Raw genomic sequence first — 124,121 nt, 5'->3', positions numbered from 1 at the left:
CCCGTCCCGCCCCGCCCCCGCCCCAGGCGCGCCCCCGCGCCCCGGCCTCGCGCGCCGTCTGGGCGGCTGGCGCGCGGCGCTGTCTGCGGTGCACCCGGCGCAGACAGGATGTGCCCTCCCCGCCCCACCCCCGCCCGCGCCCGCCGCCCGCCGCCCGCCGCCCGCCCTCCTTCCTTCCTCGAGTCGCCCAGCCGGCTGTCTGGGGCCGCCGCCGCCCCGCCCGCCGCTCCGCGCTGACGGCCAGACCCGGGGGCGCCCCGGCCGCTCGGCTGCCGCGCGCCGGGGGGAGGGGGGCGGGGGCGGGGGCGGGGGGCGCGCAGGGGAGGGGAGGGGCGGGGCGGGGCGGCCGCGCCGTGCACTGTGCGCGACCCCAGCAGCCGGCGGGGCGGAGGCGCCGCCGCCCGAGGTCAGGCACGGGCGACCCTCCCCCCGCGAGGCCGCAGCTGGGCCGCCCCGCCCCGGAGGCAGCCGGGTGGCGGCCGCCCTGCAGCGCCCCGCCGGGGGCCCCGCGCCCCGCCCCGCCCCCCCCACCCCCCCGCGGGGCCTCCCGCCAGCTGCCCGCCCCGCCCCGCCTCGGCGGCCCCCGCCCGGACGCCTTCCCCGGCCTGACCTCCCTCCGCCCTGCGCCCTCCGGCCGGGCGGGAGCGCCGCCCGGGGTTCCGGCGGGACCCGGAGCGAGCGCGTCTGCCCCCCACGCCCCCGGGCCCCCCCTTCGGCCCCCCCCGGGACCCCCCGGGACCCCCAAGGCTCCCCCGGGCCCCCCCTCGGCCCCCCGGGATCCCCCCCCGGCTCCCCCGGGCCCCCCTCGGCCCCCCGGGATCCCCCTCGGCTCCCCGGGCCACCCGCCCCCCCCCCCGGCTCCCCGCCGCCCACGGAGGGTTTTCGAGGGGGACACGGAACGCGGTGCAGGCGCGGCCTGGGCGAGTGCGCGGGGCCCCCCGGGCGAGCCGAGGGCCGGGTGGGTGCGCCCCGGTGGCCGAGCAGCCTGCTGAACTCTGCCGACGTGCTCCGTCCCATTTCGAAACACCGAGAAATCCCCTTTCCTCCACCCCCACCGCACGATCAGGAACCGAAATAGGCCCCCGAGTTGCCCTGCACAGAATTCAGAGGACTGGGGCTTCGTCCCGGGGGGTTGTTTTTTTTTTCTCCCCCCCCCCCCTTTTCGCCCATTTTTGTCCAATTTCTCCTGGTTTGACCGCTTCGAGGTCGCTTCTGCGGGGTCCGCGGGTGGAGCCGGCCGGCTGCGAAGGGCCCTGGGCTCCGAGGCCTTTTTCCTCCCTGGAGGCCTCCCGGAGGCTCGCAAACCTCCCACGTCCCCTGCCTCCCGCCCCCAGCGCCGTGCTCCCGGGTCGTGCCCCCTCGCCCACCCCCCACCTTCCCCTCCCTCCCGACTGCCTCCTTTGCTGAACATGAATAATTCCGCAGCACTTCCCATCTGTTATTGCCATAGAGACAGAAGCTCGGCAAAGATAATGATGTTCTGTGCAGAACCAGTGGGGGGAGAACAGCATCTGTGAGTCTGGGGGATAGATTTTTCTAACCGCGAGAATATATCTAGAAGGCCCGGCTGCACATCCCAAGTGGAAGACTGGACAGTCCCGAGGCCTGGCGTCCGGTCAACTCTTGGCACCTGGCTCGAGTCCCTCGAGAAGAAACAATTTGGGGGGAACCAAAATGACATCTCTCTTTTATTTTAAAGTGATTCCAAACCGCAATTAATGATAAATGTTTAGCGCTCATTCTATCAGCCACAAAAATAATTACTTGCCAGCATGTCCAAAGGCCTAAGGACCAAAATAAATTGGACAGTAAGTAGACTTCTGAGAAATCAAACGCGTTATCCTCTCTACTGTTCTTTTGATTTGCTTTCCCCAGGAATCTGTTTTTTTGAGGGAAGGATCTTTTGTGCCTGTTATTTTATGTACAATGGTTTGAGAAATAGTGACAGGCAAATGTAGCTAGAACCAATCAAGCTTGGAGGGCATTCCCCCCCCCCATTATTCATCAAAGTACAAAACGTACCGAATTAAAATTCACTTTGCCCTTGAATTCCCAAGGTCTCAGCCTCAAAGGTACAGGTTTGAACACAAGTGAAACTAAGCAGGGTACATTTACATAGGTCTGAGGCAGATGGGGAGGCTCATTCTAAGCCGGATTTTTTGCAGGCCTACGTAAAGATTGTCAGCGATTATCAGCAAAATTGGTCGTATACTATGAAATAAAGAACACTGAAGCAGATGATAATGGTTCTTTATCTCAGAATTAAATGGACACGGAATACAATCCTTCGAAAAAAGTAAGCACTGTAAGGTAATGAATATTTTAATTCCCATACACTGACAGCCTTCGTCAGTGTTGGAAAGTCAACTCAATACTGGTTAGTAAATAGCTATTAGGTAGGCTTCGGAGGGCCTCCTACCTCATCTTGTTGGCTGCCAGCAGGAGCTGAGCAAGACCCCTCTAAGTGTGTGCCTGTGTGCAAATAAGAAATCCAAATGATTGGAGGGGAGGAGGAGCCTCCCCATTGTCTCGTCTTCCACTAAGCAGTACAGCTCCGAGGTCCAAACTAACTGGTACTAGAGGGCCTAGAATTTCTTCTTCGTTAGTTATGCCGCTCCGGTAGTAAGAGAAACCAAGAATTTAGAGGTTATAAATTCAAAGACTCCTGACCTGTGACCTGATAAATGGTTTGGGGCACATGCTCTCCTCTTGTCTCCATTTCCCTATGTATTGGTAATGACCTACCACTATTAATTATGAAGAATATGAAAATGAGAAGGGTGGGGGGTAAAGTGCAAACACTCAAGGTAAATTAATTTTATTTTCATGAAGGAGGGGGAAGAAGAAAGGTCAAATAAATGTTAACAGAGGACACAAACACAGGCTTGTGTTTTTGTTTACACCCCCTTGTGCTCTTTTCCAAGGAAGAAAAACCAGTTGTAGCTTGATGATTCTAGTGCCTCTTCTCCCCTCTTCCTTGATCTTCAACAACAAAAAAGCTTGTTTAACATATTTTCTATCAGCAAATCAGATGCTACAAGGTCCTTCAATTTCACAAAAGAATCTCAACTATTTCCTTTTCCACTTCATTTTTTTCTGTAGCATTTCATTTATTTCAACTTGTCTGAATTATGACGCAGCTGATGCTCTTTAACTTCCTCCCAGCACTTTAATCTTTGTCCTACCTACCCTCCTCCCCACCCCTCCCGCCCTTACCCCCACCTCCCAGTGCACATTAAGCCTCATATTAGTTTAATGCTACTGTCCCTGCTGGTGCAAAGTGTCTTCCCCTCATTGACTAGGCTTCCACCTCTTATCTGCCAAATCGATACTATATCTACAAGATCCTAATCCCCATTTTCATGCCTTAAATAAGATGAAAACCAGATGCTTAAAAACTATTAACCTCCTCTTCCTGAATAGTGTCACGCAGCACTTTTTTTTTTTTTTTTCAGGTTTTAACTTAGGCTCTGTGAAATCGGAAAGGAAGTATGAGGAAGAAAAGCAAAAAGGAATAATAACCAGCAAGGGTAAAACAGAGAAAATCATATTCGAAGTGTGAATTTTCAGTTCTTAAATTGGAACAAACTCTAAAATCAATGTAACAGACACACGAAGTGGATTTCATGGTCAATTCTAGGAATTCCATGAGTGGTTAAAAAGTGTGGCAAAGTTTGACTTACTGGGAATCAGGCCTTTTCTCTTTTTCAGGGAAAAAAAAGTCATGATTAGCCCCATATTGCCAAGCTATTATTCAAAACCTGCGAGGCAAGAGGTGTTGTCTAATTGTAGTGCTTGACTATAAGTAGTTCAAAATGCTTCACACTTTCCTATGAGAAATATACAAGAAATTCCCTTTTTAATAAAAGAGAAGTTGAGACACAGTCTAGGTTACGGGCCAAACCCACTATGCTGATCAGCGGCGGAACAGGGGTCAGTATGACATGCATTTGACCCATATCACTGGAGTTTCCATTCTTCATTTTCTCACTCTTCTTGGTGCAGAGTCCCATAAGCTATAAGGACTGATTCAAATTAGCCAAAAAAGAGCAAATATTAAAACTTATAGGTAGGTAGCATTGTACCAATGCCTGGGGACTATTTATCAGAACCCACAGTAATACTTGCCGGTACTGTGAAGCATTGCTCTCTGATAGTCTACTCTCTATTCTGTTTCTTTATATTTCATGTCACCACTAATGCATGCAACCCACAATTTAAGAAACAATGCATTAAAGAATAATAACCGATGTTAACATTTATGTAATGTTTACTATTGCTAGGCTCTGTTCTAAGCATTTTATGTATAACTCATTGAACCCTCGAAACCACCCGATAAGGGCAGCCCGGGTGGCTCAGCGGTTTAGTGCCTGCCTTCTGCCCAGGGCATGATCCTGGAGTCCTGGGATCAAGTCCCACCTCTCTCTCTCTCTCTCTCTCTCTCTCTCTCTCTCTCCCTGTCCCTCATGAATAAATAAATAAAATCTTTAAAAAAGAAAAACACCCGATAAAATAGTAGCTATTACAGATGAAGAAACTGGCACAGAGTTGTGCTCAAGATCATATAGCCAGGTAGATCCTTCCCCTCAAATTGTGAAAAATATTATACACATGATTTTCAAATCTGAATTGTATGTAAGATCAATCTGTATGTAAAAAAATAGGATTAAGGTTTATGTTCTCTGATTCGAGGGTCACAAAGTATTGTATCACCCCCACTGCCTCTCTGATACAGTGTTTGAGATTGCCATGATATTTTTTTTTACTAATATCCAGGTTTAACTGAAAATGTATTGCATATTATTATGATTAATCTCTATTACTATATAATTATTAATCTCACAACAATGTCTCAAGTTAGGTAATATTACCCCCACTTATCAGATGAGAAAACTGGTATTTTGGCTTTATCTGAAATCTTTACTATGGTTTGCTGTCTATATCGGATTCATCGGTCACCTAGCGGAATCCTATTATAATGGTGCACATGGATAAGGAAACTTTGATCAGAGGAGGATGTAGAAATAGAATGCATTCGGGTATATAGCTCAGGGAGGTTTGAAAGCTCTGGTAAAGGACCAAAGCAGGGAGTTCTGGGCCACCAAATGGTAGAGTGAGAATTATAGTGGCTTCCCATAGAGTTGGCTGCCCAGCATTGTGTCTTTTCCTGGCTCCCGTCCCGCTCTCTGAACCACATGGCCACAACAGCAGGGCTTCTGAAGCTACGGTTGACCTTCCATGCAATCGTAGCCAGCTGGACCAGCAATAGGCACCTGAGCCAAGCTGGGCCAACGAGCACTTCCCAGAGGTGTTTGGAATGGGCACGGAAAGAGTCTGGCCTTAGCCTGGCTGGTGTATTGAATGGAGAAAATAATAACCTTCAGAACTCTTGGGGGTCATGCTTGCTGTATCATGGAAAAGCGGTAGAAACCAAAATGAGGCAGGTGTAAAGAGAAGAGCTGATAGAGTGCTGGTAAGACTCAAGTCGTAGGCTCCAGTGTGTTCCCATGTGGAGCTGTACTCCTGCCCTTGGATGCTCCTGCAACCTTGAACGGAATCCCCTTTTTTGCTTGAGCTAGTCAGAGCAGGTTTCTGTTCCTTGCAACCAAAAGAGTCAGAAAGAAGTGGAAGGATGGGATAGTGGCAGGAACACCAGCCCACTTTAGTTCTACATATCACTGGGCTTAGTTTTAACTACCAAATCTCACTAAATTTAGATTCCTCAAGCAAAAACAAAAATAAAAAAAAAAAAACCAACAACAACAAAAGAAAAAAAACAACTATTAAAGCATCCCATCTTTCTTGCCTTTGGCATATAAAATATTTAAAAGAACTTCTTGCTTCTTTTACATATAGGGGTCTCCAGGCCAGTGTTGTCCGAGAGAAATTTCTGCAGTGATGGATATACCCTTTATCTACATTGTCCAGTCAGAACCCCATAGCTACATGTGGCTGTTGCATACTGAAAACGGGGCTAATCGAGGAAGATAAAGAATTTTTAGTTTCACTTTAATACGTGTAAGTTTAAATAGCCACCGTATGTGGCCAGTGACTCTCACAGTAATTAAAAATAGATTTTCTTCTGTGACAAAATACAAATAGTACAGTTGATTTGCAGGGTCAGATGAGAATCAAAAGAAAACTGGAAGTAGTGCAGAAATAGTGCAGAAACACCCAGGAACAACTGTGAAATGCCTGACTCAGCCACTGTAAACCACATCCCCACCTCCCAACCCATAAGAAGATGGAAAAGGCTAATAGGAATTAACCTGTGAAACAGACAAAAAGAAAGAAAGGAACCAAAAAAGGGAAGAAAGAAAGGAGGAAAGCGAGAGAAGCAAAAATGCTTTGAAGACACAGAATGGTTCTCTGGGGGCTCCTGGGTGCCTCCTTTGGTTAAGCATCCGACTCTTGGTTTTGGCTCAGGTGGTGATCTTGCTGTCCTGGGATCGAGCCTCCACTGGGCTCAGTGCAGAGTCTGCTTTAGGTTCTTTCTCCTTCTTCCTCTCCTTTCCCCTCTGCCCCTCTCCACTCTCTCTCTCTAATAAATAAATAAAATCTTTAAAGAAATAAAAAATAAACACAAAATAACAAATAAAATAAAATAGTTCTCTGATCAGAATAAAATTTACCCGATGGCGGGGGCACTGGGCTGGCTCAGTCGGTAGAGCATGTGATTCTTGATATGGGGTTGTGACTTTGAGCCCCACCTTAAGAGCAGAGGTTCCTTAAAATTAAAATCTTCAAAAATATTTTTTTACCTGATTTCATTAACAAACCTACAAAATAAATCTCTCCCTCAGAGGGCATAACTGGGCAGCAAGATTAGCAAGGCTATCTCAATTATGGAGTATGAATGCATCAGCCTTGAGGGATCCAGAAAGCAAATGGAGTATTTCGCCTTCCTTATTCTGAAGCAAATTCCTGATTGTAATTGAGCTTCCCAAACCCCTGGCATGCGGAGAGGTCTGTGTCAATGCAAATGTCCAGTTCCTTTCTAGCTGTAAACAAATGCATGCCAGGCTGATTGTGTGCAACAGATGCTGTGAGTTGGGTTAAAGGGAACTTGCATAAATAAATAAATAAATAAATAAATAAATAAATAAATAAATAAATAAATAAATAAACAAACTTGCTCACAAACCAGATCCAATCTTGTCTGTTGACAAAATCAAGTGCCTGAACCATCAAGGCAAAGAACTAGGTCCTAATTAACCCAGATAATGTCACCCGGGTCTATCCCTACCGGCAGACACCCAAATGGCCTCCTTGCACAATCCCTCACCTGTCCCAGGGACTTGTCCTCAAAATATTAATTTCTCATGCAGAATCAGGAGAAACTCTGGAGCCCTTCAGTGGATTCTGGCCTGGGCCAATAAGAACAGGAGAACTAGAGAGGTTAGGAGTAGAAGACGGTGAGACACATGAGTTAATTTAAAAGGATGGATAGCAAGAGAAACCAAGGGCCAGCAGCATTCTTATTAGGGAAGTGCTGGGGAAAAAGAGTTCAATTTCTTCAAGATGCATCCAGATTTGGGGTGCCTGGCTAGCACAGTCAGTAGAGCATGCAACTCTTGATCTTGGGGTTGTGGGCTTGAGCCCCACGTTGGGTGTAGACATTAGTGAAGAATAAAATCTTAAAAAAAAAAAAAGATGCATCCAGATCCGACTTACCGAAACAAAGAGTAGTATAACCATTTTTATAGGAAAATTGTGCTAAATAGAAAATTTTGACTTTTTATTTCTGCCCACCCAAAAAGTACCCATTAAGTCCCCAAGCAATTTTTCTCAAAGTGGGGTTTACCAAGCACCTGCACCAGAGTCATCTGAGGAACTTGCTAAAAATCTACACTCTTGGGCCCCCGGAATTGCCAAATTCGAATCGCAGGGGTTGGAGTGCAGGAATCAGCACTTTGAAAGAAATGTCCAGATGCGTCTCTGCCTTCTCAAGTCGGAGAAGCTTCTACACCAAGGGAAGTCTATAGAAAAGGTAGAGGGGGGATCCCTGGGTGGCTCAGCGATTGAGCGCCTGCCTTTGGCCCAGGGCCTGATCCTGGATTCCTGGGATTGAGTCCCTCATCGCGCTCCCTGCATGGGACCTGCTTCTCCCTCTGCCTGGGTCTCTGCCTCTCTCTGTGTCTCTCATGGAGAAATACATAAAATCTTTAAAAAAGAAAGAGAAGAAAGAAAAAGAAAGAAAGAAAAAAAGAAAAGAAAAGAGAAAAAGTAGAGGGAAGAATTCTTCTACCTGAAAGGGGTGAGGGACAGCTATGGCTGCAGAAGCCCTCAGACCAGCCACTTGGGCAGACAGGACCCAGCTCAAACGTCGCCTTCCCAGGGAGAAAGGAGCCAGGCCCACTTTCCAGCCTCTGTCAGTTGTCCTACCACACTGAGGCAGTTGGGCTTGTGGTTTTTGTTTCTGTTGTTTTACTCTTTTACAAAATTTGCAAAATTAAGTGAAAAAGAGCACCTGGAATTTTATCTTTTTCTTTCCCTCTCTTGGATTCTAGCCTCCCTAGCAGCAGTCAAGCAGCCCTAACCTTTTTCTTGAAGTAAAAAAAAGTTCTAGAGACACGACTGCTTCCCAAAACATAACATTAAAAATCTTTCGCGACATTAAAAATTGATTAAAAATCAATCTTTTGTTTCCAAAAAACAAGGAAGAAAGCAAGGCGGTAAGGCTCAACCATTTTTGTGAGCTGATTGCAGAAGTAAAACTTTTATTTCCTGCATGTTTACACAAAGCGGAAAGGAAGAATATTATGTTCTTGGTGTTCAGTAAGTGAAATAGTAAGAGATGAACATATGGTAAAAATGTGGCGTGGTTCAATAGCAAAATTAAACATTTTTCAGATCCTTTGACTTAATAGTTACTCTTCTAGAGACAGATGTATCCTAACAGAGTCACTGGACAAGTACAAAAAGATATGAAACAAGGCTGTACACAAGTGGTGTTTACAATAAAGAAACATTAGAAACTTCTGATATGAACCACATCAACCATGATGCCAGCAACTTCTCCATCCTCTTCTAACAGAACCCATCCTGCTCACAGTCTTTTGCTGTGACCTAGACTATTCCTTGAGCAAAGGGTGGACACTGAATGGATGAGGAATGGGGACCTGAATCATAGGCTGGGCAATAACTTAGACTTAGCCCGACCCCCAAAGTCCTGGTCCAGAGGGTTGATACTAATTAGGCCAGTTATACGTTCTCCTTTTACAAATTAACAGAAAAATACAGAACTAGCCATTGGAGTCGACATATATATTTTTCTTTAGAAATAAATTAATAGAGTTATATATTAAGATGTCAGGCAATAAAATGGTTGCTTACAAATATGCACAGAAGTTATGTTCATAAGAAAATATTAACGACACTGTTGTTTTATCCATTAATGTCTCAACCATTTACCAGTTAAATTAGTTACAGTAGGTGGTCAACATCTTCTTTCATTGACAGCATGGGAAATGAGTGTTGATAATAAAGTCTTATAGTCACAAAGTTAAATATCTTGGATTTTAAAGCTCACTAGAATTGGCCTCTGTGGGATATGAATATTGGCTCTGTTACCAAAATCAGAGACTGGATTTCTAATGAATAGGTTTTCTTTACACAGGTAATATAGATTTTAAAGAAACCACATGGGCTCATTAAAGGTTAATATAAATGTGAAATTACTACCCTGAAGTTCCATTAGCCACTTTGTTGATTTTTAAATAAATCAGCTTGTCAAATAAAGCTCTATATAATATTTTCCTCATGCGCTTCAGTCACCTTCTCCTGAATGGACAAACGCCAGGGAGTCAGTATGTTTTACACATTTAAAAATAGGTAAGATAAACACCACATTACCATAATTTTAGGCAAATGGAGAACAACCTGCCAATAAACGTTACAAAATTATTTCACCCATATCCATACTGGAACTTCCAAGGCCTTCCATGAAGTACTGGGACCCTCCCAACCCTGCGCCTACTCGGATATTCTATAGAGAGACCTTTCCCTGAACTAGAAGACCTTCCGGCGTCACCTCTCCACGGTTGTCTCTTATGATGCCAACCATAACACCTGCTCCATTTATTGTTCACATATCAAAATGTCAGAAATGTGCATCCACTGTTAATCAGCTGCATCCAATTTCTGCCCTTCAGGATATAACCTCTCTATTCTTTAATTCTTATCAAAAGCACAATTGTGAGGAATGCTATTCATCAAACATTTCCTGGAGGACTGGAAGGCTGTTCAGTCCTCTAGGCATGTTATATTTATTTTTCCCCCTTAGACTTTCTCCTTGGATGAAATGAAACCATCAATGTCCATATTTAAAACAAGGAGAGTCCCTTTCCTCACCAGAATTTGGTATTATGCTCTTCATCTGTGTAGCGGATAATCTAAGAAAGAGCCACGTATCCTTCATTGGTTGAGGATGACGTGGTGTTTCCTTCTTGAGGACCCATGAGAGGTATTTCCGTTGGGCCACGACTGCTTTACTTCTGTCTTACAAATACTCAAAAGGTTGTTATTAGCCACGTTTCCCCCACCCCACCCCCACCACTCCTTACAAACTCAGAATCAGATTTGTAGACCACACCCAGTTATAGTCATGTGTTGGCTCTACACCTGGTTTGATTTTTATTTCTCACCTTAAATTTCTCATTGCTCTCATTTCATCCAGGAGACAAGGAAGGAAGGAGGGAGAAAGAGAAGTTGAGAACCCGGAGGCTCCTGGGTGGCTCAGGCCATGATCTCCGGGTCCTGGGATGGAGCCCCGCACCAGGCTTCCTGCTCGGTGAGGAGTCTGCTTCTCTCTCTCCTCCCTGCTCCTGCTCTTTCTCTCGCTATCTCTGTCTCTCTTTCTCTCAAATCTAAATAAAAAATTAAAACAGAGAGAGAAAGAGAAACTGGAAGTTCGGATTAACTCATGCTATTTCTCAGTTCCTGTCACATGCAAATGTAAGGGTGATGTCTACCTTCTAAATACGAAGATCACTTTCAAGGTATTTGTACCAAGAGAGCCTCAGTGCCAAGAGAGAGGGCAAAAAGTTACTATTTCCTTTTATCTTGTCCATGTAATTTCATCAGACGATTTCAACAGATATCCATTCAATTTACTTCAAGGCCCTGAGAGGTGGAGGATGATATGGGCACCATGAACTGGAAACCAGAAAGTCCTCAGGCTCCTACGTAGCCTGGTACCACCTTCATTTCTTCAGAACTTTGACTTACACGTGGCATCCTTTCATTTGAGATCTGTTCATATCTCTACCTTTAAATAAATCATCAGAAACGAGACTCTCCTGAGCTCTGAATGTCGTTCTAAACTGGGCTACGCTGGTCAGGCCACACCTGGGAGTGACATTCCTGGATCCTGTAACCAGCTTTTACCTAACTTGCTGGAACAAAGGTCATGGGCATTAAAACATGACTGCCTAGAAGAGCCTTTGGGCAAGACAGCTCCTTTAGAGGGAATGCAAACATCTAGAATATCATGAAAAAGTTAGATAAGAAGGCTCTCTCCTCCCTTTAACACCTACTAAAATTTGGGCCACCCTTCAAAGCGAGTATCATTTCCCAGATCTTTTGTGAAGATTTGCCTGTGTATCTATCTCAGCCTTTCCTGGCCTCACAACCATTGATACTTACCACATTATGTATTATAATGTAATTTTATGATCTTAGATCATCCCCTGTATGGAAAGATCTGACAGGGCAGGAACTGCATCTTATCCATGTCCATACCCGCCCCCTCTTCCCCCAACCCCCCCACATAGGGTTTGGTATGGTTCCTCTACACGGTACGGTATTTGTTCTTGGCAACACAGAAGTGGATACGGTCAGCCTTCCTATTAACCCCCCCACAGAAGTTAATAGTCCTACCAGCAAGATCCTGAAACACACCAAAAATCCTGGGTTTTTTTGGTCATACTTTCCTACCACAGTTATTTCTCTGATATTTAGGGGGAATCTCAGAATTGTTTTTAAATTGAATTAAAATCAACCAATCACAAGGAAGAAAGAAGTGGGTTTACTGCCTCTTTCCTAGGCTCTTAATCCTCCTCCCACTGCCCTTTACTCCCTTAGAGTGTCCAGGAAAATCTCTGGTGACTGCAAAGTCTAGACATGCCCTTTGCCTGTGTGTATAAAGGATGCCCTTTGGAGCCAATCGATGTGGCCACAGCCTGTCAGTCCTGACTGGGGCACTTTTGACTTTCCACCAGGATGGATTTCCTGTCTGGCTGACACCCTTGGTGTACAGATTCTTATCATTAGGTCAACACAGACAGGCTCCCTATGGGACGGCCTTTTTCCTGGTAGTGTATTTCCTACCCATTCTTGCTTTGTCGGTTTGATGTGTGAAATATTTTTTAATCCACTGAGACTTGGTCCTAGTCAGAGTTCTCTATTGGCTGTCAAAGAGACAGATATGGCCAAAAGTTGTACTTCCAAGAAAAGTCTAAATTCAACTCAAATATAGGATAAGGTTTACTGCAGGGATCATGAATTGACTAAAGGATAGAGTTTAGACCCGTGTCCTTTGGTCTCCAGTGTTCTCTCTCCTGTGTGTCATTGAATTTGAATGCTTTCAGATAGAGCATGTGCTCTTCAATTTACCATGGCCCCAATACTCCCTATCACTGGCCCTGGCACACATTTTCACACTCAACAATTACTACCATTCCCAGTGGCCAGCTACGCTGGATCTTCCTTGGCTCTGAACACCCAGCCTGACTCCAAGGGCCCACACAGAGCCTTGAACCCACTCTGTGTGGGCCCTTGGAGTCAGGCTGGGTCTTCAGAGCCAAGGACTGAAAGACTGAAGGACTTGAAGCCAAGACTTCAAGGCTTCAGATGCTCAACCACTGAGCCACCCAAGTGTCCCCCCAACAGTTTTCAACAAATGATTTCAGAGGCCATTGATGAGCATTGCCTGGATTTATTATTTCATTAGAGGTTGCAATATCATTTACTCCTTCCTCATTTATTAGCTAGCATGTGTTTTTAAAAGAGGAACCTTCCCTCATCATCTGGTGGTTACCCTGAAGTACAAGGGTTTTGTTTTGTTTTGTTTTGTTTTCCAGTGGAGGCAGGATGTTTGCCTTTTATAAACTAGTTTTCAGGATAATGAGCATCCTCCAAAGATGGCCAAGGAATATTTTAGATTTTAATCTCTGTGCCCTTATTAATACTTTAGCATATTTTCTGTATCTCAAGCCATTACAGTGTGTTTTTGTGCAAAATGTTCCACTTTTGGGGCACCTGGGTGACTTAGTGGTTGAGCATCTGCCTTTGGCTCAGGTCGTGACCCCGGGGTCCTGGGATCGAGTCCCACATCAGGCTCCCCGCAGGGTGCTTGCTTCTCCCTCTGCCTGTGTCTCTGCCTCAGATAAAATAAATAAAATCCTAAAAAAAAAAAAGTAAGTTCCACTTTTGTCCATAGGAGCTGCCTTGGTTCTTAGAGATGAATGACCCACAATCACATAAGCATTTACTTTCCATATGTCTAAGAGCTACTTTCCAGAACTTACAAAATGACTTGTTATGAATTGCTTAATCCAGTATTTGTAGACCAAAATCTGTGTGCTCCTAGAGTGTGAGAGGGCTCTGCTTTCCTCTTGAATGACGATGGTTGGAGTCAGCTCCAGCTGGGAGGAGGAACTTCTCTTCCGTGTGTCACTGGTATTGTACGGCTCACAGTTTTCAGGTGTTGCTATTCCTGTGTGGCCACTATGACTTTTATTCTACAAGACTGAGGTTGGGCAATATCACATACCTACTACTCGACAAGTAGTCCTCCTGGAAACATGATCTGTGCATCTTGCTGAGCCCTCATTAAAGGGGAAGTAAATGAATAAACAAGAACAGCAGCAACCACGACGACAAAATGCCAGAGATAAAGACACAGGAGAGAAAGACGAGATGGATGTGGAAGGGAAGCCCCAGGTGACAAGCATGTTCCAGCTGAGATTAGTGCAGGAGAACGAGAAATGACAGAAAATGACACATTTCTTAATGTTTGAACATATTTTTAAAAGATTTTTATTTATAAATTTGACAGAGAGAGAGAGAGAGCATAAGTGGGGGAACAGCAGACAGAGGGAGAGGGAGAAGCAGGCTCCCCGCTGAGCAGGGAGACTGATGTGGGGCTCGATCCCAGGACCCCGGGATCATGACCTGAGCCACCCAGGTGGCCCTGTTTGAACACACTGGGAGAGCCCTAGTGTGTAGTGAGGAAGTTTGAAGATGAATGAGTGATAAATAGGTATATGGAAAACTAAGCAAAGTTGTTTGGTTCTGTGTTTTTAGGTACTAAATAACTCTAGAAAAAAAGTAATTAAAGGATGGAAATTGGGGTGCCTGGGGGCTCAGTGGTTGAGCGTCTGCCTTTGGCTCAGGGCGTGATCCCGGGGTCCTGAGATCGAGTCCTGCATCGGGTTCCTGGCAGGGAGCCCGCTTCTCCCTCTGCCTGTGTCTCTGTCTCTCTGTGTGTCTCATGAATGAATAAATAAAATATTTTTTAAATGGGAATCATAACATATTACCTGGCTCTGCTGTGAATAAAATTGGCAGTCATAGTCATGTAAATCCTCTATAAATAACCGAAATTATGAATGCACCTATATTGAGAGGAATGAGAGGAGGTAGTGTGTGTGTACATATGGGAGTTGAGCTTTCATCTTCCGTAGTAAGAAGTCCTGAGATAATATATAAAACTCAAAAACTTCAGAAGTAGTATGAATTACCTTATTTAGAAGGTAATTGGAGGTAAATGTGGGAAGAAACGGCTAAAAAAGTTGAAGGTGGTTGTTCCTGAGAAGTGGGAACCTAAAGTGTGAGGTGGGGTGAGGGACTTTTATTTTCATTTCTCTTTGACATTTCAAATTATGTAACTATGTACATTTTAAATTAAGATATTTTTCCTTAAAAACTTGTCACATTCCGGGGAACCTGGGTGGGTCAGTTGGTTGAGGGTCTGACTTCGGTTCAGGTCATGATCGAGCCCCCACATTGGCCTCCCCACTTAGGGGGAAGCCTGCTTGTCCCTCTTCCTCTGCCCCTCTCCCCCATGCTCGCTCTCTCTCTCTCTCAAATACATAAATCGAATCTTAAAATACACACACATACACACACACACACACACAAACACACACTTGGGGCACCTGGGTGGCTCAGTCGATTAAGCATCTGCCTTCAGCTCAGGTCATGATTCCAAGGTCCTGGGATGGAGCCCTGGTGCCGGCTCCCTGCTCCAGGGGCAACCTGCTTCTCCCTCTCTCTGCCCCTCCCTGTGCTCATGGTCTCTCTTTCTCAAACACTCTCTCTCTCTCAAATAAATAATGAGAAAAAGAAAGAAAGAAAGAAAGAAAGAAAGAAAGAAAGAAAGAAAGAAAGAAAGAAAGAAGGAAGGAAGGAAGGAAGGAAGGAAGGAAGGAAGGAAGGAAGGAAGGAAGGAAAAAAAGAAAAGAATGAAAAAAAAAGGAAAGGAAAGCAGGCCCCCCACAAGGAGCCCCATGTGGGACTCAGGCCCTGAGCCAAAGGGAGCTGCTCAAGGGCTGAGCCACCCAGGCGTCCCAGAACCTGTTTTCTCTCACCTGTAAGGGGGAGGGTGAGCGGGTGGGGAGAGGAGCTACCAAGCAGCATCTAGGGTCTCTCCCTCTACTTTCTTCCCCCGTAATCTTTGATTCCAACAAATGACAATTTTGCAATCTTATGCCAAGTTCTGTGCACAGATAGCTTTGGGGGCTAGGTCTCCCTGCATCTCACTTGGCCCCTCTTCCACTTGCTCACCTCCCAAAAAAATTCTGCAGCTACAACTTCCAGCCTTTTTTTTTTTTTTTTACTCAAGGTGTAACATTTGTAATATTTTACATTGGTTGTTATTTATGTAATCTGTGTATTGTTTCCATTTTTATTGTAATTCTGTTTCTCTCGGGTTAGAAGCACCCAGTTCTCCTTCTCTCCAAAGGAGTGTGATAAATATAGGTCCTCTGCCTCATCAGAGCCAGTTCTTTTTTTCTTCTTCTTCTTCTTTTTTTTAAGATTTTATGTATTTATTAGAGAGAGAGAGAGTGTGTGCACACGAGAGAGAACAGGAGGCCAGGGAGGGACAAAGGGAAAGGAAGAAGCAGACTCCCCAGTGAGCAGGGAGCCCAATACTGGGCTGGATCCCAAGAACATGAGCTCATGTCCTGAGCCAAAGGCAGGTGCTTAACCAACTGAGCCACTCAGGCGCCCTCAAGAGCCAGGTCTAAGGTAGCAATTTACAAAGAGGCATGTGCACATCCCAGGGGTACACATGGTGATCTTCGGGGTGTGGGAAGAAGATACTGGGGCTTCTATTCATACACTTGCTTGTGATTTTTGTATGTTTTCTAATGTAGGTAAAGTAAACTTCAAACAAAAAAAATTACATTTTGGGGGGGAAGTGCATCCTCAAACTATTTAACGTTGATGAACTGCGTGATCTAAGATATTTGAGAATTATGTTCTAGGGCAACACTGTCCAGTAGGAATGTGAACCACACATGTGAGCTCCGTGTGTAACTTTAGGCATTCCATAGCCATTATTTTACTTTATTTTATTTTATTTTATTTATTTTTAAAGATTTTATTTATTTATTCATGAGAGACACAGAGAGAGAGGCAGAGACACAGGCAGAGGGAGAAGCAGGCACCCTGCAGGGAGCCCGACGTGGGACTCAATCCTGGGACTCGATCCTGGGACTCCAGGACTACACCCTGGGCCAAAGGCAGATGCTTAACCACTGAGCCACCCAGGGATCCCCAATAGCCACAATTTTAAAAAGCAAAAAGTGTTTTACTATTTAAATAAAAATATATTTATATAAAATGTATGCATGTAAAACATGTATAAATATATTTTATTTAACATATTATGTCCAAAATATTCTCATTTCAACAGATGACAGATATAAACATTCTTAATACAAATTGTTACTTTTTTTTCTTACGGTGTCTTGGAAATCTGGCATGTAGTCTATACTGACAGCTCATCTGAATTGGAACTGGCCTAATGCTCAGTAGTACATGTGGCTCCGGGCCAGCGCATTAGACGGCGCAACTCAAGGGCATCTGACGGGACTCTGAGAACTGCTTCTAAGTGGGGACCTCCTGCGGGTGGGGCAGGAGTGCACCTGCTTCAGCTCTGCAGCACCTCCAAGGCTGGAAGGAAAAGAACTACAGTTTATGGAGGAACTACTCCACACGTCAGCCTGGTTCCATCCATCCCATTCCATATTCCATATTTGAGACAGAGATGGTTACACCATATGAGGTGAAGAAACAGGGACTTGGATCATGGAACTCGTGAGGATCCCAGTCTTCCTTCATCCAAAGCCCTGGACTGCACATTCTTCTGAATGGCACCCCATTCCTTCCCCTGAAAGCTACCGGACTGATTGCACCCACCGTCGGGTAAGGCGCTTGACTCCTGAGAGCGCCTCCATAGAGCCAGTGAGCAGAATCGACAGCAGGACCCCAGGGCAGTCAGGATGCCCCCCGCCACCCCTTAAGGGTCAAAACATGAACATTATACCACAGGCCATTCTCCTGCCCTCTTAGACTCTCCAACTGTTCCCTGTCAGATTTCCTAGCTCAGTACTTCCCGGGTTGGGCCTCCTTTATGCGAAGTCAATCTGCAGTAGATTAATTAAACCCTGTATTGATTTTCTATTCTCTGGGGTATTTCTAAAAGGGTTATATCCTTGAAACCCCTTCTCCCAGTTAGTAGAACATTTCCCTTTCGGAAATGAGATCCTTGGAACTGTATCACCGTCCGGCCACCCACCCCTGCCCGGACATCACCCCCGCCTCCCCATCTCTTGGCATAAAAGCTAACTTCTTGCCTTTCCCAAAAGACGGTTTGTGGCAAGAAAAGGGGGAGGGAGACCTGCTGGTTTTCAGGTCATGTTGATTTAACACTTCATGATTTATGCATCCTGTCTGTCTTGCTTGTAGATTTTCATTTTTGCATCTTGCTAAATACCTTGCAGGGGTGTTGTTCCTCTTAATTAGTTAATGTTTGTAAGGCACGTTACAGATGAAAGTGCTGTGTCGGTGCTAAATATGAACACTCGGTATCCTCAAGCTGGCCTTTGTCTGCACAGGGGTTTTGGGAATCAGACAAATCGTGAGAGATTTGCATTGGAAGAAGGCTCGGGTGTTCTGTCCTGAACTGTAGATTCTTCAACCATACATACTGGGGAACCAAGAGTGGCAATAAACACAGGCCTACTCGCGTTCACACTGTTGTCTGACCCCAATATAACAGTGCTTTCCCCACTTAGTCAAAGTGCTATGATGGTGGGGAGTGAGTGAGAAAAGAGCCTGCCTCGTGAATTGTGCTGCCTTAGAGGCAGACCCTCCACCTTCTTGGTACGTACCAAGCAATAAGTCATTTTTTGGTTCAGTGAGTGGGTGACTGAAACAATTTAGCTGCATCTCCAATGTGTCTGAGATGGAAAGAAGATTCACTTAAAATTACAGCATATTAAATTAAGTGTTGAGTAACGTTTCACCAAGAAAGAAATTTTTAAATACCAGTTTCACTGGCGTTTGCGAACACAGTCACTAAAACTGACGTTATCACATTTCTAAACGTGTAAAGAATCCTGTTCGGCGTCCTCATTAAGGTATTGGTTTCAGTGGCCCATCTTTGAACACAAATTTAAAAGTGTGTTCTTTTAGAAGACCCAGCGGCCTTCCATTCTTTATTGCTTTCTAATCCTCACCCTTTAAGCCAGATTTGTATTTTAGAATAAGAGAACTGCTGGAGATGGAACGGAGAAAGTTGCAAGCTTGTATTTTAACAGCAAGGGTCTATGAAAAATGTGCTTGGGGGGGGGGTAATCAATCATTTTCTATAAACAAAAAATAAAATGTAAACTCACAGCCTAAAACACACTTTAGATTCCCCCTCGCATCCACAAAATGGCTGTTACCTGCAAATAATTTACAGTCATGTTAATAAATATTATTTTTGCTGATCCAGATTTCATGCCAGGGCTGTAGAGCAAATTATCCTTCGGTTCAATTGCTTTTCAATGTAAGAAAATCTTAGATTTATTTTTAATAACCCAAATTCCTAAATGCTCCAACAGGATCCTCCGTCAATGTAAATTTACATAATTCATCTTCTTCCACTCAACTTGTTTTTCTATAATTAGTGCAGCTGTCACCAGGGAGCCACATTCTTGTGGGCAGGTAGCTATGGGTACAGCAGGCAGGCTTCAGTCAAAGATTTCCTTTTAAACCATCCATCAGTTTTTCCTTCATTTCAAATAAATCTGGTTCTTTAAAAAAGAATTCATCTCTTACCTAGCAGGTTTCCCTGTTCAAATTTTGACTATTATTGCGTAACTTACAATTCCTTCTCCGGGTTCACTTAGCCCAGAAGATATAAACAAATGTCTGAAGAATTTCTTGATCAGGTCAACTGCTAGCCTGCATAGATGATTTTTCTCTTTATAGCTGCCATATTTTTATCAAGACAGATCCTCACTTCAAAATGTAGTTATGATGCTGTGAAAAGCACAGCCACGCCACATTAAAAGTACAATGGTAAAAAAATAAACAAGTAAATAAAATTTTAAAAAGTACGATGGTAAAGCAAGCTTCAGAATAGTACAATAAATATCTACCTTTCTATCTTTCTCGTATGTATAGTCTTTAAACTGCTTTTCTCTTTAGTTTTAGGGCTATATATTTAGCCTTTTCTATTGTCTGTTCTTTCATTGCTTCATTTGTAATACTTTTTTTAAAGATTTTATTTATTTATTTATGAGAGAGATTTTATTTATTTTATTTATGAGAGGCAGAGACACAGGCAGAGGGAGAAGCAGGCTCCATGCAGGGAGCCCGACGTGGGACTCGATCCCGGGTCCCCAGGATCACACCCTGGGCTGCAGGTGGCACCAAACTGCTGAGCCACCCGGGCTGCCCTGTAATACTTATTTTAAGGACTGAGTAGCCAATGCTTAAGTTATCTAAATCTTCACTATAAAAAGAATTTTCCCGGGGCCCCTGGGTGGCTCAGTCGGTTAAGCATCCAACCCTTGATTTTGGCTCAGGTCCTGATCTCAGGTTTTATTTATTTATTTATTTTATTTTTTTTATTTTTTCTGATCTCAGGGTTGTGAGATGGAGCCAGTGTCCAGCCCCGTGCTGAGCATGGAGTCTGCTTAGGATTCTCTCTCTCTCCTCCCTACCCTCACTCTCGCTCCCTCTCTCTCTTAAAAAAAAAAAAAAAGTTACTGTGATGTTATAAGAAAAAAATAAAAAGAATTTCCCTTAAAATAAAAAGTGGATGAGTAAAAAGCTAGTATGGATAATATTTAGTGAGTGCTTAGTGTATACTAGGTGCTGCGGAGTAAATGAAGAAGTATATATGTGCCACAGTGCTTAGGTTGTAATAAGATACTCATTAAAATTTTTTTTAATTTTTTTTATTTATGATAGTCACAGAGAGAGAGAGAGAGGCAGAGACACAGGCAGAGGGAGAAGCAGGCTCCATGCATCGGGAGCCCGACGTGGGATTCGATCCCGGGTCGCCAGGATTGTGCCCTGGGCCAAAGGCAGGCGCTAAACCGCTGCGCCACCCAGGGATTCCCAAGATACTCATTAAATATAGATCATGGGTTTCCAACTTAGATGGGGAGGGGGAAGCAGATCACCTACGTTAAAAAAAAAATCCTGGGGGGGCAGCCTGGGTGGCTCAGCAGTTTAGTGCTGCCTTCAGCCCAGGGTATGATCCTGGAGACCCAGGATCGAGTCCCACGTCGGGCTCCCTGCATGGAGCCTGCTTCTCCCTCTGCCTGTGTTTTTGCCTCTCTCTCTCTCTCCTCTCTGTGTTTGTCATGAATGAGTAAATAAAATCTTTTTTTAAAAAATCCTGGGGGATCCCTGGGTGGCGCAGCGATTTAGCGCCTGCCTTTGGCCCAGGGCGCAATCCTGGAGACCCGGGATCGAATCCCACGTCGGGCTCCCGGTGCATGGAGCCTGCTTCTCCCTCAGCCTGTGTCTCTGCCTCTCTCTCTCTCTCTCTCTCTCTCTCTATGACTATCATAAATAAATAAAAATTTAAAAAAGTCCTGGGGTACTGGGGGGCTCAGTGGGTTAAGCATCTGCCTTCAGCCCAGGTCATGACCCCAGGGTCCTGGGGTCGAGCCCCACATTGGGCTCCCTGCTCAGTGGGGAGCCTGCTTCCCCCTCTCCTGCCTCTCCCACTGATTGTGCTCTCTCCCTCTCTGTCAAATAAATAAATAAAATCTTAAAAGACAAATCCCACCATTACAAGACTGTTGATGTGGGTCAAAGTGATGAGTAACGATTCCCACGGAGGGATCCCTGGGCGGCTCAGCGATTGAGCGCCTGCCTTCGGCCCAGGGCATGATCCTGGAGTCCTGGGATCGAGTCCCGCGTCGGGCTCCATGCGTGGAGCCTGCTTCTCCCTCTGCCTGTGTCTCTGCCTCTCTCTTTCTCTCTCTGTGTGTGTCTCTCATGAATAAACAAATAAAATCTTTAGGAAAAAAGATTCCGCCGGAGAGTACTTCATGTCTCTGTGTCCTCTGGACCGCTTAGGCCGCAGACTTCCAGTTAGGGAGCTCCTCGCGGGAAGGAGGCGCTAGGCCCTCGGCGCAGGGTGCAGCCCCGGGGAGCGAAAGGCCGAGTGGGTCTGAGTGTGGAAGGGACAACGTGAACAAGGCCAAGGCAGCGGTCGGCCGGAGGGAGACGCACGAGCGGGAGAGCAAAGTGCCAGAGCCAAGGGGAGGCCGCGACGGGGCAGCGGCCGGCCCGACTCTGCGCTAGGAGGACACCGGCCGGGCCCCAAGCCCGGGAGCCCCTGGAGCCGGGGCCGGGCCAGGATGCTCAGGCGGCAGATCCGGGGAAGCGCGGAGAGGCGGGAGCCTGAGGCCTCAAGAGGGCGCGGAGGAGAGCGAAAGAAGGAGCTGGAAGTCCAGCTGCGGGACAGAGCAGCTGCAGCCGCCGACCCTCTGCTCCCTCTGCCCGTCAGGTCAGGTCACGGCGTCCCACCTGGGCTGTCGCAGTCTGCAACATATGCTGATGTCCCTCCCAGGGCCAGTGCAGGGCCTCCCGCCTGATGTGACTCAATCTCAAGCACAAGCACTCCTGGAGGCAGCTGGCGGGCCACCAGCTGATCTATTCCCGCCTCCTGCAGGCGCCCAGCGGCCTGACCTTGAGCCTCCCCTGCTTCAGGCCAGAGGACGGAGTTCTAGCCCAAGTGAGGGGAGCCCAAGCGAGGCAAGCGACCGCAGGGCCTGGGCCATCACGCCTCCCACGAATACACCTCCCAGCCTTCCCCCTTCCTGGGGCCGGCCCATGGCAGAGCCACCACCAGCCGGGGGCCCTGAGCGTCCGTGGGACACACAGAACCCCATCCTTCCAGCTCCAGACCCGGAGCACCTGCCCTGGCCTAGTCAGAGAGGGAGGAAGACCCTTCCCTTACCTCACGAGTCTAACTGTTAGAGCTGCGTAGCCCGCCTTTAAGTGATGATACTCAGGGAGGCCACGGATTCGCCAAGGCCCCCCAAGGACTGTCACAGAGAGAATGGCCCAGAGCGTCGCCTTCATGTGTGCTGTGTGTATGACCACCCATGCAGACACACAGAGGCTGTTTCCACGGTAACACGAGGTCTACTAGTCTGCTTGTCTGTCCTTATTTGGAACATAGAAGATCTTTCCCCACGTAGATGGTGTCAGAAATGGCAGTTGGGTCCTCACACCTACACTTGTTTGACCTACGATACCAAAAGCAATAATTCAATACGGTCCACCATCATTTATAATATCTCTGTCTGCTGTCAGAGGGTGAAGAAAACAGGAAATTGAGAAGGGGAAATCAGACGTGGTTTCTGTTAAACTCACATGAATAGAAAAGGACTTGGTAATGTTACTCCAGGTTTTAAAAGGAGACAGATGCTCCTTAAGTCCCAAAGGTCCAAGAAGCACACTAGCAGGGAGAGTAGGACTCTTTTAATTGTAGACCTGGACACGTAGCCACGGGATATTTAATCCTCACGGATGCAGGATGTCTGATTTTTTTTTAGAAAAAAGAATTTAGAAGTGACCTAAAACAACACAAAGCAAAACCAAAGACACAGCAAACAAAGGCAAGGCCATTGAAATTCTTTTCTGCCCTCCTCCAGCCCCGAAAATGCCTGTTTCCCCCACCCGTCTCAGCAGCCGAGGTGGGATGTGGGGTACGAATGACGTTACGCATGTGGTAAGGATGGAGGGTGGGGAGAGAAAAGGGGGTTCCTGCTATCATAGAGAGCAACCATGTGAGAACACCCCCGGGGCTGTGGCTGAGACCCCACAATGTGAAGCTTCTAGGGGCCAGGATTCCAAACTGGAGGTGCAAGGCCTCTCTTCTCATGCCTACATCCCAACTCTCTGAAATCCTGTTTTGAGCAGCCAGGAGTACAGCACTAATTAAATATTCTTCTGGGTTCTGCAAATATAGGCTTAGAAGAGCTTTGGAAGTGCACCCTCTCCACCCTCTGGCTCACAGCGAGCACCTAAGGTACTTCCAGTGGGCTCAGGGCGAAGACAAAGGACATAGCTTTGGGGAATCATTGTGCTGGACAGAAAAAAAAAATGTGTTCTCTAGGTCATCATTTCTTCTTCCCTGAGAAGAACTCAAGTCTTCCTCCGTGGGCCAACGAGAAGAAACAGCCTGTCCTATTTACCTCGAAGTCCTTCCAGCTGAGATCTTCCATCAGGGGGGAGGAAGGAGGGGAAATTTGGGTCCAGATTTCCAGAAAAATATTTCCCAGATTTGCCACCCACGTGAGACTTGACTCCCAATAGCTTTTGAGTATTTCTGAGAATCAAGCCCAACTGCAAAGCATGAAAGGTGCTGCCGCTGAGGATTTTCACTAGGATCCACCTGGTTAGGGCAATCGAGGCAATCCATAAACTAAAATCGTCCTCCCCTACATTCTTCCTATGAAGACAGAAAACCAGTAATCAACCAAATCAGTCTATGCTTTGCAGTCTCCTCAGTATTTCAGGAGGCCCCTTTGCCCAGATTTCCACTTCTTACCTGAGAAATTTAGGGCCTTCTCTAAAAGCTTCCGTTTACATCAGTGCTGGGGAATCCCACAAAACCCCAGAATGATTCACCTTCCCAACTGCAGCAACTCGTTTCTTTAGCCTAGGTCAGCACTCGGCGTGTGGGTGAAGGCCTTTTCCCAGCTCGGCTGCCCCGTCTTTATGAAAGCATAAAAACCATCTGCGTGGTCCCTTCGAAAGTCCCGGTTCCTTAGCCCCGACGCTGCAGGAGTGACGAGAGCCACCCTGCCACTGTCGTAGGGAAACCACGAGCCACCGGGAGCTTCCTCTTTCCCAAGTACAGAGCTAATGTTTGCTCACTCGCCCCCTTATTCATTCCCTTAAGGAAGATTTCTGGAGGGTCCGAGGGCCCAGCGTTGTTCCAGGTGCTAGGACTCCCGCGGTCCCTGGGGTAGGCAGGGCCCCTGTCCTCGTGGAGCCCCCAGATTGGTGGAAGTGACAGGCGACAATACAGTAAGCCAGCAAGTGCCTACTTGCAGGTCATGAGCGATGCTGTGAAGGGAACAAACCAGGGCAAGGACAGAGAATAGTGGACGGGTGGCCAGACGGGGTGGCCCGAGCTTGTCCTCTCCGTAGAAGTGACACATGTGCCTCAAGGACCTAAGGTGCCCATCCTGAGGGGTGGGTATCTTGGGGACAGCGTGCGTTAAGGTCCTTAGGTGGCAGCAGGCCTGGGAGGAAGAAGACTGGTAAGAAAGAAGGAATGAGGGTGCCCAGGGGGGCTCAGCGGTTGAGCATCTGCCTTCGGCTCAGGGCGTGACCCCGGGGTCCCCGGATCGAGTCCCCCATCGGGCTCCCTGCAGGGGGCCTGCTTCTCCCTCTGCCTGTGTCTCTGCCTCTCTGTGTGTGTCTCATGAATAAATACATAAAATCTAGGAAGGAAGGAAGGAAGGAAGGAAGGAAGGAAGGAAGGAAGGAAGGAAGGGAGGGAGGGAGGGAGGGAGGGAGGGAGGGAGGGAGGGAGGGAGGGAGGGAGGATGGATGAGAGTTGGCGTTTAGCTGGATGTCGGATCCCGAACCTACTGAGACACTGAAGGCCCCGTGGCCGCAGGCCTTAGGGTAGAGAGGGCGGCGCGCCAGGTACCAAGTTGCCCCTGGATGGAATGGAATAGGCAGGAGCACCTTATGGGACAGAGGCCGGGCCACCTGGCATGAGCCCCGAAGAAGTGGGACTTTCCTACTGGGCTGGGGGAGTAATAGGACGCAGTGGCCTGAAGGAGCCAGAAGGCCGCCCCCCACCCCCCGGCCTGGACCATCAGGAGAACAGCAGGAGACAGTGGCGGAGGGACAAGGTCCTCAGGGAGTCAGAAGGGGAAGGGACGTGTGAGGAATCGGCTGGGACCGTGGATGCTGGGGACCCAGGAGGGAAGGTCCCTGAGACACAGGACACAGGGCAGGAGGGAAGGGAGGCCTAGGCGGAGTCTGGCAGGGCTGAGAGCAGAGAAGACGGGGAGTGGGCATGGCGCAGGTCGCCTTCCTGGAGCCACACGGTGGTGCTCAGCACCGATCACCGGCATGGGGGGGACAAGAAGCCCCCAGATACGGGAAAGAACCAGCCCCCGCGGCCACCTGGTGCATTAGAGGCCGGTGTGTCCCCGGGAATCAGCAGCACCCTGCACGGCCTGATCTGAGGGTGTCCCGGCTGGGTGACGGAGGCTTGGGAGGAAGGGGTCCTGGGCGCTCTGTGAAGGGGGGACCTAAGCTGTGGAAGGACGGAGCATCCCCCCAGGGGCTGGTGGCCTGGAGCTGACCCGGATGCAGAGAGCGGATTAAGGCATTCAACAGACCCCCAAGACGGCCCTCAACTTGGATTAAGGCATTCAACAGACCCCCAAGACGGCCCTCAACTTGGCAGGACAGAATTTGGAGACCAGTGGATTCGTCGTGTGGAATTTCTCAGAAGGACACTGACACTTTACAGCAAACTTTACATAAACTCTTTCTGAGAAGCAAGAGGTCCCAAAGCCATAAGGACCTTGAGCAGGTTATTTCCTAAATCTCTCAATCTCTCCTTTTTTTTTTCTTCCATCTGTGGAATGGGTGATAATAGTGTATATTAATACAGGTAGTGGTTCTCAAACTTTAAACTGCGACCAGTCTGAGATGCTGGTCTCAAGTCCCACCTCCAGGATCTCAGGTTAGTAGCTCTAGGGGGGAAGCACGGCCAGAGGAGCCTTCGGATCCAGGGCAAAATGGTTAGCATATGCCTGGCCCAGGCCACCCGTTAAAATCCATAATTTCCTTTCCGGGGTGGACCCAACATCAAGGAAATTTAACTTCCTCTGGCATCACTGAAAATCAAACAGAAGGCCTCATAAGGTACGAGCTTTCCCCTCTATTTGACAAAACAAAAAGGAATCTTTTAAGAATACTTTGCAGGAATATAAGGGAAGGGAGAAGAAATGTGTGGGAAATATCAGAAAAGGAGACAGAACATAAAGACTCCTGACTCTGGGAAATGAACTAGGGGTGGTGGAGGGGGAGGAGGGCGGGGGGTGGGGGTGAATGGGTGACGGGCACTGAGGGGGACACTTGACGGGATGAGCACTGGGTGTTATTCTGTATGTTGGCAAATTGAACACCAATAAAAAATTTATTAAAAAAAAAGAATACTTTGCAAGTGGGTGGATATGGTACTTCCTAGTTACTCTTACTACCACGTTACACTGTGCAGATCATAAAGCGGTGTCAACAACACTAGTCTAAAAAAGTTGATGAAAAACCTGTGAAGGAGAAGGTGTGAGGTTGTTTGATGCAACTGACGGCGCATCGTACAGTTATTTTGGGCAATGAAGTAAATACCTGCCTGGAATCGAGGCATGGTGGAAATTAATTTTCAACAGGATTAACAAGAAAATGCCTTTTCTTGGCAGATCGGTGCTCTCAACTGTTTACCTCCAGTACAAAGGTGTTTAGTGTTCTCAAAGTATAGCAAGAGTCAAAAATTCTCCTGAAGTCATGTTTTTAGTGGACAATCTGAGCGTCCACAAACATTCACGGGTCAGAGGCACGATGCCAGGCGGTATTGATACAGAAAGGTCCACAACTAAAGAATGTGGACAATGTCTTGGATTTGGTTTTCACTGAATTTCTCAGTATTTAAATGACCAAAACCAGCCCTCGTTTTACTTTCAGCTAAAGATACCCTCCAGAGGGCGCCTGGGTGGCTCATTAGTTAAGTGCCTGCCTTCGGGTCAGGTGGTGATCCCAGAGTCCTGGGATCGAACCCCACGTTGGGCTCCCCGCTCATGGGGGGTCCTGCTCCTCCTTCTCCCTGGTCCCTGCTCGTGCTCTCTCTCACTACCTCTCTCAAATAAATAAATAAGGTCTTTAAAAAAAAAAAAAAAAGACACCCTCCGGGGGCGGGGGGTGGGGGGGATACCCGGATAGCACGAAATATGCTATGACTAAGTTCTTGCCTGCTAGATCCCCGTGCCTGGCCCATAGTGGGTGCCCACTTGTGTTGGATAAATATCCAAGTTCTAACCCCCAGAGGCAAAGCATTTTTATGAAGATTTGCCAGACTCCCAGATAACGTATTTGTGGTTTCCTCCAGAAGAGCAATTCAAATGTTGATTTCCCCATAGTTCTATAAAATCAAAATGCACAGGTGTAGCACCAGCGAAATTCTGGAACCTCTTGTTAACTGGCCTGTAGTGAATACACTTGCCTCTCCCAGAGGGCTGAGGTGTTGCGGACTGTGACCTCGATTACAGCAGCAGACTGGCCCCTGGTGGTGGTAAAGTGGATAGAGTCATCATCCGGAGACGTGGCTACACCGCGGTCTCCCAATGCCACACGTTTCAGACCTCACGACCTGGGGGACACCGTTCATTTTTAATCGTCGGATCTCTCCCTTACCTAAAGGGACAACACGCACACGGACTCTTCTTTTGAACCTAGGCCAACTTTTCCGAATGAAATTTATTCTTCGTATCACAAAAAATTCCTCGTAATAAAAAACAATTTAAAAATTAAAAAATAAAAAATAATTCCTCATAATGAGATGTTTCTAAATCCTGCAGGAGTGGCATAGTGCTAGACACGTCGTAACACTTCCAATAAGTATCATTTAAAAATTTAAACAACGAATAATTCAGCAAAATATCAGGCCTTCGCCACAGTGATTTAGATTTCCTCATTAAATCATGGTTTCAAATTGGGTAAACTTCCAAACTGTTCACAAATGCACATCCTTTTGTGATCCTTTAATGTAAAAGCCTGACCTTTCAGTAAAAACCTAGAGTGCCTAGAAGAAAATCTTGCTTAGGAAGAAAATGTTCTGTAAAAGGCCATGAAATGTGAGTTTGAATAGGTTCCTGTACTGAACTGCCTTTACCTGATTTTCCCCTAAATATGTTATGAATAATGTAAAAAGTCACCCAGTATAACCACCCACATTGCAGACAGTTTATATCATGTAAGTTTTAAATCTCGTTACATGGCACTACCTCTAGACACCCAGTACTTACCTTTTATGGGAAGTTTAAAAACCAGCATCCAGTTTTTCAAGGATTTCATGAGAGCTTTTCAACTGGCTCTTTCTTTTTCCTTTTCTAACAGGTTTTCCTACATAATTAGAATTTGCTTCTGATCAGCTAAACTGTCAATGAAAAGCTAAAGCTTCCTCAAATCTCAAATCCATCTGGGATGGGTTTTAACTTTCAGACATCCTGTAAAAGATCACACCAAGCAATCACTTAACCCTTAGAAAATTTTTCATCTCATTTTCTTCAATAAAAACATTAAGAATAGTACAGTAAAAATAGTGTTAATGCCAGTAAGGCACACATTGTTACATGAAGGTGAACTGGCTGCTGGAAATCACTCTCAAATTCTGAGCTGGATTCATTTTAATCATAAATTTCAGAGATGGGGGTGCCTGGGTGGCTCAGTCAGTTAAGTGAGTTCGGTCATGAACCTCAGGAGTCATGGGATCAGCCCTACCTTGGGCTCCCTGCTCAGTGGGGAGTCTGCTTCTCCCTCTTTCTCTACCTGCTGCTTGCTCCCCTCCTCCCTGGCTTGTGCTCTGTCAAATAAATAAAATCTTAAAAAAAAAAAAATTTTCAGGGGCCCCTGGGTGGCTCAGTCCATTAAAGCGTCTGCCTCCGGCTCAGGTCATGATCCCAGGGTCCTGGAATTGAGCCCTGCATCAGGCTCCCTGCTCAGTGGAGAGCCTGCTTCTCCCTCCCACTCTGCTGCCCCCACTCCTTGTGCTAACATAAAATATGTTAAATATTTTTCTGTCAAATAAAATCTTCAAAAAATAAATTTCAGAGATGAATTGTACAAAAAAACTAATCTAAGCAGAAGCATCTAACAAGTTCCTCTCTCATTCATATTTCTGGGCACAAAAGCCAAAACAATCAAATATAAATATACCAAAATACATATGTATATATGAATTCTTATTGTATATAAATGAATTCTTAGTGTGTATATATGAATTCTGAAAGCTTCGTGGAGTCTACCATAAATCTGAAAAATGTCTAGCATAAATTACATGCAAATGTCAAGTAAAACTCATACACATCTCATTGGTGAGGCTGATAAACTAGCATGACTATGTACTATTTTACTGCATTTATTTGGCTCCTGCCATTGGACTACCTGTTGTAGCCATGAACAGTTATGGCCATTCCTCAGCTTGAATGTCAAGGCCAGAGATGGTTTTTTAGCACCATTTATAGTAAATTACAGTATATTCTGGAACAATAAACTATGGATACAAACTCCTCAGCCTATCTGGGCCTTAACCGGTTCCTTAAATGCTAGGGCATTTCCCTAGGAAGGGAAATACACCATCAATATACCAAACGACTCACCTTTGGGTGTTGTCTAGAAACTAAGATGAATTTTATTTTATTTTTTTTTAAGATTTATCCATTCATGAGACAGAGCACAAGGCAGAGACATAGGCAGAGAGAGAAGCAGGCTCCATGCAGGGAGCCTGATGTGGGACTCGATCCCAGGACCCCGGGATCATGACCTGAGCCAAAGTCAGATGCTCAACTGCTGAGCCACCCAGGCGCCCCTAAGCTGCTGTATTTTAAAGATTGGAGGTTGGCTTCACCTTTCAGGGAGAAACTGGTTGCCCTACTGACAACTATACAATTTCCTTAAAGCTTCAAACACCTCTTTGGATTGTTTTGGGATTTTACTGTCTCAAGGAAAACAATCAGATTTGTGATTTGATACAGGGGCTAGCCTTTGGCAATACTGCCTATAACTCCATTTTAAGCAAGAATTGAAATTAGAATAAAATAATAAGACATAGGTGGTGCAGGGTGGCTTAGTTGGTAGGGCATGTGACTCTTGACCTCGGGGTTGTAAGTCTGAGCTCCATGTTGGGTGTAGAGATTACCTTTAAAATAAAATCTTAAAATAAGATACAGGAGATTAGTCTTTGGTGGTTTTAATATACAAGCCCTAGCACTCTAGCAAGTCCAATGAGAAAAGAAAAGGCACTTCAGCTCTCATTCTCCTTGAGAAAGGAAGGAGGTTTGTAAGTGTGGGGCGCCAGGCTCACAGCTGTTATATAGAGACACCAGCTACATCTGAGAAAGGAGAAGTTCTGGAACTTTAGATCACTGTACAATCTAATTTGGGAATAACCTGTTGTGAATGTTTAAATTTGCTTGTTTTAAAACTAGTTAAAATGCTCTATGTTCAGCTTTTTACTCATTTGTTTTCCAACAGAAGGAAGGAATGCATTGAAGGGCAAGTTTAAAAATACACTGAACAATATTTTCTAAGATTTTATTTATTTGGTGGAGAGAGAGAAAGAGAGAGCAAGGATGAAGAGCGGCAGAGGGAGAGGGAGAAGCAGACTCCCCACTGAGCAGGGAGCCCGATGTGGGGCTCGATCCCAGGACCCGGGGACCATGATCTGAGCGAAGGCAGATGGTTAATGGACTGAGCCACCCGATGCTCCTGACTGTGATACAGCATTTGTACTACCAGAATGCTGCTTTAAGTATAGCAAAATTCCATACTCAAAAATGTTTACTTTCCTTCTTGAACAAATTTTGATGCACTCTGTTCTTACACAAATTTCTGAAATGCTACAGATTGATAAACATGTTCCAGGGGTGCCTGTTTTTCCCTCTGTGTGTGCGCATGCTCTCTCTCTTAAATCAATCTTAATAAAAAAAAAATAAACTAAATCTTAAAAAAAAAAAAAAGCTCCAAAGTTCCAGTCTTGATGAGTATTAAACATTTTATTTAAAGATTTTAAAGTAAAAAAAAAAAAAGGGTACACAAATACAGATTACATAATGATGACCAAGGCAGTATTCTACAAGACAAAAATCAAAACAAAATTTTAAAAGTAAATGTACAGGTACTAAACAAGCATCATACCTGATATGCAATTCAGGCTGCATACACATAAAATGATCTGACCACGTACATGCTTACACAAAATAAATTTTTTCTTAGAACACCAAAATTCCGTTCTGTCAACTGCCTTATTCCCGTTGAGTAGTTTGAGGGAACTTCTTTATAATATAAAAGGAATTGGCATGGCACTTAAAAACTACAAAAAACAGAATGTAATTAAAAACATATTTGTAATGCAATTTTGTATAAAATATACATGGTAATCTTATTAGTTAAAAAAAAATATTTAAAAAACAAGACAACCCTGAATAATGGTTAAAACCTCATCACAGAAAAATGCTCATTATTTGTAACATTATTGATAGAAAACAGATGGGATGGGGGGGAGAGATCTTTAATTTGGAAGTCATTCAAAATTTATTTAAAATTGTAGGAAAGATGTAGTAACTCATCGCCTACCCCCTTCTCAAAACTTATCATAATATTCTAATATATCACTATAGGACAAAATCAAAGAATAGCTCAAAGAAAGTGTTTCTTAAAATAAGGTTCAAAGACCCAACAGAATTCTAAGGTGGGCCCAGCAATGTGCATTTTAAATAAAATGTCCCAGGTGATTGTTCCCCGTTTCTGAAATTTGAGAACTAATGCCCTAGGAAAACAGTACCACTTAAAGCAAGATCATAAATATATTTCTGATATGTCAGAATTTTCTATGAGTTTATGGTTTGAAGTGAATATTGCTTCTTGAAACAAGTTTCAGGTATTAAGAAAAACATATATACTTGTTACATAAGCATAGGAAGGTATATAAACTTTTGAGGTTTTCATTGCTTTCAGGTTTCGTTATTTCAAGAAAAAAAATGAGTATTTGGCCAGAAACTTTAGAAAAATTACATTTCTAATAAAATGTAGCATCCAAAAAAAATTTATTAAATACCTATAAAATTTAAATCATTCTAAATTTAAGACTAGATAGCTTTCCTCCAAATTCAATTTTACTAAGATTGGACAAGTGTTAAGTAAACTTAGATGATTATGGTTACTTTTTACATCCCTTTTCATTAAAAAAATTATTCAAAATAAACAGATGCTATCACTGGCATCCCTTTAAATAATTGCTAAACACTAATATTAATAAAAAATAATCTGAAGAACTCTGCCCCTGAAATGTATTCCCCTCTGATTACATGTGTTATCTACTTAACAAAATCTTACTTAAGGAGCTAGAACATATACGTATGTGTGTGTTCTTAATATTTATTCATGTTCACTTTATTTTTTTTTAAAATTTCACTTAAGACTCCATAAACAAGAGTCCAAAAGTATGCATAATGTGGTTTTGGTGAAGAAAGGTTAAGACACTATTTGGAAGATAAATACTTTTTCTATATACTAAATTATAAGGGAAAAAAATAGCATACATTCTGTCTCCACTGGATAATGGAATGTTTTTGCAAGTCTGATAACGAGCACTTCCTTATTATCTAAATCAAACCACAAAAATAACTGTGGGATTTCCTAATAAGAAATAAATCTCGCCATTGCACTTTTCTGTATCTATTTTATATTGGTTTTTTTTTCCTTTCTATATACTGAGAAATGCCCCCATTCGACTGCATCCTGGGCTCTCTGATTACATTTATTAACATTCCAGTTAAAGTTCTGGCTAAAGGGTTATTAGCTCAGAAGCCAGAGCCCCTATAACAAGAAATCAATCTCATTGGTTTTTCAAAAACAGCTAATGATTTGGAATCTAATGCTTAATAAAATGTGCCTGGTTTCTTCCCTCAAGGAGAATTTGTATTCTCTGATTCTAAGCAAGCAACATCTTTTATTACCAATTTAATGACTGTTGCCTTAAAAAATCAATAATTTAATTATCCAAGGCAATACAATTTACAGCTGAATCTTTACACACAACTCAGAAAGTCATAGGGTAATATAATAAATTGCTGTATTCGGAATTATTCTTTTATACCAAAATTATTAAACACTTCAAGGTGAAGTGAATGAAGAATGACAAAACTCACGGGAGGCTTATGACGTAATCCCACCAGGTGCCTTAATGCAACGGATACTCTGTTTAAAGCAGTGGTATTTCCTCTAAACAAAAAGGACAACTTCATTACTCATCAGCAGGCTGCTGGGTTACCAGTATAGCTAAGTGTTGACACCACTGTCTGGAAACTAGTTTCATTTTCTTTTTCATAGTTAGATGTAATGATTGACTCTAATAGCCAACAACAGAAGATATTGAGTGCTTTTTTGTAGGTGAAAAATATAAAATGGTTCATTGTATCCAGGCTGGTACAAGTTTATTCATGCATTAAATGGCAACACAAGCAAAATGCATAGTTGGAAAATGAAGATCAAACACATTCTTCTGCAGACATCAAAAGAGGATTGATGTACTCAAAACCTTCAAATTCAGACTGATCAATCTTCCTCACAATGTCGCTGTTGAGAGAAAAATAAATTACTTTTCATAATCTAGATTTCAACTTTTTAAAATAAGATTTTACCACTTAATTTACATAAATCATGGAGAAAAAAATCTCTACGTGTTTAGATTAATTCTAAAACATTTTCTAGAAAAATCAAGAGTACTGAAAATAAGACTAACGATCCCTCAAGCAAGTTTAGAACTTTAGTTCTAAGTGCTCCAAAATTGAAGGCTAGGAATAAAAAAGTCATAAATTGTCACAATTCTAGTTAATCTTAACTTTTGACCTGAACAACATTCATACTTATAGGTGAATATATCCAAGTCCGAAGTAGCATTCAATACTAATTAGGAGTCACCTCCCCAGGAAGATGGTGATGACAAGGCCCAGAAGGAGTTAACCAAAAGGAAAAGGCAATAGGGACAAGTACAGAGAAAGACCTGAAATAAGGAGAGGACCCCACAGGGAGGCAATGGGTCACAGGGTGTAGAGATGTTAGCATTCCATTAGAATGGGCTCCTAATTTAATAGGCAGGAAATCTTAATACTTAAATGCACACACCAGACTGCAGAGCAGTTACACAAGATCCCAGTCCCCCCCTTCAAGGAGGAAGGTACCTCAGACAAAGAAAAGCTCTCAGAGAAAGCACTACCTGCATACAGGGCAGCTAAGTCCTTATCTAACAACAATTCTTAAAAAAAAAAAAAAAAAAAAAAATGGGGGACTTTTAGTTGGGAGAAATCCAGAATGCTAGCACTCATTGCATAAACATATACCGAACGAAATATGAAGGATGATGTTCGGTCTGAGAAAATGCGAGTAATTTATTCGAGTCCAAAGCATGGGAACAGAAGCATGTCAAATGGCAGATGATCTGGAAGCGAATGGCTAGCTCAAAGAAGCCAGTGCTGTTTACACTAAGGAGCTTCACCTTGATTCATCAAAGGTCTGGCTGCATCTGAGGCAGCTCAGAAAGATGGAGAAGATTCCAACATGTAAAAATGATGCACACAGAGGAACGGCAGGACCAAAGGTAAGAGCAGCACACCACCGGGACACGGAGAGTCATGGAGACGGGTCAGAACACAGCATCTGTGTTAGAGCACGCTGAGAGAGGGCCAGGGAGTCAGGCAGGAGGAGGGGGTGGGAGGCCGCAATTGCTGGCCAAAGGGACAGATTTTATCTGCCAGGCGAGCAGGAGGTTCCCAGAAGCTTCCGACAAGGGGGGGGGGGGGTTGCAGAACTGGGAGTGCTCCTTCATGAGATGTGCAGAATGGGTTGCCAAGCAAAGATGCCCAGTGAGGAGGATGGTGTACTATTCTGGGTATGATCTGCAAGAGAGGTGAACTGGGCTCATGGCAATGGGAACAGAATTGAAGGATCTGCTGCACGTAATGAAGTAAAGGAAGAACAGACAAGGACTTGGCAGCTGCACATATGTTATAGTTTGTTAAGGAACAGGAAGAGCCAATAGTCACGGACATTCTGAATCTGAACGGATACGTGATGGCATAATGAGCAGAAAAGGGTAAACAGAAATAAGGAACTGATTGAGAACGACAGAAAAAGAGACCATAAAAAGTAACGACTTTTCTTTTTTGGGGGGCTCGAAATCATGACCCTGAGGTCAAGGGTCACATGCTCCACTGACTGGCCCAGCCAGGACCCGAAGAAGTCATTACTAAAAGTATTTTAGAATTTCGTATGTTTGAAGTACTTATCTGATGAGCTAGGGGAGATGTTTAAGCAAGCAGATAGAAATGCAGCTCGAGAGATACTGGGTGGAGGCTAGGGGCTTGAGAACCATGGTTCATTTATTCTCCGCAGCAGCCGTGTGACGTAGGCAGTAAGAGAACAAAGAGGCTCAGAGAAGTTATGAAATTCAAACCCAGGTTATCCAGTTGGTAAGAGGTGGTATCAGGATTCAAATTCCTGTTTTCTGATTGAATCCAGTGTTCTTTCTAATACATGATGCTGTCAAAAGTAATGATTTTGGTACATATCTCTCTCCTTTGGTAGACAGGAAACTTTTCGTGAGATTGACCCACATCTTAATCTTCTTTGAATGTCTAATACTTAGCACAGTGCCTTTTGCTCAACAACTGTTTGCCAATTTAGCTGGGAGTCATTTAAAAAGCTGGTATCAATATTGTGGGCCTGGCTGAAAGCTCCCAGGCCCCAACTGCAGGTAGTGAAGAGAAGGCTGTCATGGACTGTGGAACATCCCAGTCTCAAGGGGACAGGGAAAGAAGGATGACAAGTAGTCACAGAGATGAAGCGGAACCAGGATGGCTAGAGCCAACCAAAGCAAGGCCGCGAGCGCCAAGTGCTGTACAGACATCAGGGGACATGAAGTCTGATCAAAGTGCGCTTTAAGGGATCCCTGGGTGGCGCAGCGGTTTGGCGCCTGCCTTTGGCCCAGGGCCCGATCCTGGAGACCCGGGATCGAATCCCACATCAGGCTCCTGGTGCATGGAGCCTGCTTCTCCCTCTGCCTGTGTCTCTGCCTCTCTCTCTCTCTCTCTGTGTGACTATCATAAATAAATAAAAAATTAAAAAAAAATTAAAAAAAAGTGCGCTTTAAAAATCAGAAATTAACAAGTCAGTTCAACCTTCAGACACTGAAGGAACAGGTTAAATTAAATTGTAAGGAGTTCAAGTGCTGGTAGTGAGAAAGTCCATGGCAATTAGTGTTGACCAATCTGAAGGGGTTTGACAGAGATGCTGTGTATTTATTCTTCTTTTACCATGAGCATCTATTAATTATTTTGAAAAGAAGATGAAGGGAAGAAAATGTGATGGTTCAAAGATGTGCTAAGATTTAGGAGAAAAAAAATCAGGATTTCTGAGCATGTTGATAAGTAGAAGAAAAGCAGCAGGGAAGGAGAAATTAAAGGAGGTAGAGGAATGGGCAGAAAGCCTGGCAGAAACGAAGGAGGCAGATGTAGGCAAATGGGGCACACCCTGCAAACGAGATATCCGAGACTAGGGAAGAAGGAAAAGGCGGTAAGAGAGCAACTGAGATGCAAGGTGGTCTGATGAGAGCGGAAAAGGGAGCCAGCGCAGGCCGGGGAGGCTCCCACCCTTGCAGTCGAGGTACGGCAAGGCTGATCCTCTAACGGTGGTGGATGCGGGCTCAGGGCTGAAGGCTTGACACGTTTGCAACAGCTGCATGAGCAATGTGACAGAAACTGACAACACAGAAGCAAAACCACTATGGAGGAGGTAGGGCCTCCTTGAGATCAGAGAGCGAATCTGTAATGACAGGTAAACGACCAAATATCCCCAAATTATTCTAAATCATATTTTTAAACGCAGCATCAACATAAAAAAAAAATAGGTCAGAGCACTGCTGGCTGGACCTGGTAGGGTAATATCATCTTTTTAAAAAAGCAATCTGGCAATAAATATCAAGAGCTTTAAGCATTTCATCTCCTGGGACCTGATTTCCTTTCTAGGAATCTATCTTAATGTAACGCGCAGGGACTCAGACAAAGACGGCCATCGCACGACGGGGCAGGGCAGTGCCGTGGCAAGAGCGCGGGCCTCGGGCACGCTTGGCTTTGCACCCTGACTCTGCCGCCTGGCAGCTGTGAAACTTTGCTTGACCTCTCTGAGCCTCCGTTTCCTCGTCTGTAAGACGAAGAGGACGGTAAGCAGATTTACAAGGTTGTCGGGAGGATTCAAGATAAGGCATGGAAAGCAAAGGAGAAGAGGACAGTTGTTATAATTTAAGTAAAAGTGTCATAGATTCGAACATCCCATAACTGAATGGCTAAATAAGTTAAATTACCATTAGCAGCGAAGCACTGTGCAGCCACTAACATCAAAACTTTCAAAGAACTTTAGGAATATTTCAGTCTAGGGGCGCCTGGGCGGTTCAGCTGGTTAAGCGCTGCCTCCAACTCAGGTCATGATCTCGGGGTCCTAGGATCAAGCTTAGCATCGGGCTCCCTGCTCAGTGTGGAACCTGCCTCTGCCCCCCTGCTTGTGCTCCATCGCTCGCTCACTCTCTCTCTCAAATAAATAAATAAAATCTTAAAAAAAAAAAAAGAAATATTTCAGTCTATGGAATTACTTACTCGTCATCTGGAGTGAGCTGGACAGGTTCATTAGTAAACTGAGAATCAAAGTTGTCCAAACCAAATTCCCCAGAAATATTTGGTTTAAAGGGAGGTACCACCTGCTTTTGCTCCATCTAGAAAAGACGTATTAGATGACAGCTCAAGCCTACGTTCTTAGAAAAAAATTCCACCTCTACATTTCTCCTCTGCCCTCAGATGCCTCCTCGTCCCATCCCAGTGGGTTCTTAGCAATGGTTCTACAGTATTCAGTGATGGAAATCATTTACAGAACTGAACACAGACGCAGGCCTTACTGATGTTATAACCTGCTCCATTAAATTAATATCCTACGCTTTTATCTTAAAGGCTTTTTAAAAAGCACTTTAGAGAGTGCTTTTAAGTTACTGAAGCCATGATATATTTTTCAACATTCTTTTAAGATAATTAAATTTGGCCCAAGATAATAATGAAACCTAATAGAGAAAACAATGAAATTTTACAGACCATATCCCAATCGACATTTCGAAAGAATGGGTGTCCCTGAATATCAGCAAATCCTGTTTGAGGATGACAACCCAGTCGTTCCTTTGGGTCCTGTAGTGGGAAGAAAGGTTTCAAGAAGTGGGTGGATGTCAACCTTTAAGGATAAATCATCTTTGTGACCTGGGTTTTGTGTCTATTATGTCTGAAATCAGAATGGTCTGCCTTTCATTTCTACACAGTACAACACTAGACTCAGATGAGTATCTGAAGCTTGTGACAAGTAAGATTTCTTCACGGCTCTCTCTGCAGCTATCATGTGATTATAGCTGATACAGGTCACTACTCCTTACTAAAGAAAAATGGGAGGAAAAAGCAGCAGAATCGTTTGAGCAGCACCCTGATGTTTCTCTGGCCTAGGTTAGAGTGCTGGTCAAACTACACAAACCCCAAACTTCACAAGTTTGTTCTTAGCTCATTTTAAAATCCCTATGCTCAATTACAGCAACAAACCATAATCTGTGTATAATACTACCACTACCATTATGTGAACCACTAGACAGAAAGGGGCTGCAACTTATAAAAGTCATGGCTTATTCATTATTGTGAATGAGAACATGTTACCATTTTCCTTTCCAACGAAAGGCATTTTATTTTGAATATTAAAAACCTCTCATCTTCAATTTTCAGTGTTAATACTTAGGTTTCCACTTTAAGTCTTTCCTCATATAAAGTACTCAAAAGCTTCAATTTCTTATTTTATTAAAATTCATCTTATTTATATATTTCCCTTAGAAGGTAAATGCACATCAACCTACTTTCTAACCTACAACATAAGATTTATGATTGCCAAGATCACTGTGATATGCTAAGAAGCAGATCTGGTGTCTGTCCCAGGTTCTCAACAAAGAGCTTCTGAAACCCTTACAATTTCAAGAGTCGTAGAAGGGCCTTTCATTATTCATAACAAGTCCCTTTCAATTATACCTTAGTTTATACTAATGAGGGGACTCTTGGTGGGCCTGTAATAGCTTCAGGATGGGATCTGGTTGCCGGAGGAACCAACCATGTGTTTTAGAGTTTAACTTTCCGCCTCATTTTCAGAGGGGCTGGAAATTGAGTTCAATCACCGATGGCCAGGGATTTAATCAACCATGCCAATGTAATGGAACCTCCATAAAAGCCTCTGAACCCTGGGGTTCGGAGCACTTCTGGGTTAGTGAACACATCCACGTGATGTGAGGGTGGTGCACCCCAACTCCATAGGAACAGAAGCTCCTATGCTCAGGAACCTTCTGGATCTCACCCTGTGTACCTTTTCATCTGGTTGTCCATTTGTATCCTTTAAAACAAACCAGTGATAGTAGATAAACCATTTTCCTGAATTCTGTGAGCCATTCCAGCAAATTATTGAACCTGAAATGGGAGGGCTGTGGGAACCCCCAACTTTGTAGCCAAGTCAGACGAAGTGTGGATATTCAGTACCTGTCACTGGCATCTGAAGTGATCACAGTCTTGTGGGACAGAGAGCCCTTAAACCCCTGGAATCTGATGCTAACTCTGGGTAGTTAGTGTCAGAAATATATTGAATTGTAGGACACCCAGTATGTCTGGAGAGTCGGAGAACTGGTTGTTGGTGTGGAAAAATCCTCCATGTTTGGTGTTAGAAGTAAAAACTGTTCAGAATCAATCTTGGATCTTAAAACTCTTCTACCAACCACAACAAATAATTGAATGATTTGTTAAGACCAAGGACAGCATTTCATTTCTTCCAAATTTTATCTAGGGTTTTTGACATGATAATCTGTAGGGAACACTACTGCCAAGTGCTCAATAAGTAATGAGTTTCTATGAATAATGATCCAAAGAAAACTGAATATCAGTGTGGTTGAGGCTATCCCCAAAGAAGTCATTTTTCCCTAACTGTGTACATGGTATGTATCATTTACATTAAAAACATCACATGTAATATATAGCTGGGGGTGAATTACATTCCCAAAATGGAAAGGACAGCTCATCTCAGGATCTAAGGCTGTCAAATTACTCTTTGGTTAAGAGACAAATTCCAGAACTAACTAAAAAAATTATATACTCTGATGTTTTGGAACTCTATACTGCCTGAACCTCTATTTACAGTTTCATTTATAAACAGATAAACTGCTAAAGATTTTTATATGCAACTTATACCTTGTTGAGAAAACTCTTCAGAACACTTGCAGCTTTTACAGACAGAGAACGTGGTATGCGTATTTGCTTTTCCAAAATAACTAGAAAGATAAAATTATGGCATTATTTGACTTTTACATGGTTTCAATCTTTGCATTTTTATTATACAAAGGCATTCTAGCAGAAAAAATAGACATTATGTATATTACTTTAGCTTATGCTTGTTTTTGTTCAGTTTGATTCCTTGTATTTCCAATCATGGGCCCGTTTTTTCCATCTTTTGATTCTCTTACACTCTTGGTACCTACTTTTTTTCCGTATTGTTCTTGGACTTATGCACTCACCCTTGGGGTCCATGTAAAGAGACTGTCCTCTCTAGACATAGGATTCCTTCCTCCAACCTCTGTGATACACAATCTGAAGGAACCTCTTTGTTATATTTTTGAGTTTGAGAAGGTAGTTGGCAAATGGACTGAAGGTACGGAGGTAGGAAGATATATTTTTTAAAAAACTGAAGACTCACATATTAAGAAGTATACTGTCCAGATTATTTTCCCCTTTCTTACTCAAATTAAAAATGTGAGGCATCCTCATTCATGCTCTAGAGTAGGTTATTCACAGAGAATCTCTGTAAAATATTGTAAATTACCTTGGAAGAGATAATCCTCTGTGTTTTGATCCGGGTTATCAGAGCTTCCAACAATATCAAATGGAGATCTCCCTGCCATCATCTCAAACATTAGTACTCCAAGGGCCCACCAGTCAACACTGAAACCTTCAGTAAAAAAAAAATTTTTAAGCAACAAATAATCTGTTCTGCACTCTTGAAAGTCAGTAACTTGAAAGTCATTATATTATATAATTAAAAAATAAACATTATAAAAAAAACTAAACTCTAAGCGTATTAGAGCTATCGTGGTAGGCACTGAAGATTACAGGAACAATTTACTTAACAATGGGGAGGTGCCCAAAAGATAACTTTAAAAATAAAATATTGGAGGGGTGCCTGGGTGGTTTACTCAGTTAAGCACTCAGCTCTTAGCTTCAGCTCAGGTCGTGATCTCAGGGGTCATGAGTTTGAGCCCTGCATCGGTTCACAGTCAGTGCAGTCTGCTTGGGATTCTTTCCCTCTTCTTCTCCCTCCCCTTCTGTACCTCCCTCTATCTGCACAGGCTCCCGCTTTCTCTCTCCCTAAAATAAATAAAATCTTTAAAAATAAATGAAAATTTATTGGAAATTTAATTTAATGGAAATTAAACATGTTTCTTTTCCCAAATATGCCTGCAATTTCAGACTCCTGACCTATATCTAAAATGTTGTTTTTGAGGATATAATTAAATTGTATTTGAGGACAAATTTCCTCGGTCTGAAATCTGATCTTCTGCTAGCCGATTAAAGATCTTTGAAGGACCTTGGATTCAGATTATGAACAGCTGTTGGAAGTACCCATCCTCCTATACATCTGCTGAAATCAGAGGGCCAGACCCAAAAAGTCAAATGTATTCTTAAGATAAATATATCCTCTGGTTCCTGACAAGCAATCTTTCCCTCATTTTTCAGATTCCTGAAGGAAACATCCCAGGAAATGTGGACAATCAGTCAGGACTCTGGAGTTACATGGCTAAAATGTAAATCCCTACTCTGCCACTTTCTAGCTGTATGACCTCAGGCAAGTTATTTAAACTTCCTGTAAAATGGGAATTAACAGTGCTTACTTCCTAGGATTATTGAGAGGCCTAATTAATATATGTAAATTGCTTATAATAGCGCCTCGTACTTTTAGTGTTGCCATTAATAAAAAATATTATCCATATCTGCACTCCTAAATACTGCTAAGGCCCCTATTGTCTCCGATTTCATAGTTTACATAAGCTTTCATGCAGATTTTAAGGGGATAAAGTTTATTAACATTTAAATACTATAGTGTACTATAATGCAATCAATACCACATTTTTAACCACCCATCTAGCATGCACATAGCTAAAAATATTTATTTATTACCATAATCTTCTCCTCTTAAAATTTCAGGAGCAATGTAATTGGGAGTACCACAGAAAGTGCTGGTTGTATCTCCTGGCCGTAACCCTTCCTTTTATAAAAAAGAAAAGAAAAAAAGATGTAGTAAGATAGAAAATTATCTTCTAAATTCATCTCTTTTATTTCACCTATTAATATAAGCTCAGCATTTATAGGTAATATATTCAGCTTAAATAAAATACCACTAGCATGGTTGTCCACATTAAAATCACAAGTAACCACTAAATAGCTTATAGAAAATCTGTCCTAAATAGATGTTAGTAGAGTTCAATTAAGACAAAAATTACTCTTGATATAATTTATATTCAAGTAAAAATTTAATACAAAAATTTAAATTGTATGAGTAAAAGGAATCATCATATTTTATGAAGAAAAGCACTGTGTATCCCATCTCCTAACACAAGCACTCCAGCATTATGTTTCCTTCTGGTTGTTTTTCCTAAAACACAAATTTTTTTTATTTTGTATTTCAGTAGATATCGGGTGGAAAAAATTAAGACAAAACATCCTGATGTGTATAAACAGAGAAACTACACAATGACAATGGAACAATCCCCAAAAAGTTATAACAAACTTGTATGTGCCTAACAACACAGTCTCAAAATACAAAGAGTAAAAATAGACAAATTAGAAAATTGGAATGAACATTTTTATGCCCCCAAAGTTCATATGCTGAAGACCTAATATGATAGCACTGGGAGATGGGGGCCTTTGGGAGGTAATCCTTTTTATTTTATTTTTTTAAAAAGATTTTATTTATTTATTCATGATAGACACACAGAGAGAGAGGCAGAGACACAGGCAGAGGGAGAAGCAGGCTCCATGCAGGGAGCTCAATGTGGGACTCGATCCCAGGTCTCTAGGATCACGCCCTGGGCCAAAGGCAGCGCTAAACCGCTGAGCTACTGGGGCTGCCCCTTTGGGAGGTAATCCTGATGGGATCAGTGTCTTTATAAGAAGAAGAGAGTTCCTTCTTTCTCCTTCTGCCATGTGAGGATACAACAAAAAGACACATCTGCAAACCATGAAGAGTGCCTTCACCAGACACTGGTTCTTCTAGTACCTTGATCTTGGACTTCCCAGCTTCCAGAACCATGAGAAATAAATGTTTGTTATTTAAACCACCTAGTCTACACTGTATTAATATAGCACCCTGAACTGGTAATACAATCCCCAATCATGACAGGTGATTTTAACACATCTATATCAGAAAATGATATACAGATCAAAAAAAATAGTAAGTGGAAAAAGCTAGAGCTAAATATATATATATAATATATATACTTACAGAATATGTATAATCTATGTGCATGTGAGAATGGGGAGGAAGGAAAGAAGAGTGTGAAGGAGAGAGACTCCATGCGTGAAAACAAGAGATTACATATTCTTTTTTAAGTACATTTAGGATACTGATCAAACACTAAGTCACAAAGCAACTCTGAATATATTTTCAAAGAACCTGTATCATTCAAACCATTTTCTGGCCACAAGGCAATTAAATAAGAAATTAACATTTAAAAATAAGCTAAGTAATATTAAATATACAATCAAGCAACCAAGAGAAAGACAATTCAGTTTTGTGAGTTTCACTGTTTAAGTAATGCATGCCCATTATGTGATGCTATAAAATAGAGCAACACATATATAATTGAACAATGCTATATTTTAGAACTTTATTTAATGTTATATTATAAACATTGTACGTTGTTATGAACTTTTGGTAAACATCTTCTTAATGACTTCATAATCCTATGTTCTGTGGTCATACCGTAATTTCCCTAATCATTCTAACAATGGCCATTTAGATTATTTATAATATTTATCACTAACTACAAAAAAAAATTTTGGTCATAAAGCCTTCCTCACAGACCAAAATATTTACTCAAAACATCCCAGAGGCAGAAGTATTAGATAAGAGTGTGGCTGTACATCTTGAAGAATCCTGATACAACCCACTGCTTTCCAAAAGATTGTAACGCTGCATACATTCATCAATGATACAAAAGAATACTCATTTCTTTAAACCTGATAATCAGACTATTATAATTTTAAAAACTAGTATTTGGCATTCAAAAATGAAGTGTCTTATTATTAAAATGTGTACACGGTGTAACAAGGTTAGTATTCTTCATGGGTTTTTTTTTTTGCTATTGTTATTCAGCTTTTCTTTTGACAAATTATAGACTTTTATGTTATTGTCATTTTTCTTTTGAAATAAGAAAAAAATCCACTGGGAAAAAAGTGACAGAGAGGGGTGCCTGGGTGACTCAGTCAGTAAAGTGTCTGCCTTCAGCTCTTGTCATGATCCCAGGGTCCTGGGGTCAGGCTGTGTTGGGCTACCTACTCAGCAGGAAGTCTGCTTCTTCTGTCTGCCCCTCTCCCCTTCTCTCCTCTGGTGCTTGCTCGCTCTCTCAATCAACAAAATCTTTAAAAAAAATTACGGCTAAAAAACATATTACAAATTTCAGTGATGGGTACGTAGGGATTTGCCTATTGAATCTCTGTTTATGAATAAAGATTTGCATATTAGAAAACTGTAAGGAAACAGAAATTTAATATAAAAAAAGATGAGGGCAGCCCAGGTGGCTCAGCAGTTTAACACTGCCTTCAGCCCAGGGCCTGATCCTAGAGACCCAGGATCGAGTCCCACGTCAGGCTCTCTGCATGGGGCCTGTTTCTCCCTCTGCCTGTGTCTCTGCCTCTCTCTCTGACTCTCTGTGTCTCTCATGAATAAATAAATAAAATCTTTAAAAAAAATAAAATAATAAAATAAAATAAAAAAAAGATGAATGTCTGAGTTATGTACCTAAAAATTATGTACCTAAAAGCAAAAATACTTTAGGTAAAGATTTTCTTTTCTAATGTTGCTGAACAGATAATAAGGTTAAATCTTCAATACTTAGAGTGTCTTACTTAATGTTAGCATTTAAAAATCTCCAAGCTCTGGAGGCACTTCCCTCAGGTGAATGGGGGAGTGTAACTCACACATTTACATGCTTGTTGCCATATAATTGTATGAGGATAATTCTATCGCACTTTTTTTTAAAAGATCTTCTTTATTTATTTGAGAGAGAGAAAGAGGGCACACAAGCAGGGGGGTGGGGTGGGAGAGGAAGAAGCCAACTCCCAGCTGAGCAGAGAGGCCAACGCAGGGCTCAATCCCAGGACCCTGGGATGATGACCTGTGCTGAAGACAGATGCTTAACCAGCTGAGCCACCCAGGTGCCCCTGTCCCAGCTATTTGTAACAAGGAGAGCAGCTCCCTACACATTTCGTGGAAAAACACTGGACCCTTAAATGAAACACTGTTACAAAAAGAATAAAGTACTAAGAAATAAAAGACATGTCCTGAGAGTTACCAGAAATTCTCATTTTGTTCTACTGTACTTTATGTCAAACGTTTAAACTTTACATATAAAAAAATGATAGATTTCCTAGGAAAATCTTGAATGCATTATCAAGAATTACAATTAAATGGCAAAAACTGGTAGGTGACATGCAAGTAGTTACGCTGAAGTCATGGGATTGCAAACGATTTTCATTTCCAAATTTTCTTCAATAGTATCACAACATTCAAGATAAAAAGTTACAGACATAAAAAGAAATAAACTCTTATTATAGTACATATAACAGTCACAGAAAATATGGAATTTTATAAATGGTTAGAAAATACATACATCTGTCTTTGTGCTAAAATTCCAAAAAGTATCCCAAACAAAGCAGCAATCACTTCACCTTTAATAATACTGTTATTTTACCAAAACAATTTTATGAGCTGCTGAGAGCTTCTGATTAACTAGAAATTTCCCTCACCTTACACATGCCGTAGTCAGTGAGCTTAATGTGTCCTTCTGAGTCCAACAATACATTGTCCAATTTCAAATCTCTATAAATTATCCCTCGTTCATGAAGATAATTTAATGCTAGGCTGATTTCTGCAGAGTAAAATCTAAAAATGAAAAATAATTCATTTGATTCAAATCTTTAAATTGTGATAAATTTCTAGAAGTTCAACCCCCATCTGCAAATGATAACACCAAAATCATGTCAAAAGATTTTTTATCTCCCAGTGTTTTTAGAAACAACACCAAAACACAAATTGAAGTACCACTTTAAAGTATCTGAGCCCAAAACACAATTATAAAAGTTCTAGTTTACATTAAACTCATACCTTTCATAAAATTATTTATTTGCAAGTCTCTACAGAAGTTCTTAATCTAAGTCCTTGGATAGACTTCGGGCAATCCATACTGCTACAACCAGAGGCACAGTTGTGCATACATGTGTACATGTATATCTTCTATAAGGGTTTCCATAGCTTTCAGCACTTCTCTAAGAGACAAATGATCTCCCCAAATGCTAAGAATCACTAGAATAGAGAAAATACTAAAAGTTCTACTCAAACTATAAAATCCATACCAAAATTTTAGGGAGGGAATTAAAATTATTATACAATCATACTATTTGATATTAAAAAGCTTTTTAGAACTGCCACTAACTCATTGGTGATAACCAGAACTTTTGACCTGAATGATGAAAATGAAACACCCAAATTGGTTCATTGCTACTTTGATGAATGTTATCAAGATCATGTATGGAGATGCATATAGCACATACCTTCTCAGCTACTTAATTCTATGAATAAAGAACTTGAGTCTTTATTTTGTACTTTGGTTCCCAGAAAAGTAAAGATGAAATAAAACCAGAACTGACACTTGAATACCATAAAAACTACTTTCCACCAGGTCCAACTGAACAAACGAGAACAAATACAGGCTATGGTCACAATTAGAAATATCATTTGGGGCTCTGCCATGAAGGGTGATCATTTACTAAAGACTAAATACAGGAAATGAACATACAGGAAACTAAAAAAACAAGAAACAAAATCACAATGTGGCCTGAGATTGGATTAGTACTATTTCTACCTTCTGATAAAATTGAAGGATACTATCTCTTTTGACAAGAAATAATCAATGTACCAGCAAGATCTCCATTAAATAAGTATCTATAAAAATAAAAATTTTAACCTTTATTACATGCATATACAAACTCATATGCTTCATTTTGGCATTACTTTTGTGGAACACAAAAGGGTAAGAATTATTGCTAATTATGAGTATGAATTGAACTTATCCAAGATGATCCTTCCCCACCTAATTCCTCCAACATATAAGCAATTTACAATCTTACATAATAACATAAAATTAAAGACATAAAAGTAATAAATAATATTTAATGATCTTTTTCTCTTATATATCAACAGGTATGAGATCAGAGTTAAAAAAAAAAAAGCCAAAGGTAGAACAATTCAAAAGTATCATCACAAGAATAGTCAGAATTACATAATAGTTTAAGAATTGCTTTATTACTCTCAAGCTTTTACAAATAGTATTGAAAAACTGTTAGAGATCACTGTAAGCCTTAGATAAATGTTTGTAAAGTCATCAATTATTTCAATTGTGGATGCTGAATAGACAAAATATTTGTAAATAATTGGGTTCTCTTTAACACTGTTTATACTTTTCAACTGCCTATATTAATATATATGTTACATATGTTATACATTATAATGTAAACTAGCTTTTGGCTTAGTTCCTACATGACTTAAAAAAAATAGGATCGAAATAAGTGATTTATCTACTCTTTTCAACCACTGACACATAAAAAGTCCCACAGCATTCTCAATTTCCCTCGGCTTCCTCTCTGCACCCCCACACCAGCCTCACCTCCAGCAAAAACCCAACACAAACAGTACACATTTACCTGGCATGTTCTTCAGGAAGTTTTCTTTGTCGCTGCATATGAAACATTAGATCTCCTCCATTTACATACTCTATGACAAAGAACAATCTAAAACACAGGAGAGATAAGAAACAAAACAAATGAACATGGGGGGTGGCAAACCAAGAAACACTCTTAACAAACTGATGGTTACTAGAAGGGAAGTGGGTGGCGGGGATGTGAAATAGGTGATGGGGATTAAGGAGAGCGCTTGTGAGGAGCAGCAGGTGTTGTGTGGAAGGGTTGATACACCATATTGTACACCTGAAACTAATATTACACTTTATGTTAACTAACTGGAATTTGAATAAAAACTTTAAAGGAAAAAAAAGTATTTTTTAACTAAAAAAAAAAAAAAATCAGGAGGACTTAAATCCAGGAACTTGACATGTCAGCAGGCTTAAAAAAATAAACACAGGAGAGAGCACATGAAACCAAGATCCAAAATTAGGCAGTGTAACTTGGCATTTTAAACATGACAGAGTGCTCGCTTCGGCAGCACATACTGAACACTACAGAGACCAGTTGTAGAAGACATTCTATAGATTTAACCTTAACAAATATTCCAGGAATTTGGTGGAGACAAAGGGTAGCTGAAGGAGAAAGCTGTTAATCACAGAAGATACAAGAAAATAAATCAGTATAATTGTGTAAACTGTTTCTTCTATTTGAAAGTAGTACCACTAGAATTCAGAGCCTCATTCTTACCCCAATGTTAGCATTTACGGGATAAGTCATTTGCAACTCTAACTTAAGGTAAAGAGGTTAGGATTTCCCCCTCTAGTTAAACTCTAGGAAACTAAGTACTAAAACTAGACTCTTGGAGATATGTATGACCTAGTTTTGTTTTGTTTTGTTTTTGCCTAATAAAGCCAGTAATTTCCTAATGATGATCCAATGTTAAAATATCACTGACTGGGGCAGGAGTAGTAGGAAATTTTAAGCATAGTACTGTTGTGTCCATCTCCATGTCTTCCACTTCCGGCTAATAGTAGAAAGCAGTTCTCATTGTGTGATATACCAAAATGTGTAAAGCCCAGTAATCATCCCATTATCTTTCAATCTTACCTGCTTTCTGTCTGAAAGCAAGAATGCAGCCCAACAAGAAAAGGATGATTGGATGCCTGCTCGAAAACATGTTTCTCTGTCTGTACCCAATCAATATCCTATTTCAAAATATGAAAGAAATCGATGTCAAACTGAATTATCAAACTGTGGTTAATTTGTTCTTAGTACTTCAATTACCATAAACACAATTAGTAATAGGCTAGATATCAAAAGCATTGATAATCATGAAACAAGAGCTTTATGTACAAAGAGAAAAATACCACCAATAAATCTTTCAGTATTATGAAACGGCCTAGAAAACTTTTACGAAGCTCACGTACTTTCCCTTAATATGTTTTTATTTTTTAAAAATCTAGTAATCATCATATTACATGAAATATATCTTATGTAATCTGTTTGAAGCATATATTTAGAAAAGTAGACTGAAATTATAAGACACAAACATTGAGGTTTCCTCTGAAATAGTATACTCAAGCCAATTTAATGGTTCAGAAATAATAAAACATTATTGGGCTTACCTCATCATCATTGACCAGCTCTTTTTTCACAACTTTCATTGCATAAATACGATCTGTTTTTTTTAATCGCACCAACAGAACTTTGGCATAACTTCCTCTGCCTATTACCCGAAGCAAATCAAAATCCTGAAGACCTAAACTGGATGAAGCTTTGCCACTTTCCCTGGTATTCATTGCCTGTCGAGAACAATTATATCAAAGTTATACCTGGAGAAATTTTGCATAATTCATTATATTTCTAACACCTGGTTATACCTAATGTGATTTTAAAATATCTTCTAAGTTCTTCATTATTCTTTTCTTAACTCATTCCAAACAATAAAATCAAATTACTCAAGAGGTAGGATAGACTCATGAGTTGAGGTCAGAGGGATAGTGATAGGAAGTTGAAATCTGAGAAGTGTTAAAGGGTATCGTAAGATCTGATAAATTTGGGGTATGGAGGCAAATGAAGATACATGAATTTAAAAAATGACACTAACTCTGATGACTGGGAGACTGAAGGTACTACTGACAAAAGAACAAAGTATGCACACCAGATAAGATTGACAGATCTGGTGAGATAGTAGACTTGGTTTTTCATACTGAAGACATAAGCTACAATGGGATATCAGGAATAAAGAGTCTACTGGAAGTTTGATACATGAAATCTGAACTAATGGGAGGACATGCTCAGAAACATTTTTAGAAGCTATAGACAGAAAATAAGCATGAAGCACCTTAACTAATAGAAAACATTCTTTTCTACACAACGTCAAGGCTCCTTTGGAATGACAAAATCACCCTTATAATTCACTTACAACTAGAAACTTAGGCTTCTGGTAATTTATAGAGAAGACTGAAGATAGTTTTGTTTTGTTTTTTTTTTTAAGATTATATTTATTCATGAGAGGTACCCAGGTACCCCGAAGATAATCTTTTTTAACATACCTGCAATATCCTCTGCATACAATCAACAGATGTACTCCTAAGAATTAAATATGAATTTTTTCAAGTGAAGAGTATCAAGACACCAAAGAACAGATTTTGAGAAAAACTGTAAGCACAAATCAGGAAAAAAAGTATTAAGGAAACTGAAGGAGAATGATGTTTCAAGAAAAGGGTCACTTACAAAAATCTAGAAATAATAATCTGATGTGGTAACAAGGATACATAAAGAGGAGTAAAAGATATCAGATTAGAGCAGATTATGAAAGCACAGAATGGTAAGAAGATAAGGCAATATACAGACTTCAAATGTGGTTAACTGGAAACTATAAAAGAGAATTACATGGAACAAAAGCACAATACCTTCACAAAATCAGTAACAAGGCAGCAGTGAGAAATCAGTGGAATGTCACCCTCAAAGGATCTAAAAAATAATCCTGCTGATCTATAAAAATAGCCTTCAAAATGAAAGTGTAATAAAAACATTTTTCAGACAACCACAAACTAAAGAAATCTAACAGTAGTAACCTCTCACTAAAAGAAATAGAGTTCTTTAAGAAGAAAGATAATTTTAGGGACGCTTGGGTGGCTCAGTGGTTGAGCACCTGCCTTCAGCCCAGGGCATGATCCCAAGGTCCTGAGATCGAGTCCTGCATCAGGTTCTTTGTGGGGAGCCTGCTTTTCCCTCTGTGTCTCTGTCTCTCATGACTAAATAAATAAAATCATTATTAAAAAAAAGATAATTTATATGAAGGACAGACATACAAGAAGGAATGCAGAACAAAAATATAGTGTGGATAAACCTAAATAATGACTGTTTAAAAACACTAGTATGGGGCACCTGAGTGGCTCAGTCAGTTACACATCTGCCTTCAGCTCAGGTCATGATCCTGGGGGTATGGGATTGGGCTCTGAGTTGGTATCCCTGTTCAGCCAAGAGTCTGCTTCCCCTTTTTTCTCTGCTCCCTTACCCACTCATGCTCTCTCTCTAATAAAATTTTTTTAAAAAGCACTACTACATATAAACAAAGCATACATAGAATTTTAAAATATGTAAGAAAAAATTTGAATACGAAAGAAATAACACCAAAGACAAGGAGGGAGAGTGAGTAAATTTAAAGCATTCCTATGGTCCTTGCATATCCAGGGAAGTGGTAAAAGTATCGTTAATAATTTGCATTGAGGGCAGCCCTGGTGGCGCAGCAGTTTGGTGTCACCTGAAGCCCAGGGTGTGATCCTGGAGACCCAGGATCGAGTCCCGTGTCAGGCTCCCTGCATGGAGCCTGCTTCTCCCTCTGCCTGTGTCTCTGCCTCTCTCTCTGTATCTCTCATGAATAAATGAATAAAATCTTTAAATAATAATAATAATAATAATTTGCATTGAATTTAAGTAAGCTAAAGATGTAAGATACAATCTCTAGAACATCCAGTAATTGAGTAGGAAAGAATGTCAAACAAGCTAAAAGAGATGAAAAAGTAATAATAAATAACCCAAAAGAAGCCAAAATTAAGTAGCAAAGACTGGGGACATAGAAAACATAATAAAATGGAGAATTTTTTTAAAAGATTTATTTATTTGAGAGAGAGAGAGCAGGAGTGGGAGGGGGAAAGGAGAGGAAGAGAGAATCTGAAACTGGCTCCATGCTGAGCTGAAGAGCCCAATGCAGGGCTCCATCTCACAATCGTGAGATCACGACCTGAGCCAAAACCAACAGTTGGACGCTCAACCAACTGCACCACTCAGGTGCCCCATAAAATGGAGGATTTAAACACAAATCAGTAATTCATTTAAATATAAATACATTAAATGTAAAATATACACAAATAGTAAAATACATTAAATACTATACCTAAGGACTGTCAAACTAAAGGGGCGGGGGAAGCTCAACAATATGATGTTAACAAGGCATACCTAGAGTATATGGGTACAGAAAGATTAAAACAATTAAATATATATATATATATATATATGGCATGTAATCACTAACCAAGGCTGCTGTAGCTAAACCAATAAGACAAAGTAGTTGTAGCCTACTGGGGTAGGCTGACTCTAAGATGTCTCCCAGTACTCCCCACCATCTAGTATTCATGCCTTTGTGTTATCCCTTCCCCTTGAGTATGGGCTAAATGTAGCAACTTGCTTCTAATTAAAGAAATATGGCAAAAGTGATAGAATGTCACTTCTGAAATTAGGTTACAAAAGACTGTGAGTTCTATTTTGCTAGCATTCATGCTCTCTGGATCTTACTGCTTAGCTCTGATGAAATAAATCAAGTTACTTTGTTATGAGTTGCCATACAGTGAGGTCCATGTGGTAAGAAATAGAATCCCGCCAACGATTAGGGAAATATATAAGCAGCTTCTTTCCCAGTCAAGCTTTGAGGGAACAGCGGTCCTTGCCAGCACCTTGACTGTAGCCTGTATGGGATTCTGAGGCAAAGGACACAGATAAGTCATGCTTGGATTCCTGACCCATGGAAACTATGACATTATAAATCTTGTTTAAAGTCACTACATTTTGAGGTTATTTGTGACATAGCAATTACCTAATATAAGGACTTTAAGGCAAAAAGCATTACTATAAACAGAAAGGGGTATTTCATGATGAAAAGGGGTTAATCCAATTATAGATATTATGATTCTAAATTTGTATGTACTTAATAACATGGCCTCAAAATATATAAGGCAAAAGCTAACAAAACAAAAAAGGAACAGATATATCCACAATGTAACCTTGTGGTAGGCAAAGAACAAACAGCCAGTGAGGTAACAGAGATGGAATAACATCATTAATAATCTTGACCTAACTGACCTGTACAGAATGCCACACCCAACAACCATAAAACATACTGTATTTGAAAATACATATGGAACACACACTAATGCCTATGTGCTTGGCCTTCAGGCAAGTTTCAAAAAAAAAATTCAAAGGGCAGAGATCACACACAACGCGTTTTCTAATTTGTAGTGGAATTAAGTTAGAAGTTAAAAATTTTCCCAAATATGTAAAAATAAGTATACTTTAAAATAATGCTCTGATCAAAGAAGAAATCACAATAGAGATTAAGATTTATTTTACAGTGGATGACAAAAAAGCCTAAGGAGATAGTCAGAGGAGAAATCAATGCATTAAAAGAGCAAATAAGGATTCAACAGAGAAGAGCTAATTCTCCAAAAAGATTAATAAATTAATAACCCCTCAGGAAGACTGATGAAGAAAACGAGAATACATAGTAAATTTTATCAGGAATAGAAAAGGATGTCATTTCAGACTCTCAGAAATGGACAACTTGATGCCAAAAATCTGAAAGTATAGGCTAAACAAATTCCTAAGAAAAACACAAACACAAGACAAAATAGAGAAATCTAAATTGTCCCAGATTTATTCAGACATAAAATCCAGAATTAAAATCTTCCTCACAAATAAAACTCCAAGCCCAGAGTGCCTTACTGATGAACTTTTTTAAAAATGTAAGAAAAATAAAAAAGTAAGAAATAATGCCAATCTTATAGGAATTCTTCTTAGGAAAACAAAACATTTCAAAATCATTTTATGACACTGAAACTTGGCAATCCAATTTAAAACAAGGAAATTACAGGTCAGTGACTCTCGTTAATATTTAAAAGAAAGTAAAAAACAAAACCTAAATATTGGCAAATCAGATCCACAACTATGTAAAAAAATCATATATCATGACACATGGAGTTTATTCCAGAAATGAAAAATAGGCTTAACATTTGAAAATTAATAAAGTTTACATATGACCAACTCCAACTCCACAAATGTCACAAAATGTTTCTGATAAAATTCAATATCTTGTCATGATAAAGACAAAAATCTTAGCAAACTAGAAATAAACTCCCTCTATAAAATGAAAAGCTGTAGCAAACATCAATATTAGATTTCCCACTGAGATGTAAAACAAGACAATGATATCTGATCACTACTTTTTTTTTTTGATCACTACTTTTTTTCAATGTCATTTTGGTCATCTGTAGAGGTCTTTTCTAATTCAATAAGAAAACTATAAATCTTTAAGATTTGAAAATGAAGGAATGACACTTATTCATAGATAAGATGATCATACATACAGAAAATCTAAAAGGATTTGTGGATAAGCTATCAGAATTAATAGGCAAATTTAGCAAAATGTCAGGATACAAAGTAATTTAGGAAAAACCTTATTCTATATAAGATTATTAAATAGACGATCATATTTTAAAATAATACCATCTACATCAAATACCTATAGTTCAAGGACTCCGAAAAATACACTGACATAATTTAAAGAAATCCTAAATAAATGAAGGATTATATCATGCTCGTGGTTTGAAGATTTCATATTGTAAAGATGTCTTTTTCTGAAATGTACCAGTAGGTTTGGTTTATTTCTTGATTTTGTGGAAACCAGCAAGCTGATTCTAAAATTTACATGAAATTCAAAAAGCCAGAAAGAGTAGCCAAGATAATCCCCAGAAGAGCAAAGAATTAATTTTACTACAAAGACTTATTATAAAACTATAATAATCATGAAGCATGATATCCGATAATAATAAAATAACAAAAGAGAATCCAGAGTGAGATCATGTAATGAGCATATTAATTGATGAAGAGATAACTTTTCAGAGTAATGAGGGAAGGTACAGCCTTTTCAATATCTTCAATAGGCTTGGGAAAGACAGAGGTTTCTTAAGGCCCAAAAGCACTACCCAAAAAGGAAAAGATAAATGTATTTCACTACATTAAAAATCAGAACATTTATTCATCAAAAGAAACCATTAACAGTGAAAATACATAGAATGGGAGTTATATTTTTGCAATATGTAACTGATAAGAGGCTAATAATGTTGAGAAATACAAAGAACTTCCATAAATCAACATAACAAAGCCAGACCCCCTTGTTTAAAAAAAACAGGCACCTAACTAAAGATGATACTCAAATGGCCAATAAACATGAAAAGTTGAGTAGCAAGGAAATGAGCATTAAAAAATTATGAGATACCACTACACATTCAAAAGATTCACTAAAATTAAAAGACAGACTATACAAAGTGCTGACAAAGATTTGTGGAGCCAAACTTACACATTATTGGTGAAAGTATAAACTAATACAAGTACTTTGGAAAACTGTTTGGTAATTATCTACTAAAGTTCAGTTACACATGACTCAGGAATTCCCACTAATTATATACCTAACAGAAATGTTTATAAATGTTCATAACAACCTATCATAAAAATCCCAATCAGGGGGGAAAAAATCAACAGACTAGATAAATTGAAACAAGAGTGAAAATAAATGAAATACTACTTCATGAGACATGACTGAATCTCACAAACACAATATTGAGCAAAAGAAGCCAGAAACAAAAAAAATACATACTAAATGAATCCACTCATATGAAGTTTGGGGGAAAAAACCAAAACTAACCTCTGGTGTTAGACAATGATTACTTACAGGGAGAAGAGGGTGTTAGTAACTGGGAGTTGCACAAGATGGGCTTCTGAGATATTAGTAGATCCTATTTCCTGATCTGGGTGGTCATTAGTTCACCTAGCTATATGCTCATGATTTGTGTACTTCACTGTATGTTATTCTTCAATTTTAAAATATATTAAAAATCTTGATGATACAAGCAATGAGTCTTTGGTAAACAACCAAACCAATAAATAATAATAATAAAGGCAATGAGAAACTCCAAAAAAGGAACAAAAAGCCATAAAGGAGTGTCAAGAATTGAAAAGAAAGAAGTATTAGCAATTCATGATGTTAGAAGAATAGAGAATTCATTTCTCATTATTAGGAATTTCTTCTTTTGAATGATTCACTCAACTTATGAACAAAATATGGAAGATGTAGTTACAGATGCAAGAAAAATTATAAATGTTAACAACCTTGGCAATGTAAAAATAAATATGTACGTAAAAGAGGAAAGTTAGAAGAGAAGGATGGGTAAAGGAAAGTCAAGGTACTGATTAAATAGAACAAAAAAACTAAGATATGAGATTAAGTTGTAATCAACAGATGTGCTTCAAGATAATACAGTGGGTAGACAAAACACTAGCCTATACTGATAGCTGTTTTATCTGGGTAATAGAAACAGGGGCTTTGTTATACTACTGCTTACTTTTAATTATTTTTGAAATTTTCCATAATAAAAAGTTGGGGTTTTCCTAAAGGTATCCAAGAGTAAAACATAATGCATCTTTCAAACTTGGAAAGAGAAGCGAAAGGGGGAGGTACTGTGAATTAAATCTTTATGGCCTGAAATATATAAAGCTGGAAAATTGAAAAACAGAGTTATTAACATTATAGGCACAAACAGAAATTATTAAAAAGAGTTGTCTCTCAGAAGTCAAAGTGGGTGTGGAAGGTGTGAGGCATGATAAATCTTTTATACTATGAGCTTATTTCAAAAATTATCATTTTAATTAAAAGCCTATTGTTGTAAAAGCTAAAAAATCTAAGCAACTGCCATTTTTAAACTCTCAAGTCTTATTAAAAAGCTGATGAGGAAAAAATAAAAAAGCTGATGACGTAATATACAATAAAGCTAATTATCTTACCTCCTTTTCTTCACCAACTTGGTCCAAACTCTCATGACTTGAAGGATTATATGGAATTACTGAAAATCCAATCCCAAACATGAAAAAAAAAAAAAAAAGAGAGAGAGAGAGAAACATAATACCCGTTAACGGAGCTTGACTTAAAATGTTCTCCTGATTTGATTAAGTTATCATTTTGGAATAAGTTTTATTTAAAATTGAGTATCTGTCCTACTAGTAATAAACTGCATGTATTTATGAGTTAAAACCTAATCTTTAATGAGAATGAGGAGCAAGAACCAATTAGCAGCCTAGTACTGATTTTAACAGATATTTTTGGTATTTTACATATATTTCACCTCTTCACCAATTAATCAATTCCTTCTATAAGGGTAACTCTATAAATCTTATTCAATTATTTTAATATGACTAAGGCATAGAGAGAGGGAACTTTTGGGTTTTACTCCTCACTTCCTTCATACTCAAAACGTTCCTAACTACCATACCACATAGGTCAAGTATAGAATTGAAAAGATTGAACTCTAGGTTTCTATTCCTTAAAGCTACTTGGGGCACACACAAAAAAGCCCATGTTTCATATAACCGGCTTCTTGCATGAACAAGAGACTACATTCTGTCCTTCTAGGAAAACTCTCTCACTTTCCCTTTCTTGATTCATCCAAGATCACAATGCTCCACTCAGTTAATCACTTTCCAAATTGAGCAGATACATATTTAAGGTTTTGTATTTATTTGATGTTTGAACTCACATGATCTTTTTTAAATTTTCTATATTGCATCTCTGTATCTCTTACATAATTTCTATTTCTGATAATAAAACTTTTAATCAAAACAGATCACCCAAACAGCTAACATGGCCCACAAAATCTGTATGTGTTTTCATTATTGAAAAAAATGAGGTTTGCTGAATTTTAAAAAAAGTCTCAGAAGAAATTTATCTGAATTAGAGGAAAGAATCATTTGTTATAGTTTACGTAGCTGTCTTCTTAAAATGCCAAAGGTATATATTAAGTATTGTAACTGATAGTACCACTGCAAAATAGGGTTAACTAACTTTTATTTGGGAAGAACATAAATGGTTTTAAACTTAAGTTAAAGAGTCACCTAAAGAAGTATTTAAAGATACTTGTTGATGAACAATGGTCCTGCCAGTGTCATTCTTACCTGTCTGTACATGATCTGAAGGCATGGGTGACTGGTCCATAGGCATCATTGGTTCCTACAAACATTTCCAAAGACACAGTAAATCAGTGGGTTCTTTTTAAATCCCAATACCACTATAAATGCAGAAACAACTTTGTTTCAATGAGACATAGCATATTAAAATTTAAACTTGAAAGAAACTTAGTAAGTGAAAACTGTATTACTTTAATTATATAAAACCATGCAATATTCTTGTGAATGAGCTAAACGTTAGTCATGTTTCACGGATAACAAAAATCACGTTTTACGGATAACAAAAGAAACAGAAAACTAATTTCAGACTACCCATTAGAAATCAAATGAAAAAAAAAATCAAATGAAACTTCTATATACTTTGATTCATTTCTCTTCTTACACTATGTATTCTTCCTTTCAGCTCCATACACTCACTTCAATCTTTGGCAAAAGGAGTCTCTAGTACATAAGTTCCTTAGCTGAGTTTAGAAATGAACTTCAAAAATGGTCTAGAAACCTAAAATTTTGTGGGTTTCCCACCTTTCTAAAGATTCTCAAAGGTGCCAGTGACTCAAACAAGGAGGAGAAATACCTTCTAGAAACTGACTTACCCAACTAACTGCCAATAACCTCAGGAAAAATGTTAATTCAAACCAAAATGTTACTAATTCATTAATCTTGGACCCAGGTTTAATGAATACCAGCAAGAAACGGTAAAGTTGAGAAACAGCAGTAGTTAACACAGTTATAACTTCTTTGTTTAAAAGACTTTATATTTAAGTAATCTCAACATCCAGTGTGGGGCTCAAACTCAAAACTCCAAGATCAAGAGTCACACAAACTCTACCAACTGCACCAGCCAGGTGTCCCTACACAGTTATAATTTTAAGGGTGCCTTACAGATAGGCCCCTGGATTTTACAATACATTTAGTGATTATTAACATAATCACTGTATATGGTCTGAAGTCATTCTATCACCTAAGAATATTCAGGAATATCAACAGTAACCTAAATAAATTATGTTCAGAATTTTTGGCCTTGATCATTTCCTTAAGATGGGATTTTCACCTCCCTAACAACAAACCCATTCCTGAGCTTATATGAACTAGTTAAATAATTCTAATACCAACAAGTCACCAATAACCTATAACCTATATTCACAATATACAAAGAAGATACTATGAATAAACATGGTATACTCATTCTAGAAGACAATTTAGAAAGATGCATTTAGCCTATTTATTTATTTATTTATTTATGGGAATGGGGCAGAGGGAAAGGAAGATAAAGAGTCCTACACAGGCTCCACACCCAGAGCAGAGCCCAGCACAGGGCTCGATCTCACGACCCTGAGATCATGACCTGAGGACCCTGAGATCATGACCTGAGCTGAAATCAAGAGTCGGATCCTTAATCAGCTGAGCCCACTCAAGGGCCTTTGCATCCAGATCTTTTTAAAAATGCATATCCTTTAAGCCAGTAATTCTAGTTTCTTAAGGAAATAATATTTACTTATCAGAAAGTTCATGATTTTCTTTATAGGAAAATGTAGAAAACAACTCAAATGTATAATCATGGGGAACAGTTAAGTAAATCATGAACTAGGTATATAACAAAATACCATGCTAACATTGATGAGGATATAGACAGATATAGAAAGGTGACTAAAATATATAGTTAAGTGAAAAAATAGGTTAGAACACAGTATATATACATCTATGATCTCATTTTTGTTAAAAAGTATTTAAAAGAATAAGACCCAAACACTATATGCATTCTGATGGATAAACGCTCCACCTTCTATGAAGCAGTCTCAAAAACAACCTACAAGAACCAAAAACCAGAATCTAAATTAAACTTCTACATCCAGCTATAATATAACACAGAAGATAATGAGGACAGGGAACATTTTAAACAAAACCATGAAAGCAAAGAGAAGAGTACTGCAACGCCTTAAATGACAACATAATTTCTTCTACATTGAAATTTTAAGGGGGAAAAAAGCCAGTGAGTGACAGAGATAGAAGAATCAGTAAATTAAAAAATATCTAGGCCACATCAGTCAACTGCAAATATGGACTTCATTTGGATCCTGATTCACAATGAACACTAAAAACAAAATTGTCTCATTTATGAGGCAACTGAAATTTGAACACTGCCTAGATGAATATTTGATATAAAGAACTGCTTTTTAGTTTTTGACGAGTCCTTATCTTTTAGATTTGTTTCAAAATACAGGATGAGAGCAGGTTACATGGGTGGGGGTGTAGCTGAAATAAGACTGGTCATGAGTTGTTACCTACTGAAGCTGGGTGATTGGCTTAAGGCAGTTCATTATACTGTTATATCTACTCTTAAATAGATTTAACATTTTTCCAAATAGAAAATGAAATTTTTATTGTTTTAATATTTATATAAAATTATTTAAAATTGAATTATATAACTTATATTTTAATTATATAATTAATTTTAATTTATATGAATAATTATATAAAATTTAATAAATTTTATATATTTATACATATAAATTTGCAAAAGAAAAAGTTCTAGAAGGATATACACCAGAAGACAATTACCTTTAGGCTGTAGATTTCATGGGGTATTTTTATTTAATTTTTCTTTATTTATCTGTATGCTCTATAATGAACATGTTATAATTGTATATTTGAAAGAGAAAGTAAAATAAAATTTTAAGTTAAAAGACTCCCCAGTGGGCAGCCCCGGTGGCGCAGCGGTTTAGTGCCGCCTACAGCCTGGGGTGTGATCCTGGAGATCTGGGATCAAGTCCCACATCAGGCTCCTTGATGGACCCTGCTTCTGTCTCTCCCTGTGTCTCTCTCTCTGTGTGTCTTTCATGAATAAATAAATAAAATCTTTTAAAAATAAAAATAAAAAATAAATAAAAAGTTTAAAAAAAAAAAAGACTCCCCAGTAATTTCACACTTTAAATAGCAACTATGAAACCTCTGACTCTTCTTACCTGATCTGTTTAGTGTAGTTGCTAATACAATAGGAGCTACAAATTAGTTTATCTAAAGAGAAAAAAGTCTCTTAAATAGTTCTCACTACCTCTTCCTAATTTAGACCAGATGATTTTTGTAGCAGATTAAATCAAGAAGTTAACTACATAATATAAACAAATTTATAATAACAATTCAAAACTCACAATATGTCAACTGGACTGTAAAGTTACATTCTATGACACTGTTGACCTATGATTCCTTACTACCTGTATTTTAGCCCTCTGCTCTAGTAGTGTTACTGAAAATGTTCTATTAAAAAAAGACAATTGTGTCTTACCGGTGGCATAGAATGCCGCCCACATTCGATTGTGACAAGTTTGTGGCACTTCTTATGAACCAGGAGTTTGCAGTTGATGCATTTATATCCCTGACGTCCAAGTCCCCATATTCGGTCGGTACAGATGGCACAGTGGGCACGCTGGAAAGAGTAATTCAACAGTATTTTCTTAGCAGAAAAAAAAGATCATAATCTTTTGCCAACAGTTTAATGATAAAATAGTGAAAATAAGGGGTGCCTCTGCCTAACTGGATTTCAGCTCAGGTCACGATCTCAGGGTTGTGGGATCAAGACCTGATTCCGGCTACATATTGAGTATGGATTCTGTTTGGGATTCCCTCCCTCCTCTCCTTCTGCCCTCCCACCCCAACTCGCTTACATGCTCTCTCTCTCTCAAAAAAAAAAATTTTTTTAAGTGAAAATATGTAGCTTTCTTCTCTAACTCAATTCCTTTTTTTACATAAAACTTTTCCAAAACTATCATATTACGGAAAAAATAAAAAGAAAAAGTATTTTGTTTGCAAGAGTGAAATTTGCAACCATATTGTTTTGTTACATATTCAAGAATTTCTATTCTTCACATAAATTCAGAGTACTGAAGAGTAAAAGTGAATTAAACTTAAAAAACATACAGCAGAAAAAGCTATGCAAGGACTCCCAAGCAAACATAAACCTTCCAGACTGTTCAGAGGTTAAACCAAAGCCCTGTTCTCTAAAAGAGCAATATCAAAGTGACCATTCATTTCAAAGCTTTTTAAATATCAGTACTACTGAATAAAAGGATTTTGGAAACCTCAGGTAGTAGCTTCTATTTACTTTAATGAATTCAGAACATGCTACTAGCTTTACAATTGAAAATGAGTCCATATATTTGTAGTTATCAAGAGTAGTTAAAAACATGGATCCCTGGGTGGCAGGAGCCTGCTTCTCCCTCTGCCTCTCTCTCTCTTTCTCTGCGTCTCTCATGAATAAATAAATAAATAAATCTTAAAAACAAAAACAAAAAAACACGGACTTCTGGAAATAGACTTCTTTCAAGCCTTATTAGTTCTGCCACTTACTAGCTATGTCATCTTGGGCAAGTTACCTAAGTGCCCCACACCTCAGCCCTTTCATCTGTGAAACAGAAATACATAGTACCCATCTCACAAGGTTGTTGTAAAGATTAAATGGGTCAATATGTGTCAAACATTTGGAAAAGCACCTGGTACGTAGTAAAAGCTAGGTAAGTGTTTTGCAATTATTATTTTTGAAATAGTCAAAGGTAAAATTACATCAGATGGTTTGCAAAATAAACTTTGCTTATTTTCTGGTTGTTTGGAAAACCAACATTTAGGACGCTTGGGTGGCTCAACAGTTGAGCATCTGCCTTAGGCTCAGGGCGTAGTCCTAGAGTTCCAGGATCAAACCCTGCATTGGGCTCCTTGCAGGGAGCCTGCATCTCCTGCCTCTCTGTCTCTCGTGAATAAATAAAATCTTAAAAAAAAAAAAAAGCCAACTTTCTTTCAGCTAAGGTAACCATACAATTCAATAGGGGATATTTTTAAGAGTGAAAGGAGATGCTATTAAAAATTACCTCAAGATAACAGGGATACCGTCCCAGGCAAACTGGAAAAGGTGTCACCTTACTTATTTCTTTAAAAGGGAAAATAAGACTACCTTTCTTTTACAGTAGTAAAGAAAAAAACAGATATCTCAAATTATTAGTATTTAATAAATTAAGGCTTACCCTGTTGAAACGCTTGGCTTGAAAAGTGTGGCCATTTGCACAATAAAGCTTTCTCCATCGGCGTGCACCTCTGCGGTAGATGGATTCTGAGATAAAAAAAAAAAAAAAAGAGTAAGTCGAAATAAAAGTCTTTTTATAATTAAATCTGTGGTTTTTTTCATGATATTCACTTCAAGAAAAAACGATTCTGATAAAAACCTGAAAGTGAAAAAATAAAATGAATTCCTCAAGAGACTAAATGAAAACATAGCCCATGGAGCAAAATGTATTAAAAATGACTATTCGGGCTTTTCGGTTTTTTTTTTTCCCTCAACTTTTAATTTTGAAAAATGTTAAGCCCATAGAAAAGTTGACAGAATAGAATAAACAGCTGCATCCTTCCCGGAGACTTACCAATTACCAACATTATGCCACATTTGCTTTCCTCTCTATACACTTGCCTTTTTTCCCCCTGAATCATTTAAGAGTAAGTTGCAGACGTAACACTTCACCCTTAAATACCTAAGGAGCCACTCACCGCCTTAGAATAAGGGTGTTTCCCCTAATTCTACTTAACGGTAATACCATTACCGTGTCTTAGAAAATCAACATTAATTCAGTCTCACCTAACAGAAGCTCATATGCAAATTCCCCTATTTACCGTCAAAGTATCTTTCATAGCTTTCTTTTTCTCTCCAAGATCTAATCAAGATTCAAGCATTGAATCTTTGGTTCCTAGACCTTTTTTCTCTCTAATGTATGCTGAAACATTCCCACTGCCGTATTTGTTTATTCCTTGTGATGTTGATTTTTTTTTTTTTTTTTTTTTGGTGAAACAGTCCAGGCAGTTGTCTTATATTATATCCTACATTCTAGATTTGTCTGCTTCCTTACCAGAATCAATACCAAATACTCTTGGCAAAAATAATATATAGGTGATATGTATTGCTTACTGCATCATATCAAGAGATACACAAATGTCAGATTGCTGACTCCCACTACTAGCATTCAAGAACTCTGTTAAAGGCAGTGATTGCTTGTTCTCTTCGTTGTAAAGGTACATTTTACTTTTTATAGATGCCCTGAAAGGGACATTCTGTAGCCATGAGAATATTATCTTCTCCATTAATCTTTTCTTTTTTAGAGGGGGAAGAGGAACAGAGGGAGAGAATCTTAAGCAGGCTCCACACCCAGCCCTGAACCCAAGGTGGGGCTGATCTCACAACCCTGAGATCATGACCTAATCAAGAGTCAGACAGTAACCAACTGAGACTCCCAGATGCTCCTCCCCATTAATCTTTAATCAAATGGTTTTTATATTAATACTTTTTCTAAACAAACTAAGAGGTTCCATGAGACCAAATCTAGTTGACCTGAGTAATTTTAGTTAACTCAATCACTATTATACATATGGTCTATTAGTCATTAATATTCCATAGTGATAGTTAATACTGTAGAAGGATTCCATTAGGTTTCTAAACTCCTATTCTAAAGCAGATGTAGCACTGGGTTTACTATTTAAAATTACCATAGAAAAGACTAGTTGAAATGCTCTGAATCAGAAATCTTAACATAATAGCACAATACAGAACCTTAAATACAGATTTTTTTTTAATTTATTTATTCTGTTAGGAATAACCAAAGCAGAAAATTTCTGTTAATAATATTTTAACCTAGGGTGCCTAGGTGGCTCAGTCGATTGAGCACTCAACTCTTGATTTTGGCCCAGGTCATGAGTTCAGGGTTGTGGGATCAAGTCCCACATTCAGCACTCAGTGGAGAGTCAGCCTGAGATTCTCTCTCTCTCTCTCCCTTTCCTCTGCCTCATCTTATTTAAAAGATAGATAGATAGATTGATTGATTGATTTAACAGAGAATGAGAGAGAGTACAAGCAGGGAGAGCAGCAGACACAGAGCCACTGACTAAGCCACCCAGGTGCCCCTCAAATAAGTAAATAAATCTTTAAAAAATAGTAATAATATCTTAACCTAAAAAAATTCCCTATTTTAGAAGCTTTCATGAACTACAACTTGATATACCTTAAATTCAAACATATTAATGCTGCCTAGGAATTAAAAGAGCCAAGAGACTATATTAGTGGTTATCAATTTTCCTCCATGCTCTATTTTAATAATACTTATTATACTGGGGGAGCAGTGGTATCAAATTTCTACCAGCAAATTTTACACAGGGAAAGTGAGCATGAAATATAGTGAAAAGTTAGGAAATGATTATTTTATCTGGAAAGTGTACTATAGATCCATAATTCATTTGTAGATGGGACTCTGAAACCAGGACCTGCTATAATGGCAAGTCTTTCAAAACTCTGGCCTGGACAAAGAATTTACATAGTTGCTTCTCCAACAGCCCTATAAAGGCAGCCTATGCTGGCTTGGATCCATCCATCATCAGAACTCTGGTAAAACATTCTTAGCTAAATCCAGACCTAAATTTTTCATTATTGTTTCAGGGTTCTACCTACTTCCTTAAATTTCCCCATCTTCCTATATAGTACATGGCACCCATTCAACTCTATACATAAAGACTCAGAGCTCTTTAATTTTTTCTTTTCATCAAGTTGCATAAAGAGTCAAGGAACTGGGCCGCCTGGGTGGCTCAGTCAAACATCTGCCTTCAGCTCAGGTCATGATCCCAGGGTCCTGGGATGGAGCCCCACATCCGGGTCCCTGCTCAGCGAGAAGTTGGTTTCTCCCTCTCCCTGCCTGTGCTCTCTCTCTGTCAAATAAATAAAATTTTCATCAATCAATCAATAAAGCATGTTTCTTATGTATATGCATGTCTATGTGTGAACACATACAGACGCAGAGATAAAGCAAACACAGAGAATGTTAATAACTGGTGAATAAAGGCACATGGTATCTTCAAAATAAGTGACAAGACACGTCAGTAACTTGTAACTATGAACTACCTGATTTTTTTTTTTTTTTACGATTTTATTTATTTATTCATGAGAGACACAGAGAGGGGCAGAGACATAGGCAGAGGGAGAAGCAGACTCCCTAACGGGAGCATGATGTGGGACTTGATCCTAGGACTCTGGGATCACACCTGAGCTGAAGGCAGATGCTCAACCACTGAGCCACCCAGGCATCCCAAACCATCTGATTTTCATCTGGCAAAGGAAAAGAGTTTACGCAGATGCTAATATAGTCTAAATTAGACTGAAGAATAGAAAAGAAATCAGATGGACTAAAAATTATATTTCTTTTTTTTTTTTAAGATTTTATTTATTTATCTGAGGGGGGTAGAGAAAGAGCGAGAACATGAGTGGAGGGGAGGGGCAGAGGGAGAGGGAGAAGCAGACTTCTCGCTGAGGAGGGAGTCTGACGTGGGGCTCCATCCCAGGACTCCGGGATCATGACCTGAGCCGAAGGCAGATGCTTAACCAACTGAGCCACTGAAGTAGCCCTAAAAGCTCTGATTTCCTTTCACTTGTGCAATTGTGCCATAAATAACCCTATACTCAAAGATATGAAGTATATACACACTCACTGTCTTCTCCTGGACAGGGCATTCCAGGACGTTCTGGTACACAAGGAAAGACTGAAAGAAAATAAACTAAAATCAATACAGTAAATTTAAAACACATAAATTATAGAGAATTTCAAATTCTAAAATAAAAAAACTGACCCAAATTTTAACCCTCTCTTGACACAAGATACTTAGCGTATACTCAGTAATATTTTTTCAAGGGATTCATTTACCAAGACTATATGAAAGAGGTTTTCATGAAAGTGAACAACCAAAATCAAATGCATTAGAAGCTCAAATTATTCATTCTAGTCCCTGTTATATTACTAATTGTTTTTTTTTTATCCTAAGAGAAGTCATTAACTACTATTTCCTTAAATTTTTGTTGTAGTGTCAAGTCGGCTACTATGAAGAATTAAAACTGAACTACAAAAATGTATACAAGTATGAATGTAAACCATTATAGTTTTTATTTTTTACTTATTTTTTAAATTAGTTTATTCTTTTTTTTTAAGATTTCATTTATCTATTCATGAGAGACACAAAGAGAAGCATCTGTTAAGTGTTGATGGTATTTGATCTAAGCATTGCATTTCATAGTAATTCTCTGATACAGGGCAGCCCGGGTGGCTCGGCGGTTTAGCACCGCCTTCAGCCCAGGGCGTGATCCTGGAGTCCCAGGATCGAGTCCCATGTCAGGCTCCCTGCATGGAGCCTGCTTTTCCCTCTGCCTGTGTCCCTGCCTCTTTCTTTCTCTCTCTCTCTCTCTCTCTCTCATGAATAAATAAATAAAATCTTTAAAAATAATAATTCTCTGATACTATATCACTCATCTTAAAAGCTAGAATGTGGTATATATGATCAAATATGCTAAGTATTACTGTTAACTGAAACTATTATAAGACTGTTTTGCAATGGGAGCTAATAAATGTCCTATTTGAATAAACATTCTCAGCTATTTAAAAAAAGGGTGGGGGGCAGCCCGGGAGGCTCAGCAGTTTAGCACCTAGCCTTCAGCCCTCGGTGTGATCTTGGGGACCCAGGATCGAGTCCCACATGAGGCTCCCTGCTTGGGGCCTGCTCCTCCCTCTGCCTGTGTCTCTGCCTCTCTCTCTCTGGGTCTCTCATAAATAAATAAATAAAATCTTAAAAAATAAATAAATATTGCTTATATGCTTTAAAAAAGAGAGAGAGAGAGAGAGAGACAAAAGCAGAGGGAGAAGCAAGCTCCCTGTGGGGACCCCGATGCCAGACTTGATCCCAGGACCCCAGGGTCACACCCTGAGCCACAGGCAGACGCTCAAACACTGAGCCACCCAGGTGTCCCCCATTATAGTTTTTAAAAGATGTATACTAACTTTAGGAAAAAATTTACACCACTAAGAGTATCCAAATCCAAAAAACTGGGATCCCTGGGTGGCGCAGCGGTTTGGCGCCTGCCTTTGGCCCAGGGCGCGATCCTGGAGACCCAGGATCGAATCCCACGTCAGGCTCCCGGTGCATGGAGCCTGCTTCTCCCTCTGCCTGTGTCTCTGCCTTGTCTCTGCCTCTCTCTCTCTCTTTGTATGACTATCATAAATAAATAATTAAAAAAAATTAAAAAAAAAAACAAATCCAAAAAACTGTAAGTTTTATCTTAGGAACTATAAATTTATAAACATGCTAATCCAGGCCATTTTTATAAAGAGAATATAAAACTAGTAGTCTATGACGTACAAAAAGGACATGGCTTAAAAAGAACACAAAGTATGAGATGCACAGTTCCTAATATATTCCTAAAAGTTGAAATATAAGGTAGTTTCTGAAAAATAGTTCTGTAATATGATACAAAAATAATGAATTGATCAATCAACTCTTTAAACATTCATTGTAGTTTTATTCTAGAAAGAGATGGTTCCAGATATGGATGACTTCTGAAGTTCTGTAAGGACCTCAACAAATTAGATTATGGATCCCTTACGAGTCACTATGTCAAACTCCGAAGGCAGAGAAATATTAAAGTACTAATTTTTTAAAAACACACTGTGAACAAAAGTGCAAGGGAATAATAACAAAGTGTTGACTCATTATACTTATGGGAGATTTATATTTGTTCAAGTTTTAAAGAGTTCTCTAGGTCTGATCTCCTCAAAATGTTACATGAAATACTGCCAATGAATTTCAATTAAATGCAATATGTATCTGTTTTAAGATTTGAGAGAGAGAGAGCATGAGCAAGGGAGAGGTAGAGGGAGAAGCAGACTCCTTCTTGAGCAGGGAGCCTGATGTGGAACTCGATCATGGGATCATGACCTGAGCCAAAGGCAGGCACGTAACCAATGGAGCCACCCAAGAGCCTTTAAATGTGATATATTAAGTGGGGTTTTTTTTTTAATTTTTTTTTTTTATTTTTTTATGATAGGCACACAATGAGAGAGAGAGAGGCAGAGACATAGGCAGAGGGAGAAGCAGGCTCCATGCACCGGGAGCCCGACGTGGGATTCGATCCCGGGTCTCCAGGATCGCGCCCCGGGCCAAAGGCAGGCGCTAAACCGCTGCGCCACCCAGGGATCCCTATTAAGTGGGTTTTACATAACATAAAAAATTTGAGGGGTAGCACAGTAGAATGAAAAGAACACAGACTTGGAACCAGAATACCTAGTTTCTATACCCAGGTCTACAATGCACCAGTTATATGACAGCTGACTTTGGGCTCTTCTACTCTACCACTATCCTGCTTATGGGCCTGCAGATGTTTAACACACTAATCTAATTATGTAAATAGTTTCACTGTTCGCCCTCATATAAAAGAAAGGACATTTCGGATACCTTCTCTTTGGAGATCATTATTTGCATACATTACAGAACTGTAGGGTGATAACTTAGGAGAATACTACTAAACACGAGAGATGATCAGTTTAATATCTATGAAGGCATTCCCAAATAACAAATTTCCCAAGATTTTAAGACGATTGATTTTATTTTCTCTAGCATTTGAGAAACTACTGAATATGAACAATTACAAAGCAATGACGGATAGAGATTTTAAAAAATGACATCAGGATTATGTTTTAAAATGATCAAGAATATAAGGTTATTTAAAAGAAAATTATAGCTCTAGAAGAGTAAGAAATGATTACTCCTTTACCATGAATCAAGAGTTCAGAATCCTTATTCAGCTCATAAAGCCTAAAGGCTTCTTCTAACTCCAACTGAGATGATACTGTACACGGGTCTCCTAAAAAAAATATAAAAAGTAAAGTAAAGCTCACTTTTTAAATCTTCTAAAATGTAATGTTTAATAAACAATTTTCATTACATAAAATCTTGAGAAAAGACCATTTCTACTATATAAAATCTTGAGAAAAACTATTATATATGCACATAGAGAAGTATTTGAGAAGGACAAATATATTTCTTTAGACAATTCTATTTTCTAAAGTTGGTAACATAACTTTCTTTACGGTTTCTACAAAATATTACGTGAGGTTCATTTAAACCAGTTTGGTACATATAAAAACGATTTAATTCTCAGTAACATATATATTCAAAGTATAACAAACAGAATCTACTCTGACTACACTTGGATTCTTACTACAATATGACTAATGGCCAGGGACAAGCTTTCTGTTACCTACCTCTTTAAAGGAGGAAGTGAAAGTGGTTTCACTGCCACAATATGGTTGGTTAGAGGTCTCCATGTAATCATTTTGTCAAAATTTTCCTTTACCTGAGAACCTTTCCTCACCCAAGAGGCTCACAGAAAGGAAGCACAGCCACTAAAGTATTCTGGACTGAAGAGGAGCTCTACTTGAGCTGTTTCCAAATGTGAATGGATAGTTTTAGTAAACCTACTCACAGAAAGGCTAAGGGAAAAATACCTCCCTAGTCAACCAGCCAAAGAACTGAGTCATCCCTGGCAAACAATGAGATGGCACATCCCCCCCTAAGATGGCATTCCTCAATGAAAAAGTCATCTTGATCATAGTTGGGGCCTGAGCTGGGTCCTCCACACTGCAATGCTTTTGCTCATTCCTGTGGTACACCAAATGTTACCACACACAAGATGCCACCAACCTTACCCAAACCTCAATCACTCTCAGCAGAGAACTATGTCTGTTACTCAAGAGAGAAAAACGAAGCCATCTCCTTTTCTCCACTCTCAAAGAAATGAATGCCTCTATACCTTTCTCCAACTTGGGAATTCCTTAATGAATCTCTTCCTTTTCTCTTCTCTGGGCCTTATCCCATATCCTCCCTCAGTTCCATTTCCATTTTTTCCTTCCTTCCACTAGCTCTTCTCAGGCAAAGGCATGTGTGAGTTTCCTTCTCAATAATCTCCCTCACATTCAGGTTGCCATTCCATTCATTCGGTAGCCACACATCTCAAGAGCAAACTAGACTGAAAGTGGAGGGGGTGGGTGAGAAGAAGGGCAAGAAAAAAGGGGAGGGCCTTTGATCTTTGACACCATACTTCAGTACTTTTTAAATCATAGGTTTATAATCTTTTAGATTTATTAGAAATAACTTTTTTTTTAATTTTTTTAAATTTATTTATTTATGATAGTCACACACACAGAGAGAGAGAGGCAGAGACACAGGCAGAGGGAGAAGCAGGCTCCATGCACCGAGAGCCCGATATGGGATTCGATCCCGGGTCTCCAGGATCGCGCCCTGAGCCAAAGGCAGGCGCCAAACCGCTGCGCCACTCAGGGATCCCTAGAAATAACTTCTTAATATCAAGAGTGACCTCCCCCTCCCCCGTTTTCTCCATGTTCCTATCCTCCAGGAGTATCTCAAAATTCTGCTAACCAGTTTGAGTTCCACATACTCTACTAAAACTGCCATATCCAAGGTCATGGAAAGAGCTGGTAAAATCAAAAGCTTTTCTATCTTTATTCTAATTGACCTCTCTATAGCATCTAATAGAAACTCTGCATCTAGGTTTCTTTTTTATTAACTTATTTTATTTAAATTCAATTAGTTAACATATAGTTAACAATAACATATCATTAGTTTCAGATGTAGAGTTCAAGTAATTCCTCAGTTGCATATAACACCCAATGCTCATTATATCAACATGCCCTCCTTAATGCCCGTCACCCAGTTACCCCATCCCTCCACCAACATGCATCTAGGTTTCTAAATACCATTCTCCTGGTTTCCTACCTTTTAACTTTTCATTTTGGAAATTTCCTTTTTCTTTTTTTTTTTTTTTTAAAGTAGGCTCCACTCCCAACATGGAGCCCAACGTAGGACTTGAACTCATGACCCTGACATCAAGACCTCAGCTGATATCAAGAGTCACTTAACCAACTAAGCCACCCAAGTGCCCCTCATTTTGGAAATTTTCAAACATATCGCCAAATCTGGCTTCCCCCTACACTTATTCCCTTCTACTGTATCATTCTGAACAAATCCCTGTAACTCTCGATTAAAATTCCTTAATATAATCACAATACCATTATAAACCAACAAAAACTAACAAAAATTCACTATAAAATATCCAAACATAACCATATGCATAAGAATAAAGTTGAACTTTAATCTTACACAGTAAACAAAAATTAACTCAAAATGGATCAGACTTAACTGTAAGAGTTATAAAACCGTTGGAAGAAAACATTAGGGAGAAAGCTTCATGACACTGGATTTGGCAATGATTTCTTGGATCTGACACCACAGGCACAGGCAAGAAAAAAAATTAACGGTTCTCAAAAGATATACAAATGGTCAATAAGCACAGGAAAAGCTGCTCAACATCACTAATCATTAAGAAAATGAAAATCAATGAGATACCACTTCCTTGTGATGAGACTATACAAAGAGGCAGAGAAAACCGACTATACCAGCATCCCAGGTGAGCCTCCACATGGACTCCAGGCCCCGTTGCCCTCTGACTGCCACTGCATGAGGTTTCTCATGAGACCAGCAGAGCTAGTCAACTTATAGATGTGTGAGAGATTATAAAGTGGTGGGTTTTTTTAAAGCTATTGTGCTTTTAGATGATTTGTTATGGAACAAGGATCTTACTTTTATTTTTCAAGTTGAATCTTGAAATTCTCTGAATCTTTACAAGACCCAGGACAAATGCCAACTCTTTGGAACAGCCTTACCTTAGGAGCTAATATTTCACATTTTATTAAAAGCCTAAAGATAACCTAATTTTTAATAATAGCTTTATTGAGGTATAATTCACATAGCATTCAATTTACCCATTTGAAGTGTACAATGGTTGTCAGTATGTTCAGAGTTGTCAATTATCAATATAATCAATTTTAGAACATTTTGATGATCTCCTCCTCAAAAAAGCCCCTTGCCCATAATGATCACTCCCCATTTCCCCCCAACCTCTCCTCCTACTGCCAGACCTAGGCAACCACTAATCTATTTTCAGTATCTATAGATTTGCCTTTTCTGTACATTTCATATAAATGGAATCATACAATATGTAGTTTTCATGTTTGTCTTTTTTCCCTGAGCATGTTTTCAAGTTGTTTTCAATCCATGCTGTAGTATGTATCAGTACTTCAGTCTTTTTTATTAGAGAATAATATAGTAAATATTTCTGAACTGAAGTGTTTGTATGTTTGAATAACTTCTGATAATTTCCTAAAAGTGCGATGGATTAAAGGTGCCCATTTGGGGCGCCTGGGTGGCTCAGCTGGTTAAGTGTCCCACTCTTGGTTTCAGCTCAAGTCATGATCTCAGGGCTGTGAGATCCAGTCATGCGTTGGGCTCCACATTCAGCATGGAGTCTGAAATTCTCTATTCTTCTCCCTCTCACTCTGCCCCTCTCCCTGTTTCTGCTCCTTATCTCTTTATATATATAATAATCTTAAAAATAAAATAAAGTGTCCTCATTAAAAATTTTGAGTTATTCCAAATTTAAGAATGACAGGAACTCCAAAAGGTTATTATATACACAACCAACCGTGTATCTTTCCTAATTCTCTGTAATTATTAATTTTATTTATTTTTTTAAAGATTTTATTCATTCATTCATGAGAGACACAGAGAGAGAGAGGGAGGGGCAGAGACACAGGCAGAGGGAGAAGCAGGGTCCATGCAAGGAGCCCGATGTGGGACTTGATCCAAGGACCCCAGGATCATGACCTGAGCCAAAGGCAGACACTCAACCATTGAGCCACCCAGGGATCCCAGTAATTATTAAATTCTAAATATCTCCTAATCTGATAGGTGAAAATGTCTTATTTTTAAATCTTTGGTTTTGGGATCCCTGGGTGGCGCAGCGGTTTGGTGCCTGCCTTTGGCCCGGGGCGCAATCCCGGAGACCCGGGATCGAATCCCACGTCGGGCTCCTGGTGCGTGGAGCCTGCTTCTCCCTCTGCCTGTGTCTCTGCCTCTCTCTCTCTCTCTCTCTGTGTGTGTGTGTGTGTGACTATCATAAATAAATAAAAATTAAAAAAAAATAAATCTTTGGTTTTTTAATTATTAGTAATTTTTGAGGGTTTTTTTTTTCCATTTTAGGAATTAGCTATCTACACTTCTTTAAGTAGATTTTTCATCAATTTCTTTTTGACCTAATTATATTAGAAATAGCAATCCTGGATTTTTTAAAAATTGTGTGTTGTTATTATGGATGAAATCTTTTCTTCCAATATACTTTCAGACTGAGTATAATCTACATAAAGAAAGACTGGCTCTCTCGTACACCCACTTTATAACTCAGTACTACTGGTATCTTAAAAGATGCTAGATGAAAAACACTGAGGTCAAATGTTTCAACCAGCTTACAGAGATAAACAGCTTTTGGGTCAACACTCAATACACTGATGTTAAGTAACAAGTATTGGTGAGGATGTAGAGAAACTGGAATCAATCCCCATATACGTTTGTAAAAATGGTGCCTCCACTTTGGCAGTCTAGTAGTTCCTCAAAAGATTAAACATAGTTACCATATGACCCAGCAATTCTACTCCCAAGTATATATCCAAGAGAAATGAAAACATATGGTTGCACAGAAAGTTGTAACCAAATGTTCTTAGCAGTATTACTCTTAACAGCCAAAAAGTGGAAATAACCCAAATGTCCATCAATTGAACAAATATTGCAATGACACATCTAGATTAAGCAAATCTATAGAAACATGAAGTAGACTAGTGGTTACCTTAGGCCTAAGAGCTTTACCTAGGCCTAAGAGCTATGGGGGATAAAGAGCTTACGAGGAAATAGGTAGTGAATTTTAATAAGCATGGGATTTATTTTTGGGGTGATGAAAGGTTTTTAAAATTGCGGTGATGGGTTGTACAACTCTGTGAATATACTAAAAACCACTTTAAATAATAAACTGTATCTCAATGAAGCTGTTTTAGAAAAACTCTTTACTGCAGCACTTTTATAAAAGTGACTCTGATAACAAAGTAACATTCTAGTTCAAAAGCAAGGCCTGTCTTAGTTTGCCTCAAAGAAATAAATTCACTCATTCATAGACTCACTTTCTCAGTTACTCAAATTTCTCCCATTTTGCCACATTTATGAAAGTGAAAGCCAATATAATTATATATCATTTTTGACATAGGTTAAAAAAAAACTTGTTTCTACAGATTTAAGTATAAAAATAAAAAAGCAACAAAAATAATGAAAATTTCACACATCAGTAAGTGTAAATTATTCTTTCAGTTAGACAAACAAGCCAGTTGACTAAATTAATCCTAAATAATGAAATATTCAAAGAATTCTAGAAGTAGGGGATCCCTGGGTGGCGCAGCGGTTTGGCGCCTGCCTTTGGCCCAGGGCGCGATCCTGGAGACCCGGGATCGAATCCCACTTCGGGTTCCCAGTGCATGGAGCCTGCTTCTCCCTCTGCCTGTGTCTCTGCCTCTCTCTTTCTTTCTCTCTCTCTGTGTGTGACTATCATAAATAAAAAAATAAAAAAAAAGAATTCTAGAAGTAGATTGAGTCTGAAAATTAATTAACACTTCAATACCAATTTTCTAGGTGAGGAAACTGAATCCACGCTGGCAAATACATTTAAGCTGACCTCAGGTTGTTTTTAAACAATGAGAAACATGTGTCATTCATATGTATATATATATTATATGTGTATATATAAATATTTATCTCTCTCTGCGGAGGGCTGTTACCTATATTGTAAGGATGATGGGAAAACTAAAGATCATATATTTAAAGTGACTCATAGTATGCTTGGTCCATTATACATGTGGCTTTTATTATTGTGCTTTGACTAAATGCCCTGAATGGAATTAACTATTGTTAAAGGTACATTATAACCGTCTTTTTTTTTTTTTTAAATAATCAATCTTTCCCTTCTGCTAGACATTGTCGTTTTGCCAGACTAGTACACTGGATAATGTACCTGCATTCAGTATTAAACTAGAGACTCTTTTGAATAATCACAAGGAAGTGTGAAAATAGTTAATTACTGACATTGTGGATATTCAAATCTATTTTGTTTTTATTGGACTGAATATCTGTGGTTCAAGTATTACCTTTTCGGGCCAACTGTTTAATGCCTGATAAAGCAAGCTACATGACTCATAAGTAAAAAATTCCATGAAGAGTCATCACGAAACAAAGATAGGAGGAGGAAAAGCTATTTCTCAAAGCCCACTGTATTACTAAAGTCCAAATTCACATCCTGAAACAGGCATACAGCCAGAGTGAGATCTGCTCAGATCAATGAATTTCACAGTAATAAAATGTATATATTATAACCAGCAGATCAAGTCTTATTTTCAATGCATGTACATTTTCCTTCACCTATAAAAAGAACGAACCAAATTAGGGCATTAGACCTCAAGTGTTTGATAAATATGCAAGATTCAGTTATTTATGAGATAATCTGACAAGATACAGAACTTAAAACACATATATAACACTAGTTATATTAGGTATTTCAGCATATGACTCAATTCAGTGCCTCACACTTGAAAAAATCAACACAGCATAAAACCAAAGATGGCAACCTTTAACACTTGCCTGAGATAGCATCACCACACTCCTCTCCCTGATGTTGGAGTCTGCTGTAGATTTACAGACTCACTCTGTTCCCACCAGACCTTCCTACTGCCAGCCCATCACTGGATACTGGATTCAGAACACTACACAGCATCTGTGAAAGTTCCTACACTCCCTACTCTGAAGAGGAATTGCATTGCTTAAAATACAGATTTGCAAAAATCTTCCAAGAATGCTATCTTTATTAAGTGGTCATCCTTTCAATATTAGGCCCAATCACAATAGTAATGGATTTCTGGCTTTTTGCTTCCTATTTTCTAGGACGGAAGAATCAGTGGTTACAGAAGTATATACTATCCTATCAAGCTGCCCATCCTCAACTTCCTCTTCTGGAGATGATAAGGTAATAGGAATTGTTAACCTAAAACACAAAAAAAACCTACACTAAACAAGTGAAAAAAAAAAAAGATTCAAAATACTGGAAATAAATAACAAAGGGTCAACTTTTTTTTTTTTTAAAGATTTTATTTATTTATTCATGAGAGGCACACAGAGAGAAAGAGGCAGAGACACAGGCAGAGGGAGAAGCAGGCTCCATGCAGGGAGCCTGACGCAGGACTCAATCCTGGGACTCCAGGGTCAAACCCCGGGCTGAAGGCGGTGCTAAACTACTGAGCCACCGGGGCTGCTCAGGTCAGCTGTTTTTAAGTAATTTAAATGCATCCCTGAATAAAACCCAGAAATATTTATAAAAATACAAATAAAATATATCCAACACCCAATAACACCAATGTCACAATGTCCAGGATTCAATAAAATATACCCAGGCATAAAGAGCAGGAAAATATGACCCACACCAGGAGAAACATCAATCAATTGAAATTCACACTGAATTGAAAGATGAAAGAATTTGTAGAAACAGATATTAAAGGTTATTATAATTATATCCAATGTGCTCAAGAAGCTGAAAGAATTGGGCATGTCCAGTATACATGGAAGATACTTTAAAAGGCCCAAATTGAACTATACTAGATAGATTAATGCCAGAAGAAAGACTAGTGAATTTAAATAGATAGCAATAAAACTACCCAAAATGAAATACAGATTAAAAGACCGGAAAAAAATGAACAGAGCATTAGTGAGCTTTATGACATCTCAAGAGGCCTAATATACATGTAATTGGAATCCCTAGAGGACGGGTCTGGTGACAGAAAAAACATTTCTGAAGTGATTATGGCCAAAATTTTTCCAACAATAAAGAGAAAAATCTTAAAAGCAGCCAAAGAGACACATTAAATAGAGAACAAAGGTCACTGACTGCCTATTTGCATCAGACACAACAAAAGCTAGAAGACAGTGTATAGAATGCAAAAAAGACCCTGCCAACCTAGAATTATTTGCCCAGCAAAATTATCTTTCAAAATCAAAAGTGACCTAGAGCAAGAAGCCAGAAAATCCATTTCATTGAGAAATTCATAGGGACAAAAAGACAGATTCATAGAGACAGAAAGTATGAGAGAGTCATGTGAAGAGGAGGAGCTGGAGAAAGGGAAAGGGGGAGTTACTTTTTATTTAAATTTAATTAGGGGGGCAGCCCCGGTGGCGCAGCGGTTTGGCATCGCCTGCAGCCTGGGGTATGATCCTGGACACCTGGGATTGAGTCCCACATCGGCCTCCCTGCATGGAGCCTGCTTCTCCCTCTGCCTCTCTCTCTGTGTGTCTATGAATAAATAAATAAAATCTTTAAAAATAAATAAATAAATAAATTCAATTAGGGGAGTTATTATTTAATAAGCATAGAGTTTGGGATGATAAGAAAAGATTCTGGAATAGGGTAGGGGGGATGTTTGCATAAAACCATGACTATGCTTAATGTCCCTAAATTATATACTTAAAAAAGATTAAAATTTTATGTTAGATATACATTTCACAATAAAAAAAAGAATTTAAAAAAGTACACTAGTTCTCTATGCACATGAATAGACCTCAATAATGTCCAGTGAAAAAAGGGAAGTTTCAGAATATGTGCTAATACCACTTATATGAATTTAAAAGCACATAAAAATACTTTATTTTGTTATTTATATATATAGAATAATGACAGAAAACAGAGCAGTGGTTCCCTGGGGATGGAGGAATGTGAGTGAGAAAGAGTTTGGCTTCTAAACTTATCCCATGATAGTAGTTGCCCCTTAGCGAGGGAAGGAAGACAATGTAATTGGAGGTGGGGATGCCAACAGGGACAGAGCAGTGCACAAGGTGGGAGTTTGGGATCCTCGGTGCCAAATAAGGCTCTCACAGCCTCTCTTGTCTCACCTCTCAATTCATCTCCACCCCACCACCCCAAGGATTTCTCCCGGTGGGCCCCAGTCTGATCCCTCTGCCTTTCAGGCATCTCCATGGCCTATTGTATAAATGGCAGCAGCCCAGGGTTTACCCAACAGAATGCCTGGAGCACAGAGTCGGGGCAGAGGCCAGAACTAAAAGAAGTGCTTGAGGACTTCTCCAAGTCAGCTAGTTGTCTTCTACATGGGGTGCTCTACCCCTGGGAGACTTAGACAGTTTTTAAAAGGTATCAAATTCCATATCCTTAACTTCCATATAAATTCCTTTCTAAAACTCATCAGCCCAAAAAAAATAAAAAATAAAAAAAAAAAATAAAACTCATCAGCCCAAGAATGTACCTAGGGTGCAGTACCCCACCTTATCTCCTTTTCAAATATTTCTTTCCCTATTTTATTTTTTAAAAAGGATATATACCTGCCATATGATCTAACCATTCCACTTCTAGGTATTTTCCCATGAGAAAATATTTATCTATACAAAGACTTATACATGATTGCCATAGAGCTTTTATTTGTGATAGCTCCAAACTGTAAACAACCTCCATTTCCATCACCAGAGGAACAGATAAATTGTGGTACATCCACATAAAGGAATACCACTCAGCAATAAAAAGAAATGAACACAACACATGTTATCAATGATTTTGCTGAGTGAAAGAAGCCAGACCAGCTCCCTCCCCACAGAGTACACACTGTATGATTCCACACCTATAAAATTCTAGAAAATGCAAACTAACCTATAATGACAGAAAACAAATTAGTAATTGTTTAGCATGGAGGGGTAAGAACGAGGAAATGCAAAGCACACTGAAACACTTGGGTGTAATGGATATGGTCTCTATCTTACTTGTGATGATGGTTTCCTGGGTGTCTAAACTCAACAAATTGCACACTTTTAACATGTACAATATATTGTGTGTCAATTATATTTCAATAAAGCTTTTTAAATTTATTTTCCTTTTTCTTTTTTTTTTAAAGGAGGCTCCAACACCCAGCATGGAGCCAACACAGGAGCTTAAACTCATGACCCTGAGATCAGGACCTGAGCTGTTATCAAAAGTCAGATGCTTAAAAAACTGAGCCACCCAGGCGCCCCATAAAGCTGTTTTTTTTTTAAAGGTGAAATAAAGATATGAAAACTAGGGAAGAAGTGATCAAACACAAACCTCTACTACAGGAAATGTTTAAAAGTTCTCAAAGTAAAAGGAAAATGTCAGTTCAAAATAAGATCCGCTCCAGGAGTAGAATTTTTATTGATGTTGATTTTCATTTTTCTAATTTTTAGGTTTAGATCCATAATACTGCTATCTAAATAAGTGACATGACACTTAATTCAGTCAAAAAATTTTCCCCTCACAGTTTCTTCTGACATGATTACCAGTGTCAATATACAGTGTTACGTGAGGGAGAAAAAGTATAAAGAGTAATTTGCTATTTCAGTTCCTAATATACCAGCTAAAAGTACATCAGATTAAAGATGTTTGGAAAGCTTCACATACGATTAGTATGTTTCTTACCATCCTAAGTGTGATTTTGTTACATCTTGACACTTAATTTTCCCGTGAATGCATCAGATTTGATAATGCAAAGAGGAAGAATTTTAACCTTGTAGAATTCAGAAACACTCCAACATACTCTTTATGTCAAAAAATGGTTACATGCATTTCAAATTTCCATGAATTTCACCTACTGAAGCCAACAGGATATGAATTAAAGAATCACATCCAAAAATCCTCTCCTACTCTCTGCAAATCACCTACTTTCTCCCCACACAAACCTTGTATAAGGTGTAAATAAAATAATAATTTATATATGTCATTGGTAAAAAGTATAACAAAAGGTACAATATTTTTGGAGGTCAATTTGGTACCACCTATTATTATCAAGGATACATCCCATTTCAGGGAATTTACTCTATAAATAACAAAGCAGGTGCCCCAAAAATATACAAAAAGGTACACAAAAATATTCTCTGCCCTAATATTCTTATACACTACAAATAATCTAAATATCTATCAAAGGAGAATTGGTTAATTATTATGGTACCACCATGGTATATATACATTACATAAACCACATTATATAAATCTACATACATTGCTATGGAAAGATAATCCACAAGATGTTAAGTTAAAAGGCAGGTTAAATAACAGCTTGTACAATATTCGGCTATTTGTAAGAAAGAAAAAAAGTTACCCTATCCCTTCTAGTTGTATATTCACAGAAAAAGACATCACCAATTTGTTTATAGGAGCTATTTGGGTGAAATCTGAGGATCCTCAAAGATACTTTTTCCTTCAAACAAATCAATATTTTTGTTAAAAAGCATGCACTAGGGATCCCTGGGTGGCTCAGAGGTTTGGTGCCTGCCTTCAGTCCAGGGTGTGATCGTGGAGTCCCAGGGTCGGGTCCCGCATCAGGTTCCCTGCATGGAGCCTGCTTCTCCCTCTGCCTACGTCTCTGTCTCTCTCTCTATCTCTATCTCTCATGAATAAATAAAATATTAAAAAAAAAAGCATGCACTACTCTTAATAAAATAACTTAATTAAGAAATAAAATATCCAAAAAAAAAAAAAAAAAGAAATAAAATATCCAAAGGCTAGTTTCTAATAAAAGAGACATGACAAAATAGAAACAGTTAAATCAGACTTGGAATAAATTAGAAACTAATAAAATTAGAAATTTAGAAAATACTTAATATTAGATTGTAAATATTAAAAAAAGTATATCCGTATGGAAAAACAGTCACAATTAAAATATGATGAACTAAAAAGTCATTTATCATTCTCTGTCCCATACTCTTTCTTCACATGAGAAGGGAGGTATAATTGTTACAAAATTACTATTCATCCTAAAATGTTTAATTAAATTAAGCAAACCAGTTTCTCCACAGACACATCAAAACAAATCAGTAAAACTGGTTTTGAACACAAGGAAAAAGAACAGCCGTCATACATCTACTTAAAGAAATGAAGTAAGCTTATGATCATTATTTGCTCTAATATTTAAAAAATCCCATAATTGAAAGCTTAGCTTCTAGACAGTGTTGCTCATAAACCAGAGAAATCATAATCCTGTGTTCCATAAATTCTAGAGAGAATTTTTTCTCTAGATAAGCATGCCCCAATGCGTACATGGCTAAAAATAAAGGTAACAAAATTACAACTGAAAAATAATTGCAAGGAACTTAAAAATAATTACTATTGGCTCTGTATGCCTAAAATTAAGAAGAGACTCGTATCAAAATTAACGAGGGTAAGAAGGATCACAGGGGAATCAATAGACTTTAATAGAAAGTTTAACCTTTTAGTTGAATGAGGCTTTAGTTTCACAATTTTCCCCAGAAAATTAGGACACTTAATAGCTATTTAGAGACAACTTTGAATTGCATTATAAAAGGATAAGACTGTTTCACCAGAGAATTAATTTAATTTACTGCATGACTCTGTTAATTAAAATATGCTATAATGTTAAGAAAAAATAGAATAAATCACAACTCCCAACGCTTAAATCTCCATTAATGAACATAAAACTATACTGTGAAAAGGCCTATCAGCTTTTTCTAGAATTCGTAAATGTTTTTTGAGCATACTACTATTGAGTACTACTCAAAACACTGCACTGGAGCTCCAGAGCAAAGACAAGATCTCCGTTCTCATGGAGCTTACATCCAACCATATAAACAAGATACAAAGGGAATAGGAGTGAAAGGCTTCTTGGAGGACAGAACATCTGAGTATCTGAATGACGGGAAAGAGCCATGTAACAATCTGGGAACAGAACTCCCCAGGTACAGACAATACAAGGTATAAGGGTACTATAAAATTAATTAATTATTTTATTTATTTATTTTATTATTTTTTTGAGAGAGAGAGGGAGGGAGGGACAGGGGAGAGAGAGAGATGAGGGAGGAGAGGGAGAAAGAACCTTTTATTTTTTTAATTTAAATTCAATTAATTAACATATAATGTATTATTGGTTTCAGAGGTAGAGGTCAGTGATTCATCAGTCTTCTACAACCCAGTGCTTATTACATCACATGCCCTCCTTAATGCCCATCACCCAGTTACCCGATCCCCCTGCCCCCTCCCCTCCAGTGACCCTCAGTTTGTTTCCTATGATTAAAAGTCTCGTATGGTTTGTCTCCCTCTCTGATTTTGTCTTGTTTTATTTTTTTTTCCCCTCTTCCCCTATAATCCTGTTTTGATTCTTAAATTCCACATGCGAGTGAGATCATATGATGATTGTCTTTCTCTAATTGACTTATTTTGCTGAGCATAATACCTTAAAAGCAGGCTCTGTGCCCAACCCGGGGCTTGATCTCACAGCACTGAGATCATGACCTGAGCTGAAATCAAGAGTCGGACACTTTAAGTGACTGTGCCACCCAGGCACCCCGAGTACTAGAACATTTTTTAATGGCTTATCTCTAAATAAATTTCTCTTAATAAAATGTGTTATAAAATAAAATAATAAAATAAAATAAAATAAAATGTGTTATCTATGATTCCCTATGTGCACCAGTTTGAAAACCATCAATTGAAGAAAATCCTAAATGGCATGAAATGATCAGGACAGGATTAAAATGAGAATAACACTGGGGGCCTGGCGGGCTCATTTGGTAGAGCATGAAACTCTTGATCTTGCGGTCATGAGCTCAAATCCCACATGAGGCACAGAGCTTACTTTTAAAAAATGAGAATAACATTAGTTCATGATAAGAATCAACTTACTGATGCTAATTATATTGTATATACTGTGCTAAATTATATAGTCTCATTTTCAGGCAGAAGATATACTGTGAGATAGTCACATCTTTTAGAACTAATATTATTTAAACTACCTTTGTGATCAAAAGTAGATGAAGAGAAAGATAGTCTTATCCTTAAATAATACAGAATTTATTTTTTTTAATTTTTTTTTATTTATTTATGATAGAGAGAGAGAGAGAGAGAGAGAGAGAGAGAGAGGCAGAGACACAGGCAGAGGGAGAAGCAGGCTCCATGCACCAGGAGCCCGACGTGGGATTCGATCCCGGGTCTCCAGGATCGCGCCCTGGGCCAAAGGCAGGCGCCAAACCGCTGCGCCACCCCAGGATCCCAATAATACAGAATTTAAAATACCAAGCTAGTATTTCCATTACTGGACTTCAAAAAATGTTAAGGCTCATAATATCTGAGGTGAGGGGAAGAACAAATGGATGCTCTCATTCAATGTAGTTGTGCCATAAACTGGTTTAAACTTTTTTGATAGCACATGGTCCCTAGCTTTATGGCAACAAATTGTCATCAAACTTTATGATGTGAATATTCTATGACCTTGCTACAGAGTCCCACACGATAGCACAAAATCACATATTAAGATATTCATTATGTATTGCTTATAGTAGCAAAAAAAAAAAAAAAACAAAAAACAAAAACCCCTGGTAATAGTCCAAACATCCATCAATAAGGGATTAAATAAATCATGAAGTACTTACAATGTGGGATATTATACAGCATCTAAAAAGGTAATGCTCTAGGGGTGCCTGGCTGGCTCAGTCGGTGAGCATGTGACTCGATCTTGGGGTTGTGAGTTCAAGCCCCATGTTGGGTGTAGAGATTACTTTAAAAAAACAAATCTTAAAAATATATATATAATGATGTAATTTCATGCACACTGAAATGAAAAAAATAAAAAATGTCCAATTCACAATGTAAAAGGAAAATATCAATTAACGGTTTGTATGATTTAATTCTTTTTGTATAAAAAAGTGTGCTTATAAATAATGTACAGAAACAAAAATGTTTGTGTATCCAGAGAAAATACCTCAAAGCTGTTACCAGTGATTTTCTTACACCTGGGATTGGTGAGGAAGGAAAGAAGAGAAAGGGCAAACAGAAGACTGCCTTTAAATTTCAAAACATTTGTACTACTTTTTTTCCCAAACAATGAACATGGATTACTTTAGAGAAACTTTTTAAAAATGTCCTTAAAGGGGCACCTGGCTGGCTCAGCTGGAGGAGCATGGGACTCTTGATCTCGGGGTCATGAGTTTGAGCCCCACAGTGGGTACAGAGATTACATAAATAAAACTTTTTTTAAAATGTCTTTAAAAAGTAAAATGAGTGTTGAGTTTACATATAGCTTGGATCTAAGATATCTTCCCAGGGCTCTTCATATCAGGAAACAAAGAAATGGCCCCAAATATTGAGCTACATATTACAATGACATTCCTTAAAATGAAATTCCATTCCCATTACAATCAGTAGAAGCCCATAATACAAAACTAGTATATTTAGGGTATCTTTAAGCTATACTTCAATGGCGTTCCATCGTGTAAAAAATAAAGTCTAATGTCTTTCGCAAAGCCTTCCAGGGTTGAGTCCAAAACTTGTCAAAGTTTAATATTCATGCAACTCACCTCCAGCTCCTGTTAAAATGTAGATTCAGATCCAGGAGTCTGTGATGGGGCCTTTTCTAAAAGTTCTGCAGACCACACTCTGAGGAGCAAGGATCTAACCTTGGTTCATACCGCACCACTCCCCACACCTCAATTTAGTAAATTACTGCTCTTTCACAAACACCATGTTCTTCATACCTCTGCCCTTTTTCTATCTTATTCTTCGTCAAAAAATGGCTTTCCAAAAAAAAAAAAAAAATGGCTTTCCCCTCACCTCTTCCACTTCAAAAACTTCTACTCTTTGTTACTGTTTTAGTCCAAATGTCACAAATACTTCAGGCACATGTAGATGATGCTTCTTTTGCATTCCAAGATCCCTATGCATTTATGTTCAACTTATCATATTTGTTATTTACAAGTCCATCTCCCTAGGAGATAATGAATTTGAGGATAGAAAATATCTATCTTCAGCACACAGATATTCAATAAATGTTTTCTGAGTCCAAGTCATTAAGATATTGAGTTTCTGCCACCACCTTTGAAATCATGGTTGTCACAATTACTTTTATTCTGTAATATTTTCTCTGGAGTAATACTCAGCAAAAAATACTGCCAAATTATTGAGGGTAATCTCTAAAATATAAAACAACATTCAAATTCAAAATTGAAGTAAAATGTAACACTATTTGATGAAATGTTTATGTTAATGGTGAAAGAAAGTCACATTAATTTTACTCTATTTTGGGGTATAAAGGACAAAACAAAGATTGTACTCTTTTGGTATTATTTCAAGTACCTGAAGCAAAATAAAAATAGCATCAAATTTCTAACATACCTAATAATCTTAATTAATTAGGACTTTTACTATATTTTAAAAAACAAATGATAAAGTAGTATCTTAAATGCTTACATAGCCCTCTCTTTACCACTCACCTTCCTCATCTATCCATTTCATGGTGAAAAGTTGTTCATTGTCAAAAGAACACATATCTCGAACTTCATTGCAAAGGCCCTCAAAGGAGATTGAAGGTTCAAAATGTGTTATCATGATATCCCTGAAAAAGAAAAAGAGTTTTAAGTTTGATGATCACTGAAACTAATGATCCTCCACAAAGTACCAAATGCCTGACAATCTGATTAACATCACTTATTTTGGGGATCCCTGGGTGGCTCAGCGGTTTGGCGCCTGCCTTTAGCCCAGGGCAAGATCCTGGAGTCCCGGGATCGAGTCCTGCGTCGGGCTCCCGGCATGGAGCCTGCTTGTTCCTCTGCCTGTGTCTCTGCCTCTCTCTCTCTCTCTCTCTCTATCATAAATGGATGAATAATAAATATTTTTTAAAAAATCAGTTATTTTGTGAGTGCATCAACACACATTGCTTCCAGTAAACTATCTCTGTAAAGATTTTTAAAAATCCGTATTAATAATGTTTAAGAATAAAAATAGTGGAATGTTAACTAAATTGAATTTAAATTAAAAAATTAATATAGTGGATTTGTGAGAAACTTTAATTCAATCTCCCTCCCCCTTCAGGAAGCCCGCCCTAACTGCTCTGATGCTTGTCCCACTTTTGCTTTAATATCAGTTTTCAGAAGCACACACTTTTGTGAAGCACCGCACCCCACAGATGAATAGCTCAGTTATTGATAAGCTTCTACATTACATTTAACTGAAATCTGTTCCAATCACTGGTCCAGATCTCCCCTCCCTAAGAAGTCTACCTTTCATCAAAGAGATGGCTCTTCAATTATTTGACAAACATGTGTCATGTCCTCTTCCTCAGCTCTCACATAGATTAACCACCCATGACACTGCCACCCATTCTTTGTATGGTATGATTTTTAGACCTCACATCTTCATTTTTCCCAAAGAATTTCCATTTGCCAAAATTGGTTTTAATATATGACTAATTATTTTAGATACTCAAAAAACATAGGAATAGACATAAATATGTATTTATGTTTGTCTTAAGAGTTAGATAAGCAACAGTATTCAAATAAAACTACCTAGCAGCTACTTATTATATAACTTAAAATTTCAACAAATGTTTTAGAGCAGATGCCTGGAGTTTCCTCCAAGAAGCCAGGAGAAAGTTTCCTATGATCGAATCTCTGCCCAGTAGCCAGCCAGAGTACCCTTTCAAATATAAGTCAGATAGACTGAATGACTCTGATTTAACAAACTTATAGAGCAATCGCTTAGTGTCAGCCTGTTCAACAGTTTTACAAAGTTAATGTAGTTCATGTACTTCCTGTTTTAAACTCTTCAAATGCCTTTCTCATGCAGAATAAAATCCAAAATCCCTAGCAGGGTCTATAAGAGCCTGGCTGTCTCTCTGGGCAACTTCTACTACTACTTGAAAAGGTAAACCAATGTTTAGAGTTTACAACCTACCCCAGCTAGAATGTAAGTTTGGTGAAAAAGTAGGGATTTTGTTCATTATACTCCCAGTAGCCAACACAGTGCCTAGCACAGAATGGATATTTGAAAAATGTTCACTAAAGGAAAAAAGGAACTTGGAACACACATGGGTAGCTAGAACACAGAACACAGAGTGGGATATAAGGAATTTAGAATTTTAGTCATCTGTATAAAAAAAAAGTCTAAAAAAACTATAGTCTTTAGGAGCTGTCAAAGGTAAGCAGAGAGCAGAGCATCAATTTTGATTGGCCTTTCCTTGATAATCATTCTAACCATCTCATCACTTTCTGCCCCTGCCTCTGAGAACCATCTTGCCTTGGCTTTCATAATACTATGCTTCCCTGGCTTTCTGCTTTTCTCAACTCTTATGTCTCCTTCAGTCTTCAATCACAAGATACTCTTTACACTTTCTCTCTTGGTTATTGTCTGTCACTCTTCCTTCCTCTTTAAAACCTAGTTCACATCCAATGTTTTAACTACTATCTCTATGGAGGGGTCTCTTAAATCTGTCATTCCAGCTCCCTATGTAGTAATTAAGTCTGTTGATGATCTGATTCTATTCTCAACTTGAACCCACCTTTGCCAACAAAAACATTCTACTACAGACATCTGGTTTACTCATTACTCAACACAGAAGACCCTAAGGATCCAAGTTTTAATTCTGACCTTTCTGCAACTCAAGGCCCAGTTTACATAGCGAGGTGGGGATCAATTCTTTAACAGGTACTTCAAGATAAACTTCCATTAAACCTTTTTCAACCACACAAGCCCAATGGTCTATACTTCTAAACCTGTCCAACATGTATCCTATGTTCCATTTTCTGCTGACTCATATACTGATACAGTCTCAACTAAATTGTACTCTGGAAGATAAAAATTCTCGGACTTTTCCATAGCTTCATATAACTATTAACATAATTAAGGACTCAAACATTTTCTAACTGAATGTCGAAGAAATACTCTCTAGGAGACACTCATCTTCCAGAAAATGCACTTTTGACAAAGAAATATCAATGTTTATGTTTCTTTTGCCTATAAACATTTATAGAATACTGAGTGTGCCCTGGGTGTTTAAATAAACTTTACCTTATATAAGCTTTACAGTAACTGTCAAACTAGACATACTAATCTATTTTACAGATTTAAAAAGCAAAGTACAAAGAATATTTGCCAGTCTCTCAGTTAAAAAATAGAATATGAATTCAAATCCAAATCTATTAACACCTGTGTCCCCATCTAACCTTCTAAAAGCAACATGCAGAAGCAACAGATGCTTCTGGTTTAATATGGCAGAGGGAACACATATCTATATCCATTCATTTTAAGGGCCCACTGAAACAACAGAAATCTGAAATAGCAAATTATTTAAGTCTTAGGAAAAAAAAAAAAAGGCACCAGAAGCAGACCAGAAAGTGTAAGAAAATCCCAGTTGGGGATCCCTGGGTGGCGCAGCGGTTTAGCGCCTGCCTTTGGCCCAGGGCGCGATCCTGGAGACTCGGGATCGAATCCCACGTCGGGCTCCCGGTGCATGGAGCCTGCTTCTCCCTCTGCCTATGTCTCTGCCTCTCTCTCTCTCTCTCATTCTGTGTGACTATCATAAATAAATAAAAATTTAAAAAAAAATTATAAAATAAAATAAAATAAAAAAGAAAATCCCAGTTGACTGAAAACAGATGGGATAAAAGTGAGCGAGAAAACATATCAGCCCCAAACAACAAAGTTAAGTGGAACCTTTAAAAGAGAAAAATTGGGCAGCCCTGGTGGCTCAGCGGTTTAGCGCTGCCTTCAGCCCGGGGTATGATCCTGGAGACCTGGGATCGAGTCCCATGTCGGGCTCCCTGCATGTGGAGTCTGCTTCTCCCTCTGCCTGTGTCTCTGCCTCTCTCTCTCTGTGTGCCGCTCATGAATTAAAAAAAAAAAAAAAAAAACTTAAATAAAATCTTTAAAAAATAAAAAATAAATAAATAATAAAAATAAATAAAAGATTTATTTACATGAGATTACTTTTCCTTCTTTACCCATCTAATCATACTACTTGGCTCTTCTAAGTGCTTAACACCTACATAAGTATTCACTATAAATGCTTTTTTTTTTAAGATTTTTTTTAATTATTTATTTATTTGAGAAAGCAAAAGAGAGCGAGTACGGGGGTAGGTGGGAAGCAAAGGGATAGGTACAAGCAGACACCCTGCTGACTGTGACAGAGTCCAACGCATGGCTCAAACCCAGACCCCAGAGATCACAACCTGAGCTGAAGTTAGATGCTGAACCAACTGGTCCACCTTGTTGCCCCAGATTTATAATTTAAGTCATCTCTATACCCAATGTGGGGCTCAAACTCACAACCCCGAGATCAAGAGTTGGATGCTCCACCAACTGAGTAGTCGGGTGCCCCTATAAATGTTTTAAATTGGGGACGCCTGGGTGGCTCAGTGGTTGAGCATCTGCCTCGGGCTCCAGGCATGATCCCAGTTTCCAGGGAGCCTGCTTCTCCCTCTGCCTATGTCTCTGACCCTCTCTCTGTGTCTCTCATGAATAAATAAATAAAAATCTTAAAAAAAAAAAAGTAAATCTTTTTAAAAATATATTTAAAATTGCTTTAAACAAAACTTTATAAGTTAAAGAATAGGATGATGTTACAAATTTTAGAATGTAAAAATTACCTAAAAAAATCAAGATGGAGAGAAAGTAGAAGGTGGTATAAATTTAAAATGTTTCTTTCCGAGGTATCTGGGTCCTGAGATTGAGGCCCGCATCACATCGGGCTCCATGCTCAGTGGGGAGTCTGCCTCTCCCTCTCCCTCTGCTCCTCTCCTCTGCTTGTGCTCTCTTTTTCAAATAATAAATAAATAAAATTGTTTTAAATAAATAAATAAAACGTTTCTTCCTAGTGGAGAGTCAATACTCTATTTAAAACTAATAATTTAGGGTAGCCCCGGTGGTGCAGCAGTTTGGCGCTGCCTGCAGCCTGGGGTGTGATCCTGGAGACCCGGGATCGAGTCCCATGTCGGGCTCCCTGCATGGAGCCTGCTTCTCCCTCTGTCTGTGTCTCTGCCTCTCTTTCTCTGTGTCTATGAATAAATATAAATAAAATATTTTTTAAAAATAAAAGAAAATAAAACTAATAATTTAAAAATAAAAATAGGGAACAAGAAAAACCCAAATAACTCAAATAAAAGACAGGCAAAGGACTTGAACCAACATTTCTCAGATATACAAAGGGCCAACAAGCTTATGAAAGGATGCTCAACATCACTAATCATAGGGAGATAGAAATCAAAACCATAATGAAATATCACCTCACACCTATGAGGATAACTATTATCAAAAAAACCAAAACAGAATAACAAGTGTTGACAAGGATGAGGAGAAACAGAAGCCTTGTGCACTGCTGGTGGGTGTGTAAAATGGTGCAGTAGCTATAGAAAACAGTATGGAGGTTCCTCAAAAAATTAAAAATAGAATTTCCATATGATCCAGTAATTCCACTTCTGAGTAGAGGTCCAAACGAACTGGAAGTAGGGACTCAAACAGATATTTGTACGCCAATGTTCACAGTAGCATTATGTATAATAGCCAAGGATGGAAGTCAACCAAGTATCCATTGACAGAGGAATGGATAAACTGTGATATATGAAAACAAAGGAATATTATTCAGCCTTTAAAAGTAAGGAAATTATGGGGCACCTGGCCAGCTCAGAGAAGCACATGACCCTTGATCTCAGGGTCAAGAGTTCAAGCCCCACACTAGGTGAAGAGATTACTTAAATAAACAAACTTAAATAAATAAATAAATAGAAGTAAAGACATTCTGACACATGGATGAACCTTGAAGACATTGTGTTAAGTGAAATGGCCCAGTCATGAAAAGTCATGAAAAGACAGATATGATTCCACTTAATTGGAAGGGGTTTCCAGGGGTTGGGGGCGAGAAGGAAATGGAGAGTTGTTCAATAGATATACACTTAGTTTTACAAAATAAAAAAGTTCTAGAGGTTGGTTGCACAACAATGTGAATATGGTTAACACTACTGAACTGTACACTTAAAAATGGTTAAGATGTAGGCACCTGGATGGCTCAGTGGTTGAACTTCTGCCTTCAGCTCAGGGTGTGATCCCGGAGTCCTGGGATTGAGTCCCACAGGGAGCCTGATTCTGCCTCTATGTCTCTGCCTCTCTGTGTCTTTCTTAAATAAATAAAATCTTAAAAAAAAAAAAAAAAGGTTAAGATGTAGGCACCTGTGTGGCTCAGTCGGTTAAGCACACGGTATTAGGCCCCCTGCTCAGCAAGGAATCTGCTTCTCCCTCTGCCTGTCCCCAGCCCTTCATGTGCTCTCCCGCACACAGATGCGCACTCTCTTACAAATAAATAAAATCTTTTTTGAAAAAGATTTTTAAAAAGTGGTTAAGATGTAAGTTTAAATTTTTTTTAACAATTAAAAAGAAAAACAGAAGAAGGTACACTATTTAAGTTACAAACAATCATTAGAGGGATGCCTGGGTGGCTCAGCGGTTTGGCGCCTGCCTTCAGCCCAGGGTGTGATCCTAGAGACCCAGGATCCAGTCCCTCGTTGGGCTCCCTGCATGGAGCCTGCTTCTCCTTCTGCCTGTGTCTCTGCCTCTCTCTCTGTGTCTCTCATGAATAAATAAAACCTTAAAAAATAATAATCAGGGACGCCTGGGTGGCTCAGCGGTTGAGCGTCTGCCTTCAGCTCAGGGCATGATCCTGGAGCCCCGGGATCGAGTCTCACATCGGGCTCCCTGTATGGAGCCTGCTTCTCTCTCTTTGTTTTTGCCTCTCTATGTCTCTCATGAATAAATAAAATCTTAAAAAAAAAATAATCATCATCATTAGAACTAAAAATAGGAGAGGCAGTGATGAAGAAGTACTAAATTCCTCATCTTTCATACTGATCAATGGATATAATAAAACAAAGCAAAATTTTAAAGTTTGTTTTCTTTTTGTGAGAGAGCAAGCATGGGAGGGGGGAAGGGGCAGAGGGAGAGAATGTTAAGCAGGTTCCATGCCCAGCATGGGACCTGACACTGGCTTCCTCTCAGGACCCTGAGATCATGACCTGAGCTGAAATCAAGAATCGGACATTTAATCAACTGATTCACACAGGTGCCCCAAAAGAAAACAAATTTTTAAAAGTAATTAACTCTGCGTGGTGGAACTGGGGGTTGGGGAGAGACTGGAGATGGAAAGATGTACTTTGTACTTAGACCCTTCCGAATGGTATAGATGATCATTAATTTCTCTACCATAGAAAAGTATGATTTTATTATAAAATTTACCTTGTAGTTAAAAAATAAAAAAAAATTTTAAATGACTTCTATAAATAAAATTGTTTTGAGTATTTTAAATATTAAAAAAAATAAAAATAGAAAATAGCTCCTTCTTCTAACAACATTGGAAGAGAACATGCTTACGTTAAAGCAATTTGGGGGTTGTTTATTCCTTTTTTTTTTCTTCCAAGTTTTTATTTAAAACTCACATTAGTTAACAAATAATGTAGTTTGGTTTCAGGAGTAAAATTCAGTGATTCATCACTTAAACAGAACAGTCAGTGCTCATCACAGCAATCACTCTCCTTAATACCCATCACCCATTTGGCCAACCCCCACCTACCCTCCCAGAAATTTTTCTTTCAAAATACATCAAGGTTATTAGTATGAGGGAGTAAGGGCTGAAAGAATGTATTTTAGAATTAGAGGGGTTTTTTTTTTTAAGATTTATTTATTTATTCATGAGAGACACACAGAGAAAGGCAGAGGGAGAAGCAGGCTCCATCCAAGGAGCCTGATGTGGGACTCGATCAGGGACCCTGGGATCACGCCATGAGCTGAAGGCAGACGCTCACCCACTGAGCCATCCACGTGTCCTTGTATTTTAGAATTAAGTAAGAGAAGGAAAAGCTGTCATACAATTTCTCGGGCAAAAAACAAGTATGGCATTATGTTTTTTGAAGGCGGGGGGAAAATGAATATCAGACACCATCAAAATATACTTCCTTATTAAGGTCCACATGAAGTTACAATTAGCACATATGTAAGCATGTCTGTAAACAATAGGGATTTTTAGGAAAGCTCATTTTTCAAGAGCTAAAACATATTTATCAGAACACACAAATATTTTTAAAATAATCCTTAAAAAACATAGTGCAAACATCCTAACGAGACTCAGTGAAGGAGTCATGCTTTATCAACCGCCACTCCTTAAGTTCCAGGAACTAAAACATTTAAGGGAGTTTTATATAAACACTTCTCTAAGTAATTGAGAGAGCACCATGTTCATACCCTCTACAAACATCAGATCCTTATTATAGCACTAAAGCTAAAAATGAGCTGCAAAATAAAAATATTACATTCTAAAAGGTATAAAACAAACTGTGCCTGAAATATTTTTTTCTGGTTTTAATTTCAGTGTTAGCATAAATTATCTTACCACTGGTCTTCGACAGAATGTAGCCTGCCTCACCACAAAGATTCCCAAAACAGCAAATTTAGATATAGTTTCAGCTGAATTTTTAAAAAAGAAAAAAAAAAGGTAGTTTTAATTTTGCTACTGGGCTTCAGAAGACAAACTGCTTTAAGCATTCATTATGTTCCTATGTTCTAAAATACAGAATCTGAAGTTTTTCTGTAGGACTAATTGCTTTTAAAAATAAACCTGAAGTAAGAACCACCAGTTCAATCCTTCTGCTATCTCAAAATAACCTTTTCTCCAAAATTAAATGTAGTATAAAGAGAAAAAAAGCCTTATTTGTAATCACTCATATAATAGATTTAGGCAGAATTATCCAGGGACAATGGTAAAATCACTGGGTTAAAGGTTCTGAGGAAAGAGAATATTCATGCAATCTCATAGTATCACTCCTCAAATTGATTGTTATTCGTAAAAATGTCATAAAGCAACTTCCATTTTTTAGTGATAAAGAAGATAGATAGATGGGGCCCCTGGTCGATGCTGTTGGTTGAGTGTCAGACTCTTGGTTTCAGCTCAGGTCATGATCTCAGGGTCATGAGATCAAGCCCCCCACCCCACCCCGCCGCCCCGCCCCGCCCCGCCCCAGTATCAGGCTCCAAGCTCAGTGAGGAGTCTGCTGGAATTTCTCTCTCCCTCTCTCTGCCCCTCCCTGCATTCACTCACTCTCATTTTCTCTTTCACTCTCAAGTGAATTAAAGATCTAAAAAAAAAAAAAAAAAGAAGAAGAAGAAAAGAAAATTGGCTCAAGAAGAACTGTGAAATATGAATTTGACAGGAAAGCAAAAAAGTGATTTCAAAAAACCCTATCAGGGCAGCCCCGGTGGCTCAGCAGTTTGGCGCTGCCTTCAGTTCAGGGTGTGATCCTGGAGACCCAGGATCGAGTCCCACATCAGGCTCCCTGCATGGAGCCTGCTTCTCCCTCTGCCTATGTCTCTGCCTCTCTCTCTCTCTGTGTCTCTCATGAATAAATACATAAAATCTTAAAAAAAAAAAAACCTATCAATATAGTAAAAGGAGAAAATAATTTCTCTGAAGGGTGAGACTCAGCTTTGTACTGTGGCTTACTAAGCCTCAATGCTACCATCCATACAATGCTGATAATGATATCTGCCTCTGAATATTGTTGTGAAAATTAAATAAAAATAAAGACAAAACACTTATCATAGTTCTTAGAAATGGGTACATAAAAGATTAGTTTCTATGCTCTTTAGTTTAGTTTCTATGCATACCTTAAAGGGGGAAAAGGAGACTGGGTATCTTTGAAGATAATTTGTGAAAGTTTTCTAACTACTGATAATATTTCATTAAAATAAAAGATCACTGCTGAGGAGCCTGGGGTGGCTTAGTCCGTTAAGCGTCCAACTTTTGATTTCCGCTCAGATCATGATCTCAGGGTCTTGAGACACAACCCCGAAGAGGGCTGGGGGCATGGATCCTCTTGAGATTCATTCTCACTCACTCTCTCTCTCTCTCTCTTTCTCTCCCTTTGCCCCTCCCTGCTCCTCCTCTCCCTCTCTTAAAAAAAAAAAAAAAGATAAAAAAATCACTACTAAAGTTCAACTGGTTGGAAAACTTAGCCAAATAGTTAAGAAAAGTGAGATATATAGTAGTATATATATAGATATATAGTAAAGAAGAGGCAAAATTGTTATTTGCAAATGACATTATCTAGCTATAAATTCTAAGACAATTAAGATTTATTAGAATAAGGTGACCAGTTAAACTTAATAAACTTAAATATTCAAAAATAGATGGTATATAAAAGGCCTATGAAAACAAAAGATCCAGATAGGCTCTGCTTCCGCTCAGATCGTGATCGCTCAGATCGTGATCGTGGGATCCTGGAATCAAGTCCCACATCAGGCTGCCCACAGGGAACCTGCTTCTCCCTCTATCCTGTGTCTCTGGCTCTCTCTGCATCTCTCATAAATGAATAAATAAAATCTTTTTTAAAAATGAAAAAAGAAAGAAAGCAGAAGATCCCATTCACAAAAGCAACAAAACTATAAAACAGCTAAGAATAAATATTATAAAACTATCAGTTCTCACATTAATCTATAAATTCAAAGCAATTCCAAATCAGAATACCAGTAAGATTTTTTTTTTCCCTGGGGATATCTAGGTGGCTTAGTCAGTTAAGCACCTGACTCTTGGTTTCGGCTCAGGTCATGATCTCAGGGTCCTGTGATCGAGCCCCGTGTCAGGCTCCACATGGCAACATGGAATCTGCTTGTCCCTGCTCCTCCCTCTGCTCTATCTCTGGAATAAATAAATTTTTTAAAATATATAAAAAAATAAAGTAAATTTAAAAAAATAAAAGATTTTTCTTCCTGAAACCTAGAAAAACCTTCAAAAATTGATCTGGAAGAGAAAATAAATATACAAGAATAGCCAAGAAAATTTGAAATACAAAATTAATTAAATGGCTGTTCCATAGCATATATCAAAACTAACTACAATAATGAAATGGTAGTATATATAAAAAAAATTGCTCCCAAAATCAGTGAAACAGAATAGAAAGTACTTACATTCATCTGAAAAATTTACTATAGAACAGAGTTGTCCTTCAAATCAGCAGAGAAAGAACCTATTCAATAACAGTCTTAGGATACATTTTTTAAAAATTAAGTTGTATCAATACACTACAAATAACTAAACCCCCAAATATCAGATTTATTGAAAAGATAATCACTTGAAAAGCTGCTGGATTATTAGACGAAATATAAAATATTTTTAGATGAGAAATACACATACCTAAGGGAACTCAGAAGCCATAAAGAAAAAAAAAAAAAAAAAGGATGGATTTGATTAAATAAAAGTGAAAAACTCCAGGCAAGCAACAGGTTAGGGAAATGCTACAACTTTTTCAAGAGACAAAATGTCAATGTCCCTTAGAACAAATTAATTTAAAAAAGAGATAGAATCCAAGAGAAAAACTGGGCAAAAGACATGAATAAACAAGCCACAGAGGAAATACAAATGATCAGTAATGTATAAAAAAATAGCAATAAAAAAAGTTAGCACTTGTTGGCTATTCTATTGTGAAAACTTTTAATGTTCCCTTAATGTGCAAAGGGAACACAAAAGGAAAACACTTTATTTGTACACCATTGCTTGGAATGTAAATTGGTAAGTGTTTGGAGGACAATATCAAGTTTTACAACGGGCAAATTTTGGACCATGTTTGTAAGAATATATATTAAACATAAAGATGTTCCTTCAGCATAATTTGAAACAGTGATTTAATGAAAGTAATTCTTTATGCTCCTCAATCAGGATAAAGATTAAATTATGGTATAGCAAGACTATAGAACACTATGTATCACTGATAAAGTAAGCAGATTGCTCTCTATACGTGTGTATCTATTTATCCTTGTCCATCTTAATATGGAAAGATGATCACGAATGAAAAATATCAAGTTGCAGAAACGTGTAGAGATATGAATCTGTTTACTTGAAAAATAAAAGGGTGTGTACACATCTATTCTTATAGATACATCAATATAATGGAGTAAATACTCCAAACTTTTAACAACGGCTACCATTAGGAAGTGGGAGAGGCTACAAGGGGTACTTTCCACTTTATGTTGTTTGTATTTTTAAATTTTAGTTTTAGTGCCTTGTCTTTGTCATCTACATTTGGTCACTGGTGATATTTTTGTTTCTATCATCCTTCTCAGCCACATTCCTATATAGGTCAGCTGTCGTGTACAGGGCTTGGGAAACCCAGCAGGCACACAATAAATGACTGTTAATTCTGGGTATTTCCACCTGGATGCCCCCAAAGCATGATGAACTCAAAATTAGGTTATTTGTTCCACGTAATGAATTATTACCTCCTCTCGCTAATCTCTTCCTCCTATATTCCCTAGTCTCTCTCAAATAAGAAACCTATTGTTGTCAAACTCCCTTTCTCTTCCCCACAGGCAACCAATCTGTAATTCATATTGATTCTACCTCCTAAAATTGCCCTTCAATCCATATCCTCTTCTCCTCCTCTGACTCTCTCACCTGGACTACTTCAAAAGCCTCCAAATTAGTCTTCACCCACTGCTAATTCATTGCCCATCCTGGTTCCAAGAATAATCTTTTTTTTTTTTAAAGATTTTATTTATTTATTCATGAGAAACAGAGAGAGAGGTGGAGACACTGGCAGAGGGAGAAGCAGGCTCCATGCAGTGAGCCGAACATGGGACTCGATCCCGGGTCTCCAGGATCAGGCCCTGGGCTGAAGGTGGTGCTAAATCACTGAGCCATTGGAGCTGCCCTATTTTAGTTTTTTTTTTTTTTTTTAAGATTTTATTTATTTATTCATGAGAGAGAGAGAGAGAGAGAGAGAGAGAGGCAGAGACACAGGCAGAGGGAGAAGCAGGCTCCATGCAGGGAGCCCAATGTGGGACTCGATCCCGGGTCTCCAGGATCACGCCCTGGGCTGAAGGTGCTAAACCGCTGAGCCACCTGGGCTGCCCAAGAGTGATCCTTCTAAGATGAAAATCTAAGCAGGTATCTCTTACTTAAAACCCTCACCAATGAGAAAAAGTCCGCAGCCCGAAGTAGGATATTCGAGAATCTTCATGAGTAGTGCCTATGAGCTTTCATCTTAGCCTCACTTCTTATCAGTGTCCACTTCACACTTCATGTCCTAATAAGGAATGACTATGGGAGTAACAACTAAACTGATCCGAATTCCCCAAACATACCATGCAGTTGTGCAATGCCTGGAATGATCCCCCCACCCAACATCTTCATCAACCAGGCAAACCTATTTATCCTTCAAAAGCCTCAAACATTTCATCCTCTAGGAAGGTTTCCTCTGCCCCAAACACCCCCCCCCCCCAATATCCATGCCTGCAAGTACCTTACGCATCAACACATACACACTCCTTTATTAACTCTTCTATATCTTTCCTCCTGTAAGTTTCTCAGTCCCTTGAGGGCAGAGCCTTAGTTTATCCACCTCTACATACTCTGTCCATCCTAGTGTCATATGGTACCTAGTACCTTACAGTAGGCAGTAGGTATTTAACAATATTAAAGTGAGTTTAAACACACTTTAGGTATTATGTGAAATCCTAACCAAGACTGGAATTTTAAAAATTCAGGTTTTAATTACACTCATTTCAACCATTTAAAACACACACACACACACACGACACTCAAGTTACCTTAACAAGAGGGTTGGGAGTCATATTAGAAAGCTATCATGGACCTCCAGGAAGAATTTTTTTCTGCAGAGTGCTGTTTCCTTCTCCTCTGCTTTCTCAGACCTCACGTTTGCACACGGTTGGTCTTGGCCTCACTAGACTCTCCCTTAACTCTTTAGCTCCAGTCTCCACTGCTAACAAGCAATTTATATTATCTGATTCAAATTTCTGAAAGAGCTGTTTTGGTTTTTGGCACCAGGCCACCAAATCCTTTCTCTTTCTCTTGGATCAGTTGTCCTGTGGTTAGCTACCATGCCAGAAGCTCCAGGACCAATAACTAACATTCCCCCAACTTCCAACTCAATATACTATTTGTATTTCCTTAGAACATTATAGAGATATACTTTATATTGCTAAAATTATTTTGCAATACTTTTAAAAACAAGTCTTGCCAAGACTTGTTCACAGAAAAATCCTGCATACTTCTTCACTTAACCAGCTCTACATTCCAAATATACAAGGAGTTAATCTCTTCCTATTTGTAGATGTGCACAAAAGAACCCTCTAGATTGTTGCAACTGTTCAATGGCAGTGGTTTAAAAAGCATGTTTACAACCTTTTTTTTTTTAAAGATTTTATTTATTTATTAATGAGATACACAGAGAGAGAGAGAAACAGAGACAGAGACAAAGGCAGAGAGAGAAGCAGACTTCCTGTAGGGAGCCGGACGTGGGACATGGGACGTGGGACCCGATCCTAGGACTCCAGGATCATGCCCCGGGCCAAAGACAGGCTCCAAACTGCTGAGCCATCCAGGGATCCCCCGTTTACAACCTTTTTGCAAAATTTCCCATACATTTATAATGTAAAACGAAATGCGAAGTCTGGACATTTCCTTGTTAAACTCTTATCCCATAATATCAAGTAACTTTAATATAAGGATAAGCACCTATAATAGCAATTTATCACTAACCAACAAAACCTGTTTCTCTTCCTCCTAACACTACTGGGTAATGATTGAAGAAGGAAAGCCACTCACTGACAAGCTCCCATGTTAAGGAAAGAAGGGTATATAGGGCATGACACAGGCACTCTTAGGTGGTCTCCAATACAGTCAGATTCTATTTTTTTTTTTTTTAAGATTTATTTTAGAGAAAGAAAGCTCATGTGTGTACTGGGGGAGGGGCAGAGAGGCAGGGAGAAAAAAACTCAAGCAGACTCCCCTCTGAGCATGGAGCCCCAGGCTAGGCCCAATCTCACCATCCCAAGATCATGACCTGAGCCAAAATCAAGAGTTCGACAACTAATCAACTGAACCACCCAAGCACCCCCAATACAGTCGGATTCTCGATCTCCTGCTTAAAAACTAGAAAAAATCTAATTAAATGTCTGTTATATCTAGAGAGACAACACATTTGTCCTAAGAACAAATTTAACTGAATGAGAGAACACCATACACATCTTTAAAGAGGGAAGGCAATTTATTTGCTAAAAAATTCTGGTTATTCCAAGATTCAACATTCACTGGAAAGAAATACTGTTAGAAGGGAGTAAGAAGGCTTTCTGATAACAGCCTTTCATAAGATCTGAAAGAAAAAACTTTTTTTCAAATGCAGATTGACCTTACATTTCTTGATATAAAGGATTTTTCTATTTTAAAATGAGGTAGGTGTTCTAGTTAGCCAACCTGTTTATTAGCTATCCTCATTGGTGACTCATTTTAGTTTCATCTGTAGTAATGAGCAGCTGACTATGTAATATCAAAACCACCAGTTTAGACTATTGTTAATAAACACATAATCTTAACATCTAATTTCAGGGGACAGAAATTGGAACAATTTAGAGAGTGCTGATGTCTTTAAATGAGGCTTGAAATGAAGGCACTATTAGAAAGCTTTCAACGAATAAAAAGCAATAAAGGGCGAGGGCTAGATTCTTTCATTCCTTAGCAAAAATTCACAGATGTTAAAAAACAGAATGTTAACTTGAATGTCTTAGAAAAATTTTAGTCAGGCACTAAAAGTATATGCCCTCTTTTATTTTCTTTTATAACAATAATTATAGTAATAAGCCAAGAAAATATGACACCTAACATTCCTAAAATATATTTTTATTTCTTTCTAAAGAAGTTTATAATGATTTTAATTCACTAACTAGGCCTATTTAGATTTGTCAAACGAATAAAAACAGGAGAAAGAAACCTAATTCCTTCCTCTTCATATTTAAAGTCATCGGAAACTATTTCAATTTAATAAGCCAAGAATTTGCATTGTTTAAAGCCATAAATGCAGACCAGAGAACTGAAAATAATAGCTTAAGAATCAAAAATTGAAAAGCACCAACCAGGAGAAGGACAAGCAAAAGGTAGCATTCACCCAATTTCTCATCTTTCAGTGGAAGGAACCAATAGGTACCACCTAAAGTTGAATCATGAAAGAGAATAAGGTAATAAAGTAATAAAGGCAAACCTCCAGAAGAACAGAAATAAACTGTTCACAGTCTACCTCTGGAAGTGGGGAGGATGAGATGGAAGACACTTTTTTTTTTTTAAGATTTTATTTGTTTATTCATGAGAGACACAGAGAGAGGCTGAGATGCGGGCAGAGGAAGAAGCAGGCTCCCTTTGGGAAGTCCAATGCTGGACTCCATCCCAGGACCCCAGGGTGACGTCCTGAGCAAAAGGCAGAAGCTCAACCACTGAGCCACCCAGGTGCCACGAGAGACACTCACCTTATACCTCTGTACAGTTTGCACATTCCTACCATGTGAGTATATTCATTTTTAATCCCGTTTTTTTTTAACTGTCAATAATGAAACACTTTTAAAAAAAAAAAGAAACACATACTATATATTTCATTCTCTGTGCCTTACAGCTCATGGACTATCAATTTCATAAAATGGCAACTGAATTAATCTCTTAATTAAAGGTAAGGTAAAGGAAGCAAAGCTTCAGTGCAAAGTTCATTGACCATATTCATGTCAAAACTGCGCTTGTGACCACTACAAACTTTAAAAAAAAAAACGTACACACACTTCTTAGTATTGTTTTTAAAATGAAGACCTCCTTGATCAATTTAAGCAAAAACACGGATACTGTCCAAAATAATTCTTGTAAACTATGCTGAACAGGCTAATAAACAAGAGGTCAGCGGCTACACGGCAGCGAGTGATCAAGTGGTCACATCAAATCAATAAGACGTTTGACGGCTCCTATTTCCTTTAAAATCAAAACAAGAGAGGTGTTTTGAAAGTCTGCTATCTTCACTGATCCTCTCAGGAATGTAAAAGTATGCACTGCAGTCTCAACCTCCTAGTGCTTGAGGGTTTTTTTTTTTTTCTTCTTTTTTTTTTTTTTTTTTTTTTTTGAGCAATTTACTTCTGCTTGGACAAACAGTAAGACAGGCCAAAGCCACTGGGTGTGCTGTTAACCCTTTGCCTCGAATCTTGGCCTTCACACGACCGTTTCACCTTCCTAATGCTACCGAAGGTGATCATCTCAAATTCCAAAACGCAACTACAGACAAGGGAAGGGGGATGCTTCAGGTCACTGATTACAGGGTATGATCTGATACAACAGCATTAGCACCGGGTCCCTCCTCGCAAGCACAGGAGTTCTAAGTCGGGTAATCTGAGTACATGGCACAGATTTTAAAACCACGCCTCGCTTCGACCCCTCTCTCCTGGCAGCGTCTCCCCCTACCCAGTAAGCGGTCCTTGAGCCAACACTGACAGAGGAGCATTCACGAATTTCTAATTCGCACCTATACAACCCGCCCTTGGCGAGACCGGAGCGCCTAATGCACGGCCCTAAAAAGGCACCAACAGTAACTCCGAGTCTCCGAGGCCGGCAGCCGGGCGGGCTCAGAGCAGCGCGCGCCGACTCCTCTGCGCGGCGAAGGTGGGGCGGCCCCGGAGCAGCGGAGGCTTCGGCCTTGGGCCGTGGCAGAGCCGGCGGACTACGGGAGTCCCGGCTTTGCAGCCCGCAGCCACCTTACTCGCCCAGGCGCCCCTCGGAACCAACCCTGAACCCCAGGCGCACTCGGGCTCGAGGGCGCAAAGCCCCCGCGAACCTCCTGGCAGGCGGTGGGTCTCGAAGCCACCAGGTGGACCCTCTCCATTCCCGGGCTCCGCCCCGCGACGCCCGCCGGACCCCGGCTGGACCCCGGCTGGACCCCGGCTGGACCCCGGCTGGACCCCGGCTGGACCCCGGCGCCCCCCGCCCCCCGCGCCCCGCGCCGCCCTCCTCGGGTCCGGGGCAGCGGGCCTCCCCGCCCCGCCCCCGGGACACTCACCCGCGGTAGTAGGCTTTCACCCGGACCTGGTGGGAATGGTCCCCGCTGCCGCCGCCCGCGATCGCGTGAGACATGGCACTGCTGTCCCTCTGGGTCGGCATCTCCCTGCTCCCCCGCCCCAGCGCGGAGGCCGAGGCTGCGGGGGGCGCGCGGGGCGCCGGGGGGCGGGGACGGGGCCGGGGGCGGGGGAGGGAGAGGGCGCGCTCCGCTGCAGAGCCTCCCGCCGCACGGCCTCCCGCTCGGCCTCCCGCCGCACGGCCTCCCGCTCGGCCTCCCGCTCGGCCACCTGCGCGGTCCGCCCGACCCGAGGGGCGCCTGGCCCGGGCAGCCGGAACCGCGCGGCTCCTCCCGCCGGGCCCAGCACGCCTCCCCTCCGGGCCCTCCCACCTCGCCCGCTCCAAAGGCGCACATTCCGGGGGGAGGGCGGGCGCAACCATCCGAGCATCTCCGGGAGCCTCGACGCCGGGCCGAACCATCCTCACGGGGGCCGCGGAGAGGGGGGCGGGAGGATGGCGGCGCCGGGTGGCACATCGCTGGGCCGGGACAGGGGCCTCCGTGGGCCCTGCGACTGAGGGAAGGCCAGAGCTGTCCGCGAAGGGCGCCCTCCCCACGCGGGACACGGGCGGGGGCCCGGGCTGCGGCAGCTCACCCCGCGGCCTGACTTGGTCCCGCCCGCCGCCGGCCCGAGGGGGGCTGGGCCGGGTTTCTGGGATTTGCAGTCCCGGTGGGATGCCGGGCCTGGAGGCTCTCGGCGTCGGAACCCGGCCTCCCCGGCGCCGCCGCCCGAGTCCGAGCCCCGCGTGCGCGCCCCCCGCAGCCTCCCGGCGCCCGGCGCGCCCCCCGCAGCCTCGGCCAGGGGCTCGCCGGGAAACCCGGCTGCAGCGTGGGCATCTGAGGTCGCGGCGAACGGCTGGGCTCGGTCCGCATCTCCACAGTGGGTTCCCCGATGCAGTCCCCCTTCCAGCTGCAGGCACCAGCTCCAGTGCACGGTGCCTGTTTTGGAGGACGAGACGCTGGTCACCCGGCTCGGCACACGCTCTTTTATGGAAAGACTTTAATAACATATGTAACAAATGTAATAAAGGAGGAAACTCAGCTAGAAGGTGTGGAGGACCGGCATTGCCTCCTTTGCAGCCCCCCCTCCCCCCCCCCCAGCACCTTGGCCCTGGTAGATCGCCATCGCCTGGCACAGGTGCACAGTGGTTATCCGAGCCGTCCATCAGCACTATTTTTTTTTCTATTCTTTTCTATCACTGGCTAGCCAAAGATTACAGTATAAAGGGTCCGTCTTTGTAGCTTAGTCTCCGATCTTCCATTGATCTTGGCTCTGGCACATAGTGCAACTGCAGGGAGCATGAATCCAGCTCCGGCTTCGGTCCTGGCACCAGCACATGCTAAAAAAGGTTGGAATAATCAAGACTATAACCTGCTTTGCTGTGATAAAATAGGGCTGGAGGATTGACTCATCAGAGTTATGTCTGACACTTCGTCTGCGGTGACGTCCTTTAACTGCTACAAACGTGGATTATAGACTCCTAATAAAAACTGTTGAGAGACCTTGGTATCAGAGTTTTGAGAACTCGGGACTTGCATCCACATGTTAAATATGAATCAATTAGCTGTGGAATATAAACTATCTCTGAAGTGAGATTGTGAAGTTTTAATTGGATTCATAGAAAATGTAGTATGCTTGTGACAAATTTGAAAGATTATATAATGCTATTGGAAAGGGAATTTGCATTATATGGGAAATGAGAATTTAGAAAGGTAAGGCGAAGCGGCCGAGATAGCTCAGTTGGGAGAGCGTTAGACTGAAGAAAGGTAAGGTGTGAACACCTGTTTCTTCTGGGTCCTTATATCTTAGCAGTTTGAAAAATCCTTCATTGGCCTCATTTTCACAGGAGGCTTATTGCCTATATTAAATTTGTCATCAGTAAGAATCTATAAATAGTAAATATGTGTTTCCATGTCTTGGCTGTTGTAAATGATGCTTCATGGGGGTGCAGATATCTTTTCAAGGTAGTGTTTTTGTTTTCTTTGGCTAAATAATCAGAACTGAGATTGCTGCATGTTATCATAGTGATTTTTCTAATTTTGTTAGGAACTTCCATTCTGGGATTCCTGGGTGGCTCAGCGGTTTAGCACCTGCCTTTGGCCCAGGGTGCGATCCTGGAGTCCTGGGATCGAGTCCCACGTCGGGCTCCCGGCATGGAGCCTGCTTCTCCCTCCTCCTGTGTCTCTGCCTCCCTCTCTCTCTCTCTCTCTCTCTCTCTCTCTCTGTCTATCATGGATAAATAAATAAATAAATAAATCTTAATAAAAAAAAAAAAAAGAAACCAAAAAGAAAACTCTTAAAGAAAAAAAAAAAAAGGAACTTCCATTCTGTTTTCCATAGTGGCTGTGTTAATTTACATTCCCATCCTAATTTCAGTTTTTTTGTTTTTTTTTTTTTTTATGATAGGCACACAGTGAGAGAGAGAGAGAGAGAGAAGCAGAGACATAGGCAGAGGGAGAAGCAGGCTCTATGCACCGGGAGCCTGATGTGGGACTCGATCCCGGGTCTCCAGGATCGCGCCCTGGGCCAAAGGCAGGCGCTAAACCACTGCGCCACCCAGGGATCCCCTAATTTCGGTTTTTGATTATTCATTGGTGGTGTAGAGAAAATTAATTTTGCATATACCTTGTATCCTACAAGCTTGCTGAACTCATTTATTAGTTCTAATGGTGTTTTGATGGATCCCTTGGAATTTCCTACATACCAGATTATGCCATTTTAGAATACAAATTGAGAGGCGCCTGGGTGGCTCAGTTGGGTAAGCATCTGCCTTTGGCTCGGGTCATGCCCAGGACCACGTCCCAGGCTTGAGCCCCACATTGGGCTCCCTGCTCAGCCTGCAGGAGCCTACTTCTGCCTCTGCACACACCAACTACCACTCCCCACCCCCACTCATTCTTGTTCTCTTGTTCTCACATACTCTCTCCCAAATACTCAAATAAACAAAATCTTAAAAAAAAAAATAAGATGTATATATAGAATACAAATTGATTTACCTCTTTCCAATCGGAATACCTTTTATTTCTTTTTCTTGCCTAACTGCATTAGCTAGGACTTCTAGTACTATGTTGAATAAAGAGGAGAGTGTTAATCTTATGTGGCTACTTTTCAGTCTTACACCATCAAATGTGATAATTACTCTAGATTTTTTTTTCCAGATGCCCTTTATCAGGTTAAGGAACTTCTATTCCTAGTTTGTTGACTTTATTTCTTTGTTTTTAAAGTAAACTCTATGCTCGACATGGGGCTTGAACTCAAGACACGGAGATCAAAAGTCACATGCTCTACCAACTGAGCCAGCCAGGCGCCAAACTATTTTTATTTTGAAAGAATGTTGGGGTTTGATTAGCGCCTTTTCTCTATCGTGATAATCATGTAGTTTTACTCTTTATTCTATTGATATGGTGTTACTTGATTTTTGGGTGTAGGCCAACCTTGCATTCCTAGGACAAATCCAACTAGCCATAACATATAATCCTTTTTGTGTGTTGCTCCATTCAGTTTGCTAGTATTTTGTTGAGGAATTTTGGATCCATACTCATAAGCATTATTTCCTTTAGCTCTTTGAACATAATTGTGAGAACTGTTTTGAAGTCTTTGTCTGCTAAGCCCAACATCTGTGTCCTCTCAAGGCAGTGTCTGTGTGCATGCGTCTCAATTGCCTGTTTGTATGTCTCACTATTTTTTTGTTGCAAACTGTACATTTTCATTGTAGCAACTCGAGACTGTTCCAGAGTGGCTCCAAGGCTTGTTGTCATTGTTGTTCACTTCTTTATTTGTTTAGTGACTTGGCCAGACTAGTTCAATAGAGTTTATTTCCCCCACAGTGTACAGGCTCTGATGTCTCCTCAGTGCTTCGGCATGCACACTGTCACCTTGACTCCTTCTCCCTCCCCTGGGGCATGACAGTGTTTCAGTCAGGTTCTTTCTTTCCCTCATCTCCTATCAAGCCTTTGGCTGGGTTGCCTTTATTGATATCACTCCTGGCTGTTAGCTTCCACTAATTGGCAAATGATTGCTCCTGACTGTCCTAGGGCACAAATGACTCAATGGTTATTTTTATTTAAAATTTTCACAGTTATGGTTGTTTCACTGGGGAGAATATATAGGGAGCTCCTCATGTTTCCATTCTGGAAGTGCTCTGACATTAGTTTTTAAAATCAATGTGATGCAATTTAAACAGATAAAAGGCACAAAGAGTTATGCCTACAGGAGGATCAGGTTACAGAAATGATGTTATTTTTCAGTAACAAAAAAAAAAGAAAAACCTTGAAAACTATTGAGTCATCTCTTTAATTCAAAGAAAACAGGACTCTGCAAAAGGATCTAAAAGGAAGGAACCTGGCATCACATTAAATCATATCTTTTGGAAAATTTCACTTCCTTTCTCTAGATTGAGCTGCTCTAACAGAAATAATCAGAAGAGGTTGACCTTTATGTTAAGTCTTAATTAGCCTCACCAGGGTGGCTTGCAGTAAAGATCAAGTATGAAAATTTGTTTGCCGTGTTCTTTAGTTACCTAATAAATTCTGCTACTGTACTTCTGATGCCTCTTCCTCAGTTGAGAATCAAATGGTACAAAATGTAAAAATCAACGTAGACGCTGTGACCAAGTCTCCCACAGCCCATGTTCTTCCTGTAATATTTAAAATGGTGCTTACTAATACCCTCAGCTTCGGGTAAATCTGCTGCTCCTAACCTAGCATTCTTCAGTGGTTACACTGAGAGTGGGATAATGTCATTAAAAGGAGAAAAAAAGTGTTTAAACTGCAAGTCCTGATCATTTGGGAGAGTGGAGAGGGGACTTTGTGACCTGCAGAGATAAGCAGTGAGCACTGGGCTGAATTACCCTGCCTTTAGCTCACTGCCATAACTTTAATAGGAAAAATTAATTAATGCTCAAATCCACGGGCTTAAGAGATTTAAAATATTTTGGCCAACATTTTCTCATTTCTTGATTACAAGAGTACTTGTCCCAACAGGAAGCAAAAATAACCTGCTGGGAAAAGGGTGAATGAGATGATAAATAGTAGACATGGGTCCTCTGTGATCACGTCTTAATATCACATTGTTGTGCTTAACTTTCAAGAGAAGCCTAGGCCAAAACCCTTGACTGGAGTCCTGACAGCTGAAGTTAGTGAGAGAGTTTAGTTTTTATTGTGTTAATTTATTTTCCTTTTTAATATTTACCTACTCATGAAAGGCAGAGAGAGAGAGAGAGAGAGAGAGTCAGAGACATAGCCAGAGGGAGAAGCAGGGTCCATGTGGGGAGACTGATCTAGGACTCATCCCAGGACCCCAGGATCATGACCTGAGCCAAAGGCAGATGCTCAACCACTGAGCTACCCAGGCGTCCCTTATTGTGCTAATTAACCTTGCTGATTTAGAAGGGAGAACAGACAATGCCCCAAGACTTTTCCTTCTCCCTTCTTTGCCCTCTCACTGCCCCGATGACATGGCCTACTTTATCTCTGAGTCATCTGGGTACTCCCTTCACTCTTGCCTGGCAGATTTATCCCCATTATGTTCCCCAATCTCACTCCCACACTATAGATAATGACATATAGCAGTTTTAGCCTTAACTTATTTAAAATATCCTCACTGGGGGTACCTGGCTGGGGCTCAGGTTGTGAGTTCAAGCCCCATGTTGGGTATAGAGATTACTTATAAGACCTTTAAAAAATAAAATGTCTTCATTTTGAACTTAAAATAATTTTAAGATTCATGCCATGTTCCTTGACATTCACAGAAAAGGAAGGCCATTTATTTATATTGATGACAGCATATCCCTGTCTTTGCATATATACAGAATGAAATCCCGTCCCAAACTCATTCCCCACCAATCCTGGCCGACTGCTGCTCTCTTTCTCTAGGAACCATTTACAAACTCACTTCTGCTCCATAGTCCATTCTCTTAATTTTTCCTCTTTCTTGTTCTGCATTCTGTTTATATAACAAATATAGCATGCATTGCACAGTATCGTTTATTTTCTTGCCAGCATGTTTGTAAGGCTGGAACTAATTGGTTTATCACTGTGTCTCCTATGCCTAGCCCATATCAGTTTCTCAATAATGTCTAGTGATGCCAAACAAAACAATACCACTTTGCTTCATTTTTCTCATCTGTAAGACAAAGATAAGTCTTTGTTTTATTTGATAAGGATGTCCTGAGGCTGGACTAATTATTTAATTCTTAAAATATAAAGTAGCACTGTAAATAGAAAAACACACAAAAGAAGAGGTTTATTTTAATGAGCCATCGATGGAAAATCCCACTGAGCAGAAGAATCTGTAATGCAAGATATTATAAAACATTTACTTAATGAAAGTTTGCTGAATACTCAGAGGCCTATGAAATCTCAACATAATTAACTCCTGTAAGGTTAATTGGAGGCAGGCACTGTTGTCTCCTTTTCAAGAAAGGTATAATCCAAATAGAATGTCAGGACCTATACCAATAAAGAGGGGGAAAAATGCAAAATAGCAAGCTGTGTGCCAATAAGTTGATAAAGAATCATTGCAATAGCTCATGAATACTACCTTGTCTTCTTTGAGAACCAGAAGAACCCACTTGTGTCTGGCTAGATTGAAAGGCACAAGGTTGACTAGTGAAACAACATGTTGAAAGAGCTTCCATCAACATACAGAAACTTCGTTTAGAACTATCATTGTCTAATGATGTTTGCCTACCCAGGATGCTGTTGCTAATAGCAGTCAACCATTAAATGTAAGCCACCCTCCAATTTGAAAAAGCAAACCTGCTCTTGAGGCTGGCACATTCAGTAGAAAATGTAAACTTTATCTAGTAAATTCTCAGTGCTCCAGTCTCGCACTCACCCCAGCACTGGCCTTTTCAGTGACCCAGTTCTTTTTCACAGTCTCTGGAGTCAACCCCTCTCCCCAACAAGATTGCCAGCCTCTCTCCCCTGCCATGGACGATTGGCTCATTTTCTCTATAGCCTCTGCCTACTTCCTATTCCATTTCTGCTGACCTTGAATTAAACTGTATTCTATTTCGGGCCCAGAGAAATCAGAGGAAAAAGCAGGACTCATAGTCTATAATGATTTCCGGCTACTTAATCACATATACAATGTCAATGGGAGCAAGACTCCAGAGATAAAACTGCCTGTTAGTTCATCTGCACACTGTGCTTATCACCCTGCAACTTGAACGTGAGGTATTTCACTGAATCAGTATGGTTTCTTCTTCCAGATATTAACAAATTACAAATCAGTCTATAATTAAGTCAGCAAAGGGCTCCAGACACTGAGACTTTTAAAGCAAAGCTACTATCTTTATTAGGTACCCCGAGAGCAGAAATCTTACCTTTTAAATTCTTCTAGCGTTTAGAAAATTCTAGGTGTTCAACATCCATCAAATCATTTAGTTTGATATTTAAATAATTTTACATTGGTTTATGTCCACATAAATACTAAAATTGATCTTAGTGAAAGAGGAAGGAAGCTGGCAACACCAAACCAGCAGAGCAAGTCTTCATTTTCTGTTTGCCTTAGAGCTGTTAAAGCTGTGACCTGAAAAGTTAGTTCAGCTTGCTGAGCAATCTATTTGCTCAAGTCAAACACAGCTTGTAAGGAAGTCACTCTCATTTTACCTAACTTGGAACGTTTCAACTTGAATCACAGGTTGATAGAGTTTACTAGCTAGAAGTTCCTTTATATAATCTCATTCAGTCTTCTCAAATTTTAATATGCATATGAATTAAGTGGAGAGTTTATTAAAGCTCCAATTCTGAATTAAAAGGTGTAGAATGGGACTGAGATTCTGCATTTCAAACCAGCTTTTGAGGAATTCTTATGCTGCTTGTCTACTGATGAGCTTGAGGAGCAAAACAAGGTCTGGGCCTTGTTTTACAAATGAAGTCCGGAGAAGTGAAATAATAATGAAATGATAATGATAATGATTTTATCATTGCTCCAAAGCTTTTTCATTCATTAGCATAATTTTTAAATATCATGAATTTGAAACAGGGAATGAGTGATTTCTGGAAGATGAAAAAAAAAACTAACTTCTCAACATTCATCATTCTGTTTTTTGTTTTTCTTTTGTTTGTTTTCCATGATCTAACCACATAAGAAAACGCTGTCTGGATTTGTTGTAATTAGAGAATCACTTTAACCCACACATAATTTTTTCTCATCACAATCAATTAATAGGCTCACTGTATTCCCATAGATGTATGACAGTATACTGAGTATCAAGTCCTGACATACTCATTCTTTCTCGTTTCGCAACCTCTTATTCAGTCTTAATTTAAATTTTTAAATCAGAGTGTCTGGCTGGCTCAGTCAGTAGAGCACACGATCTTCTATCTCAGGGTTATATATGAACCCTGCGTTGGATGTAGAGCTTACTTAAAAAAACAAACTCTTAAAAAAAAAATCTGTAGAATAAAATAAAATAAAATTTTAACTCAAACAGTCCCAAGATTTTGGTTATGTCTTGCAAGGCACTATGAGGCTAGATATGAGGCTAGATAATTCCATCTTCTTTCTCCATCTCATAACTAGAAAGCAAGCTTGAGATAAGAGAAACAGGGTGTCTTTCTCTACTTTCCGATTCAGTAATTTAAAACTACTGTTCAGAGTTCCCTTGAGAGTTAAATTTACACAGTTCTTGGGAAGATTCTACCAATCTTTTTTACTCTTTTAACAGAATTTAAAAACTGTAATAGTAATATTAAGAACTATCTAAATATATATATATATATATATATGCACAAATTATTGGGTCTCTAGTCTCTCCATTCCTTGAGGAAAGCAAGTGGAGAGGCACTAAAATATTTCCAAATGAGAGGTGTTTTTCCTTAGAGCCTCTCACCCTGAGCAACTGAGTAAGCTGCCTTATTATCTGTGGAAGGGGGGAAAACAGAATGACACTGAGGCCAACTAGCTTCTTATTTTAAACATGAATTATTTAAATACACAAATAATATCGAGAAACATGTACTGCATGTTCCCTAGATACAAGGCTCTATATTTCATACAATAACATGTAATATCCAATTTTTTGCCCCTAAGTCTAGTTGGAGCAGTCTACTTAGGAAGGTCACACATAAATCTGTGATAAATAACAATTCAAGATTATGTAACAATCTAAAGCAATAGGGCAGTACAGAAGAAATTGCTAATCTTGTGGAAGAGCAAGTATGATCCACAGAAATTCAGAGAAAAGAGTAATTAGGTACAGCGAGGGTGGAGGAATTTTGTTTTCCATCTCTGATAGCAGTTATCTCAGAAGATAAGTGTGGTATAAAACAGAAGCAGTTGTCTTTCATCTGGAAGGGACTTTATCAAGGACTAACTGAAAAAAATGCTTTATCAAGGACTCCCTGAAAAAATCCTTTGTTAACTTGTAATAGAATGTAATTTCAGAGACCTGAGTTCCTCAGCAAATTTACATGAGATAGGCCACCAACTGCTATGTAGCCATTCAAGGTCTGATTTTTCTTCCTGGAAAATGGTGGTGGTGGGGGAGGGGTGGATCTGTGATCTCCAAGACCCATTCCAGTCTAGAATCATAGGATTCTGGGACCCCTTTGACCCTTTTTGGTTTGAAAAATTCACTGGACTGTGAAGTTTCTTTAGGTGTAAAATCTCTCCAGCAAAGTCTATGGCACTTGGTATTTGTTGGTTGACACTAGGAATCTCCAATCAGCTTCTCATTCATTGAACACGTTTATTGAGGGTTTACTATGTCATGGTTCCATGCCTGACATGGAGGTAGGAATACAAATAAACTTGCCCCCAAGAAGTTCACAGTAGTAGATATGTGTCAACATTTATTTAAAAACATGTGGTAAGTGGGGGTTCCTGGGTGGTTCAGCTGGTTAAGTGTCTACCTTCTGCTCAAGTCCTGATCTCAAGTCAATCTCTGCTCAAGTCCTGGGATCAAGCCCCAAGTGAGGCTCCTTGTTCAGCGGGGAGTCTGCTTCTCCCTCTCCATCTGCCCTTCCCCTCTCACTCATGCTCTCTCTCTCTGTTCTTTCAAATAAATAAATAAATTCTTAAAAAAAAAAAAAAAACATGGGGGGAAGGGCCAAGCCATTTAAACGGGGGAAATAATTGTTGTTTTAGTTTTTAACAAGTGATATTGGAACAGTTGGGTATCCATATACAAAAAAATGAAGTTGGACCTGTACCCTAACCATTTACAAAAATTAACTCAAAATGGATTAAAGAGCTAAATGTAAGAGCTAAAATTATAAAACTCTTAAAGGAAAACATTGTAAATCTTTGTGTTTTTTTGTTTAGTTTTTTGTTTTTTGGGTTTTTTTTTCATTGTAAATCTTTTGTAAACTAAGATTAGGCAATGATTTCTTGGATTGACACCAGAAACACAAATAACAAAAGGAAAAAATAAATTGAACTTCATCAGAATTAAAAACACTAATATATATATATATATATATATATATATATATTTTTTTTTTTTTTTTTTTTTTTTTTTTGGAGAGAGAGAGGGGGCATGCAAAGGTGGGGTTGGGAGGAGGTGCAAAGAGAGAAGGAAAGAATTCTAAGCAGACTCCATGCCTAGCTTGGAACCTGATGCAAGGTTCAATCTCACAATGCTGGGATTATGACCTGAGTCGAAATCAAGAGTCAGATGCTTAACTGACTGAGCCACCCAGGTGCCCACCAAAATGCTGCTATTTCAAGGACACCATCAAAAAAGTGAAAAATCATCTCATAGAATTTGAGAATATATTTGCAAATCATACATCTGATAAAATGCTGGTTTTCAGATATCTAAGTAACTCAAAACTAATCTATAAGAAGATACATAAACTCACTTTCTTTGTGGGCAAAGAATTTGAAATAATATCTCCCTGAAGAAGACATATGATGGCCAATAAAAATACGAAAAAAATGATCAGTCATTAGGGAAATGTAGCTCAAAATCACAATGAGATACACTTCACACCTACTAGATTAACTATAATCAAATGGTGGGTAATAACAAGTGTTGGCAAAGATGGGCTGAAGTTGGAACCCTCATAAATGACTCGGGGAAATCTAAAGTGCTGCAGCTGCTTTAGAAAAAGTTTGACAGTTCCTTAAGATGTGACACAGAGACTATGACCCAGTAATTACACTCCCAGTTATATAACTGAGAGAATTAAATACATATGTCTGCACAGAAACTAGTACGTAGAAGTGTTATTCATAATACCTAAAAAGTGAAACCAAAACAAATGTCTATTAATTGAGGAATGGATAAACAAAATGGGGCATATCCACAAAATGGAATTATATTTATTTATAAAAGGAATGAAGTCCTGAAAGATATTACAATTCGAGTGAACCTTGAAAACATTAAGCTAAAAAAAAAAAGAAAAGAAAACATTAAGCTAAGTAAAAAGAAGCCAGACACAAAGGGCCACACACTGTACCATTCAATTTATTTTATTTTGGTTTTTAGTTTTTAGTCTTTTTTTTTTTTAAGATTTTATTTATTTATTCATGAGAGGGATCCCTGGTGGCGCAGCGGTTTGGCGCCTGCCTTTGGCCCAGGACGCGATCCTGGAGACCCGGGATCGAATCCCACGTCGGGCTCCCGGTGCATGGAGCCTGCTTCTCCCTCTGTGTCTCTGCCTCTCTCTCTCTCTCTCTGTGTGACTATCATAAATAAATAAAAATTAAAAAAAAAACATTTATTTATTCATGAGAGACACAGAAAGAGAAACAGAGACACAGGCAGAGGGAGAAGCAGGCCCCAAGCAAGGAGCCCGATGTGGGTCTCGATCCCAGGGCTCCAGAATCACACCCTGACACAAAGGCCGGCGCCTAACCACTGAACGACCCAGCCATCCCAATTTTTAGTGTTTTTTTTTTTTTTTATATTTATTTATGTGAGAGAGAGCATGAGTGGGCAGAGGGGCGAGGGAGAAGCAAACTCCCTGCTGAGCAGGGAGTGCAACTCAGGGCTTAATTCCAGAACCCTGGGATCACAACTTGAGCCAAAGGCAGACACTCAACTCAAGGAGCCACCCAGGTATCCCTTATTTTGTTTTTTAAGATTTATTTACTTAGGCAGGGGAGGGAGGGAAGCATGCAAGCGGGGGTGGGGGGGGTGGGGGGGAACAGAGGGAGAGAATCCTCAGGCCTACTCCACATTGAGCAGGGAGCCTGATGTGAGGCTCAAGCCCAAGACCTCGAGATCATGACCTGAGCCAAAATCAAGAGTTGGCCCCTTAACTGACTGAGCTACTCAGGCACCCCTGTATGATTCCATTTATACTAAATGTCCAGAATAGGCAACCTAAAGAAAGAAAAAGCAGATTAGTGGTTGCCAGGGGTTGCAGAGAAGGTATAAAGAAGAATGATTGCTTAATTATTACAAAATTTCTTTTTAGAGTAATGAAGATGTTCTGAAATTAGATAGCAGTGATGGCCATACAACATTTTGAATATACACTGAGTTGTACACTTTATTTTTTTTTAATGCTTTATTTATTTTTTCCTGAGAGACACACAGAGAGGCAGAGACACAGGCCCAGGGAGAAGCAGGCTCCATGCAGAGGAGTCTGATGCAGGACTTGATCCCAGGACCGTGGGGTCCTACCCCGAGCCAAAGGCAGATGCTCAACCACTGAGCCACCCAGGTGTCCCTGAGTTCTACACTTTATTATAATATTTTAATTTTTTTAAGTAAACTCACCCCTCAACATGGGGCTTGAACTCATGACCCTAAGATCAAGAGTCACATGTTCTACTGACAGAGCCTGCCCGGGGCCCCATGTGTTGTATACTTTAAGCAGATGGATTTTTGTTTTTAAAGGTTTTATTTATTTATTCATGAGAGACACATAGAGAGAGGCAAAGACATAGGCAGAGGAAGAAGCAGGCTCCCTGCAGGGAGCCCAAATGGGATTTGATCCCAGGACCCCAGGATCACATCCTGAGCCAAAGGCAGATTATTCAACCACTGACCCACTCAGGTATCCCAAGCAGATGGATTTTATATTATGTAAATTATCTCAATTAAAAATATACTCGTTGAGTAGTATAAACAGAGTACCGTTTGGCTAACTACATCTGAGAGAGGCTGTGTAAGCCAAAGGAAGAAAATGTTGAATGGAATCTGAAGGATAATGCCAGATGATAACACTGGATGAAGAGAGTCACCCATACTGAAAAGGCCAGAATGTGGATCTTGGAGTTGGACTTTGGCTCCAAAGCTAATCCCGCTCTACACTTGCTGTATGACCCTGAACGAGGTTACCTAATCCCACTAAAATGAATATCCTCATTAGCAAAATGGAGGCACCAACTTCATGGGTTTGCTGTGCAAATTAGATAGGGTACTGTATGTAGAGCACTCAGTAAGTATTCAACAAGCATAGTCTTCTCTTTCTTCCCTCGATCTCTTATTACTATTGTAGGTGGAATTCACATTCAGTGTAAAGGCAGAGCAGGGAAAAAGCCTAGCTTGTGTCTGAATGGCCAGAAGTTCAATGAGGCTTAAGCATAAAAGTAGTTGGAAGCAGAGGAAGGTGTTTTAGAGTCAGAAAATAGAGACTCTGCAAGCCGAAGAAGGAGCTTTGAATTTGGTCCTATGATTTCATTCTAAATCTGAAGTTTTAGAGAAGAGTGTGAAGATATCAGTTCTTTAGATAAAAGAAGAGAGAAGAGTGGTCCAGAGTAGACAAGAATGGTCACTCTGGGACCTCAGGAGAGGATGTAGGTTTTTTTTTTTTAATTTTTATTTATTTATGATAGTCACAGAGAGAGAGAGAGAGGCAGAGACACAGGCAGAGGGAGAAGCAGGCTCCATGCACCGGGAGCCCGATGTGGGATTCGATCCCGGGTCTCCAGGATCGCGCCCTGGGCCAAAGGCAGGCGCCAAACCGCTGCGCCACCCAGGGATCCCAGGATGTAGGGTTTTAACTTCATTAAGTGTAAACCAAATGCTTGAATATTAGAGGCACTTGATGTGGCCTATTTGCTGATGAGTTAATTTGATGTCAGATTTTTCTTTTTCTTTTTTTTTTTCTTAAGACATTTATTTAGAGATAGATGCCTGGGTGGCTCAGCAGTTGGGCATCTGCCTTCGTCTCAGGACGTGATCCTGATGTCCTGGGATCGGGCTCCCTGCATGGGGCCTGCTTCTCCCTCTGCCTGTGTCTCTGCCTCTCTCTCTCTCTCTCTGTCTCTCTCTCTCTCTCCCTCTGTCTCTCATGAATGAATAAATAAAATCTTAAGAGTGTACCTTAAAAAAAAAAAGACTTATTTACTTATTTCAGAGAGAGAGAGAGAGACAGTGTGAGCGGGGGTGAGCATGGGGTGCAGTGGGGACAGGCAGGTTAGAGGGAAAAGGCAAAGACTCCCCACTGAGCACCAGGTCTGATGTGGGCTCCAGAAACCAATTTTCCTGACTGGGAGATTATGACCTGACCTGAAACCAAGGGTCTGAGGGCTCAACCAACTGAGCTATCCAGGCACCCCCAGACGACAAGTTTTTCTATATTTTAATTGCTTGCTTCAGTTAAGTATTTTGATAAAACCAAATCTTAGATGATTCCAGCAGAAAAGGTGCCTATTGTACGAAGCTACAATCTCCAGTCTGAACACTCCATGGCAAAATTGAAAGACTTGGCTCTATTTTTGACTCAAGCAGGTTATGTAACTTGCTGCGAATTTGTTTCCCTTTCAGAGAATAGACGATGACAACTTTAGCCTGACTGACTTCAAAATATTATGAAAATAAATAAACACTTCAAAGCTCTTTGAAGTCCATTGATGGAAAGTACCCTTCAAATCTGAAATTTCACTATATAAATAGACAGTGAATTATTACTCTTTTCCTGAATCAATTTTTAGTGTTCCCTCCTCTAATGTTGCCCTTGAACATTTCTACAATTACAACAACAACAAAAAACCTTCAGAGTTCTTACTCTGAAAAAGTCCCTGCAGTATCTTGCTGTAAGAATAAATTCTAAACACATGTACATAGTGCACTGCTGAACATTTTTTTTTTTTTTTACTGAACACTTTTATAAAGACCATCACCTTTACAGTAATTGATTTCTCCCAGCAAGTTCATCTGGTAAAGATTACTGTTATCTCTGCTTTAGTGTTGATGAACTTGGTATGCAGAAAGGTTAAATGAATTGCCTAAGAGCACCTGGCTAGAAATGAGTAGGCCCAGTGCTTAAACTCAGGTCCTCAACTCTAGATTCCAAGCTCTGCCTGTCTTCCTGCATTCCTAGACAGATTCTTTCAGACAGACACACAGATATTTAATTTCCCTACAAAATGTTCCATACCACTTACAAAGAATAGACTGCTTCTGGGCTCTTAAATACTATATTGAGTCAGAGGTAGTTTAGTTATGGATTAAATAGTATCTTATTGGCAAAAAGAAATTTATCAGCTTTTGAATGTTTTATTTCCATAAAAATACATCAAATAAGTAACCCAAGCATTTCTTAAAGTAATATGGCAATATTACACAAATTATTTGACTAAACTATATGGATTAAATCATCATAGCAGAAATCATTCTAAAATCAGTATATATCATACTATGCTTTGGATAAACATATACTGTATTTAAAATGCCACGTGGTAAGAATGGTTTATAGTTCATCTGAAGAGTTCAATCAGGGAATGAATAATACCTAAATTTGGAAATGCATTAATCGTGCTTTCTATTTTGTGATTTTGTGAGGCTTTGCCATCTTGACGGCCTTCGTGACAGAGGAGCCCCTCCCAGGGCTAGCTAGTTCCTAGAGATAGCAAATGACTCCCGTGTGACTGTGCCTTTCATATGCAAACCAACCCACCCAAAGTCTATATCCCCAACCACTTCCTTTATCTCACTCATATACAAGCCACTAAACTACTCCAGGGCAGGCATTGGACAACTAGAGACCACCACTATAGACAAGAGCCTGCCAAAATTATTCTAAATATCCAATCCTAAATTTGCTCAAACTTTCTTATACTATCTTATCTATTCCTTCCTGCAGAAACCACAATAAATGCTCTGTGCCTTCCTTTCTCTTTCACTCTTTCGGTCTCTTAACTGACCCTGGTATTTCCCCACATGGCTCTGCATAGTGTGGCACGCCCCTTCCCTGTGAAGGCTGTAAATAATAAACTCTTCTTTCAAAAGCAATTGTCTCTGTGACTCTCACCTTACCATACCAAAATAAAACAAATCTCAGGTACAAATCAAGACAGCTATGGTATTGTTCCTTGACTAAGAGTATATGAGAACTGTGAAAAAAAAAAAAAAAGAAAATGAAACTGATGCTCTATCCATTATGTATAGGAAATGAAAAATCAAATACACTTTTTTTGGTGCACTATTTGTACATTGTTTTTATTCTTCTAACATTTATTTATTAAGAGCTTATTATGTACGTGGCACTATGTTAGGCACTGAGTATCCAGTAAGAAATAAAAACAGATTTAGTTCATGTCCTTGTGAGATTCACAGTTTAGAGACGAAAAAATAGGCAAGAAAACAAAATGAGCAAACACATAATTACAAACTGTGGTACGTGCTCCAAGCAAAATAAATATTGTGCAGTTATAGAGAATAATGGGAGAACTCCATAAATTCATCAGAAAAAATCTGTGTACATAAATAACATTTATGCAGCAAATTAAAGGGAAGCCAGGAACTAGATTTGAAAAATGTGGGAAAAACATTCTAGGATTGTATGGAAGGCCCGGAGGTAAGCCCAGGTTGGGATGTTTGAGGAACTGGAAGGAAACTAGGCATGTTGATGTGGAAACATACTGTTAGGCAGGAAAAGTTGCAGAGGAGTATGTATAGTCCAATGCCATTTCTTTTTCTTTTTTTAATGATTTTATTTATTAATTTGACATAGAGAGCACAAGCCGGGGGAAGGACAGGCAGAGGGAGAAGGAGAAGCAGGCTCCCTTCAAAGCAGAGAACCTCCACTCAGGGATCAATCCTAGGTCCCAGGATCATGACCTGAGCCAAAAGTAGATGCTTAACAGGCTGAGCCACCCAGGTGCCCCCCAATACCAATTCTGACAAAAGAGATATACACATTTACATGTATGTCAGTACATAGAAAATCAATAAGAATATATAATAGGTTGTTAATAATGATTATTTGGGGACATAGAAAGTATGGATTTATAATGGACTTTCTACTTCATATGTATTTCTGCATTATTTAAATCTTTACGCAATTTTGTATTTTAGATTTACTGAGGACAAATATTGAAATTAAATTTTGTGGGACGCCTGGGTGGCACTCAGCAGTTGGGCATCTGCCTTTGGCTCAGGTTGTGATCCCAGGATCAGGGATCGAGTCCCACACTGGGATCCTGCGGAGAGCTTGCTTCTCCCTCTGCCTATGTCTCTGCCCCTCTCTCTGTGTCTCTCATGAATAAATAAATAAATCTTTAAAAAAATAAAAAATTAAATTTTGTATCATTGGATGCTTCTGTCACATAACTTTCCCCCAACTTTTCATCCCTGTTCACAAGCTTTGCTTGTTCCCCATTTTGTATTTTGGTCTGCCTCCTGTTGGCATTTTATGTCATTATGGAAGCCTTATCTATCATAAATAGGGCATCACAATTAAGATTTGACACAAAACCAATATGACACTGTTTAATACATTAGGAACATACAGGCAAAAATCTATTCTCAGATAACACTAAATATTTTGGATAGAGCTTATACAAGTTTAAAAAATGTATAACGCTAACTTTCAAAAGTAAGGATGACCTTATAATTTTAAAAAATGCATGACCTTTCGAAATAGGATAGGAAGATTATGTCTCTTTAAGCATAATAATAACATGTGGTGGAATAACAAAGCAAGTGACCAACCATAACAGCTACGCTTAGTGAGTGTTGTGCTCTACCGTTTATATACATTTTTTCATTTTAAAGAAAGATTTTACTTTTTTGAGAGATAGAACATGAGCAGGGAGACGGGGAGAGGCGGAGGGAGAAGCAGATCCCCAGCTGAGCAGGGAGCTCAATGCTTGCAGACACTTAACAGACTGAGCCGCTCATTATTTCATTCATTCATTCATTCATTCATTCATTTTTATAGGCATATTCTTTTTTTTTAATTTTTATTTATTTATGATAGTCACACAGAGAGAGAGAGAGAGAGGCAGAGACACAGGCAGAGGGAGAAGCAGGCTCCATGCACCGGGAGCCCGATGTGGGATTCGATCCCGGGTCTCCAGGATCGCGCCCTGGGCCAAAGGCAGGCGCCAAACCCCTGCGCCACCCAGGGATCCCTAGGCATATTCTTTTTTTTTTTTAATTTTTTTTTAAATTTTTACTTATTTATGATAGTCAGAGAGAGAGAGAGAGAGAGAGGCGCAGAGACATAGGCAGAGGGAGAAGGAGGCTCCATGCACCGGGAGCCCGATGTGGGATTCGATCCCGGGTCTCCAGGATCGCGCCCTGGGCCAAAGGCAGGCGCCAAACCGCTGTACCACCCAGGGATCCCCCTAGGCATATTCTTAAAAGATTTTATTTATTTATTCACGAGAGACACAGGGAGAGAGAGCAGAGACACAGGCAGAGGGAGAAGCAGGCCTCATGCAGGGAGCCTGATGTGGGACTCGATTCCAGGACTCCAGGATCACGCCCTGGGCCAAAGGCAGATGCTCAACCACTGAGTCACCCAGGAGACCCCCATTTTTATTTAACTTCATTTTCTTTTTAAGATCTTATTTTCAAGTAATCTCTACACCCAATGTGGGGCTGAACTCACAAACCCCAGATCAAGAATTACATGCTCCACCAACTGAGCCACCCAGAAGTTACCCTCATTTTTATTTAACTTTCTACAACAACTTTATGGTAAATATGCCCATTTTTCAGATTAGGAAATCCCCCTAATTAGAGAGAGTAAATAATTTCATATTTATTGAGCACATAATGGTTTAAGAACTAGGAATGCAGCAGGAAACAAAACAATGAAACATGGAGCTTATGAACTACAAGTTGATGGGTGTCAAAGCAAACACATATGTCCACCACATAATGTCTGATGCATTGAAGTGTTATGAAGAAAAGAAAAGTAGGATAAAGGAAAGAAAATGATGGGAAGGCATTCCTAGCCAGAGAAGCAGGAGGTGTAAAGGAGGAAAACTAAGCAAGGAGGCCAGTGTAGCTGGAGCAGAAGAGCAAGAGAAAACTCTGGGCTCTTTTTCTTTTCTTTTTTTAAGATTTATTTATTTATTTTAGAGAGAGAAAGCATGCAGGGGAGGGAGCATAGGGAGAGGGAGAGAGAGAGTCTTAAGCACACTCCATGCTGAGTGCAGAGACTGACATGGGGTTTGATCTCACGATCCTGAGATCAGGACCCTGAACCAAAACCAAGGGTTGGATGCTTAGCCAACTGTACCACCCAGGTAGCCCCTCTGAGCTCTTTTTCTAAATGTAATGGGAAGCCACAGGAGGAATTGAGCAGGACAATGATGTGATCAGATTTGAACTTTTTCTTTTTCAAGATTTTATTTATTTACTCATGAGAGAAACACAGAGAGAGGCAGAGACATAGGCAGAGGAAGAAGTAGGCTCTCTGTGGGGAGCCTGATGCGGGACTCGATCCCAGGACCTGGAGATCACAACCTGAGCCAAAGGCAGATGTTCAACCATTGAGCCACCAAGGTGCCCCTCTCATTTTTGTTTTGTAAAGATTTATTTATTTATTTGACAGAGAGAAAGAGAATGAGAGAGAGTACAAGCAGGGGGAGCAGCAGGCAAGGGAGAGGGAGAAGCAGGCTCCCTGCAGAGCAGATGCAGGGGCTTGATCTCAGGACCCAGAGATCATGACCTGAAGTGAAGGCAGATGTTTAACTGACTGAGCCACCCAGGTGCCCCTGATTTAAAGTTTTAAAAGCTTACTTACTGCGTGGAAAAG

At 39.8% G+C, this 124,121-nt stretch overlaps 1 protein-coding gene across 2 annotated transcripts; it reads right to left on the bottom strand.

Annotated features, from left to right (window-relative positions):
* Nucleotides 1–31,331: 31,331 nt before the first annotated feature.
* On the bottom strand, nt 31,332–105,559 carry PRKCI (protein kinase C iota). 2 transcript variants are annotated; one of them, XM_055308134.1, is made up of 18 exons: nt 105,324–105,559; nt 86,754–86,875; nt 70,300–70,389; nt 67,194–67,244; nt 63,701–63,786; nt 61,972–62,112; nt 58,677–58,731; nt 57,513–57,571; nt 50,021–50,197; nt 49,503–49,600; nt 48,417–48,503; nt 46,464–46,599; nt 42,615–42,702; nt 41,263–41,388; nt 40,635–40,714; nt 38,472–38,561; nt 37,986–38,101; nt 31,332–33,915 (listed from the first exon to the last, which is right to left on the bottom strand). In XM_055308134.1, the coding sequence occupies exons 1-18, from the start codon at nt 105,383–105,385 to the stop codon at nt 33,828–33,830; spliced, it is 1,752 nt and encodes a 583-aa protein (XP_055164109.1). In that variant the 5' UTR covers nt 105,386–105,559; the 3' UTR covers nt 31,332–33,827. The 2 variants fall into 2 exon arrangements, with proteins under 2 accessions (XP_055164109.1, XP_055164107.1); XM_055308132.1 differs by lacking the exon at nt 105,324–105,559 and adding an exon at nt 104,166–104,515.
* Between the last annotated feature and the right edge of the window lie 18,562 nt (nt 105,560–124,121).

The sequence above is a fragment of the Nyctereutes procyonoides genome, unplaced genomic scaffold, assembly GCF_905146905.1.
Source record: "Nyctereutes procyonoides isolate TBG_1078 unplaced genomic scaffold, NYPRO_anot_genome, whole genome shotgun sequence".
NCBI lineage: Eukaryota > Metazoa > Chordata > Mammalia > Carnivora > Canidae > Nyctereutes > Nyctereutes procyonoides.
Note: the sequence above shows the minus strand (reverse complement) of the source record. Positions and strands in the feature narration are given on the sequence as shown.

Coding starts and splice junctions, on each gene's coding strand:
- PRKCI (XM_055308132.1), bottom strand. CDS start 104,266: ATGCCGACCCAGAGGGACAGCAGTGCCATGTCTCACGCGATCGCGGGC. Junction 50,198..57,512: donor AAGTTGGTGAAGAAAAGGAG/GTAAGATAATTA, acceptor TGTTCTCGACAG/GCAATGAATACCAGGGAAAG. Junction 41,389..42,614: donor TTTAAGAGGAGAAGATTATG/GTAATAAATAAA, acceptor TTTTTACTGAAG/GTTTCAGTGTTGACTGGTGG.